Source organism: Perissodus microlepis, chromosome 23 (assembly GCF_051167445.1).
Source record: "Perissodus microlepis isolate ML-2025 ecotype Zambia chromosome 23, ASM5116744v1, whole genome shotgun sequence".
Taxonomy (NCBI): domain Eukaryota; kingdom Metazoa; phylum Chordata; class Actinopteri; order Cichliformes; family Cichlidae; genus Perissodus; species Perissodus microlepis.
This window is the reverse complement of record NC_140482.1, coordinates 40,611,891-40,753,809: the sequence shown is the minus strand read 5'-3', so window position 1 is coordinate 40,753,809 and position 141,919 is coordinate 40,611,891. Positions and strand designations below refer to the sequence as shown.

General features: G+C 41.4%; 8 protein-coding genes across 15 annotated transcripts in view; 5 read left to right on the top strand and 3 right to left on the bottom strand.

Moving 5' to 3' along the window:
• Positions 1 to 49,627: 49,627 nt before the first annotated feature.
• On the top strand, positions 49,628 to 52,945 carry dio1 (iodothyronine deiodinase 1). Its single transcript, XM_084920352.1, has 4 exons — positions 49,628 to 50,417; positions 50,492 to 50,635; positions 50,935 to 51,134; positions 51,842 to 52,945. Exons 1-4 carry the CDS (start codon positions 50,081 to 50,083, stop codon positions 51,905 to 51,907), a joined length of 747 nt encoding a protein of 248 aa, XP_084776478.1. The 5' UTR covers positions 49,628 to 50,080; the 3' UTR covers positions 51,908 to 52,945.
• A 2,208-nt stretch (positions 52,946 to 55,153) lies between these two features.
• On the bottom strand, positions 55,154 to 82,960 carry ssbp3b (single stranded DNA binding protein 3b). 3 transcript variants are annotated; one of them, XM_084920350.1, is made up of 18 exons: positions 82,899 to 82,960; positions 71,367 to 71,439; positions 71,165 to 71,226; positions 70,992 to 71,076; positions 62,726 to 62,815; positions 61,553 to 61,627; positions 61,264 to 61,326; positions 61,119 to 61,182; positions 60,934 to 61,007; positions 60,648 to 60,712; positions 60,506 to 60,554; positions 60,196 to 60,231; positions 60,040 to 60,094; positions 59,889 to 59,953; positions 57,783 to 57,861; positions 57,590 to 57,618; positions 57,401 to 57,502; positions 55,154 to 57,259 (listed from the first exon to the last, which is right to left on the bottom strand). In XM_084920350.1, the coding sequence occupies exons 1-18, from the start codon at positions 82,943 to 82,945 to the stop codon at positions 57,230 to 57,232; spliced, it is 1,143 nt and encodes a 380-aa protein (XP_084776476.1). In that variant the 5' UTR covers positions 82,946 to 82,960; the 3' UTR covers positions 55,154 to 57,229. The 3 variants fall into 3 exon arrangements, with proteins under 3 accessions (XP_084776476.1, XP_084776475.1, XP_084776477.1); XM_084920349.1 differs by lacking the exon at positions 82,899 to 82,960 and adding an exon at positions 72,161 to 72,273; XM_084920351.1 differs by lacking the exons at positions 61,553 to 61,627; positions 82,899 to 82,960 and adding an exon at positions 72,161 to 72,273.
• On the top strand, positions 72,788 to 81,484 carry acot11b (acyl-CoA thioesterase 11b). Of its 2 annotated transcripts, XM_084920347.1 has the most exons (17): positions 72,850 to 72,996; positions 73,141 to 73,181; positions 73,677 to 73,875; positions 74,935 to 75,004; positions 75,450 to 75,510; positions 75,605 to 75,706; positions 75,813 to 75,948; positions 76,028 to 76,181; positions 76,887 to 77,006; positions 77,148 to 77,286; positions 77,427 to 77,482; positions 78,500 to 78,566; positions 78,670 to 78,753; positions 79,009 to 79,142; positions 80,021 to 80,152; positions 80,409 to 80,535; positions 80,686 to 81,484. In XM_084920347.1, the coding sequence occupies exons 3-17, from the start codon at positions 73,686 to 73,688 to the stop codon at positions 80,842 to 80,844; spliced, it is 1,731 nt and encodes a 576-aa protein (XP_084776473.1). In that variant the 5' UTR covers positions 72,850 to 72,996; positions 73,141 to 73,181; positions 73,677 to 73,685; the 3' UTR covers positions 80,845 to 81,484. The 2 variants fall into 2 exon arrangements, with proteins under 2 accessions (XP_084776474.1, XP_084776473.1); XM_084920348.1 differs by lacking the exon at positions 73,141 to 73,181 and having other exon boundaries at positions 72,788 to 72,996.
• fpgt (fucose-1-phosphate guanylyltransferase) lies at positions 82,434 to 87,161 on the top strand. Of its 2 annotated transcripts, none has more exons than XM_084920346.1 (4): positions 82,434 to 82,961; positions 83,209 to 83,376; positions 84,697 to 84,789; positions 85,175 to 87,161. In XM_084920346.1, the coding sequence occupies exons 1-4, from the start codon at positions 82,880 to 82,882 to the stop codon at positions 86,578 to 86,580; spliced, it is 1,749 nt and encodes a 582-aa protein (XP_084776472.1). In that variant the 5' UTR covers positions 82,434 to 82,879; the 3' UTR covers positions 86,581 to 87,161. The 2 variants fall into 2 exon arrangements, with proteins under 2 accessions (XP_084776472.1, XP_084776471.1); XM_084920345.1 differs by having other exon boundaries at positions 82,961 to 83,120.
• Positions 87,162 to 88,076: 915 nt separating this feature from the next.
• Positions 88,077 to 101,547, top strand: tnni3k (TNNI3 interacting kinase). Its single transcript, XM_084922022.1, has 25 exons — positions 88,077 to 88,185; positions 88,407 to 88,515; positions 88,691 to 88,776; positions 90,700 to 90,797; positions 91,068 to 91,178; positions 91,252 to 91,350; positions 91,447 to 91,585; positions 91,772 to 91,916; positions 91,998 to 92,102; positions 92,195 to 92,289; positions 92,377 to 92,526; positions 92,605 to 92,688; positions 92,774 to 92,830; positions 93,345 to 93,437; positions 93,520 to 93,577; positions 93,673 to 93,867; positions 94,576 to 94,680; positions 94,767 to 94,819; positions 95,990 to 96,042; positions 97,144 to 97,276; positions 97,612 to 97,721; positions 98,861 to 98,920; positions 99,011 to 99,180; positions 100,118 to 100,197; positions 101,243 to 101,547. Exons 1-25 carry the CDS (start codon positions 88,146 to 88,148, stop codon positions 101,320 to 101,322), a joined length of 2,508 nt encoding a protein of 835 aa, XP_084778148.1. The 5' UTR covers positions 88,077 to 88,145; the 3' UTR covers positions 101,323 to 101,547.
• Positions 101,548 to 101,584: 37 nt separating this feature from the next.
• On the bottom strand, positions 101,585 to 114,999 carry erich3 (glutamate-rich 3). Its single transcript, XM_084922021.1, has 14 exons — positions 114,799 to 114,999; positions 113,399 to 113,492; positions 113,182 to 113,307; positions 112,987 to 113,058; positions 112,729 to 112,857; positions 110,077 to 110,235; positions 109,601 to 109,801; positions 109,094 to 109,274; positions 108,795 to 108,981; positions 107,827 to 108,056; positions 107,598 to 107,738; positions 107,079 to 107,432; positions 105,764 to 105,898; positions 101,585 to 105,682 (listed from the first exon to the last, which is right to left on the bottom strand). Exons 1-14 carry the CDS (start codon positions 114,816 to 114,818, stop codon positions 102,477 to 102,479), a joined length of 5,235 nt encoding a protein of 1,744 aa, XP_084778147.1. The 5' UTR covers positions 114,819 to 114,999; the 3' UTR covers positions 101,585 to 102,476.
• A 10,712-nt stretch (positions 115,000 to 125,711) lies between these two features.
• LOC146362197 (LIM/homeobox protein Lhx8) lies at positions 125,712 to 131,820 on the top strand. 2 transcript variants are annotated; one of them, XM_084920582.1, is made up of 9 exons: positions 125,712 to 125,982; positions 126,641 to 126,718; positions 127,379 to 127,504; positions 127,697 to 127,818; positions 128,432 to 128,652; positions 128,803 to 128,906; positions 129,623 to 129,718; positions 130,230 to 130,419; positions 131,345 to 131,820. In XM_084920582.1, exons 1-9 carry the CDS (start codon positions 125,902 to 125,904, stop codon positions 131,419 to 131,421), a joined length of 1,095 nt encoding a protein of 364 aa, XP_084776708.1. In that variant the 5' UTR covers positions 125,712 to 125,901; the 3' UTR covers positions 131,422 to 131,820. The 2 variants fall into 2 exon arrangements, with proteins under 2 accessions (XP_084776708.1, XP_084776709.1); XM_084920583.1 differs by lacking the exon at positions 125,712 to 125,982 and adding an exon at positions 125,993 to 126,480.
• Positions 131,821 to 134,801: 2,981 nt separating this feature from the next.
• The window catches only part of slc44a5b (solute carrier family 44 member 5b), a 39,158-nt gene continuing 32,040 nt past the window's right edge, over positions 134,802 to 141,919 (bottom strand). For all 3 annotated transcript variants that reach the window (XM_084920579.1, XM_084920580.1, XM_084920581.1), the window contains 9 exons: positions 140,785 to 140,872; positions 140,068 to 140,330; positions 139,866 to 139,960; positions 139,660 to 139,763; positions 139,471 to 139,544; positions 138,915 to 138,985; positions 138,396 to 138,484; positions 136,342 to 136,426; positions 134,802 to 136,098 (listed from right to left, as the gene is read on the bottom strand). In XM_084920579.1, coding sequence (XP_084776705.1) covers positions 135,983 to 136,098; positions 136,342 to 136,426; positions 138,396 to 138,484; positions 138,915 to 138,985; positions 139,471 to 139,544; positions 139,660 to 139,763; positions 139,866 to 139,960; positions 140,068 to 140,330; positions 140,785 to 140,872 — 985 coding nt within the window. In that variant the 3' untranslated portion in view covers positions 134,802 to 135,982. The remainder of the gene's footprint in view (positions 136,099 to 136,341; positions 136,427 to 138,395; positions 138,485 to 138,914; positions 138,986 to 139,470; positions 139,545 to 139,659; positions 139,764 to 139,865; positions 139,961 to 140,067; positions 140,331 to 140,784; positions 140,873 to 141,919) is intronic.

The window sequence follows — 141,919 nt, the reverse complement described above, 5'->3', positions numbered from 1 at the left end:
TTGCTGCTTTCACAGCCACTTGCTTGTGACATGAGAAGCTTCCGATGTGCACTTAACCTGCCAAGCAGCTGCTTGAACGCAAGTATCCAGGAAACTGCCTTTTTTAGACGGTACCAGTCTGAATAGTGAGAGATCAGTTTGTTCACTGGATTTTCATGTAATTTTGTAACATCCACACTCATCACCTCTTTGACTTCGACATCATTTTTTGGTATTTCTTTAATGTCCGGTGGAATTGGCCAGTTTTTCTTATCTTTTGTCAAAAACTCTGGCCCAGCAATCCAGTTTGAACACTTCATGAATGTGTCTGTGTTCATTCCTCTTGAAGCGTGGTCAGCAGGGTTTAATTCAGAGTTTACATACATCCACTGACTTGGTTTTGTGTTGTCTCTAATAAGTGACACTCTATTTGCTACAAATGTCTTAAATCTGATGTTCTCGCTGGAAATGTACTTTAAAACAGTGGTACTGTCAGACCAAAACACAGATTCTTCTTGTGGCATTTGCAGCTCCTTTCTCATGAGCTTGTCCATTTTTACAGCAACTGCAGCTGCTGTCAACTCGAGACGTGGAATTGTTATCTGCTTCAGAGGAGACACTCTGGACTTGCCAATAATGAATGAGCAGTGAGTTTCTCTTTTCTGGTTTGCGATACGGAGGTAAGTAACGACTCCGTAACCTCTCTCACTGGCATCAGCGAAGTGGTGCAATTGTGTAGATATGACCACTCCAAATCCAGCAGGTTTCAAACACCTGTTGACGGTAAAGCCATGAAGTTTTGAAAGCTCTGAATGCCAAACTTGTGACCTTTGAGCCAGTTCAGCTGGGATTTCCTCATCCCATGAAATCTTCCTGCCACATAGCTCTCGCAGGATGATTTTTGCTGGCAGAATGACAGGAGACAAAAAGCCCAATGGGTCATATATTGCACTTACAAATGAGAGGATGCCTCGCCTAGTCTTTGGCACAGGTTTTTCAGTTATCCTGATCTTGAATACATCCGTCTCTGTGCACCAGTTCACTCCTAGGACTCTTTCATCTGGTAGTGCATCATGTCTCAAATCCAAATCTTTAATCTCTTTTGCTCTTTCCTTTTCAGGAATGGAAGCAAGGACAACTCTGCTGTTGCTCATCCACTTTGTTAAGTGAAATCCTCCACTCTCACACAATGCAGTCAGGTCCCTGACCATAGTACATGCCTCTGCTTCATCTGAAACTGACAGAAGACAATCATCTACATAAAAATTGTTCAGAACAGCATTAACTGCTGCTAGTGGCATTTTTTCTTTAGCATCTTCTGCTGCCTTTTTTAGTGCATAGTTTGCACAGCTTGGGGAGGATGTTGCCCCAAACAAGTGCACCATCATTTTGTATCCTTGCAGAGGTTCATTCAAGTTCCCATTTGGCCACCAGAGAAAACGCAAAAGATCACTGTCCTCTGGAGGTACTCGCACCTGGTGATACATAGCTTCTATGTCTGACATCAAGGCAATGTGATCCCACCTAAACCTTGTTAGTACTCCAATCAGTGTGTTCGTTAGGTCTGGCCCTTGCAAGAGTTCTTCGTTCAGTGATTTCCCTTGAAAGGATGCTGCACAGTCAAAAACTACACAGAGTTTTCTTTTCTGGGGGTGGTACACCCCATGGTGTGGTATGTACCAAACTCTCTCATTTTCAGGGGTAGTCTTTGTGTTTGGTACCTGAACTGCATAGCCTTTATTCAGCAAGTCAAACATGAAGCTCTGATACTCCTTGTGAAACTCTGTGTTTCTGATTAATTTTCTTTTCAGATTCTCTGCCCTCTGCATTACTGCACTGCGGTTGTTTGGCATTTTGACAGCTTTGTTTCTCAAAGGAAGACCTATACTATAATGACCATTAATCCTTTCAACTGTGCCATTGACAGAATCCATAAACATGATGTCTTCTCGTGACATTTCCTGTTTTTCCTCAGAAGCTTTCTCTGGAAAATCATAGTTGAGCTGTTGCATCAAAAGATTCTCAACATTAGTGACAGAGATGCGATTTACTGAAACACTCAGCTCTCTGTCAGAAGGAGTAGAGCAAGAATCTCTCTTGAGAGGGCCATTGATAACCCAACCCAGGACTGTTCGAACAGCATATGGACCGTTATCTTTACTATGAATAATCTCCCATGGTTCCATAGCCTTGTGCACATCACATCCTATCAAAAGTCCAATGTCTGCATCTGAATGTGGGAACTTGATTTGCCGAAGATGTGGCCACCTTTTTAAGTCATCCTGTGTAGGGATGTTCTCTCTAGACACTGGAATGTCTGCATGAGTGTAAATGTCAGGAAGATCTATATAGGTGTTCTCATTTAAACCACACACTTCTAATCCTGACAGGTGGTAACTTGTCACCATCTTTTCTTGTCCCATTGTGCGAAGCATGAATTTTGTTTTCTTACCTTCTACACCCAGTTGTCTCATCAGCTTTTTTGAACAAAACGTGGCTTGGCTCCCATTGTCCATGAATGCATAAGTCTCAATCAACTTATTGCCTTTCTTTAACTTAACCCACACAGGAACGATCAATAACACATGAACGCCTTTTCCGGCCCCTGTGGCTCCACAAATTCTGCCTGAAGTGTGTGTTTCATCACTTGTTGTGGGAATGTCTGAGACATTTCTCTGGATGCAATCATCTGCCTTACTGTCCTCCTCCTTTGTCCAATGAAGCATACTTGGATGTCTCTTAGAGCAGTACTCACACAATGATCTTTTCTTACAGTCCTTACTCAGATGACCTTGTGTCAGACATGCAAAGCACAGACCCTTTGCTTTAAGGAACTCTAGTCTTTCTTTGTAAGGCTGGTTTCTGACCTTTTGACATTCTGCCAGTGTATGGAGTTTTTCACAGTATATGCATGGTTTCTGGAAGGCATTGCTAGTGTGACAAGAAGCACTTTTATTAATTTCAGGTGACCTTTCATTTGCAGCTTGTGTTACACTTGTAGCAAATGTGCTTCCCCTTTGCCTGGATGATCTAGTCATTCTCACATTTGCAGATGACTTTGCTTTGTCTTCAGCATCCTTAATGTCACCAAACAAAGGATCTGCAGCTATTTTTGCTTGTCTGTTTATGAATCTGACCAGATCTGAGAACTTTGCTCTCCTTCCACTTGTTTCTTGAATGTCAAAGGCAGAGACTCGCCACATTTCTCTCATTTTGTATGGCAGTTTAGAGACAATAACTCTGAGGTTCGTGGGGATCTCCATCTCTTGCAGACTGATGTCTTGCATTGCATTGTTACAACCAGTGAGAAACCGTGAATAGCTATGAAGAGCCTTTGCATCATCTGTTTTGATTTGTGGCCAATTGAATGCTCTGTTCATGTAGGCAGTTGCAATTCTCAGTTCATTACCATAATGACAAAACAGCAACTTCCTTGCCTCACTGTAGCCTTGTTGAGGATTCATGTGCTGACAACTTCTTACCAAATCTCTGGGCTCACCTCTGGTGAACTGTTCAAGGTAATATAACCTGTCACTGTCACTGTCAGTTTTATCATGAATTGTATGGTCAAAGGCTCTTATAAATGGTATGAACTCAAGTGGATCACCACTAAAGATGGGAATATCTCTTTGAGGCAAATGTGACAGTCTATGTTGTTTGACTAACATCTCAGTGATATCATTTTGTTTCAACATGACTTCACATAGATTCATTGGAATAACACTGGCATCAGTTTGGTGCAAGTCATCTTCTTGTTTTACACTGTGACTGGTTACCTTTGACTGCCCATCATGTTCACCTTGTACCTTTGGCTCTTGGAAGCTGAAGTGCTTAACAGCTGATTCACACTGTTCCACATCATTTTTACAGCTGTCATATTCACAGTCCTCTAACACTTTTATTTTGGCTGTGGAAGCAGCAATAGCTGTCTCGATCTCAAGCTGTTCTCTTCTTGCTTTTAACTTACATTCTTCAATGTCCAAGGCTTGTCTCTGTTTCAAGGATGCGGCTCGTGCGAGCAGAGCAGCGCGCTCTGCTTCTTCTTTCTGCCGTACAGATGATACCGAAGACGCTCTGGACGATCTTGATGAGCGGCTACTGACTGAGCTTCTTCCAACGCTGGTACCTGATTTCTTTGCAGTTAGTCTAGCAGTCACTGACACGCTGTCATCTGGGCTCACGTCATCTTGATGCTGATGTCTTGTTACGATGATCCATTTCTCAACTTCAGTCATAAACGCACTGAACTGCTCCTTTTTTGGATTGAACCAGAGCATCTGGTCCACATTCCTTTCATCTTCTGGCAACAGCGACAGTACATCATCATTTGCCCGTAAGAATTCTTCATGCAGCTTTGAAAAGTTACTTAAATGTTCATCAACAATGTCAAGGCTTTCATTCTCTTTCATCAGTCCGCTAATTTTATTAATTTTTAAAGTTAATTGTGACAGCTTGGACCTTCTTGCGTTTATGTGCCTGCCGAGCTGTTCTTCCAAACCTCTTTCGGTGTACTTTTGCGCCCTCTTGTGGCCAGTCCCGCTACTGCAGCTCTGTGCCCTGGGCCTGGAACCTTGCAGGTCTTTATCTGCCATCTCTGCTCCTTTTACACAACTTCTTATTCAACAAGTGTTCATGAAACAAAATGGTCTATGACACAAAGCTGAGGCTTTCGTAGTTAGTGTCATCTTCTTAAGACCAAAAACACTGTCACTGACTTATTTGTAAGAAGTTGAGAATCGCAATTGTTCAGTTTTAGCACGACTTGTAGCTTAGCAGCATATCATAGTCCAAAACTTTATCCATGAAAGCTTATTTCTTCTTTTCTTAGATTCTTCATGCATACAGCTCTGTGCACTTAACTGACTTGCTGTATCAAACTTTGCACGATCTCATAGCGATGCAGTCGTCTTGCTCGGGAGCATGATGGTTTTACTTAATGTAATGGCTATCTTTGTTTCTTCTTGGAGTTCTCTATTTCTCTTATATCTAAAATAAGAGTCTGGATGGACAAGAGGCTGTTTTACGCGTCGGTTTGTGCAACAACGACGGTAAAACCATCGTGTCGCTCCGCCATTCGCTTGTTTTTATTTCTCACAAACCTTTCACAACAAAAGCACCATATCCTTTTCAGGCTTTTCAAAATAAAACATGTAATAACTATAAATGGCGCTAACATCTATGTTTGAACGAATCCAGTTACACAGCTCAAGAAAATATTACTCTAACGGAAGAAAAAGGCAGCAATTAATTAACAATATGTGTCTCAGTAGTACTAAAAAGCTATTATATCAAAACGTAAAGGGAAAACAGTTTGATGAGCTGTATAGTGAACTGAAACTGAAACAAAACGAAGCCTATCATTAGGAATACTGACTTTGTTGTAACGTCTGTTTGCTTTTTACAGCTTCAGTTCTTTTTTCACTCAGTAGGTGGCAGCAAACTACAAACAATGGTTTTCATTAGAGGCAGAACCCAGAAGCACATCCAGGTTTAGGTCTACTGCTTGGTGCTACACAGAAACAGGCTGAACAGACTGAAACTCACATGAATTTGGACGAATCGAAGTAAGAATGTCACTTCTGCTCAATTGAATTGATTATCATGACCCTCACTAATAGCCACTTAATAAGTTAAGAGTAATGTGCCAAAGTAGTATAAATATTTTAACTTTTGGCAAATCCAGCAGGTCAATTAAGTGATTTCACATCATGTGTTCAAACGGCTTGTCAGTTTTTAATATATCCCATGTGCGCATACTTAAGCTTTAAAAAAATACAGTCCAATGACCTGATAGATGTTTGCTGAACATTGTGGTTTACATCAGCACTTAAATTAAAACATAAAGAACCTGTTTTGTGCGGGCTGCTCGATACCATGAAGCAAGACCTCTGAACATCTCCGTTTTTACACACAAACACACACACACACACACACACACACATCCAAGCAAACAGTGTTTTATGTGCTGTCGTCTAAAATATTATAAAATTGCCTAAAAGAGAAATGTTTAAAACTTCTATACAGATCCTGTGCAGCTGCAAAGCAAAAATAAAAAACTCCCTCCAGGCAGAAGCGGCCATTTTTGTATGTGGGGAAAACCCCCACAAAAACAGAGGGGACAGGCTGGCACCAGAACACCACGGATGTGCCCCGAGATGAGTGTGAAAATGTGATTATCAACAAGCCCACCTGGGCTTCAGGTAGGCCGCACGCTTGTCCAGAGTTCACTTTGTCTTCAAGCGTTTTAATTTAAAACATAAACTGAGGCCTACCCCAAGCTAAAAGAAGGCAGATTATGTTCTCAGATAAAGCAAGCAATGAGGGCGAAGCAGAGAAAGTACCTGCACAATACATTCACATAAATCAAAATGGAATTTCTTTGAGGACACAAACATCTGGGGAGTAAACAGCTGTTTCAATACCTAATCACAGATTGTGCTCGTAAGGCATAATTAACTAAAAGGCTAGAGAGATGAAAGGACGCCAAGCTGATACCAGGCCTCGGTCACATGAGTGGAGATGTGGACATGCAATAAAGATCTGGCACTTCATATATTAAACTGATGAGAGGCTGTGTTCACCCCAGAAAGCTCCCAGAAATTTGGGCAAATGTCTGCTGTCAAGTTTTTAGTCAAACCAAATTGCAGGTCAGTTTAAAGCGCAAAATTGTGCAAGTAGTCCAAACTAAACCGTTCTTGAGATGCAGAAATGTTGTCACACACACAAAAATCAGACGATTGTGCCTCCAAACAAATTGCACTTACAAATGCTTGTGACATAAATGATGAAAACGGTAGCTGCAAAGTTGAGACTGAACAGTGTTACAGTTAAAATGATAAGCCAGCCATTCAGCTGACTCATTGGTGATTGCAGGTTTCATTATAGAAGAATTTCAAGGAGAAGACAGACGGCAGGGAGTCAGAAACGGGGGATGGAAATGCAAGATGTTGAGGACAACTTATAAGCCCAGGCGTCAGGTGTGAACAACAACAATAACTGGGCTGCATTTAGGTGTACAGATCACATGACCATCAAAAGAGCAGTGTAGGGGAGCTCACAAAGAGCTTTATGGACACAAACTGGGAGAGGTGGCACGCTCAGCTGACCAGTAGAATACCACACTAGACTTTCCTCCAGGAGCGTTGAGGACCCTGTTGTGGGTGCGAGGCTTGGGTCCCAGATGAGGCTCGTGGTTCTTCAGCTAAGTGTCATCAGGAAATGAGGAAGGCGTGGGCTCAGGCTCCGAGGGTGCCGAGACAGCAGCCGCAGTGGCAGCGGGTGGCTCTTCCTTGACTGGTGCATCGGCTGGGGGTGTTGTTTCTTCTTTCGCCTCAGGCTGGCCGGCTTTGGCTTCAGGAGCTTGAGGAACTGAAGCAAACACGCTGACATGTGATATCAAATTGGACACAGCCACCGTGACCTCACCCCCGGTTATTGCACTCTGTGTTGTGTGTAGTGTGATGGACACCACCATGTTGATTTTTTTGGATCCAGAAGTGATCATAATTAGACAAGAGCATGGAGTACCAATTTATCATCTAAAGCCAGAAAGCTTGAGTTTATGTAAGACACCACAAGCCCTGCCATTTTCAAGTCCCGTTCACTAACAGAGGAGGGTTAAATCACATATTTGTTACATTTAAGATCAAAGTGGAAATAATAAGCGTTTTTAAAAAAATGCAGGACGGAGGACAATTTATTGAGACTATCGCACATTTTTATTGTTTGTATGGAGCTATATGCAGTAAAGCAGAGAAAATGCACAAATGACAACATAAAAAGACCGAAAATCTGTTTTGTTTTTCCCCTCTTATTAACTGACTCATTAACTAACTTCCTAAACAACTAAATGCCATGTTGCCATATGGATTAGTCGACATTGCGCATTTTTCCACAAATAGGAAAGGGTGGGGGGGTTTTTTGTTTGTTTTTGCTCACAGGCAGAGAGTGCTTTCGAGCGCTTTCCTTCTAAAATGCAGCTTTTACCGTTTCTACACGATATCTATAGATATATAAATAAACAGTATTCAGAAAACAACAAACATTGCATATATTTTTTAATCACAACTCTGGTTTTAACACAATTTAAAAACTGGTATAAAGTCCACACGTTCCGTCTGTCCTGCTCACATCTCCAATGGTTTTACACGGTGTCATTAACGTGGTTTCACGCCACATCAGCTATGCCGCTTTGCTAGCTAAAACACCGGTGTCGGCACATAAGGACGCTGTCATAGCCTGTGAACGACGTTGATTAGTTGTGCATCACTGGCTGGAGCAGCTAGTCACCGGTCACTACTGACTCACACTGCAAAACAGAATAAATTAACGTATTTATTTTAATTTCAATTCAGGTTAGATTTTTTTTGTGCACAACGCAGATTTTCTGTGTGCGGAGACCGTGCCAACAGTGCGCGCAGGTTAGAGGGAACATTGTTTATCAACCAACCTTGAGGAAGCAGGCAGAGTTGTTGTTCGAATGTGTTGTTTAAAAAACAACAAGGCAAGAAACGAATTACCACAGAACGTGACGTTGTCACAGAACGTGGTGATGTCATAGTGACAGTCCTTTCATCCTTTGATGTTCAAGTCCTTAAATAGAGGAAACCTGTCAAAGGGAATTCATTAAGCTATCGTTTTGTTGGAGTGACACAGCACATAAAAAGCAGAAATGAGTTCGAAACCTAACAAAGACAGAGATGGTTTCTTGAAAACAATGGTTAAGAAAAGTGAAAAAGAAAAAGAAACATATGCCAGACAGTTCGACCAAAGACTGCGTCCAATGATCGACGAGGTTGAAAAGCTTAAAACAGAGCTTGAATACTTCAAAAAACGGGATGCGGTCAATAAGAAACGGATCGAGGATCTAACCAAAGAAAACCATGAACTTTTGCAGAATAATAAGATGCTGGGTTCGGTCTTGGATGACAGGACAAATATCACAGACAGGTTAAACTCCATAAACGATGACCACGAAGCTCTCCTAAAGTTCCGCGCAGAGACGGAGAAAACTCTGGCTGAACTTAAAGAAAAACACGAGGGAGAAGTCGAAGTCCTACAGGGACTTCTGGAAACACAAGGAGAAAAGGTGGCGCGTCAGGAATTTCACAACAGCCAAGTTGTTGAAATATTATTGAAGCGCCACAAACAGGAAACAAATAATATGCAGCAATTTTACATCGAAAATACAAAAAAACTGCAAGACAAAGCAAATGCTGCAGAAGCAAAGTTGGAAGAGGTCATACAAATGTATGACAATAAAATAGAAGATCTTGAGAGACGACTAGAAACTAGTACAAGTGTGACCGTCAATGCCGTTAAAGAACGCGAGGAGGATCGTCGATCCTCGCAGCATTGGATTGAGGGTCTTGTGACACGTAATACAAAGTTACAGGACGAAAACGACTCAATGGACAAAACCGTGAAAGAATTAACGGGCGAAAAAGATCAAATGGGCAAAGAAATAGACGCCCAAAAGAGCCAGAATATGGAGATCAAACGGAAATGTCAGAGGAATATTAGGGCTCTGGCCTTGGAAAAGAAAATGAAGGCTATGGTCGAAAATGAAGTTGATTCTTTGAAAAAGAAAAATGAAGAACTAAAAAGGGCCCTAAGCACAGAGCAGGAAAACCACAGAAAGACAGCAGTGGACAGGTATAAAGTAAAAACGGCACACAAGCAGGCACTGGCTGAAAAGGTGGCGCTCGAAGACAAACTGCGCTCCACAATAAAGCAACGGGAAAGATTTATAACCAAAGTGAATTGTCTGGAGAAGAAAGAGCGCTACTTCCAAGAGGAATTGTACCAGTGCGTTTTGTCCTTTGAAAAGGCATTTCCACATGCAGGTCACTTCAGAGAAAAAGAAAAGGTGGGATTTAGGGATATGTTCCACAACTTGAAAAAGAAATACGTAGACGGAGTGGAAGGCATCCCCTTTGTTGGAACAACGAAGGAGTTTCTTGAAAAACAGCTGAACTGTCTACGTATCAGATGCAAGGATCTAGATGCAGCTTTACTGGATAAAACACGGGAGCTGGAATCATTTAAAAAGCAGTACAATGATATGGTAAAGTCTTCCGAAAACGCTTTATTCAGACAAAGAGAGGAGCTCATTGGACCAGTGAACCAGATTATCCAAAAGGCTGGCAATGAAGAAAAAGAGATAGGTCATCTAAAATCTAGAGTGAAAGACGTTCAACTCCAGCTTAAATTAGAAAAACAGAAAGGACAAAAGCTGGCATCGTTGGTCCATAGAAGCATGATGGGGAGATGTTATGAGGAGACTCCGACTCCGTCTCAGATTAATCCTCGTCCACTTCCAGGGAAAACTACATTTATTCAGGTATGTCCAAAACACTCTGGCAGAAGTGCAGGTATGGCTTCCCCAGTGAATCCTCCTGTAGAGTCTCCATCAACACCACCTTTCCTCAATTCTGATGATGGATTACCACCAGTTGATTGTTAAAAATTCAAACGGGTATTGACGCATTTAATAATTTCAGAAGTATACTTCATCTTGTCTCCCTATATCGTGGGTGGGCATTCTCAGTCCACGAGGGCCGGTGTCCCTGCAGGTTTTAGATCTCACCTTGGGTCAACACACCTGAATCACATGATTAGTTGGTTACCAGGCCTCTGGAGAACTTCAGGAGCTAATTTAGCCATTTAAATCAGCTGTGTTGGTTCGAGGACACATCTAAAACCTGCAGGGACACCGGCCCTCGTGGACTGAGATTGCCCACCCACCCCCAACCGGTCGCAGCAGATGGCCGCCCCTTCTTGAGCCTGGTTCTGCTGGAGGTTTCTTCCTAAAGGGAGTTTTTCCTCCCCACTGTCGCCCAGTGCTTGCTCAAAGGGGATCATTGGATTGTTGGGGTTTTCTGGCTTTTACTGTAGTGTTTTCACCTTACAGTATAAAGCAGCTTGAGGAGACTGTTGTTTTGCCATGATGCAATATAGTATTAAATATTACTAAATTTGAAAAACATCTATTATAGCATCAAAGTAAAACAAAAAACTAAAGTATACTTCAATGAAATTAATCAAAAATGTCTAATCTGGCAAAAAAAGAAAAGAAAAAAGGTTTCACCTTTAAATAAAAATCCAAATCACAAACACATTCTGATTTTTGTTGTGTGTTTTTTTTGTGTGTGTGTTGTCAAGTATAAAATGTTTGCACTCTGTCATGGTCTCGGTGTCTGCCCGGCCGGCTCCGCAAGGCTACATATGTTTATTGTGTTGCTGCTTTCTTCCACTCGTCATTCTGCCTGGGCGGAGCTCAGGCCCACGCACCTGTCTGCAATTACGCTGCAACGTGTCCTGTCTGTATGGAGACTGAGAGCTGCCAGATTAATAATGTAGAACAGCGGTCCCCAACCCCCGGGCCTCGGACCGGTACCGGGCCGCGAGAGTTGAGGCTCAGGTGTGAAATGTCTGGTTTTCAGGGTTTTTATCGGTTTTCAGCGTTATTTTGTTATCGTTTTTATCGTTAACTCTGTTTTCCTGGGTCTTTTCACGTGTGTTATGAATAAATATTCTTTTTTTCGGTACCGGTACTAGTTTTATTTTGTTGTATTTATCCGCGACACCTTAAAGGCCGGTCCGTGAAAATAATGGCTGTATCCCAATTCAGGTACTGCAGCCTTAAAGTACGCAGCCTCGACGATCCTCAAGGGCCGCGTACTTAAAGACCGCTAAGGCCGGAAGTGCGAGGCTTGTGAAATGGGACGGTCTAGCCTCCGTTGCGCTACCCAGGTTGCCTAGCAACCATGATACTAACAGCTGGAAACGTGTCATACAGCTTTGTTTGACAGAAATGAAGGAGAAAATCTTCTGTTCATTTGTTTGTTTCTACATGAGCTTTGATCATTCTCTGTAAGATTAAGCTCAGCTATTGAACGGCGTATATTTTAAAGTAAAGGCTTTAAAACCAAGTTAGTACAAACGTCACTAATGTCACATAACTTTGCCGACATGTGGCCAACAGTAATGTTTTGATGTTCTTCGTTATTAAACATTTGCACATGAATAAGGGACATAATATTCAGTACTTACTTAAAGTTTACTCTTCGGCCGCCCCTCATCCGCGGCAAAATTATCCACACCCACCGCCGCGCTATGCATTCTGGGATATGTTGGGCCACGAAGTCTACGCCGCCACGTCCTTAAAATTCAGGGAAATGAAGGACGCATTTCGAGCAGCCTTCGGATTGGGACAGCCTTCGTCGCGTCGCGGTGACGTAATCGGCCTTAAAATGCGGCCTTTAAGGCTGCAGACCCTGAATTGGGATACAGCCAATGTCGGGCATAAACCGGTCCGTGGCGCAAAAAGGTTGGGGACCGCTGATGTAGAACATGTATGTTCCGTGTGAGACAAAGGTATCTTTACGAAAACAGCAATGTACAAGCTGCTTATGTTCGACACTTATAATAATTTTAGCTAGTTTCGATTAGTGTTTAGATGAAGTAGTTTCTGTGCAATAAATTAATAAATTAAAAATTTGCAGTTTACACGAAACACACACACACACAAACACACACACACACACACGTAGGATGACCATATTTTGATTTCCAAAAAAGAGGACACTCGGCCCAGTCATGATAAACTTTAATAATACTGTTTTCTTGAAGAAAATAAGATAATTTTAAACATTTAAACGATGCTTTCTCGGTGCGGTTAGTGAATGGTGAAACAAAAAAATGTCATATAGGCTTTTACAAGTCAACAAGGGCAAAAATAATAATAATAATAATAACTTAAAGCCAGTGGAATTAAATAATGGCACAGAAATAAGGCCTAATCTGAATAAGAAAAATGACCAGTACCGGGACGGTACGAGGGAAATTTCTTTTGCAGCTCTGTCCCGTCTGTGAGCGCGGAACAACAACTCACAAAGCAGCAGCTCAGGGATGACGTCACACATATGGGTAGGAAAACCCGGACATCTATCATCTATCTCGAAAATCTCGAAAAGAGGACGCTCTTTTAAACCTGGCTTTAAGAAAACCTGTGTGAGTTGTTCTTACAGGAGAAAGATCAGAGAGCTTCAGAGGCTCTCTGCTGTCTGCAGTCGGAGAAACTCAAACTGTTCTGTCTGGACCATCAGCAGCCAGCGTGTCTCGTCTGCAGAGACTCAGAAAAACACACCAAGCACAGATTCAGACCCGTCGATGAAGCTGCACAACAACACAAGAAGGAATTTAAGGAAACTCTGGAGGCCTTAAAGAAGAAGTTAAAGGTTTGTGAAGAAGTTCAAGTGAAGTTTGATCAAACAGCAGAACACATTAAGGTCCAGGCCCGGCACACAGAGAAGCAGATTAAGGAGCAGTTTAAGAAGCTTCACCAGTTTCTAGCAGAGGAAGAGGAGGCCAGGCTGGCCGCACTGAGGGAGGAAGAGGAGCAGAAGAGAGGGGTGATGAAGGAGGAGATGGAGGCTCTGGGCAGAGAGATAGCAGCTCTTTCAGACACAGAGCCACAGAAGAGGAGCTGAGAGCTGAAGGCGGCTCATTTCTGCACAACTACAAGGCTGCAGTGGAAAAAGTCCAGCGCTGCCCCCTGCTGGATGATCCACAGCTGCCCTCAGGAGCTCTGATAGACTGAGCCAAACACCTGGGCAACCTGACCTTCAACATCTGGAACAACATGAAGGACACGGTCTCCTACACTCCTCTCATTCTGGACCCAAACACTGCTCATCCAGACCTTATCCTGTCTGAAGATCTGAACAGTGAGAGAAGGAGCGAGGCAGCGGCTTCCTGATAATCCAGAGAGGTTTGATTGGTTCTATTCTGTCATGAGCTCTGAGGGCTTTAACTCAGGGACTCACAGCTGGGATGTCGAGGTTGGAGACAGTACAAGCTGGATGCTTGGTGTGGTAGAAGAGTCTATCAACAGGAAGGGAAACATAGAGTCTGGGCTTTGGGGAGTAGTGGGCTGTTTAGGTAAATACTCAACCATCAGCTGGATTCACTGCTCTCTCAGTTCAGAAGAAGCTCCAGAGGATCAGAGTGAATCTGGACTGGAACAGAGGAAAGCTGTCGTTCTCTAACACACACATACACACCTTCACACACACTTTCGCTCACAGGATGTTTCCATTTATCCAAACTGGGGATGATGTGAAGGTGTTGCCGTTGAAGGTGTCAGTGGAGCAGATGAGTTGAGGATGATTATATTTCTCATGTCGTTTCCTGTCAGTGAGTTGAAGCTGTTAAACTGCAGCTGTCCTCCTGCTGCCTCTTGGTTCCAAAGCCCTTTGTTTCTTTTTTAGTTCTCATTGTTCCTGCTCTCCACCTTTTCACATTGAAAATCATTTCACTGTTTCTCACTGAATGACTCCCCAAACCAGATTTGAAATTCATCAAGTTTCTAATCATTACAAGTGGTTCATGTTTCTATTTGATGTGTGTAAATGGAGATGATTTAGTTTGCTGGGATATGGACTGACATGTGTTGAATGGGAGGAGCAGATTGTTGTCGTCTTCTTGTCTGTTTATGAAAACAAATATATTGTTGAAACAATGATTCATTTTTAACTCCACATATGAAATGTTTCTGATGTTTGAATTCTGTTTGATTAAAGACTTTCATCATAACACAAATGAGATTTTAGTGTTTTACAGTTTTTCTCGATTGCTTATGTAACGGAGCGAAGGCGATTTTATTTCCACAGTGTTTTTTTAAAGGAGGGAAACCTTCCTCCAAACGGACAGAGCAGTGGAGCCGCCAAGGGAAAGCACACGAATAAAAACTGTATAGTTAAAATAGAATTTATTATATTTAAATAGTTAAAAATATAAAATGAATTAAAACAACCCTGGCCAGGGGACAACACAATAAAAATCAATAAAACACAACATTAAAAGTCCAGTGGCGTATGAGAGTCACTAAGAATTAAAAATCCAGTGAAGCGGTACAGGAGGGAAACCCGGCGGCGTCCTCGCCTTCCTCTCCGCGTTCTGCGCCCCGGTGCGCTAAAGAAAGGGAGGCAGCGGCAGTCACTACTCCTTTAGGCAGCTTTCATTCATTAAAAGGGGACAAGTCAAAAGACTTACCCCGGGTGGGCAGAGCTCTCAACTCCGCCCGCCGCTTCTTTGTAACCGCCAATCGGCACCGGCCCGCCCTGCCGCCTCTAATCTCCCGCAGTGCGTAATCTGGCCTCCTGTTGCTGCAGCAGTCGGACCGCTCGCTCCGCGTCCCTGGTCGCTGACGCTGTATCCTCCTGCCCTGCTTGACACCAAGCTCCACCAGTGCCCCGGGCTTGCAGGCGCCGCCGCCTGACACCACTCACTCCTGCCCGTCTCTCAAGCCTCTTCTCTGTGGTCTGCCAGGCCCTCTTATTGGCCTCTGGGACCTCCCAGGTGTGATCAGGTTTATAATCAGGTAGGGGCGGAGTCTTTCCAGGACAAGTCACCAAATAAATACCATAAAAACATGCAGTAAAACTCATAAAAATAAACCAGTGTACAATATTAAAATATTAAAAAAGTAAAACACAGCAAAACATGCATAGTAAAAAACCCGAGATAACTTGTCCCTTTCCACCCCGTGACACTTAAACACATTTCTTCAAACTATGCCTCATATTCTCAAAACAGCAAACAGAAATCCACCCAGTCTCACCCAACATCGTGTTCATCCATTCACTTCTGCTTATCCTTTTCAGGGTCGCGGCGGGTGCTGGAGCCTATCCCAGCTGTCATAGGGCGAGGGGTACACCCTGGACAGGTCGCCAGTCTGTTGCAGGGCTAACACATAGAGACAGACAACCATTCGCACTCACACCTATGGGCAATTTAGATTTTTCTAATTAACCTAAAAAATCTTGCATTAACATTTGCAAGTTTGCATTAAACTATTAGCAGCAAATGACTGCTTCTTACCCTTTTAATTCCTATGGAAACAGTAAGAGTATAGATTTTCACATACTGCTTCTGCATTGTGACTCAACTTTTGCTAAATAAACTTAGATGTAGTGCAATATGTGATAATCTGAGGTTGGATTTACTCATTTTACAACCACATCACTGATACTAACTCCTGAGCTGACTGTATGTTAACATGCGCCACAAATAAGGGTCATATTTGGATTTAAAACAATCACCGAGAAGCTTCCACTGAATGCTACTTTCCCCTGCATGACACTGAAATCATTAACACATGCTAACCCTCCATACCCTGTAGGAAACTCACTTCCTTGGAATAACATTTCAACAGGGAAAGAGTTGAGAGCAAATGTCCTTCTCTTGAACCTTCTGTCAGTCAGACAAGTGTAGCTTGGGCTTTTGTTTGCACAGGACAGGATTAACAATGGCGACATAAACGAGCTAAGGAAGCATAGAAACTGCAGAAAGGGCGTATGGCTCCTGTGCCAGTGAATCCAAACTACCTCTATGTTTGAACGAATCCAGTTACACAGCTCAAGAAAATATTACTCTAACGGAAGAAAAAGGCAGCAATTAATTAACAATATGTGTCTCAGTAGTACTAAAAAGCTATTATATCAAAACGTAAAGGGAAAACAGTTTGATGAGCTGTATAGTGAACTGAAACTGAAACAAAACGAAGCCTATCATTAGGAATACTGACTTTGTTGTAACGTCTGTTTGCTTTTTACAGCTTCAGTTCTTTTTTCACTCAGTAGGTGGCAGCAAACTACAAACAATGGTTTTCATTAGAGGCAGAACCCAGAAGCACATCCAGGTTTAGGTCTACTGCTTGGTGCTACACAGAAACAGGCTGAACAGACTGAAACTCACATGAATTTGGACGAATCGAAGTAAGAATGTCACTTCTGCTCAATTGAATTGATTATCATGACCCTCACTAATAGCCACTTAATAAGTTAAGAGTAATGTGCCAAAGTAGTATAAATATTTTAACTTTTGGCAAATCCAGCAGGTCAATTAAGTGATTTCACATCATGTGTTCAAACGGCTTGTCAGTTTTTAATATATCCCATGTGCGCATACTTAAGCTTTAAAAAAATACAGTCCAATGACCTGATAGATGTTTGCTGAACATTGTGGTTTACATCAGCACTTAAATTAAAACATAAAGAACCTGTTTTGTGCGGGCTGCTCGATACCATGAAGCAAGACCTCTGAACATCTCCGTTTTTACACACAAACACACACACACACACACACACACATCCAAGCAAACAGTGTTTTATGTGCTGTCGTCTAAAATATTATAAAATTGCCTAAAAGAGAAATGTTTAAAACTTCTATACAGATCCTGTGCAGCTGCAAAGCAAAAATAAAAAACTCCCTCCAGGCAGAAGCGGCCATTTTTGTATGTGGGGAAAACCCCCACAAAAACAGAGGGGACAGGCTGGCACCAGAACACCACGGATGTGCCCCGAGATGAGTGTGAAAATGTGATTATCAACAAGCCCACCTGGGCTTCAGGTAGGCCGCACGCTTGTCCAGAGTTCACTTTGTCTTCAAGCGTTTTAATTGAAAACATAAACTGAGGCCTACCCCAAGCTAAAAGAAGGCAGATTATGTTCTCAGATAAAGCAAGCAATGAGGGCGAAGCAGAGAAAGTACCTGCACAATACATTCACATAAATCAAAATGGAATTTCTTTGAGGACACAAACATCTGGGGAGTAAACAGCTGTTTCAATACCTAATCACAGATTGTGCTCGTAAGGCATAATTAACTAAAAGGCTAGAGAGATGAAAGGACGCCAAGCTGATACCAGGCCTCGGTCACATGAGTGGAGATGTGGACATGCAATAAAGATCTGGCACTTCATATATTAAACTGATGAGAGGCTGTGTTCACCCCAGAAAGCTCCCAGAAATTTGGGCAAATGTCTGCTGTCAAGTTTTTAGTCAAACCAAATTGCAGGTCAGTTTAAAGCGCAAAATTGTGCAAGTAGTCCAAACTAAACCGTTCTTGAGATGCAGAAATGTTGTCACACACACAAAAATCAGACGATTGTGCCTCCAAACAAATTGCACTTACAAATGCTTGTGACATAAATGATGAAAACGGTAGCTGCAAAGTTGAGACTGAACAGTGTTACAGTTAAAATGATAAGCCAGCCATTCAGCTGACTCATTGGTGATTGCAGGTTTCATTATAGAAGAATTTCAAGGAGAAGACAGACGGCAGGGAGTCAGAAACGGGGGATGGAAATGCAAGATGTTGAGGACAACTTATAAGCCCAGGCGTCAGGTGTGAACAACAACAATAACTGGGCTGCATTTAGGTGTACAGATCACATGACCATCAAAAGAGCAGTGTAGGGGAGCTCACAAAGAGCTTTATGGACACAAACTGGGAGAGGTGGCACGCTCAGCTGACCAGTAGAATACCACACTAGACTTTCCTCCAGGAGCGTTGAGGACCCTGTTGTGGGTGCGAGGCTTGGGTCCCAGATGAGGCTCGTGGTTCTTCAGCTAAGTGTCATCAGGAAATGAGGAAGGCGTGGGCTCAGGCTCCGAGGGTGCCGAGACAGCAGCCGCAGTGGCAGCGGGTGGCTCTTCCTTGACTGGTGCATCGGCTGGGGGTGTTGTTTCTTCTTTCGCCTCAGGCTGGCCGGCTTTGGCTTCAGGAGCTTGAGGAACTGAAGCAAACACGCTGACATGTGATATCAAATTGGACACAGCCACCGTGACCTCACCCCCGGTTATTGCACTCTGTGTTGTGTGTAGTGTGATGGACACCACCATGTTGATTTTTTTGGATCCAGAAGTGATCATAATTAGACAAGAGCATGGAGTACCAATTTATCATCTAAAGCCAGAAAGCTTGAGTTTATGTAAGACACCACAAGCCCTGCCATTTTCAAGTCCCGTTCACTAACAGAGGAGGGTTAAATCACATATTTGTTACATTTAAGATCAAAGTGGAAATAATAAGCGTTTTTAAAAAAATGCAGGACGGAGGACAATTTATTGAGACTATCGCACATTTTTATTGTTTGTATGGAGCTATATGCAGTAAAGCAGAGAAAATGCACAAATGACAACATAAAAAGACCGAAAATCTGTTTTGTTTTTCCCCTCTTATTAACTGACTCATTAACTAACTTCCTAAACAACTAAATGCCATGTTGCCATATCGATTAGTCGACATTGCGCATTTTTCCACCAATAGGAAAGGGTGGGGGGGTTTTTTGTTTGTTTTTGCTCACAGGCAGAGAGTGCTTTCGAGCGCTTTCCTTCTAAAATGCAGCTTTTACCGTTTCTACACGATATCTATAGATATATAAATAAACAGTATTCAGAAAACAACAAACATTGCATATATTTTTTAATCACAACTCTGGTTTTAACACAATTTAAAAACTGGTATAAAGTCCACACGTTCCGTCTGTCCTGCTCACATCTCCAATGGTTTTACACGGTGTCATTAACGTGGTTTCACGCCACATCAGCTATGCCGCTTTGCTAGCTAAAACACCGGTGTCGGCACATAAGGACGCTGTCATAGCCTGTGAACGACGTTGATTAGTTGTGCATCACTGGCTGGAGCAGCTAGTCACCGGTCACTACTGACTCACACTGCAAAACAGAATAAATTAACGTATTTATTTTAATTTCAATTCAGGTTAGATTTTTTTTGTGCACAACGCAGATTTTCTGTGTGCGGAGACCGTGCCAACAGTGCGCGCAGGTTAGAGGGAACATTGTTTATCAACCAACCTTGAGGAAGCAGGCAGAGTTGTTGTTCGAATGTGTTGTTTAAAAAACAACAAGGCAAGAAACGAATTACCACAGAACGTGACGTTGTCACAGAACGTGGTGATGTCATAGTGACAGTCCTTTCATCCTTTGATGTTCAAGTCCTTAAATAGAGGAAACCTGTCAAAGGGAATTCATTAAGCTATCGTTTTGTTGGAGTGACACAGCACATAAAAAGCAGAAATGAGTTCGAAACCTAACAAAGACAGAGATGGTTTCTTGAAAACAATGGTTAAGAAAAGTGAAAAAGAAAAAGAAACATATGCCAGACAGTTCGACCAAAGACTGCGTCCAATGATCGACGAGGTTGAAAAGCTTAAAACAGAGCTTGAATACTTCAAAAAACGGGATGCGGTCAATAAGAAACGGATCGAGGATCTAACCAAAGAAAACCATGAACTTTTGCAGAATAATAAGATGCTGGGTTCGGTCTTGGATGACAGGACAAATATCACAGACAGGTTAAACTCCATAAACGATGACCACGAAGCTCTCCTAAAGTTCCGCGCAGAGACGGAGAAAACTCTGGCTGAACTTAAAGAAAAACACGAGGGAGAAGTCGAAGTCCTACAGGGACTTCTGGAAACACAAGGAGAAAAGGTGGCGCGTCAGGAATTTCACAACAGCCAAGTTGTTGAAATATTATTGAAGCGCCACAAACAGGAAACAAATAATATGCAGCAATTTTACATCGAAAATACAAAAAAACTGCAAGACAAAGCAAATGCTGCAGAAGCAAAGTTGGAAGAGGTCATACAAATGTATGACAATAAAATAGAAGATCTTGAGAGACGACTAGAAACTAGTACAAGTGTGACCGTCAATGCCGTTAAAGAACGCGAGGAGGATCGTCGATCCTCGCAGCATTGGATTGAGGGTCTTGTGACACGTAATACAAAGTTACAGGACGAAAATGACTCAATGGACAAAACCGTGAAAGAATTAACGGGCGAAAAAGATCAAATGGGCAAAGAAATAGACGCCCAAAAGAGCCAGAATATGGAGATCAAACGGAAATGTCAGAGGAATATTAGGGCTCTGGCCTTGGAAAAGAAAATGAAGGCTATGGTCGAAAATGAAGTTGATTCTTTGAAAAAGAAAAATGAAGAACTAAAAAGGGCCCTAAGCACAGAGCAGGAAAACCACAGAAAGACAGCAGTGGACAGGTATAAAGTAAAAACGGCACACAAGCAGGCACTGGCTGAAAAGGTGGCGCTCGAAGACAAACTGCGCTCCACAATAAAGCAACGGGAAAGATTTATAACCAAAGTGAATTGTCTGGAGAAGAAAGAGCGCTACTTCCAAGAGGAATTGTACCAGTGCGTTTTGTCCTTTGAAAAGGCATTTCCACATGCAGGTCACTTCAGAGAAAAAGAAAAGGTGGGATTTAGGGATATGTTCCACAACTTGAAAAAGAAATACGTAGACGGAGTGGAAGGCATCCCCTTTGTTGGAACAACGAAGGAGTTTCTTGAAAAACAGCTGAACTGTCTACGTATCAGATGCAAGGATCTAGATGCAGCTTTACTGGATAAAACACGGGAGCTGGAATCATTTAAAAAGCAGTACAATGATATGGTAAAGTCTTCCGAAAACGCTTTATTCAGACAAAGAGAGGAGCTCATTGGACCAGTGAACCAGATTATCCAAAAGGCTGGCAATGAAGAAAAAGAGATAGGTCATCTAAAATCTAGAGTGAAAGACGTTCAACTCCAGCTTAAATTAGAAAAACAGAAAGGACAAAAGCTGGCATCGTTGGTCCATAGAAGCATGATGGGGAGATGTTATGAGGAGACTCCGACTCCGTCTCAGATTAATCCTCGTCCACTTCCAGGGAAAACTACATTTATTCAGGTATGTCCAAAACACTCTGGCAGAAGTGCAGGTATGGCTTCCCCAGTGAATCCTCCTGTAGAGTCTCCATCAACACCACCTTTCCTCAATTCTGATGATGGATTACCACCAGTTGATTGTTAAAAATTCAAACGGGTATTGACGCATTTAATAATTTCAGAAGTATACTTCATCTTGTCTCCCTATATCGTGGGTGGGCATTCTCAGTCCACGAGGGCCGGTGTCCCTGCAGGTTTTAGATCTCACCTTGGGTCAACACACCTGAATCACATGATTAGTTGGTTACCAGGCCTCTGGAGAACTTCAGGAGCTAATTTAGCCATTTAAATCAGCTGTGTTGGTTCGAGGACACATCTAAAACCTGCAGGGACACCGGCCCTCGTGGACTGAGATTGCCCACCCACCCCCAACCGGTCGCAGCAGATGGCCGCCCCTTCTTGAGCCTGGTTCTGCTGGAGGTTTCTTCCTAAAGGGAGTTTTTCCTCCCCACTGTCGCCCAGTGCTTGCTCAAAGGGGATCATTGGATTGTTGGGGTTTTCTGGCTTTTACTGTAGTGTTTTCACCTTACAGTATAAAGCAGCTTGAGGAGACTGTTGTTTTGCCATGATGCAATATAGTATTAAATATTACTAAATTTGAAAAACATCTATTATAGCATCAAAGTAAAACAAAAAACTAAAGTATACTTCAATGAAATTAATCAAAATGTCTAATCTGGCAAAAAAAGAAAAGAAAAAAGGTTTCACCTTTAAATAAAAATCCAAATCACAAACACATTCTGATTTTTGTTGTGTGTTTTTTTTGTGTGTGTGTTGTCAAGTATAAAATGTTTGCACTCTGTCATGGTCTCGGTGTCTGCCCGGCCGGCTCCGCAAGGCTACATATGTTTATTGTGTTGCTGCTTTCTTCCACTCGTCATTCTGCCTGGGCGGAGCTCAGGCCCACGCACCTGTCTGCAATTACGCTGCAACGTGTCCTGTCTGTATGGAGACTGAGAGCTGCCAGATTAATAATGTAGAACAGCGGTCCCCAACCCCCGGGCCTCGGACCGGTACCGGGCCGCGAGAGTTGAGGCTCAGGTGTGAAATGTCTGGTTTTCAGGGTTTTTATCGGTTTTCAGCGTTATTTTGTTATCGTTTTTATCGTTAACTCGGTTTTCCTGGGTCTTTTCACGTGTGTTATGAATAAATCTTCTTTTTTTCGGTACCGGTACTAGTTTTATTTTGTTGTATTTATCCGCGACACCTTAAAGGCCGGTCCGTGAAAATAATGGCTGTATCCCAATTCAGGTACTGCAGCCTTAAAGTACGCAGCCTCGACGATCCTCAAGGGCCGCGTACTTAAAGACCGCTAAGGCCGGAAGTGCGAGGCTTGTGAAATGGGACGGTCTAGCCTCCGTTGCGCTGCCCAGGTTGCCTAGCAACCATGATACTAACAGCTGGAAACGTGTCATACAGCTTTGTTTGACAGAAATGAAGGAGAAAATCTTCTGTTCATTTGTTTGTACCGGGACGGTACGAGGGAAATTTCTTTTGCAGCTCTGTCCCGTCTGTGAGCGCGGAACAACAACTCACAAAGCAGCAGCTCAGGGATGACGTCACACATATGGGTAGGAAAACCCGGACATCTATCATCTATCTCGAAAATCTCGAAAAGAGGACGCTCTTTTAAACCTGGCTTTAAGAAAACCTGTGTGAGTTGTTCTTACAGGAGAAAGATCAGAGAGCTTCAGAGGCTCTCTGCTGTCTGCAGTCGGAGAAACTCAAACTGTTCTGTCTGGACCATCAGCAGCCAGCGTGTCTCGTCTGCAGAGACTCAGAAAAACACACCAAGCACAGATTCAGACCCGTCGATGAAGCTGCACAACAACACAAGAAGGAATTTAAGGAAACTCTGGAGGCCTTAAAGAAGAAGTTAAAGGTTTGTGAAGAAGTTCAAGTGAAGTTTGATCAAACAGCAGAACACATTAAGGTCCAGGCCCGGCACACAGAGAAGCAGATTAAGGAGCAGTTTAAGAAGCTTCACCAGTTTCTAGCAGAGGAAGAGGAGGCCAGGCTGGCCGCACTGAGGGAGGAAGAGGAGCAGAAGAGAGGGGTGATGAAGGAGGAGATGGAGGCTCTGGGCAGAGAGATAGCAGCTCTTTCAGACACAGAGCCACAGAAGAGGAGCTGAGAGCTGAAGGCGGCTCATTTCTGCACAACTACAAGGCTGCAGTGGAAAAAGTCCAGCGCTGCCCCCTGCTGGATGATCCACAGCTGCCCTCAGGAGCTCTGATAGACTGAGCCAAACACCTGGGCAACCTGACCTTCAACATCTGGAACAACATGAAGGACACGGTCTCCTACACTCCTCTCATTCTGGACCCAAACACTGCTCATCCAGACCTTATCCTGTCTGAAGATCTGAACAGTGAGAGAAGGAGCGAGGCAGCGGCTTCCTGATAATCCAGAGAGGTTTGATTGGTTCTATTCTGTCATGAGCTCTGAGGGCTTTAACTCAGGGACTCACAGCTGGGATGTCGAGGTTGGAGACAGTACAAGCTGGATGCTTGGTGTGGTAGAAGAGTCTATCAACAGGAAGGGAAACATAGAGTCTGGGCTTTGGGGAGTAGTGGGCTGTTTAGGTAAATACTCAACCATCAGCTGGATTCACTGCTCTCTCAGTTCAGAAGAAGCTCCAGAGGATCAGAGTGAATCTGGACTGGAACAGAGGAAAGCTGTCGTTCTCTAACACACACATACACACCTTCACACACACTTTCGCTCACAGGATGTTTCCATTTATCCAAACTGGGGATGATGTGAAGGTGTTGCCGTTGAAGGTGTCAGTGGAGCAGATGAGTTGAGGATGATTATATTTCTCATGTCGTTTCCTGTCAGTGAGTTGAAGCTGTTAAACTGCAGCTGTCCTCCTGCTGCCTCTTGGTTCCAAAGCCCTTTGTTTCTTTTTTAGTTCTCATTGTTCCTGCTCTCCACCTTTTCACATTGAAAATCATTTCACTGTTTCTCACTGAATGACTCCCCAAACCAGATTTGAAATTCATCAAGTTTCTAATCATTACAAGTGGTTCATGTTTCTATTTGATGTGTGTAAATGGAGATGATTTAGTTTGCTGGGATATGGACTGACATGTGTTGAATGGGAGGAGCAGATTGTTGTTGTCTTCTTGTCTGTTTATGAAAACAAATATATTGTTGAAACAATGATTCATTTTTAACTCCACATATGAAATGTTTCTGATGTTTGAATTCTGTTTGATTAAAGACTTTCATCATAACACAAATGAGATTTTAGTGTTTTACAGTTTTTCTCGATTGCTTATGTAACGGAGCGAAGGCGATTTTATTTCCACAGTGTTTTTTTAAAGGAGGGAAACCTTCCTCCAAACGGACAGAGCAGTGGAGCCGCCAAGGGAAAGCACACGAATAAAAACTGTATAGTTAAAATAGAATTTATTATATTTAAATAGTTAAAAATATAAAATGAATTAAAACAACCCTGGCCAGGGGACAACACAATAAAAATCAATAAAACACAACATTAAAAGTCCAGTGGCGTATGAGAGTCACTAAGAATTAAAAATCCAGTGAAGCGGTACAGGAGGGAAACCCGGCGGCGTCCTCGCCTTCCTCTCCGCGTTCTGCGCCCCGGTGCGCTAAAGAAAGGGAGGCAGCGGCAGTCACTACTCCTTTAGGCAGCTTTCATTCATTAAAAGGGGACAAGTCAAAAGACTTACCCCGGGTGGGCAGAGCTCTCAACTCCGCCCGCCGCTTCTTTGTAACCGCCAATCGGCACCGGCCCGCCCTGCCGCCTCTAATCTCCCGCAGTGCGTAATCTGGCCTCCTGTTGCTGCAGCAGTCGGACCGCTCGCTCCGCGTCCCTGGTCGCTGACGCTGTATCCTCCTGCCCTGCTTGACACCAAGCTCCACCAGTGCCCCGGGCTTGCAGGCGCCGCCGCCTGACACCACTCACTCCTGCCCGTCCTCAAGCCTCTTCTCTGTGGTCTGCCAGGCCCTCTTATTGGCCTCTGGGACCTCCCAGGTGTGATCAGGTTTATAATCAGGTAGGGGCGGAGTCTTTCCAGGACAAGTCACCAAATAAATACCATAAAAACATGCAGTAAAACTCATAAAAATAAACCAGTGTACAATATTAAAATATTAAAAAAGTAAAACACAGCAAAACATGCATAGTAAAAAACCCGAGATAACTTGTCCCTTTCCACCCCGTGACACTTAAACACATTTCTTCAAACTATGCCTCATATTCTCAAAACAGCAAACAGAAATCCACCCAGTCTCACCCAACATCGTGTTCATCCATTCACTTCTGCTTATCCTTTTCAGGGTCGCGGCGGGTGCTGGAGCCTATCCCAGCTGTCATAGGGCGAGGGGTACACCCTGGACAGGTCGCCAGTCTGTTGCAGGGCTAACACATAGAGACAGACAACCATTCGCACTCACACCTATGGGCAATTTAGATTTTTCTAATTAACCTAAAAAATCTTGCATTAACATTTGCAAGTTTGCATTAAACTATTAGCAGCAAATGACTGCTTCTTACCCTTTTAATTCCTATGGAAACAGTAAGAGTATAGATTTTCACATACTGCTTCTGCATTGTGACTCAACTTTTGCTAAATAAACTTAGATGTAGTGCAATATGTGATAATCTGAGGTTGGATTTACTCATTTTACAACCACATCACTGATACTAACTCCTGAGCTGACTGTATGTTAACATGCGCCACAAATAAGGGTCATATTTGGATTTAAAACAATCACCGAGAAGCTTCCACTGAATGCTACTTTCCCCTGCATGACACTGAAATCATTAACACATGCTAACCCTCCATACCCTGTAGGAAACTCACTTCCTTGGAATAACATTTCAACAGGGAAAGAGTTGAGAGCAAATGTCCTTCTCTTGAACCTTCTGTCAGTCAGACAAGTGTAGCTTGGGCTTTTGTTTGCACAGGACAGGATTAACAATGGCGACATAAACGAGCTAAGGAAGCATAGAAACTGCAGAAAGGGCGTATGGCTCCTGTGCCAGTGAATCCAAACTACCTCTATGTTTGAACGAATCCAGTTACACAGCTCAAGAAAATATTACTCTAACGGAAGAAAAAGGCAGCAATTAATTAACAATATGTGTCTCAGTAGTACTAAAAAGCTATTATATCAAAACGTAAAGGGAAAACAGTTTGATGAGCTGTATAGTGAACTGAAACTGAAACAAAACGAAGCCTATCATTAGGAATACTGACTTTGTTGTAACGTCTGTTTGCTTTTTACAGCTTCAGTTCTTTTTTCACTCAGTAGGTGGCAGCAAACTACAAACAATGGTTTTCATTAGAGGCAGAACCCAGAAGCACATCCAGGTTTAGGTCTACTGCTTGGTGCTACACAGAAACAGGCTGAACAGACTGAAACTCACATGAATTTGGACGAATCGAAGTAAGAATGTCACTTCTGCTCAATTGAATTGATTATCATGACCCTCACTAATAGCCACTTAATAAGTTAAGAGTAATGTGCCAAAGTAGTATAAATATTTTAACTTTTGGCAAATCCAGCAGGTCAATTAAGTGATTTCACATCATGTGTTCAAACGGCTTGTCAGTTTTTAATATATCCCATGTGCGCATACTTAAGCTTTAAAAAAATACAGTCCAATGACCTGATAGATGTTTGCTGAACATTGTGGTTTACATCAGCACTTAAATTAAAACATAAAGAACCTGTTTTGTGTGGGCTGCTCGATACCATGAAGCAAGACCTCTGAACATCTCAGTTTTTACACACAAACACACACACACACACACATCCAAGCAAACAGTGTTTTATGTGCTGTCGTCTAAAATATTATAAAATTGCCTAAAAGAGAAATGTTTAAAACTTCTATACAGATCCTGTGCAGCTGCAAAGCAAAAATAAAAAACTCCCTCCAGGCAGAAGCGGCCATTTTTGTATGTGGGGAAAACCCCCACAAAAACAGAGGGGACAGGCTGGCACCAGAACACCACGGATGTGCCCCGAGATGAGTGTGAAAATGTGATTATCAACAAGCCCACCTGGGCTTCAGGTAGGCCGCACGCTTGTCCAGAGTTCACTTTGTCTTCAAGCGTTTTAATTTAAAACATAAACTGAGGCCTACCCCAAGCTAAAAGAAGGCAGATTATGTTCTCAGATAAAGCAAGCAATGAGGGCGAAGCAGAGAAAGTGCCTGCACAATACATTCACATAAATCAAAATGGAATTTCTTTGAGGACACAAACATCTGGGGAGTAAACAGCTGTTTCAATACCTAATCACAGATTGTGCTCGTAAGGCATAATTAACTAAAAGGCTAGAGAGATGAAAGGACGCCAAGCTGATACCAGGCCTCGGTCACATGAGTGGAGATGTGGACATGCAATAAAGATCTGGCACTTCATATATTAAACTGATGAGAGGCTGTGTTCACCCCAGAAAGCTCCCAGAAATTTGGGCAAATGTCTGCTGTCAAGTTTTTAGTCAAACCAAATTGCAGGTCAGTTTAAAGCGCAAAATTGTGCAAGTAGTCCAAACTAAACCGTTCTTGAGATGCAGAAATGTTGTCACACACACAAAAATCAGACGATTGTGCCTCCAAACAAATTGCACTTACAAATGCTTGTGACATAAATGATGAAAACGGTAGCTGCAAAGTTGAGACTGAACAGTGTTACAGTTAAAATGATAAGCCAGCCATTCAGCTGACTCATTGGTGATTGCAGGTTTCATTATAGAAGAATTTCAAGGAGAAGACAGACGGCAGGGAGTCAGAAACGGGGGATGGAAATGCAAGATGTTGAGGACAACTTATAAGCCCAGGCGTCAGGTGTGAACAACAACAATAACTGGGCTGCATTTAGGTGTACAGATCACATGACCATCAAAAGAGCAGTGTAGGGGAGCTCACAAAGAGCTTTATGGACACAAACTGGGAGAGGTGGCACGCTCAGCTGACCAGTAGAATACCACACTAGACTTTCCTCCAGGAGCGTTGAGGACCCTGTTGTGGGTGCGAGGCTTGGGTCCCAGATGAGGCTCGTGGTTCTTCAGCTAAGTGTCATCAGGAAATGAGGAAGGCGTGGGCTCAGGCTCCGAGGGTGCCGAGACAGCAGCCGCAGTGGCAGCGGGTGGCTCTTCCTTGACTGGTGCATCGGCTGGGGGTGTTGTTTCTTCTTTCGCCTCAGGCTGGCCGGCTTTGGCTTCAGGAGCTTGAGGAACTGAAGCAAACACGCTGACATGTGATATCAAATTGGACACAGCCACCGTGACCTCACCCCCGGTTATTGCACTCTGTGTTGTGTGTAGTGTGATGGACACCACCATGTTGATTTTTTTGGATCCAGAAGTGATCATAATTAGACAAGAGCATGGAGTACCAATTTATCATCTAAAGCCAGAAAGCTTGAGTTTATGTAAGACACCACAAGCCCTGCCATTTTCAAGTCCCGTTCACTAACAGAGGAGGGTTAAATCACATATTTGTTACATTTAAGATCAAAGTGGAAATAATAAGCGTTTTTAAAAAAATGCAGGACGGAGGACAATTTATTGAGACTATCGCACATTTTTATTGTTTGTATGGAGCTATATGCAGTAAAGCAGAGAAAATGCACAAATGACAACATAAAAAGACCGAAAATCTGTTTTGTTTTTCCCCTCTTATTAACTGACTCATTAACTAACTTCCTAAACAACTAAATGCCATGTTGCCATATGGATTAGTCGACATTGCGCATTTTTCCACAAATAGGAAAGGGTGGGGGGGTTTTTTGTTTGTTTTTGCTCACAGGCAGAGAGTGCTTTCGAGCGCTTTCCTTCTAAAATGCAGCTTTTACCGTTTCTACACGATATCTATAGATATATAAATAAACAGTATTCAGAAAACAACAAACATTGCATATATTTTTTAATCACAACTCTGGTTTTAACACAATTTAAAAACTGGTATAAAGTCCACACGTTCCGTCTGTCCTGCTCACATCTCCAATGGTTTTACACGGTGTCATTAACGTGGTTTCACGCCACATCAGCTATGCCGCTTTGCTAGCTAAAACACCGGTGTCGGCACATAAGGACGCTGTCATAGCCTGTGAACGACGTTGATTAGTTGTGCATCACTGGCTGGAGCAGCTAGTCACCGGTCACTACTGACTCACACTGCAAAACAGAATAAATTAACGTATTTATTTTAATTTCAATTCAGGTTAGATTTTTTTTGTGCACAACGCAGATTTTCTGTGTGCGGAGACCGTGCCAACAGTGCGCGCAGGTTAGAGGGAACATTGTTTATCAACCAACCTTGAGGAAGCAGGCAGAGTTGTTGTTCGAATGTGTTGTTTAAAAAACAACAAGGCAAGAAACGAATTACCACAGAACGTGACGTTGTCACAGAACGTGGTGATGTCATAGTGACAGTCCTTTCATCCTTTGATGTTCAAGTCCTTAAATAGAGGAAACCTGTCAAAGGGAATTCATTAAGCTATCGTTTTGTTGGAGTGACACAGCACATAAAAAGCAGAAATGAGTTCGAAACCTAACAAAGACAGAGATGGTTTCTTGAAAACAATGGTTAAGAAAAGTGAAAAAGAAAAAGAAACATATGCCAGACAGTTCGACCAAAGACTGCGTCCAATGATCGACGAGGTTGAAAAGCTTAAAACAGAGCTTGAATACTTCAAAAAACGGGATGCGGTCAATAAGAAACGGATCGAGGATCTAACCAAAGAAAACCATGAACTTTTGCAGAATAATAAGATGCTGGGTTCGGTCTTGGATGACAGGACAAATATCACAGACAGGTTAAACTCCATAAACGATGACCACGAAGCTCTCCTAAAGTTCCGCGCAGAGACGGAGAAAACTCTGGCTGAACTTAAAGAAAAACACGAGGGAGAAGTCGAAGTCCTACAGGGACTTCTGGAAACACAAGGAGAAAAGGTGGCGCGTCAGGAATTTCACAACAGCCAAGTTGTTGAAATATTATTGAAGCGCCACAAACAGGAAACAAATAATATGCAGCAATTTTACATCGAAAATACAAAAAAACTGCAAGACAAAGCAAATGCTGCAGAAGCAAAGTTGGAAGAGGTCATACAAATGTATGACAATAAAATAGAAGATCTTGAGAGACGACTAGAAACTAGTACAAGTGTGACCGTCAATGCCGTTAAAGAACGCGAGGAGGATCGTCGATCCTCGCAGCATTGGATTGAGGGTCTTGTGACACGTAATACAAAGTTACAGGACGAAAACGACTCAATGGACAAAACCGTGAAAGAATTAACGGGCGAAAAAGATCAAATGGGCAAAGAAATAGACGCCCAAAAGAGCCAGAATATGGAGATCAAACGGAAATGTCAGAGGAATATTAGGGCTCTGGCCTTGGAAAAGAAAATGAAGGCTATGGTCGAAAATGAAGTTGATTCTTTGAAAAAGAAAAATGAAGAACTAAAAAGGGCCCTAAGCACAGAGCAGGAAAACCACAGAAAGACAGCAGTGGACAGGTATAAAGTAAAAACGGCACACAAGCAGGCACTGGCTGAAAAGGTGGCGCTCGAAGACAAACTGCGCTCCACAATAAAGCAACGGGAAAGATTTATAACCAAAGTGAATTGTCTGGAGAAGAAAGAGCGCTACTTCCAAGAGGAATTGTACCAGTGCGTTTTGTCCTTTGAAAAGGCATTTCCACATGCAGGTCACTTCAGAGAAAAAGAAAAGGTGGGATTTAGGGATATGTTCCACAACTTGAAAAAGAAATACGTAGACGGAGTGGAAGGCATCCCCTTTGTTGGAACAACGAAGGAGTTTCTTGAAAAACAGCTGAACTGTCTACGTATCAGATGCAAGGATCTAGATGCAGCTTTACTGGATAAAACACGGGAGCTGGAATCATTTAAAAAGCAGTACAATGATATGGTAAAGTCTTCCGAAAACGCTTTATTCAGACAAAGAGAGGAGCTCATTGGACCAGTGAACCAGATTATCCAAAAGGCTGGCAATGAAGAAAAAGAGATAGGTCATCTAAAATCTAGAGTGAAAGACGTTCAACTCCAGCTTAAATTAGAAAAACAGAAAGGACAAAAGCTGGCATCGTTGGTCCATAGAAGCATGATGGGGAGATGTTATGAGGAGACTCCGACTCCGTCTCAGATTAATCCTCGTCCACTTCCAGGGAAAACTACATTTATTCAGGTATGTCCAAAACACTCTGGCAGAAGTGCAGGTATGGCTTCCCCAGTGAATCCTCCTGTAGAGTCTCCATCAACACCACCTTTCCTCAATTCTGATGATGGATTACCACCAGTTGATTGTTAAAAATTCAAACGGGTATTGACGCATTTAATAATTTCAGAAGTATACTTCATCTTGTCTCCCTATATCGTGGGTGGGCATTCTCAGTCCACGAGGGCCGGTGTCCCTGCAGGTTTTAGATCTCACCTTGGGTCAACACACCTGAATCACATGATTAGTTGGTTACCAGGCCTCTGGAGAACTTCAGGAGCTAATTTAGCCATTTAAATCAGCTGTGTTGGTTCGAGGACACATCTAAAACCTGCAGGGACACCGGCCCTCGTGGACTGAGATTGCCCACCCACCCCCAACCGGTCGCAGCAGATGGCCGCCCCTTCTTGAGCCTGGTTCTGCTGGAGGTTTCTTCCTAAAGGGAGTTTTTCCTCCCCACTGTCGCCCAGTGCTTGCTCAAAGGGGATCATTGGATTGTTGGGGTTTTCTGGCTTTTACTGTAGTGTTTTCACCTTACAGTATAAAGCAGCTTGAGGAGACTGTTGTTTTGCCATGATGCAATATAGTATTAAATATTACTAAATTTGAAAAACATCTATTATAGCATCAAAGTAAAACAAAAAACTAAAGTATACTTCAATGAAATTAATCAAAAATGTCTAATCTGGCAAAAAAAGAAAAGAAAAAAGGTTTCACCTTTAAATAAAAATCCAAATCACAAACACATTCTGATTTTTGTTGTGTGTTTTTTTTGTGTGTGTGTTGTCAAGTATAAAATGTTTGCACTCTGTCATGGTCTCGGTGTCTGCCCGGCCGGCTCCGCAAGGCTACATATGTTTATTGTGTTGCTGCTTTCTTCCACTCGTCATTCTGCCTGGGCGGAGCTCAGGCCCACGCACCTGTCTGCAATTACGCTGCAACGTGTCCTGTCTGTATGGAGACTGAGAGCTGCCAGATTAATAATGTAGAACAGCGGTCCCCAACCCCCGGGCCTCGGACCGGTACCGGGCCGCGAGAGTTGAGGCTCAGGTGTGAAATGTCTGGTTTTCAGGGTTTTTATCGGTTTTCAGCGTTATTTTGTTATCGTTTTTATCGTTAACTCGGTTTTCCTGGGTCTTTTCACGTGTGTTATGAATAAATCTTCTTTTTTTCGGTACCGGTACTAGTTTTATTTTGTTGTATTTATCCGCGACACCTTAAAGGCCGGTCCGTGAAAATAATGGCTGTATCCCAATTCAGGTACTGCAGCCTTAAAGTACGCAGCCTCGACGATCCTCAAGGGCCGCGTACTTAAAGACCGCTAAGGCCGGAAGTGCGAGGCTTGTGAAATGGGACGGTCTAGCCTCCGTTGCGCTGCCCAGGTTGCCTAGCAACCATGATACTAACAGCTGGAAACGTGTCATACAGCTTTGTTTGACAGAAATGAAGGAGAAAATCTTCTGTTCATTTGTTTGTTTGTTGTTTGTACCGGGACGGTACGAGGGAAATTTCTTTTGCAGCTCTGTCCCGTCTGTGAGCGCGGAACAACAACTCACAAAGCAGCAGCTCAGGGATGACGTCACACATATGGGTAGGAAAACCCGGACATCTATCATCTATCTCGAAAATCTCGAAAAGAGGACGCTCTTTTAAACCTGGCTTTAAGAAAACCTGTGTGAGTTGTTCTTACAGGAGAAAGATCAGAGAGCTTCAGAGGCTCTCTGCTGTCTGCAGTCGGAGAAACTCAAACTGTTCTGTCTGGACCATCAGCAGCCAGCGTGTCTCGTCTGCAGAGACTCAGAAAAACACACCAAGCACAGATTCAGACCCGTCGATGAAGCTGCACAACAACACAAGAAGGAATTTAAGGAAACTCTGGAGGCCTTAAAGAAGAAGTTAAAGGTTTGTGAAGAAGTTCAAGTGAAGTTTGATCAAACAGCAGAACACATTAAGGTCCAGGCCCGGCACACAGAGAAGCAGATTAAGGAGCAGTTTAAGAAGCTTCACCAGTTTCTAGCAGAGGAAGAGGAGGCCAGGCTGGCCGCACTGAGGGAGGAAGAGGAGCAGAAGAGAGGGGTGATGAAGGAGGAGATGGAGGCTCTGGGCAGAGAGATAGCAGCTCTTTCAGACACAGAGCCACAGAAGAGGAGCTGAGAGCTGAAGGCGGCTCATTTCTGCACAACTACAAGGCTGCAGTGGAAAAAGTCCAGCGCTGCCCCCTGCTGGATGATCCACAGCTGCCCTCAGGAGCTCTGATAGACTGAGCCAAACACCTGGGCAACCTGACCTTCAACATCTGGAACAACATGAAGGACACGGTCTCCTACACTCCTCTCATTCTGGACCCAAACACTGCTCATCCAGACCTTATCCTGTCTGAAGATCTGAACAGTGAGAGAAGGAGCGAGGCAGCGGCTTCCTGATAATCCAGAGAGGTTTGATTGGTTCTATTCTGTCATGAGCTCTGAGGGCTTTAACTCAGGGACTCACAGCTGGGATGTCGAGGTTGGAGACAGTACAAGCTGGATGCTTGGTGTGGTAGAAGAGTCTATCAACAGGAAGGGAAACATAGAGTCTGGGCTTTGGGGAGTAGTGGGCTGTTTAGGTAAATACTCAACCATCAGCTGGATTCACTGCTCTCTCAGTTCAGAAGAAGCTCCAGAGGATCAGAGTGAATCTGGACTGGAACAGAGGAAAGCTGTCGTTCTCTAACACACACATACACACCTTCACACACACTTTCGCTCACAGGATGTTTCCATTTATCCAAACTGGGGATGATGTGAAGGTGTTGCCGTTGAAGGTGTCAGTGGAGCAGATGAGTTGAGGATGATTATATTTCTCATGTCGTTTCCTGTCAGTGAGTTGAAGCTGTTAAACTGCAGCTGTCCTCCTGCTGCCTCTTGGTTCCAAAGCCCTTTGTTTCTTTTTTAGTTCTCATTGTTCCTGCTCTCCACCTTTTCACATTGAAAATCATTTCACTGTTTCTCACTGAATGACTCCCCAAACCAGATTTGAAATTCATCAAGTTTCTAATCATTACAAGTGGTTCATGTTTCTATTTGATGTGTGTAAATGGAGATGATTTAGTTTGCTGGGATATGGACTGACATGTGTTGAATGGGAGGAGCAGATTGTTGTTGTCTTCTTGTCTGTTTATGAAAACAAATATATTGTTGAAACAATGATTCATTTTTAACTCCACATATGAAATGTTTCTGATGTTTGAATTCTGTTTGATTAAAGACTTTCATCATAACACAAATGAGATTTTAGTGTTTTACAGTTTTTCTCGATTGCTTATGTAACGGAGCGAAGGCGATTTTATTTCCACAGTGTTTTTTTAAAGGAGGGAAACCTTCCTCCAAACGGACAGAGCAGTGGAGCCGCCAAGGGAAAGCACACGAATAAAAACTGTATAGTTAAAATAGAATTTATTATATTTAAATAGTTAAAAATATAAAATGAATTAAAACAACCCTGGCCAGGGGACAACACAATAAAAATCAATAAAACACAACATTAAAAGTCCAGTGGCGTATGAGAGTCACTAAGAATTAAAAATCCAGTGAAGCGGTACAGGAGGGAAACCCGGCGGCGTCCTCGCCTTCCTCTCCGCGTTCTGCGCCCCGGTGCGCTAAAGAAAGGGAGGCAGCGGCAGTCACCACTCCTTTAGGCAGCTTTCATTCATTAAAAGGGGACAAGTCAAAAGACTTACCCCGGGTGGGCAGAGCTCTCAACTCCGCCCGCCGCTTCTTTGTAACCGCCAATCGGCACCGGCCCGCCCTGCCGCCTCTAATCTCCCGCAGTGCGTAATCTGGCCTCCTGTTGCTGCAGCAGTCGGACCGCTCGCTCCGCGTCCCTGGTCGCTGACGCTGTATCCTCCTGCCCTGCTTGACACCAAGCTCCACCAGTGCCCCGGGCTTGCAGGCGCCGCCGCCTGACACCACTCACTCCTGCCCGTCCTCAAGCCTCTTCTCTGTGGTCTGCCAGGCCCTCTTATTGGCCTCTGGGACCTCCCAGGTGTGATCAGGTTTATAATCAGGTAGGGGCGGAGTCTTTCCAGGACAAGTCACCAAATAAATACCATAAAAACATGCAGTAAAACTCATAAAAATAAACCAGTGTACAATATTAAAATATTAAAAAAGTAAAACACAGCAAAACATGCATAGTAAAAAACCCGAGATAACTTGTCCCTTTCCACCCCGTGACACTTAAACACATTTCTTCAAACTATGCCTCATATTCTCAAAACAGCAAACAGAAATCCACCCAGTCTCACCCAACATCGTGTTCATCCATTCACTTCTGCTTATCCTTTTCAGGGTCGCGGCGGGTGCTGGAGCCTATCCCAGCTGTCATAGGGCGAGGGGTACACCCTGGACAGGTCGCCAGTCTGTTGCAGGGCTAACACATAGAGACAGACAACCATTCGCACTCACACCTATGGGCAATTTAGATTTTTCTAATTAACCTAAAAAAATCTTGCATTAACATTTGCAAGTTTGCATTAAACTATTAGCAGCAAATGACTGCTTCTTACCCTTTTAATTCCTATGGAAACAGTAAGAGTATAGATTTTCACATACTGCTTCTGCATTGTGACTCAACTTTTGCTAAATAAACTTAGATGTAGTGCAATATGTGATAATCTGAGGTTGGATTTACTCATTTTACAACCACATCACTGATACTAACTCCTGAGCTGACTGTATGTTAACATGCGCCACAAATAAGGGTCATATTTGGATTTAAAACAATCACCGAGAAGCTTCCACTGAATGCTACTTTCCCCTGCATGACACTGAAATCATTAACACATGCTAACCCTCCATACCCTGTAGGAAACTCACTTCCTTGGAATAACATTTCAACAGGGAAAGAGTTGAGAGCAAATGTCCTTCTCTTGAACCTTCTGTCAGTCAGACAAGTGTAGCTTGGGCTTTTGTTTGCACAGGACAGGATTAACAATGGCGACATAAACGAGCTAAGGAAGCATAGAAACTGCAGAAAGGGCGTATGGCTCCTGTGCCAGTGAATCCAAACTACCTCTATGTTTGAACGAATCCAGTTACACAGCTCAAGAAAATATTACTCTAACGGAAGAAAAAGGCAGCAATTAATTAACAATATGTGTCTCAGTAGTACTAAAAAGCTATTATATCAAAACGTAAAGGGAAAACAGTTTGATGAGCTGTATAGTGAACTGAAACTGAAACAAAACGAAGCCTATCATTAGGAATACTGACTTTGTTGTAACGTCTGTTTGCTTTTTACAGCTTCAGTTCTTTTTTCACTCAGTAGGTGGCAGCAAACTACAAACAATGGTTTTCATTAGAGGCAGAACCCAGAAGCACATCCAGGTTTAGGTCTACTGCTTGGTGCTACACAGAAACAGGCTGAACAGACTGAAACTCACATGAATTTGGACGAATCGAAGTAAGAATGTCACTTCTGCTCAATTGAATTGATTATCATGACCCTCACTAATAGCCACTTAATAAGTTAAGAGTAATGTGCCAAAGTAGTATAAATATTTTAACTTTTGGCAAATCCAGCAGGTCAATTAAGTGATTTCACATCATGTGTTCAAACGGCTTGTCAGTTTTTAATATATCCCATGTGCGCATACTTAAGCTTTAAAAAAATACAGTCCAATGACCTGATAGATGTTTGCTGAACATTGTGGTTTACATCAGCACTTAATCAGGAGATGCACACGCCTACAGCACAGCCAGGGCTAATCTAAAGAAGGGCATCAAAAAAGCCAAACACCATTACAAAAAGAAGGTAGAAGAACACTTCTCCAACTCCAACCCCCGACACATGTGGCAAGGACTCCAGACCATCACAGACTACAGGACCACCAAACCCTCCCCCGCATCCTCTGATGTCTCCTTCCTCAACGAGCTCAACAGCTTCTATGCTCGTTTTGAGCGAGGGAACCCCACAACTACAACCAAAGCAGACGTGACGCCAGACCACCAACCTCTGACTCTCTCCCCCACCGATGTAGGAGCGGTGCTGAGCAGGATCAATGTCCACAAGGCTGCAGGCCCTGATGGCATACCCGGGCGTGTTCTCAGAGCGTGTTCTGGGGAGCTTGCAGGAGTGCTGACAGACATATTCAACCTGTCCTTGGCCCACGCTGTGGTACCGGCCTGCTTCAAATCCACCTCCATCGTCCCGATACCCAAAAACTCCAACCCATGTTGCCTCAATGACTACCGCCCAGTAGCACTCACCCCCATCATCACTAAGTGCTTAGAGCAGCTGGTCCTAGCACACTTCAAATCCTGTCTCCCCCCCACCCTGGACCCCCACCAATTCGCATACCGCCAGAACAGGAGCACAGAGGATGCAGTCTCCATCGCACTGCACTCTGTCCTCTCACACCTGGACAACAACAACACCTACGCCAGAATGCTGTTTATAGACTTCAGTTCAGCATTCAATACAATCCACCCCTCACAACTCATCAGGAAACTGACAGACCTGGGCATCAGTTCCCTCATCTGCAAATGGTTACTGGACTTCCTGACCAACCGCCCCCAACATGTCCGGCTGGATAACCACTGCTCATCTACCATCACAATGAACACCGGTGTACCACAAGGCTGTGTGATGAGCCCCTTCCTCTACTCCCTCTTCACCCACGACTGCAGACCTGCTGATGGTTCCAACACCATCATTAAGTTTGCAGATGACACCACGGTGATTGGCCTCATCAGTGACAACGATGAGGCCGCCTACAGGGAGAAGGTGGATCGTCTGGCTGAGTGGTGCGACACAAACAACCTGCTGCTTAACACCGAGAAGACCAAGGAGCTCATCGTGGACTACAGGAGGAATGTTGACCCACATCCACCCATCCACATTAAGGGGACGGCTGTGGAGCGTGTGAGCAGCTTCAAGTTCCTGGGAGTCCACATCTCCGAGGATCTCACCTGGACGACCAACTGCTCCAAGCTGGTCAAGAAGGCTCACCAGCGCCTCTTCTTCTTGAGGACTCTGAGGAAGAACCACCTGTCCTCAGACATCCTGGTGAACTTCTATCATTGCACCATCGAGAGCATCCTGACCAACTGTATAACAGTCTGGCACGGGAACTGCTCTGCCTCGGACCGGAAGGCGTTGCAGAGGGTCGTGAAAACTGCCCAGCGCATCGCCGGAGCACCACTTCCTGCCATAAAAGACATCTACAGGAAGCGGTGTCTGAAAAGGGCTGGGAAAATCATCAGAGACCCCAGTCACCCATCACATGGACTCTTCACCCTCCTGCCCTCTGGGAGGCGCTACAGGAGCCTCCGGACTAAGACCACCAGGTACCGGAACAGCTTCTTCCCCACAGCTGTCAGACTCCTGAACTCTGCCTCCTGACATCTGACCCACGTTAACACATGGACTGAACATACACACACCCACAATGGACAACTGTACCCTCAAACACACAATAACAACATGGACTGAACCACCACTCACAACCACTAGCACTTTATATAGATACTGTAGAAATTATCCACATATCTAATTTATCTTAACTGCACTACTGTATAGCTCTGTAAATAATCATTCTGTACACACGATAATTTTTAACCCTACAACTGTTTACAACTTGCATAGTTGCCATTTCTGTATAACTGTATATCTCTGATTTCAGTAATGTTATTTATTTGATATTCTGTATAGTTTTTCATATTTATATCCTGTTCATAGCCTGTACATAGCTTGTACTCACTACAGCCTGTACATACCTATAGTTATAGAATATTCACAACATACTTCATACCGTGTACATTATAACATACCATAATAGACCCATTTCTGTAATATACTTACATATCTATATTATTGCTAATATATATTGTAATATATCTATATCACTAAAGCACTTCTGGATGGATGCAAACTGCATTTCGTTGCCCTGTACCTGTGCATGTGCAATGACAATAAAGTTGAATTCTATTCTATTCTATTCTAAATTAAAACATAAAGAACCTGTTTTGTGTGGGCTGCTCGATACCATGAAGCAAGACCTCTGAACATCTGTTTTTACACACACACACACACACACACACACACACACACACATATCCAAGCAAACAGTGTTTTATGTGCTGTCGTCTAAAATATTATAAAATTGCCTAAAAGAGAAATGTTTAAAACTTCTATACAGATCCTGTGCAGCTGCAAAGCAAAAATAAAAAACTCCCTCCAGGCAGAAGCGGCCATTTTTGTATGTGGGGAAAACCCCCACAAAAACAGAGGGGACAGGCTGGCACCAGAACACCACGGATGTGCCCCGAGATGAGTGTGAAAATGTGATTATCAACAAGCCCACCTGGGCTTCAGGTAGGCCGCACGCTTGTCCAGAGTTCACTTTGTCTTCAAGCGTTTTAATTTAAAACATAAACTGAGGCCTACCCCAAGCTAAAAGAAGGCAGATTATGTTCTCAGATAAAGCAAGCAATGAGGGCGAAGCAGAGAAAGTACCTGCACAATACATTCACATAAATCAAAATGGAATTTCTTTGAGGACACAAACATCTGGGGAGTAAACAGCTGTTTCAATACCTAATCACAGATTGTGCTCGTAAGGTATAATTAACTAAAAGGCTAGAGAGATGAAAGGACGCCAAGCTGATACCAGGCCTCGGTCACATGAGTGGAGATGTGGACATGCAATAAAGATCTGGCACTTCATATATTAAACTGATTAGAGGCTGTGTTCACCCCAGAAAGCTCCCAGAAATTTGGGCAAATGTCTGCTGTGAAGTTTTTAGTCAAACCAAATTGCAGGTCAGTTTAAAGCGCAAAATTGTGCAAGTAGTCCAAACTAAACCGTTCTTGAGATGCAGAAATGTTGTCACACACACAAAAATCAGACGATTGTGCCTCCAAACAAATTGCACTTACAAATGCTTGTGACATAAATGATGAAAACGGTAGCTGCAAAGTTGAGACTGAACAGTGTTACAGTTAAAATGATAAGCCAGCCATTCAGCTGACTCATTGGTGATTGCAGGTTTCATTATAGAAGAATTTCAAGGAGAAGACAGACGGCAGGGAGTCAGAAACGGGGGATGGAAATGCAAGATGTTGAGGACAACTTATAAGCCCAGGCGTCAGGTGTGAACAACAACAATAACTGGGCTGCATTTAGGTGTACAGATCACATGACCATCAAAAGAGCAGTGTAGGGGAGCTCACAAAGAGCTTTATGGACACAAACTGGGAGAGGTGGCACGCTCAGCTGACCAGTAGAATACCACACTAGACTTTCCTCCAGGAGCGTTGAGGACCCTGTTGTGGGTGCGAGGCTTGGGTCCCAGATGAGGCTCGTGGTTCTTCAGCTAAGTGTCATCAGGAAATGAGGAAGGCGTGGGCTCAGGCTCCGAGGGTGCCGAGACAGCAGCCGCAGTGGCAGCGGGTGGCTCTTCCTTGACTGGTGCATCGGCTGGGGGTGTTGTTTCTTCTTTCGCCTCAGGCTGGCCGGCTTTGGCTTCAGGAGCTTGAGGAACTGAAGCAAACACGCTGACATGTGATATCAAATTGGACACAGCCACCGTGACCTCACCCCCGGTTATTGCACTCTGTGTTGTGTGTAGTGTGATGGACACCACCATGTTGATTTTTTTGGATCCAGAAGTGATCATAATTAGACAAGAGCATGGAGTACCAATTTATCATCTAAAGCCAGAAAGCTTGAGTTTATGTAAGACACCACAAGCCCTGCCATTTTCAAGTCCCGTTCACTAACAGAGGAGGGTTAAATCACATATTTGTTACATTTAAGATCAAAGTGGAAATAATAAGCGTTTTTAAAAAAATGCAGGACGGAGGACAATTTATTGAGACTATCGCACATTTTTATTGTTTGTATGGAGCTATATGCAGTAAAGCAGAGAAAATGCACAAATGACAACATAAAAAGACCGAAAATCTGTTTTGTTTTTCCCCTCTTATTAACTGACTCATTAACTAACTTCCTAAACAACTAAATGCCATGTTGCCATATCGATTAGTCGACATTGCGCATTTTTCCACCAATAGGAAAGGGTGGGGGGGTTTTTTGTTTGTTTTTGCTCACAGGCAGAGAGTGCTTTCGAGCGCTTTCCTTCTAAAATGCAGCTTTTACCGTTTCTACACGATATCTATAGATATATAAATAAACAGTATTCAGAAAACAACAAACATTGCATATATTTTTTATCACAACTCTGGTTTTAACACAATTTAAAAACTGGTATAAAGTCCACACGTTCTGTCTGTCCTGCTCACATCTCCAATGGTTTTACACGGTGTCATTAACGTGGTTTCACGCCACATCAGCTATGCCGCTTTGCTAGCTAAAACACCGGTGTCGGCACATAAGGACGCTGTCATAGCCTGTGAACGACGTTGATTAGTTGTGCATCACTGGCTGGAGCAGCTAGTCACCGGTCACTACTGACTCACACTGCAAAACAGAATAAATTAACGTATTTATTTTAATTTCAATTCAGGTTAGATTTTTTTTGTGCACAACGCAGATTTTCTGTGTGCGGAGACCGTGCCAACAGTGCGCGCAGGTTAGAGGGAACATTGTTTATCAACCAACCTTGAGGAAGCAGGCAGAGTTGTTGTTCGAATGTGTTGTTTAAAAAACAACAAGGCAAGAAACGAATTACCACAGAACGTGACGTTGTCACAGAACGTGGTGATGTCATAGTGACAGTCCTTTCATCCTTTGATGTTCAAGTCCTTAAATAGAGGAAACCTGTCAAAGGGAATTCATTAAGCTATCGTTTTGTTGGAGTGACACAGCACATAAAAAGCAGAAATGAGTTCGAAACCTAACAAAGACAGAGATGGTTTCTTGAAAACAATGGTTAAGAAAAGTGAAAAAGAAAAAGAAACATATGCCAGACAGTTCGACCAAAGACTGCGTCCAATGATCGACGAGGTTGAAAAGCTTAAAACAGAGCTTGAATACTTCAAAAAACGGGATGCGGTCAATAAGAAACGGATCGAGGATCTAACCAAAGAAAACCATGAACTTTTGCAGAATAATAAGATGCTGGGTTCGGTCTTGGATGACAGGACAAATATCACAGACAGGTTAAACTCCATAAACGATGACCACGAAGCTCTCGTAAAGTTCCGCGCAGAGACGGAGAAAACTCTGGCTGAACTTAAAGAAAAACACGAGGGAGAAGTCGAAGTCCTACAAGGACTTCTGGAAACAGAAAGAGAAAAGGTGGCGCGTCAGGAATTTCACAACAGCCAAGTTGTTGAATTATTATTGAAGCGCCACAAACAGGAAACAAATAATATGCAGCAATTTTACATCGAAAATACAAAAAAACTCCAAGACAAAGCAAATGCTGCAGAAGCAAAGTTAGAAGAGGTCATACAAATGTATGACAATCAAATAGAAGATCTTGAGAGACGACTAGAAACTAGTACAAGTGTGACCGTCAATGCCGTTAAAGAACGCGAGGAGGAACGTCGATCCTCGCAGCATTGGATTGAGGGTCTTGTGACACGTAATACAAAGTTACAGGACGAAAATGACTCAATGGACAAAACCGTGAAAGAATTAACGGGCGAAAAAGATCAAATGGGCAAAGTAATAGACGCCCAAAAGAGCCAGAATATGGAGATCAAACGGAAATGTCAGAGGAATATTAGGGCTCTGGCCTTGGAAAAGAAAATGAAGGCTATGGTCGAAAATGAAGTTGATTCTTTGAAAAAGAAAAATGAAGAACTAAAAAGGGCCCTAAGCACAGAGCAGGAAAACCACAGAAAGACAGCAGTGGACAGGTATAAAGTAAAAACGGCACACAAGCAGGCACTGGCTGAAAAGGTGGCGCTCGAAGACAAACTGCGCTCCACAATAAAGCAACGGGAAAGATTTATAACCAAAGTGAATTGTCTGGAGAAGAAAGAGCGCTACTTCCAAGAGGAATTGTACCAGTGCGTTTTGTCCTTTGAAAAGGCATTTCCACATGCAGGTCACTTCAGAGAAAAAGAAAAGGTGGGATATTACTGGTCATTTTTCTTATTCAGATTAGGCCTTATTTCTGTACCATTATTTAATTCCACTGGCTTTAAGTTTTTTTTTTTTCGCGGTCTTTCGTCAGTTGCCGCCTTTTCTCTCCCTGGTGTTTGAGAACGTGGAGGACAAAAGGATACCAAAGAATCGAAAACTATGACAAAGCTAAATACTGAAAGTTTGATAAGTTTTCATCAATGATTATTTTAGTAACTTTCTATAGTTGTCCTAAACGGTGCAAATGGTAAATGGCCTGTATTTGTATAGCGCTTTTACTAGTCCCTCAGGGGGAGAAGCATAACATCTTTAGCTAGCAGGTAGAACTGGGTTAATTTACTGTCATTGTCTTTGGCAAACATAATTAAAAGTTAATTACTAAACTCTTACTGCCTATATTCTACTCAATAAAGTTCATCTTTTCTTATTCTGTTTTCATTCCGCCATTGTGTCTCTACAGTTTTTGAATTTACATACTGTAACGTACACGGCAGTTTTTTTCTGTACTTCTGCAACCTTTTCTTAGGTTTTCCTATAAGGTATTTGTAATTAATTAACATGAAATTTCCCCTTGTGGGACTAATAAAGGTATCTTATCTTATCTTAAAAAAAATTATTCTTTTTTTGGCTTTACTGGATTCCCACTCAGGTTACTCGGCCATTATGCACTACCCAGTAAACAAAATGGCTGAACAGTATCTTAAATGTTTGAACATGAGCTAATCATGCCATGTCACGTAATATTCATGTGCAGTGTAGCAAGCTCACCTTATAGGGGTGTAAAACATGAGGCGTATGAGGTGATTGTTTAAATTACAGCAGTAGATGCCTGCAGCTGAAACGGTTTTCTGATCTGAACCTGAACCTACTGGTCACGTTTACGGTAATGTTACCAGATATGCATTGTACTATAGGAAAACTGTGGTGGATCAGTGTGCAAAAAGCCCCCAAAAGAAACACACAGCTTCTTTAGCTCAAACACTGTCTGATCTCTCTCTTAGATACTGTGCTGTTCCATCTAGTTATTGGTTACTGAGAAATGTTTGGTTATTAATTTATTAAGAGAGTGCAGCTGTTCAGATCACATGGTGAAGTAGGAAAATGCAGAACATGTTACTATAGCTAAATGCTGTGTAAAATACTAGTAATAAATCTAACTCCCATTTATGGCTTTTACTACTGTGGGGCTAAATAAAAAATTACAGACATAATGAAATCTGCTACAATTACAAAGCTTAAGTTTAAAAGAATTATTATTTATTAAGCATTTTTTTTTGCTCTTTTTTTTATTCTTTTTGCTAATAATGGACTCAATTTTATTATCAAGTTCAAAGACCTATTAAACTTTTAAACCATTAAATCCAGGAAATTAAATGCTCGTAAATGTACGAGACCCTCTTTATTTGTTGCTAACAATGAAAGTTTCATAGAAGATTCCATAGGAACTGCTTGGGGTCATTTTTGACCCCACTTGTGGAAGAGTGGGGTAGTGATAGAAAAACTGCATTTTTTTTTTTTTTAAGGTAATGAAAAAATAAATAAAAATAGAAATGGCTCCATGTTACAAACATATTTTATGAGGAGTACCTGGAATATGAATATATTACAACTTTTCATTTTAAAGATTTTGAAGAAAAACAACCCGTGGGGTCATTTTTGACCCCACGTGTGCATCTAAGGGTTAAAAGGAAAAAGCTGAAAATTTAAATAGTTAAAAGTTGAAATGTAAATAGTTGGTTTTTGTATTATTATATTTTATGTGGAGTGAATAAATAAAATTATATTTATGGTGCCTGCTAGAGACAAAACACGTAAAAATTCCAAAACACGTAAAAACTCCATAGCACGTACAAAGGCTGTGTAATTTTGTAGATAATGTCATTGCCCTATGCTCACTGTCGGCAGGTGCAGAAATGAGGTTTTGCCAGGACACTGCTGTCACTAGCACAACAACAGTGGCCTCAATGGAGACAGAGACAGCTCCTGAACTTGCACAGACCTCTAACACAGTTGACCGCAACACGGAAATGCCAGTTGATATTTCACAGGAAACAACAGACAACTTGCACAGCACAGCAGAAGATTGCCCTGGTGCCAGACTTATCACTAATATCCAAAATACCAACAATGTCAAGGTTATTCAATTTAACATCTTTAAAAAACCTGGAGTTCAGTTTAATACGAAAAAACAATTGTCATGCCCAATACTCCAATAGACAAGAAAGATCGTGATGACACTCGGGCTGTAGGAGAGGGAATGGGGTCTTTCAAGCAGTCACACTTCAACTGTGTAACTCCCTCGTCCAGCAGTCTAATGTTAGAAGAGCTTTTAGGTAAATTGTTTCTGTTGTTATTATTATTATTCTTATCATCATTATTATATATTTTATTAATTATATTTTTATTGTGATGTTGATTTGGGTGACAATTATTTGACAAATATTATATATTAATTTTCTAAACATATTAACCATCCCTATGCTTAAAAAACTATTAAAAATATTTTTTTTCTTTTAAACTTGTGTATTGTTTGACTTTTAAAATGTTTGTATCAGGTGTTAAATTATTTTTTAAATAAAGTTGTTTTTAATGTGAGCGGCTCCTATTGGCTCGTTTAAAAAGAGGGAGGAGCAGATTGCACCGCCTAGCGTCTAGTCTTCGCGGTCTTTCGTCAGTTGCCGCCTTTTCTCTCCCTGGTGTTTGAGAACGTGGAGGACAAAAGCATACCAAAGAATCGAAAACTATGACAAAGCTAAATACTGAAAGTTTGATAAGTTTTCATCAATGATTATTTTAGTAACTTTCTATAGTTGTCCTAAACGGTATAAATGGTAAATGGCCTGTATTTGTATAGCGCTTTTACTAGTCCCTCAGGGGGAGAAGCATAACATCTTTAGCTAGCAGGTAGAACTGGGTTAATTTACTGTCATTGTCTTTGGCAAACATAATTAAAAGTTAATTACTAAACTCTTACTGCCTATATTCTACTCAATAAAGTTCATCTTTTCTTATTCTGTTTTCATTCCGCCATTGTGTCTCTACAGTTTTTGAATTTACATACTGTAACGTACACGGCAGTTTTTTTTCTGTACTTCTGCAACCTTTTCTTAGGTTTTCCTATAAGGTATTTGTAATTAATTAACATGAAATTTCCCCTTGTGGGACTAATAAAGGTATCTTATCTTATCTTAAAAAAAATTATTCTTTTTTTGGCTTTACTGGATTCCCACTCAGGTTACTCGGCCATTATGCACTACCCAGTAAACAAAATGGCTGAACAGTATCTTAAATGTTTGAACATGAGCTAATCATGCCATGTCACGTAATATTCATGTGCAGTGTAGCAAGCTCACCTTATAGGGGTGTAAAACATGAGGCGTATGAGGTGATTGTTTAAATTACAGCAGTAGATGCCTGCAGCTGAAACGGTTTTCTGATCTGAACCTGAACCTACTGGTCACGTTTACGGTAATGTTACCAGATATGCGTTGTACTATAGGAAAACTGTGGTGGATCAGTGTGCAAAAAGCCCCCAAAAGAAACACACAGCTTCTTTAGCTCAAACACTGTCTGATCTCTCTCTTAGATACTGTGCTGTTCCATCTAGTTATTGGTTACTGAGAAATGTTTGGTTATTAATTTATTAAGAGAGTGCAGCTGTTCAGATCACATGGTGAAGTAGGAAAATGCAGAACATGTTACTATAGCTAAATGCTGTGTAAAATACTAGTAATAAATCTAACTCCCATTTATGGCTTTTACTACTGTGGGGCTAAATAAAAAATTACAGACATAATGAAATCTGCTACAATTACAAAGCTTAAGTTTAAAACAATTATTATTTATTAAGCATTTTTTTTTGCTCTTTTTTTTATTCTTTTTGCTAATAATGGACTCAATTTTATTATCAAGTTCAAAGACCTATTAAACTTTTAAACCATTAAATCCAGGAAATTAAATGCTCGTAAATGTACGAGACCCTCTTTATTTGTTGCTAACAATGAAAGTTTCATAGAAGATTCCATAGGAACTGCTTGGGGTCATTTTTGACCCCACTTGTGGAAGAGTGGGGTAGTGATAGAAAAACTGCATTTTTTTTTTTTTTAAGGTAATGAAAAAATAAATAAAAATAGAAATGGCTTCATGTTACAAACATATTTTATGAGGAGTACTTGGAATATGAATATATTACAACTTTTCATTTTAAAGATTTTGAAGAAAAACAACCCGTGGGGTCATTTTTGACCCCACGTGTGCATCTAAGGGTTAAAAGGAAAAAGCTGAAAATTTAAATAGTTAAAAGTTGAAATGTAAATAGTTGGTTTTTGTATTATATGATTTATTTATTAGATTTTATGTGGAGTGAATAAATAAAAGTATATTTATGGTGCCTGCTAGAGACAAAGCACGTAAAAATTCCAAAACACGTAAAAACTCCATAGCACGTACAAAGGCTGTGTAATTTTTAAAAGTTTAAAAGTCACAGTTGTTGGACAAAATAAATGTGAAAAATGTTGTTTTGTGTACCCTCGTGATTTTTGAAATGGTTTTATTTACAAACTTGTTTTTGTTTGCGGTCAGCTTTAATATATTTGGTGTCGTATTGGCCGTCTGATAAATTGATTTTGTGACTGTTTTGCTACATGGGGCCCACCCAGTGCCAGAAATTAGCCAATTCAAACTAGAAGTAAGATGCAACTACAGAACCCACTGATAATGCCATTCCAACTTTTTAGCTCATGTTGTACCCACAAAAAACTTGAAAGATGGGGCCCGGGTTGATTTCTATGTACTTTGCCTAGTTGGGGCCCATTTAGTTCCCAGATTTTACCAATATAACACCGAGATGGGCATATAAAATGGGGCCATTATGGAACCCGCGGACAATCCCACTTAAAACCCACTTTTTAGTCTTTGTGGTGCCCACATGGTACCCACAAAAAATTTGAAAGATGGGGCCCGGGGGGGTTTCTGTGTACTTTGCCCAGTTGGGGCCCATTTAGTTCCCAGATTTTACCAACATAACACCTATATGGGCATTTAACATGGGGCCATTACGGAACCTGAGGACAATCCTATATGGGGCCCATTTTTCAGCCCATTTCCAAACCATATGGGCCCCACATATAAATGTTGGCTGGGCTCTGCTACTGTTCTATCAAAATTTTAAACAAATATCCTCATATGTGTCTCTTACTTTTCTTAAAAACAAAATTAAGGCAAAAAAAAATATGCCCAAATATCAAAGAGAAATTAAAAATGCATGCTGTGGAAGAGTTTGGGTCTTAGGAGGTTAAAGGACAAGCAGATCTTAATATAGTTTCAATTGGAAGTTGCATGAAATTCACGTGTTTAGGTGTATTTTTTTATTGCATATTAGACAGTTTTAGATATACTTAGTCTTATTCCTTCATCTGTGGCCTTGGCGTTAAATGTCTTGGCAGCAAGAAAAGAACAAATATAAAAATACAGGTCAAACCAGCAAGCTTTTTTGTAAGCTACTTACAAATCTTAAGGGTTATAATGTCAACAAGTAATGCTCTCTGTTTTAGGATTATGTTGCTGTACAAAGGTCCACAGAACGTCATTAGCGATAAATTAAACATTGAGCTAAAAAAAATCATCAGTGTTTCCTGCTGCCGGGCAGAAAGTTTTCAAAGCATCGTTTTGGAGCAAACTTTTGTGTTATGAAATGAAATGTTGATTTTATGTCTTGATGACCTACAATTATAATTAAAGTTAATCTTACTATAATAAACCAAATATCAGTTTGTCCGTGAACTCCTCTTACGCGCCTACGGTCATGTTGCCAAGCAACCACTTACTAGCAGGACCTAAAACAGGACGTCGGCTAATTTTAAGACAGTCGTACTCATTTATATCTTCTACTTATTTGTATAAACGAGAGCTACCAGCCTTTTTTGATTTGGCTTTGATTTGATGTTTCTTCATAGTGGGAAATATTGAAGAAAATTAGCTCCCAACTACGCTATGGGATGTTTAGCAAGATGAAAACGCGGATATTAATATGTAATCAACAGAAAGCGTATTAAAGCGCAGAACAACAACTGTTACCGTCGTGTAAATGGAAGGTTTTTTTTCTGTTGGTAAAATGAACGATCTGACACGAAAGACCGTGAAGGCAGCAGAGTGGGAGGGAGCCTGACCAACAATTTTAAACGAGCGATACAAAGAGTTCCGCTGGAGACGCCTTGAAACACGGGACATACCACCGGCAAGCTGCTACCATGTTTCTGCAAAAAATTCTGCTTTATTTGTCGACAGCATGTATGTTTTGCTACATGTTGGGACTGTTTCTCATGCTGGCGATATTGCAGTTTTTCTCTCCAAGCCTTGTGAAGAAGTTCATACTTCGCATGGGTGAAAAGATCACCATGACCCAGAATCCAAGGTTTAACTATGAAGATTGGGGTCTGACATTTATGTCCTTGGCATTTATTAAAACTGCTTCTTTTCACATGTGGCTGTCTCTCGGAGAAGAGACGTTTGTGGGAGGAGAAGCTCCAGACTCACCTGTGGTCACTATGGACCGCGAGAAAACCAGCATCTCCAAGTATTTAAAAGGTGCGTTAAAGAAACCCAGACTCATCTGCGTTTATGCAATGCTTCTTTGCGCCAACATTGCCGTTTCTCTGCAGGCAACAGAGCGCTTGTGCTGAGTTTTGGGAGTTGCACCTGACCCCCGTTTATGTATAAACTTGATGAGTTCAAGCAACTCGTCAAGGACTTCAGCGATGTAGCCGACTTTCTTGTGATCTACATCGCAGAGGCTCATTCAACAGGTGAGTACAAGTTGTTTGCAGAACCTGAAATCTGTGGGTGGAGACATGTGGCCAAAATATCACCAAGCAAGAAAGTGAAGTTGTTTTTTTTTTCTTTAAGATCTGAATTCTGCTGATGAATGTTTAGTTTCATCAGCTTGAAACTGAACCCAGGAGATGCAGATCTGTGATTGGCTATTGGACGTTTGTAATCCAGTTAGCATTCATTATCTCTATGAACACACGAACTACTTATATGCTTTCTGTTTATATTGTTCTGGTGCAATCATGTGAAAATGCACTCTCGGTTTCACTTGCAGATGGTTGGGCCTTTAAGAACAACTATGACATCAACCAGCACCAGAGCCTGGAGGACAGGCTGTCTGCGGCACAGGTCCTGGTTCAGAGTGAACCCCTGTGTCCTGTGGTTGTGGATGAAATGACTGATGTCACCACCATAAAGTACGGAGCTCTGCCTGAGAGGCTTTACATTCTGCAGGCTGGGAAAGTGCTCTACAAGGTAAGACAGGTGCAAAAACTGGCAATTTCTTGAATAGTTTCTTTCCGAGCTACTAATTGATGAGTTGTTTTTAGAGAGCAACAAGGGCAAATTCTTTCACTTTCCACTCACTGCTTCTCTCACGCAATTTGAAGCCATACCAGCATTATGGGCGTGAGTGCAATCTGCACTATCTCAACACACGCTATCGCGTGTGGTGCAGGAGTTAAAGAAGCATACACAAGGGCACATTTTTGGCACTGAACCAGGCTCATGGCAGCTGGACCAGATATGTAGTTTAGATCAGCGGTCCCCAACCTTTTTTGCGCCACGGACCGGTTTATGACAATATTTTCATGGACCGGCCTTTAAGGTGTCGCGGATAAATACAACAAAATAAAACTAGTACCGGTACCAAAAAAAGAAGGTTTATTCATAACACACGTGAAAAGACCCAGGAAAACCGAGTAAACGATAAAAACGATAACAAAATAACGCTGAAAACCGATAAAAACCCTGAAAACCATACATTTCACACCTGAGCCTCAACTCTCGTGGCCCGGTACCAAACGACTCACGGACCGGTACCGGTCCGAGGCCCGGGGGTTGGGGACCGCTGGTTTAGATGACAAAAACCTGTTTCTGGTCCTCTCGTTTGAATTAAATTAGTATCTTTATAATAAAGTGTAATTAATTATGGTTTTAACATTTGTTACTATGTTCCTCAGGGAGGGAAAGGGCCTTGGGGCTTCAACCCAGCGGAGGTGCGATCCTTCTTGGAGAAGATAAAATAAGAAACTCTGTGCTTATATGAATAAAGGTTTCTTCTTATTAAGGGGTGGGTTTTATCTACATTCTAACCAGTATACATTACTTATATAGTGGGGGGATTTTACAATCAGGCTCTCATGCAGTCTTAAAAAAGATATCAGCCTCTGAGCTTGAACTCTCCTCTCAGTGTTTATTAATGACGGCTGCAGATTAAACTTTGGACTCTGGAGCCGGATGCATTCAAACACAGGGAGACAGTCCACTCAGCGGTTGTGATAAAACGGCGCATACAGGAGATGTAATTTGTGTGAGCATGCATGTGTTTTGTGTCCATATTCTCTGGCCTTTTTGGTTGCGTGGTGGGTTTATTATGGCGCAGGTTTGTCTGCATTGTAACTGTAATTCCACTACATCAGCATGTAGTCCTACTGTCAGTCGTTCACATTAATCACAAAAGGTGTAGAAATGGTGTGTAACCTTTCTGTAGTCTTAAACGAGATGTCAGCCTCTGAGCTTGCAACCCCCTCTCTGTGTTTCTTAGTGACGGCTACAGATTAAACCTCTGGTCTCTGGAGCCAGATGCATTGAAACGCAGGGAGACGGCCAACCTCAGTCATGTCATGTTCCTTGTATCACAGACTAGACAGCAGATGTAGTTTGCTTCCATATGTGTTTTGCTTATGTTGCCTAGCTTCTTCAGTTAAAATCCCTGAAGATTTAAGGCACTGAAAGTTTTCCCATTTTCAGTGTCAGTTATCAAGTGCACACTTATGAATTCTCCACAGTTTCAACAGCTGGCTACTATTTACATGACAATGCCAGTCAAAACCTCTTTTAGCTGGAAGTCTTTGAACTAAGTAGGTTAATTTATTATTGGACACTTATTGATTTGAATATTCTTGGATGTGAAGTCATCTGGTAGCACCTCAACATAAGAGTACTCACTTTGTCAAAGTAAGTCATAAAAACAGACATGCAGCAGCACCGTATGCTAGCCACTTTGTGTTTGTTGTCACTGTGACTCACGCTTGACCCATTAAAAGAGAATGATTGTTGCAAAGCTCGAGTTCTCCATTATTACATAATGTCTCTGCGTAGAAAAAAAAAATGCTTTCAGAGTTTTAATACCAACAACGAGCAGATTTCTTCCACATGAGAATCTGCCTGTTGTTTGCTGTCTTGTCTGGAAATGATAAACCTTCTGCACTGTGTGTGGATTGTAAAGTTCAGATTCCTTAATATCTAACTGTGTTATCTGCACATCAGATGATTTTGGCACCCAGTGTCCATCTTACATAATTTAATCTAATGAGGGTTCTTATCTTGGTGTAGTTGGTGAAAGGGCACAAGATAGCTTACAAGTATTTTGATAAAATTTTGTATTGGAGAAAAGAATCTGATTTTAATTTCAATCCAAGCATTAATAATTTGTTGTTTAACTGACTTCTTTTACTTGCCAGAATACTTTATGAAACAACACAAACACTAGTGCTAATGTGAGCAATAATAAAAGCAAAACTGAAATGAAATAAGTTTTGCTATTCTGTTTTTTTTTTTTTTTTTTTTTTAAATCCTGTTTTTACAAGTATATGACACAGATATGTTTTGAACAAAGGCTGCAGCTTTCATAACATTTCTTGTGTGACTGGAGTTGGAGGGTAGGTTTGGCTGCTGCCCAGTCAGGTCACATCCTGTGGAGGCTAGCCAGCAGCAGCTTAGCCTCATTTCCCATTGTTAGACAGGAACCACAACACTGTAGGATCCTCCCAACGATGAACTTTTGTCAGGATTCAGGTCTAATCATAAAGTTTAACCAAACCATGGATGTGCAGTATGTGTGTCAAAGCCAAGGGCATTTGCAAAACATTGTGTGTATTGAAGCCCACTAGAGGGCAACATAAAGACATGGAGGGGGAAAAAAACCCGATCATGCTCAAGTGAGTCATATATTAAGATAACAGATGCATCATTCAAGGAAAGTGAAGGACATTTAATAGAATAAAAACGTTTCATCAAGCGTTTGTAGATTCCAAGTGCTGCTCTTCTGGCCTTTACTTGTTTTAAAATTCTTAAGCTGCAAGTAAAAACATTTACAAGATGGAAGTGCAATGAAAATGAGTCACCATGTGATTGTAACAGCAGTTTGATGTCAAAAGCAAAGTGTGCTTGTCCTCCAAGTTTAGGGGAAAGCTGTACTTGGCAACTCCCGGAGCTTTCAGTGGCTCCGACTGCCTCCTCCAGCAGGTGGCAATAAATAGATCCCGGCTAAAATAAACACAGACGTCTAAAACGAAACTATAAAGACCCTTTGGAGCCACTCACCATTACGCCGTGAAACGAAGCTTGACGATCTCCCAGCAAAGGGCAAGTTGTGTGTTGAAAACTGTTGAAGGTAAATTCTTATATGGTGGTAAATGGCGTGAAGGTGGCTGTTTGCAGCTTAAATGTACTCTTACTGTACTGACAGTCATGAATTAATCCAAAGGATAAACATTCATGATGCGACGTAAAGCTACTGACATAACTTTAGTCTTTAAGGTTACATCGTCCAAATAACTCGGTGTATCTAAAATGATTCCTTTGAGGCCTCCACAATCTCAGCTGCTCTTCAAGTGTTTCTTTGGCTGTGATTGTTTTATGCAGAGTAAAGATTTGTTGCCATACAGTGTAGACTGACGGCAATCCCCACTGCAAACCACAGTTACACAGTTCAAAGAAAATGTAAAATATTTCCTCCTACATGCGCCTTTTAAACTGTGTTATTTCTGCTACATGGAACAAACTGTAACAGAACTGAGCTGGTGACTGTCCCAAACCCACTGATGTCAACAGCTGAAACGATTTGTCCCTCATCTTTCATGCACAGCCGTTGAGCCAGAGCTGCAGTTTCCTTTGAGTCAAAGGCTCCCTCTGGATTTCCTCTTGTTGTTCTGGTACCTGTTGACTACAGCACCCTCTAGCTTTAGTGAAAGCACCGATTAGCGAAGCCACCACTGGTCTGGTGAGGTCTGTGCACTGACTGCAAGCAAGATGTGATGACAACTCCATTTTAAAGACACAGGACGTTAATCTCTGCTAGTAATCTTGGCATTTTTGATAAATAGAAGGTACACAAGTGGTAAATACAGCACTTACAGTTCAACACTTTTTGTGGATAACTCATTTTCTAATGTAAGCGTTTATTTGTCCACAGCTTCAGCAGTATCTTCAAACCTGAGTTACTCTAATATTAATGTACGGTGAAAACAAAAACAGCCCACACGGTGAGATAAGTTATTGTAAAATTATATTAACAAGCAATCTTTCCTCAATTTGAAATAAAAAAATATCAGCAAATAAAGGCAACATAGGACAGATGTGTATAATGCATAATGTTCACAGGGAAAAAAATGAAACAAAAATTCTCATCACATTTACAAGACTGCGGCTAAGTTTATAATGATGCCTACTAGAATCAGTTTAGAAAGCTTTGACTAACTGAATAACTGGGGCAATATATGTAGTCAAAGTTTGTATCAAAATATAAAAAAATATGCGGATGGGCAAGAGACGGGCAGGACCAAAGGGACGACCAGTGATACAGGAAGGAAGTATTAACCAGTACGTGTGAGAGATTAAAATGGGCAACTCATCCATATATCCATCAACCAAATTGGAAGTAACACAGAAGGCTACGACGATGAAGCGCACAGAGTGTTAAGCACAGGCAGGTAAAGAGATATACACCACATCTTAAAGCAGGTGTCCACATAGAGAAGAGCAGCACTAGGTAGTATGTTGTACACAGATTCTCAGCACTCATGCACTCACTTTTTATGCCAAAGTCTGGCTTCCCTTGACAGCACGCGGCAGCAGTCCAGCTGTTTAAACAGCCAAGAGTGGCAGAGTAGCAAACTGTCAACAACAAAGCCCCTTTCAGACATGCAGTCCTTTTCCATTAATCTGACAGCACCCGCGAACGCGTCGGCTTCGCACCCGAACGGGCGCCCCGGTCACTTTTCTGCAAAGATTGCGACGGAAACCTTGAACTAGGTCCGACCTAGCACTGTCAACTTGGCACAAGTCTGAATGCATTAACCGATGCACAGGATTATGACTGCCCACAGCTCTCGTCCATCTTTGATGCAGAGATTGCCCCAAACAGCAATAAAATATGACATGACATTTTATCTCATCGGAAGCTATTTTTCATTTTCAGTAAGGTGAAAACGTCGCTCTCTAATGCAGTGCATATTCCCCATGCAGAAGAGAGAGTCTGTGTTCAAAGGGCAGGGGCAGCTGTGGCAGAACGCACACACACACACGCACGCGCGCACACACACACACACACACACACACACACACACAGACCCTGATCTTGGTAAAAATGTCACATCGAGTTAAACGTTCAACAGTGTGGCTACACTTCACTAGATGCCTAATGCTCACTGCCACGAATGCGACAATTCTTTTGCACATATGGTGAATATCTCACATACCGTGGCTCTCTTTGCAACTGTCATGGTTACGTCTGAATAAAGCTGCGAGGAACACTGATGTAAAAGTGACCAAAGCCTAACAGAATGCCATCGCTTTGAGGGACTGATGAAGGCGGCAATGTTAAAAATCCCATGTCTGAAAAGGGCTTGAGAGACTGATCGATCTGGATCAATGTGACACTGTAACAACACCGCTGCAAAAGGCTGTCACAATAAAAGCCATATTCTTTCACATCGTTTCCATTTTTAAGTCTCTTTAAATAGAAAGGTGGGCATTGGGCAGAGTAATACATTAGTCAGAAAGGTGGCCACAGAGTAAAAGACAAATCCTCAGTCCTGTGTGAACCCATTTCTGTGACACTGTATGCATGGCGATAAGTAAAATGACAAGACAGAGACTTTCCAAGCTCACAATGCGTATGCAAACTCTCCAGTGTTTTAAGTGACAAAAGCAGATATTTCCTGCACATCTTGCACCACAAAGCAATCATTAAAAAGTACAAGAGGTAAACTTCCAACCTTTTTCTCTTCGCACTAGGATTAAAGAGGCTGAGAGGACTGAGCGGGGTCAGGAGGTTCTGCAAAGAACATAAAACGTGTCATTTATGCATTTCAGTAGCTGGTTTTCTCACACAGGGGTTGTGATAAATGGTGTAATTGTCCTTCATTTTGAGCAAGGAGCAGTAGTTTGCCAGCCATTTAGATTTTTTTGTTTTGTTTTTGTCCCCCAATCAGCATTCTGGCGTTAGTGTGGAACCAAAATGGTGCCTGTCCCTGATTTGGTGCTGATGTGTTTGGCCATGTCCTACAGTGACTTCAGATCCTCGGAATGATGGCAAATCGGGTAGGGTGAAGAGGGGGAGGGGGTCACACACTCATCGTCATGGTTGGAGAGTACTATGGAAACACACACGCAAGAAAAGGAAGCTTTAAAACACATCCATGTGTTACTATAGTTTACAGTTTGCTTTATGTCCTAACTTGTGTCTCCGGCTTCATCACGGTGGAGCTACAGCTACAAACACTCTGACGACTTACGTTCTCGCTCTGAAAGGAGTGGAGGAAGTTTCCACTCAGCTCCCCGTCATCCCTCGGGGTCCCGGGAGGATTGCTAATGCCACTTAAATTGTTTGGGGAATTCTAGTAACGAAGAGGACGAAGTTACCAGTTTAGTTTATCTGGGTTGAAAAGATAAGCAACATGGCTGCATTGGGGTTGTTTTTTTACCTTGTTCATTCCATCCATATCACCAGAACCTGAAAATTAAACCATGTGTGAAACAATTAAAACAATGTTCATGAGCCCATTTTATACAGTGAGTTCAGATAATAACAAGAACGTGCTGTCTTTAACCGGTGGGGATGCAATCCAAACACTTCACTGCTGTGTTGGTTTAATGCACTGTGGTGAGTAGTGTTACCTAGTGATCCATTCATGTGGTGTGGTTCCATCCCAGCCATGGCTCCCAGGGGTCCATCAGAGCCTGGGCCCATAGGGAACTAGGGGAAGGAGGGGGGGTAGTGGCATGAACACTTATCACAGCTCCGTAGTGGAGTTGCCGTACGATTAGTTAACTACCAAAATTTAAACTACCAAACTTAAAGTAAAGTGAATAAAAGTGCAAGCTGCCTGAAACCCACTTACTAAAGATTATAACAGTGCATTTATTTATTTATGCCATTATAAGATCAGCCTCACGTTCTGCTTGAAGTCTTTGTCTGATTCTTTCATTACCACGAGTGTAGGTGAAACAGTAGCTCCAATATCACATATCACAGTATAACAAGTGCTTTGCTTCTCTGCTGTGTATTCTTTGGTAAACAGTGACAGCGTGCTCTAGAAAGACCAGAATTACTAGTGTTTTACGTTAAGCGTGATGTCATGCAATAGGAAGTGGCATTTCCCACACAAACCCACACATTCAATGAGTCAATCTGAGGCTGTAAAAAGATACTTCTGGTGTCTTCTGTGGTAGTTTTACTCCCTTCATCAGCAGCATGAAGCAAAGTTATTATAGTTAACTTTAACTAAATTAATGAAACATTGTAGCTTTCTTTGTAACAAATTGGGAAAATGTATTAACACAACCTTCCTAATGACTCTTTGGAGCGTGTTTATTGAGAGTTCTGGTGGTTTCTACATGGCTATGATTTAAGTGCCTCCATATAGTGTTGCATATTTGTTGTTGTTTTGCGTAATCTGATTTTCCTCAAAATTTCCCATGGAAAACACCCACCTTATCTGACTATAATACACAAACCTCTGGCTGTGTGTGTGTGCTTGTTTCTTTGTCCTCACACTCCTCTCAGACCACCAGGGGTTGAGCAATCCAGCATCTTAGGCCCCTTGAAGGGTCTCATCTATATCAGATATCGTGACGTCTTTGTGTTTCCTGGCAACTACCTAGTAACGTGCTAAAAAGCGCCCATTTTAGCATTTATGCATCTATAATGCCTTATAAAAGCATCATATCAGTTTGTATTTAATAATAACATCTAATTCCCCCCCCCAAAAAATGCATGGATAAAAAAAACTATACATGTTTAGCAATCGCCTAGCAACAGAACTATATCTACCACCACATTTTCTACTTTTTACAGTTTACCAGCACCACAAACAGGACAACATTACTGTAGCAAAACTAGTAAAAACTTTGTAACTTTGCTGTAAAAACTTACAAAATTAAAAACTAACCAGAAAATAAATAATTATAATAACAAAGCTCAGGTTTATGTGTCTACAGGTCTTTCCATCTGCACTCACACAGCCACACAGGCAGTTTGATGGTGTACAGTTACAACAGGTTCGTACCTTTATCACATGGTTGACACAAGAATAACGTAAAGAATTTGTGTAATGAAAAGAGATAAATTTCAGTACAGCGGTCCCTCGTTTATCGCGGCAGTTACGTTCTAAAAATAACCCGCGATAGGTGAAATCTACGAAGTAGCCAACTTTATTTTTTTTACAATTATTATAGATGTTTTAAGGCTGTATAACTTCACTACACACTTTATACACTTTTCTCAGACAGGTACGAACATTTTCACATTTTTCTCTCAAAGTTCAAACCTTGGTAGAAAAATAAGTCCAGTATTATAGAATGAAACCTGAGGCACCCGCGGTTGCCTTTGACAGGGCAAAACGTTTCATCAACATTGTTGTGTTTGTTGGGGAGAAAACATACAAACATACAGCGCAGCACTTCACAGTCGCACTGCAAGCGATCGAAGATTTATGTGAATTCGACAAGCGAATGCATTCTGTACTGTACAGGAGACGCGGCACGAGATTGATTGACAATTATCCAAAAAAAAAAAAAAAGAAAGAAAGAAAGAAAGAAAGAAAGAAAAGAAAAAAAACGCACAAAAAAAAAAAAAAAAAAAAATCAGCGAAACAGCGAGGCCGTGAAACCGCGTTACAGCGAGGGACCACTGTAATGTGTTTTGTCTGTAACGTTATGCTAAATATATTATTACTTCTGATGAAATCAGCAGTTCAGTTAAAGAAATAAAACAGAACTCACATTATTTCGGTTGCCAGGTCCAGTGTTGATCATGGTGTATAAATTGTCACCAGAGTTGTTTGAGTCTGACGGGGAAAAAGTGTAAACGTACATTCGTGGATAGCACAAGAAAAGGCTAAAGTTTAGCAGCTTAAGTCAAAGAAGCACTAACCTGCGGGGCTGGGCATGATGGGAGTGCCAGGAGGCCCTCCACCTCCAGATGCCCCCTTTGGAGAATGAAACAAAATAAAAAATGCATTAAATGTTATCCTCCTATGCTGTCATTTCTGTAGTGTGTGAGGGTTAAGACATCAGGATGTGTTCTCACCCCATATGCACCAGGAGAGGGTGATGAGTAAGGCATCTGAAACCAAAGACATAAACATTACAGACCAGAAATGGGAGCACAAACCCTTTCTGTACCCCAAACTGTCATCATTCATCATTTGATCGTCCTAATACCATTATGGCTGTCTGTCCAACTGTCTGTGGAAACCATGATACATAATACTACAATTACATCCCACCCCACAGTAGAACCTTGCAGACCTCTGCAGCTCAGAGAGGAGATCTGGTTGCAAAGAATGAGCATTTCTCTGGGCTTATGTGTGAATTTGTGTGCCTGCATTTCTACTCACAGAGTTGGCATTGTTGGGATTGGGCCATGGCCGACCCGTTCCTGGGCCCCTACATAAGAACGCAAATGGAAATCTTGGTAAAATGTTGCACTTGATTTAAAATACATTTCAGACAATACTTAGAAATAAACAGGAGGCTCACATGTTCACTCCTGGCATGCCAGGACCCATGGTGTTGTGTGGAGGCCTCATCCCACCACCAAAGTTCTGAGAAAACAAACAAAAATCAGCTTCAAATCTGAAACCACAGGGTAAAAATAAAAAGTCTTGTAAACCTACTACTGACACATCTGTTAACACTGTCAAAATGCTTTTGGTTTGGATTTGGTTGGCAAAACGAATACCTTCCTATCACAAGAACTAATAGGGTAAAAACCACTGATTCATCAAGGCAGTGATGATTGATTCTGTATAAGTAAGCAGCCTACCTGAGGGCCAGGCCCCATAGGTCCCATTCCTCGAGGGCCACTCATTCTCTGCATTGGCCCCAAGTTAGGATGACCTGAAGAGTAAAGGCATTCAAGATATAATATAATAATAATTATAAATGAAAATAATTCCACACTGATGCATGATGTGCAGATGCATGTCATTAAAGTGAAATGACACACACCTTGTGGCCGTGTGGGGTCCATGTTGGGTAGCATGGGATGAGGACCTGGTCCTCCGCCGGGTGGCTAGTAGAAAAAACTTAAATATGAAAATTGCAGTTTGAAATTCACACGATTCTGTGGTGGGTGGGTGTGCAGGATCCCTACCTGGCTGGCCATCCGGATGGGTGGACCTCTTGGGCCTCCAGCAAAGCGAGGCGACATGAAAGACTACAACACAAACATACATTTAAATAAAGATTTGACAAATGTCTCTTAAAATGTACACCGTTTCTAGGTTTCATGTTGTGTGAATACTGAAAGCAGCATAAAGCTTTAAGCTGAAACAAATGCCAAAGCATGAAGCATCAGCACTGAGAACCAGCCTTGCCACATGACTGCACATAGCAAAACCGGTGAAAAAGAAAGAGAGAATGAGAGAGAAAGGCAGCGTTACCTGACTGTGAGGTCCCATCATACTGTTAGGGGGAGGAGGCTGAGGGTGAGGAGAGCCCTGGGGACCAGGAGGACCCTGTGGCATCACATAAAATGAAGAGGCAAAGAGGACGATACAGGAGGGACAGTGGGGAGGATGAGACGAGAGAGTAGAGGGAGCGAGAAACCAAAGTGACAAAAGAGGGACAGACAGAGAAGCAGGGTTACTGCAGGGCAGAGGACAGTTGGAGTGCAAGAACCGAAGTGTGGCGCAAAAAAAATAAAAAATGTACAAAATATAAAACTCTTGTTCATGTACCAAACAGTAAGAGTGTGAGACTGAGCAGAGAACAACAAGCAAATGACAGCCTTGAGTGACAGAAAGAGAAAGATGGAGAGGATGTGCGCTCTTTTGCCTGTCAGTCAAGACATTAAGAAGCGTGCTACATGCAGCATGTTATCACTGCTAATTTTCCTGAATTAACAGCATCAATTAAGCTCTATGCAATTAGCTTTATAAAAACACTAAACACCGGCACTGTGTCACTAATGTTGCTGAACTGACAGAGAGAGGGGTCTAATTGAGCCTCCTCAAATTGCTCCTGGTAGGGAAAGTATGAGTGTATGGATGCACTGATGGATAAACCTCAAAATTTCTATTCTGAGAATAACACGATCACATAATCACTCACAGCTTTGTGGCTTCTGCTTTATAATAAATTGCTGGATGTGTTGTGAATAGTTTGGTCTAGTAGAGACAGAGGTTTACAACTTTATGTCACCCGTAACGAGTCGGTTCCACACAGCTGCCTGTGATAAGTTTATCTTCATGAGATATTGATTTACAGAAGGTGCTGCACCTTTCGATTTCTCCATTAGGAGAAAATGGCCTGGCCACACCTTCCTGTTTACAGCACAAGAGGGGTCCAGACAGACAGCACCGCTGTGATGTTTGCTACTAGCTCGCCGAGTACACGGAGCACAACAAAGGGAAAAGCGGCACAGATACCAGTGTGAGACCTACATCTTCACAACACATGAAAAGCTCTACAAGCATCAAAATAATCCCTCCGACCCCCACAGGAAAATAATATTTTAGATTTTTATATGAAACAATAGTTGACATGATATATCATTTGATATATCAAAAAGGGGGGGGTATTGCAGACAATACGAGCGTAGTTTATGGACTGACCTGGAAAAAGGCAGGTGGCATTGGGCCCCCTGGCATGCCATCACCAGGGGGCATCCCTCCCATCACGGGGCTGGGAGCTGCTGCTGCACTCTGACAAAGAAGAAAACAGGAGAACGAGTCAAGCTGCTGAGTTATGCTTTCAGTCTTTTTTTCTAACAACACCGCCCCACAACAAATCCAAGGAGCAGGAGGAAACTCTCGGCAGACGTCACTTTTTAACAAGAAAAGCTCATGTGAGAAATTGGACAGTGGCTGAATCTGAGCTGATCTCAGCTGTAATGGGTTAATGGACAAAAATCTTACCCAACTCTGTGAATAAAGTTTCATGCATTTCCTTTTTAAACCTAATTCAACCAACTGTCACCCACCCACACACCCCTGCCCTCAATAATATATTAATGGGGTCCTTATTGAGGTCTGATCCCTGCTGATTCAGAATCCAGTGGATCAGATAAGCATCAGTGGGATGCAGTGAGTCAGTGGCTCCAAAGTGCTGCTGCACAGCAGGGGCGAGCTGGGCCGATTTCCTGCTCAAACCGCAGCCCTAATTCACTAATGTGCCATTTGCTTCGGTCACACGCTCCTAATTGACTGAGTTTTTCTTCCCTGTAGCTGAAGCAATCTGAGATGGGCTAATGTCTCCAGAGCTGTGGGCTTTAGCTTCCGAAGAACAGACACCAAGTGAGAGAAGAACATTCAGTCATATTTTTTTAATGCGTAGCTCATTCAGTGAAGTGTAGGCAACTAGGCACTGACGCTACAAGAAGGGATGCATCAGCATCCACACTCACATATAGCTCTCGATGCCCAGAGCCTTACAGACATCGCTGGTCAATATCCAACACGCTCCCTTTTATCGACTGCACCTTCCCTAATTATATCTGCTCAGGCTGCCACTGCAGGGCCACTGTGAAATACCTCAGCAGGGAGAGAAGTGAGGCCACAGTGAAAAGTCACATCTCATCAGGCTTCTTCACCGCCAGGACGCAGGCAGCATAAATTCCACTTCTCTACTGAGCGGCGTGGAAAACTCAGCATGGTGTGAGACTGAGAAATCGTCAAGCGTTCATAGGATCTGGGGTTCCCTTAGATAGTCTACTGCTGCATAAAGGCAAGCACAAATTAGTGAAGATATCAGTTGCTCTTCAGTTTACTGATATGCTTCTTCCCTCGTCTTGAGCAGTTACTCACTACTCGGCCCACTCAATTAGACGGGTTTCCTGTCAGAGTTTGAATAGAAACCCGAAGGCCAGTATTAAAAATAATACTCTGAGAAATCACTGCATAATATAAATTTACAAATGTACAAATAACTTCTAAGAATTAGAGCTAACCTAACTGCTAAAGCCTTTCATGGGCACTAGGTAACAATTATTAAAAATATCCGAACATTAAATATACGTAAGTACCATATTAAATGATACGATGCTGTAAACATCCATACTGAGGATGTTTAACATAAGCACTAATATACTCTATGTGGTAAAAGCCAGAGAAACCTACTTTAAAAACGAAAACCAATAAAAACTCACGACTCTACATTCAAACAAGTTGGAGCAGTAAGGCTGGTTTTAATCCCCCCCCCTGTCGACAGTAGAGACTTTCACTTCAGTAAATCTTCATTGTCTCTGGTCATTTACGCTCACAAAGGCAACACTTTGTATGAGCCTGTGTCCACAGTAAAACCTTAAAAACACAGCATTTTAACAGTGCTGTGAAGGAAGGTGTGGCACTTTCCTTTATCCAGGATCAAAACAGTAAAATGAATCCATGTTAATTTAATTTGGCAGATCATATTTTTCACAATGCACAGATCGACTCCTGCACCAGAGCTTTTGGTAAGACTTGCGGGTTGATCAGTGATGCCGAGCTTTAGCTTATGAATCTGCACATATATCAGTTCTTTGGGGTTCTTATCTCTGTTTTGCATGTGGAAACATCCATGATTCTGATCATATAGAGTAATCTAATCTATACAGAGTTGTGCACAATCCTCACAAATGCAACTCTGCTGATGCTGTTTTACATTAATCTATTTTTCATTCTAAACAGAGGTGAGCAGTTTAGAGTACTAAACAGAGGCACTTTGGCTTTAATCAAACACATTTGCATTATATACTACATTACATATATTTCATGTCATCTGCTAAATTCTCTGGGCATGCCTTTCTATCAAAGCAAAATTAGAAAAAGGACTTTCACCATCTTTAGTGGGAAGGACATGTTACAAGCAGAAAATATAACTGAATCATCGCATACATGAACACAACCCGTTTTGCAAGATTTAAACTGCCCAGGCAAGTCATCCACATGCAAATTAAACGAGGAGGATGTCAGGATCCTGCCTGACACATTTACTGACGTGGAAGAGTCACCAGGAAATAGTCAAACTTACACAGCCTCATAAACAAACCAAAAACCCTTCAAATTTAGCAGCATTGGGTTTATCCTGACCAAAGGATACTTGCAAAACACAAACCAGGTGACTAACTGTAAGAAAAATAAATAATGAGTAGCCTGTCAAAGCAAATGCAGACCCACTTCCACACAGGTGTACTGCCGAGTACAATTAAGAAATCAGGATCCAGTCATGCACTGCGGCATGTACAAAAATGCTGAGCAGGCCAGTTGCTTCTGATTTTGCATTAAGATAGCGAGAGCTATAACTCTGAAAGAGGGCTCACTATGGAAGCATATGTGACTGGAGCTTCAGTCTCCTTCTCAAGTGTCTGGTGTGTTAGTCGTTGTAGTACGGTAAGGTAAGATCTAAATTCTGGTCAATGAGAAAGACACTGAAGATTATTGTTTGATACCACATATTTGATAGCTGTGATGCCCTTGTATTAGTGCAATATGGAAGGAAACAGAGGGCTGTTTCTTCCACGGGTGACTGACGTGGATGTTATAGTTCAGCATCTGTGAATATGCCATAGTCCGCTCGGATCCAACGGGTGTAAATCTTACCAACAGCTGGTGAGCTCGAGGCTCAGTGCGCTGCCCACAACAGCATAACATTATAATCTCTGCCTGAGAACGTCAATAGCAGTGATCAGGCTGTGTCAGCAAAAACTCTTCATTGACAATTACATACACAGAGTTATTATAGCAGGCTCACAGTGCATAATCCCCACATTTCAAAGATCAATGCATATTTGACAGCTTAGTGATGTAAAAATGATAACCACTGATCTACAAAAATGCACACACACAAAAATAAGTGAGAAATGCATCACCCAACAGATGAACAAAATGATACAGGTTTGAACCCTTGACCCCAAAGTGAAGGGATCCAGTGACTCTGTTAGATTGTGAGCTTTAGTTTGTCCGCTTAGAATTAAGGGTCACTAGAAATCAATAAAAGCTTCCAATGAAAGGTTTCTGTCCTGATGTGAGGGTGGATTTCTTTCATGTGGGGTCAAATAGATGTTTTAATGAATGAAAAATAATCTGAATCATAATATTCGGTCTTCGCAGTCTTTAGATATTAAACCACTTTAACGCCTTCTTGTAGATGAATTTGGGCTGCAACACCATCATCATCATTAAAAGCCAAATGAGGGAAACAGGACAGAGTAATTCCCTCCAATTGAGTGTCCAGACTCAATTTCTGTGACGCTGTTCTAGCAGCATGTGGTGGCCCAACACCTTACTCAGATAGATGTTTTATATGAAGTCTTCCTTTAGTTTGCCACCCATCCCCACACAGTCTTTGTTATCACTATTACCATTTTTACTGTTTTATATGCTTGCTGCTTTAAGGTTTATGACAGGAAGTTAACAGCACTGTGATCAGTCAGGGACAACGCCACGGACTTGGAAGCCAGTGAAAGAAGTTGCAAGGAAAGAAAAGGAGCGACTGTTGTTTAGCATATAGAGATTCAAATCTGGCTTTTGATTAAGGCTTGAGTTGATATCCAGCTAAGGCTTTGTTAAGACAAAAGCTTTCCCTGGTTCTCCCCCAAAACAGGCTTAAAAAATACTCTAAAATGAAAAAAGGAAATTTAAAAACAAAAAACAGGCAAATGTGATGACTTATCACTAGTTTACCTGTTCATTATTTTATATTATCCCCTTATGCTCAATGATCAAGGTTAACTCCTGAGTGTCTTTCTGGTTTCTCTCTTGAGCAACCACACGATTAGCAATTAGCGTTAGAGCAGGTGTACAGCCCAACAATAATCTAATGTAACGATAAATTATTGCAGTGAAGCTGAGCAGATACCCAAAGCCTTTCTGCCTTCTCTAGAGTTATTTTTGGGCCAATTTTCATATACACATAAGAATCCTTTATGACATCCTGGCTTTTCTATCACATTCGATTTTATTTACGAAAAAAAATCAAGTAAAATATGTGACAGATTTTTTTGTTTTGTAATTGTCAAAAAAGTGTCTCACAAAATTTAGTGCAAGTTTTCTAAAGCATTTCCTGTCTTAGCGAGCAAACCTCGGAGGTGACACTGCAAAACAGAAGCGAGGCCCTATCTAAATGATGCTTTGACATGTTGATGTGCAATTATGTCCACATGGGAAAGTGAACTTTTTTTTAAACTGAATTTTTTAACTGTGGTCACAATACTGAAAAAAATGATTTTTTTTTTTTAAATCATTGATGCTGTAATACTGCTTGGAGGACTTCCACAGGACACAAAAAATTCTACCCTTCACCAAAAGTAGCAGACGTTAATCTTCAGACAAAGCCTCACAAAATTTATCAGACGCATTACTGATTTTCAAAACTGTAACAACTGAGAACAATCACCAGCAAAGGCACAAAACAGGAAGTGAGGGGCCTCAGCAACCATCACGTATATTAAATCCAAATCTAATGTCTGATTGTCTGAGCTGACTTTTAGTTTTGTTTGTTTGGTTTTATTTGCACCCTACTGAAGGAACTGTGGGTAAAACTGTTATTCGTAGTTTTAACTTTGTTTTCATTGTAACTTCCTGAAATGCAAAGTAATGTCATAAAGATTCATCGTTTTTTATTAATTTACTTACATCTAAAATGTGTATGTGTGCTCCAGTAAAGTTGCTCATTGGTTCTAAGTTCAAATAGCATAAACAGCTCTTAATATTACAAGCTGTAATTTTACATTTGTTAAAGAAAACAACGATATAAGGATTTAGCTTTGCTTTATGATTTCTAGCCATTTAGCACATTAGCCAAAACAGCCCCACAGTTAACCTAACAATTAAAATGTAACCATTAATTTCTTTTCCTTGATTTTCTTTGTCCTACCGTGTGTGTTTGTGTGTAAGAGAGGATTGTATTTTTTTTGTTACATTAAAAAACTGAAAGCAGCTGTTACTGTGTTTATCACAGAAAAAGGCTAAGCTACATTTATGGCTTGTTAAGTGGTTTGTGTTCATACAATCCCTCTGTCTGGCCCCTCCAAAGCGAAACTGGCGTTTGTTTTGATCCTCTACCCTTAAGTAGCCCATTCCTGGAATGAGGCCTGCAAAGAAATAATGAAGTAAAACAAAGCTGTATTTAAGGTATTGACCGCAAAGTCATAAAAAGACGTCAACAATCTACATCCCTGTAGAAGAACAGACACTGTTTGCCAGACTGAAAAGCTACGTGCGTGGTGAGTTCCCAGGCATGTTATGTTAGATCTTTATCATGTAGCTCTAAAGCCACAGCTGTGCTTGTTGGACTGTTCCAAGGAGTCCAGTGCTGCTTTTGGTCTAAATAAGCTACGTCTCCCCAACGACTCTCTGGTACCGGAAAAGGGCAGATGTCTCAGTCCTGCCCTGGGCTACGAGGCTCTTGTCTGGGCCCTTTCTTACAACTTCCCAGGGGATTTTTCCTTTAAGACAGACAGACGACCACCCCCCACCCATCATGATTCAGCACGTGTGAATGTGTGTACTTTAAAGCAAACAAGTAATTCCAGCCAAGCAAATTCTCTTTGAATGCTTGAATCACTGAAGGAGGTTACAAAAGGCCAGAGTGGCGGCGGATGTGCTTGTGCTCCCTTTACAAAAACAAAGACGAGGGAGGGGGGTGGGACAAGGGAAGAGAAACAAGTAAAGAGGAGGGTGAGGGTAACAAGAGCTTGACTGGGGTAATTTTTAATTACATAAAATATAATGAATCAAAAAAAATAAAGAAAAGAAATGAAGCTTTTTAAAGTGGATAAGAGAGAAATGATGTAGGCGTTTGAGCCGCAGCACAGACCACCCAACTGCCGGCTCATGAGCTAGCATGCTCCTAACAGCCTCACTTCTTCCACTGGAACCGATTCTCAAAAGAAACCAGCCCCTATGTTTAGCTTGTAAATGTTTAACCATCAATCAACATCATAAAACCCACTCTGGATCCTGACTGGATGCTCTCTTTCCCTCGCAGGTCCCCTCCACTTTACATCTCCCTCCAGTCTTCCTCCCCAGCCCCCTCCTCTTTTATTCCCTCAGCTCCTCTGCGGTGGTGGATGCTGGGCATATGCCACACTGCCACTCCCCTTTTTCTTTTTCCAATATGCCCCTCAGCTCCATGACAGCCATCAATCAGCCGCTGACGCCATGGCGACAGGGCCCCTGGGGAGCGTTCGTCAGGCCCAGCATGAATACGCCGGAGCTTTACGAGGGCTGCCGGCTAACAGAACAGCACTCACCTCCCCCACACCTAGACAAAGGCTTGGGTCCAAGGACTAGTACTGTCCACACACACACACACACACACACTTCATTGACCTCCTCAATAAACACAAAGAGAACCAACATCAAACTGAAGGGTAACCACAAGATGTCAGGGAGAACCAACCGTGCAGAAACTCTCAAAGCTCCACGCCACAGCAGCACACTCCCCAGACTGACATTTCACTGTTCCTTCATTTGCTTAATGTTTTCCATGCAAAGGAAATGGCTTCAGTCAAACCAAAAGATACAACTTAACATCTTATTTTGTGTTTTTACTTCCTTTAAAAATTATGTTCCCATTTTCCCAGAGATTAATTCTCTAATTCATGCATGGAAATACAATTTTCCCAAAACAGACTCTCCGATCTTTGACACATTCACAGAAAAGGACAAGCATATTCTACACAAGCAAGCAACCAGAAGCAATCAATTACCATTAAGTAGGCTAGTTGAATTAAGGCTGACTGTCAAACAAAAACGCAGTCTTTCCTTTGTATGAGCTGCAATAATAAGGAATGTGGTTACTGAAAGGGCAGAGCCACGCTGTAGCCTCTCTCTTGGCTCCCAGGTCACCTGCCAGATCAGGAGGCCGGTTACCCTGACAACCCTATCTGCCAAGAACAGGACCAACATCTCAGTTTTAACCCCTTCCTGTCTGGTACGCCACTAACCCGCCTACAAACTGCACTGTGCATCAATCATCCTAAGAGGGCTCCTTAACCTCTAATGTCTTCCCTATGCTGATACAGCACAACCTGAAAAGTCTTTCTATTTTATTTACATCAGCAGCACCATTTTAATCTTTGAAGGCAGAAAGAGACATTAGGAAGGGAACGGCAGAGGCCATAGACATTCAGTTCAGTTTCTTTTGATCTATGCAAGGTTCTTTTTAATGTTCTTTTTTTGAATGCTGACTCAAAGCAGGAAATGAAATGACAACAGCACCTCAACACTGCATAATTATCAAGATGCAAAGCACCCATACCATGCAAATATAGAACTGCTATCGTAAGAGAAGCAATGCGCTACCAAACCATACACATGTACCGAGTGACACCTCATAAATTCAGGATGTAAGGCTGCTCCAGCAGTTCTTCTGTTTCAAATCCATTAGGATTATGTCACTGCAGGTAATATGTTTCAACATGTATTGGCGCTACCACACATTCAGGCAGCTGGAGGTCTTTAACAGAAATAGAGCTGTGTGCATGAAACTCTCAGATGCTGTGCAGAACACACCGGAGATTCTTCGTCTTCACAACTGAGGCAGCAGGGAGCTTGGGCTAAGGGGAGAGCACTTGACAGGTCTGACTCAGGACATGCTGACATCAGCATCATTTTCCCAGAAGCCCATAAAGCTCATAGTTGGGCGCAGCATTCAACCCACCAACAGATCATGATAGCTGATCATAAATCAGCAGCAGACACAAAGTGTTTAAAATTGCATTAGATGGTTAAATACAGCTACAAGGTGCTACAGGGAATACATTATGACATAATGAAAAAAGTTGTATATAAAGACAAAGTCTTTACATCACTTCTCAGCCTCAAGCACAAACTTATTGTCTTCTCCTGGTGAACAAAAGGCAATATTTGCAACAGTTTCCTTGTAAGCAGTACTCACATAATCATGGAAAGCTTTTGCTTCGCTGGAGTGGTCACATGTCTCTCTCCTCTCTGGTGCAGCACAATACAAGTCCCAGAAAACACTGTGGACAAGAGAGCTCATGAAGCCAAAAAACCCCCAACTCACACACAAGTGGACATTTTATTACATTACAAAGAGATGACACTTACCACCACCATGAATGTAGGAATCCAGGGGGTTCACCAAGTGTTATGTTTTTCTCCCATCGGATCTAGGACAGCAGAATTTCAATAATTATCTATGGGTGTCAGTTACACTTTAACAATACTGTCCTCAAAGAATAAAAATAAATGTTTAAAAATATAAAGGACGTGTTAATACGGTTAAACTTTTACCCTAAATACCACATACCTCTGATAAAAAGGTCTGTGCAGACTTCTGTGCCCCTATGTGTAACAAATACTCATACACGTAAAGAGCCAACCTGCGGGGGAGAAAAAAATAATAACAAATTGAGGTTTAATTTAACAAACTTGACCAAGTAGCAAAGCAAAATCACCAAACATCAGGTTGAATCTTCCTGTACGCGAACAATGAGTGATTAGAGTCGGGTAAGGCCCTCTGAACAATGGCTGCCAAATACCAGATGCCAAAAAATTAAATTGGGACTCGTAAGCAAAGCCAAGGCTGGTGAAGACTCAACAATCAGGAGGTTAAAAGAAAGTGTGGAGGCAACGGCGTAATTTAACGTCGTGATGCGAAACATTTAAAGAAAACAACAGCAGCCTGTTGTGTATTAGCTAGGTACAGTATCTTGGTGGCAGTGACGGGGCTGAGGGAAATTAAAACGGAGCCTATCCAGAGAGCGCAACAGAGAAAACAATGTACTGTAGCACGGCGATGTTATTGTTTTACTCTCTCCGCACCGTCGTCCGAATAACCGCAAAAATCTCAAACAACTGCCGATAAAAACACAAGTAAACTACAACCGGAATCGGCTGGAAATGTGTACAAAATCAGCAATAATCTACATGGAGCAGAACACAGCTTAAAGGAGGAATGGCGAGCAGACAAGGCGGTTCATTCAATTGCATTCTCGGTAAGAGGAAATCGCCTCTTGCTAGCCTGTCCAGCAAACAACAGAGAGCAAGAGGGAGCAACTTACGAGGTAAAAAATACACAATAATAAACGCTTCTCGGCTTACTTTTCTCGTGCTTGGCTGTCCGACGGCACCGGGGTCCCTTTGCCTTTGGGAAACATTGTTTTGTTTGGAGGACGCCCGCCTTCTTTCTTTTTTTTGCTATTTCATCTGTCAGATCATCGCGGCCGCGACCCTCTCGCACTCCAACCGCACTCCTCCTCAACCCGACGACTCAACCGAGCCTGCTCCGGAGGAGGGGGAGAAAGAGGCGGAGCCACGTCTGACTGACGCTCCCATAGGCCAATAGAAACATAACAATCGCCTTAAGGTCTGCCTTTTCGTGCTTACCGTTTACTGGTTTTAACGTCGGTTCTGCGATAACAAAAGTGCGCGATTTAGCGCACAAATCCACAGTGAGGGCCTCGTTTCGCGACTTTGTTACGCTTACAGTGTAAATAAAGCATTCTGGGCATGAAAGGAAATGTATATTTTACCTTTCTAAAAATGTTTACACGTATTTTTAATCAGCCCACTAAAGGTTACCAGAACTCTTTAAAGCTTTATATTTATATGAATTCAGTCAAGTTAAAATAATAATGAAATCTTGACACAATCTCCCAACTTAAAGACATTCACTCTAATTCCACCTTAAACACTAGACCCACTACGGGGGACGGTCTTTCTCCCTCTTTCTCCCTCCAGTGGCGAAACCTTTCACTAAACCTGTGTTGTGTGTGTTTATTCAGTTGCCGTGTTATTCAGGAATGGGTGAAATGAGAAGAGCCACCGCTTTGGGGTCGCTTTGTGCACTTTTTCTGTTGACTTTGTGTTTTGCACAAGACACTCTTTGGCACTAAACGGACTTTCTGTCGACGTCAGCTTCAGCAGGAAGTTTTCAAGTGAGTAAGCAATTTCAGTCGTTTGTTTACAACGCCATTAGCGTGATAGCTGTCACAGGATAACATATTTAAATGCTGAAATGTTAAATTAAGTGAGACGCTCATTTCAGATGTTGTGTTACTTCTCTACCAATGTGTTTATAGGTCACTACACCCCGGCCATTGACAACTTAAAAGAGAGACAGGTGACTAAATGTTCACCCCACTGGAGCAGTAGCTGTGGGCAAACACTTCTATCCCACCAAATACTTTCCGTGAATGCCCCCTTTAGTGTAGTGGCATGCCCAGAAATAGTTTGCGTGATAGCGACTTTAAAAAAAAGACGAGTATCAAGCTGCAATTAGGCTACATGTAAATTAGCATAGTTTTAGAACACTTCCTAAAATGCCGCAGAGTTTTAATTTCATAAATATGCATTTCTGCTCATGATCCCTGAGTAAGGGGTGAAAAAATGTTGAGCAACACAGAGGACAAACCTAGCTGCAGATTATGTAAAGCTTACAGTCTTATGCTGCAGTGCTGGACGAAATCAACCTGCAGTTTTCAGGTTTGGTTCTGGGCTTGTTGACTTCACAAATGTTTATAGAATATCGCATTTGTTCTGACTTGAATCATATCCATCACGTCTGACACCAAATGTTCTGCTGTAACTTCTTTTTCTGTATTTCCTTTCTGTGGAGTTGTGAGATATGACTTCAGAAAATAAAGATTCAGACACCATGCCGGACCCCCTGCTCATCCAGGAGAGTGGGGAAGTGTACAGAAACCCCACTGAAGTGCAGATGAGTCAGATCGTGCTGCCCTGTCATGCCAATCACTGTGGGGAGCTGAGTGTTGGACAGCTGCTCAAGTGGATGGACTCCACAGCCTGTTTATCTGGTAGGAAAGGATCAGAAAAACTCTCACATGTACAGTTTAATCGGAGATTCTCTTCTCCGATGCGCCTCATTCCAAATGCAGATTAAAGCTGCAAATAAAGGCTAAATGATTGCATTAAAATTCTTATGAGCTTTCTGTCACTCTGCTTCTGGCAAGTCGCTCATTAACTCAAACATTTGAATGCAACTGCTACCTTGAATACAGACCATGGTAGCACCATTAACCATCCACCATCATTTCAACTGAAGTATTGTAGGTGGAAGTAATGGGCATGAGTTAGAGTCTGATCATTGAATTTTTTAAACGTGTTTGATGCTGTTTGTTTTGTAATCGCTGTCACACCCACTATAGTCTTCAGTCATGTTACGTGAATGCTCATATCACAGTGCTGATTTCCTGCACTTTATGGAGCAGGAATATTTGCAAAAATACTCACAGGTTTCAGTGTATCACGAAAAATTGAAACTCGGGGACTCATAAATTCTGCTCTTACACAGAAGTCTGAGGGCCACTGCTGCAAAACGCTCTGTCACCCTTAGTGCTGCAGGCCCTTATCACGTGACCTCAGGGATCTGCTGGTGATGTATGGGTGTAAAAGCTCTGCTTGTCCGTGCAGAGCTTTAACAGTCAAAACCAGATTGTTAAAGTGGACTCTGAAATTAGAAATGGTGTGACATGTTAGTACTTAGAAGACTTTGACGCTTTGCAGCAGCTTTCTGAACAGCCTGCAAATATTCCAAGGAAGTTTTGTTAAAAAAATTGACAAATTAATTACAATAATCCAGACGTGATGAGATAAAAGCCCGAATAACAATCTCCAGTCGTGCCAAATGTTTGATCTGGCAAAGTGTTTACGCCGGATGCCGTATGACGCAACCCCAAAGGGATCTGCACCTCTTTCCAGGATTGAACTAGGGAGCTTTTATTTGTTAGGAAAATGTGTAAACCACTACACTGTGGAGCCACTCAATAAGCCACTCTCCCTATAAAATTTAGTATTTTGCACATATGCTTTCTGCTGCACTGCTTAAGTTTTTTGTGTAATCTCTGATCTTCCAGCTGAGAGACATGCAGGTTGTTCCTGTATCACTGCATCGGTGGATGACATTCATTTTGAACACACCATAGGGTAAGGTATTAATCTTAGTACTGACTGCCAAGGTTTAATTCAAACTGAGTAATGACTGCAGAGACAACATGTTGCATGCAGTGCCAGGAGAGGAGAGAAAAAAGGGTCATTTTGGGATGAAGTGTCAACTTGAACTCAACTTTTAGTAAAGTTTGAAGGACAAATGCTACTAAACAAGAAAGACAGTTTTATGGTTACAAATCATTAGTTATGATATTCTCCATAAATCTTTAATTTAATTTTTTTAATCGTTAAAAAAATAAGAGGTGACTCATGAAAATATAGTAAACATTTCTTTCCAATTGCAGATAGCGAGTGATGGCCAAACATGCCTTGCTGTTGACTGAAAATTATGTCTCATAGCATAAAGGTTTCAGAGTATGTGCAGTACAAATACTTCTCCTTGTTGATAGTAAAGAATGGCGTCTGTGTCTGTCTCCTCCAGGGTAGGAAAGGTTGTTAATATCATCGCAAAGGTCAACAGAGCCTTTACGTCCAGTATGGAGGTTAGCGGGTAGCACTCTGTGCTTTTGGGATATTTAAACTTTTTATTATTTTAGGGAAGGAATATAATGACTTCAGTGATTCGTTTCATCTCAGGTGGGCATTTTAGTGACTTGCGAGGACCTTTACACTGACAGGCAGTGGAAGGTTTGCCACGCCTTTGCCACCTTTGTTGCCAGAAGGACAGAAGCTGGGAAGGTAAAGAGCGCGGATTAAAATATGGGCAGAGGGGGATTTTAATAAATCTGATTTAACATCTCTGGCTTTTTTCTTTTTAAATTGGTTTTTTGTTATGTCCTCACAGGTACAGCTGAAGCAGGTGATTCCTCACACACAAATGGAGCAGATGGAGTACAGCCTGGCAGCAGAGCGGAGGAGGATGAGGCTCATCCACGCTGAGATTATCACAGACCTACTGAGCAGCAGCACAGCTCAGCTGGGTACAGACACAAGTCTTTATAGCACACGGCACTTAAAAAACAGATTCATTAAACGTCCTTGTTTTTGTGCACTCATCAGGAGAATGCCAGGAGTATCAGGACGCTGTGCCAGCTGAGCGGACACGTGTTGAGAGTGTAGAGCTGGTGCTTCCGCCCCATGCCAACCACCAAGTCAGCACTTTTGGGGGCCAGATTATGGCCTGGATGGAAAATGTGGCTACAATTGCAGCAAGGTATGCACAGAGCTTTTCTATTTGTATACATGTAATTTTTTTCAAACAACAAAAACATTTGCTAGATTACTAAGAGTTGGATAAGAGCTACGCTCATTGGCCACTTTATTGAGTACACCTACTGTAAGAATGATCCAAAAACAATAAGATATCACGTGAGCTTTACTTCCCTGGATGAAAATCCACGGTTGATGAAAGTGTCCTTTAAACGACTTACTCTGAGTGTTGATGCTGTGTGCCCATCTTCTGATTACTGCTTTCAGCAGGATAACGTGGCACTGAGCATTACAGTGAGTTCACTGGACTCACGTGGGATCCACAGTAACCAGATCTCAATCCAACAGAGCACCTTTGGGATGTGGTGAAAGGGTAGATTTGCATCATGAATGTTCAGATGCTATCATGTCAATATCGACCAAAATCTACAAAGTTTGAAGGCAGCTCTCAGGGCAAAAGGCAATCCAACCTGGTACAATGAAGGTGTACCTAACAAAGTGGCCAGTGAGTGTGTATTATTGTCATGTGTGTTTGGTGGAAGCTAGCGGCACTGCCACACGTATCGATATTCTCATCTAATTGCTGGAAAAAAGAAGATTGAGTTTCCAAAAGATAAACTGTTCTTTGTTTGACAAAAGTTTATTTGTAATGAGGCCAAACAAATCCAATCAAAACACTGTTTTTCTTTTTCCTTATATTTCGATGCAGTCGTCTGTGTAACGCTCATCCAACCCTGAGGTCCATAGACATGTTCCATTTTCGTGGCCCGTCTCACATCGGCGACCGACTGGTACTGAAAGCTATCGTTAACAATGCCTTCAAGCACAGGTGAAGCGACACATTATGACAAATATTTCAGAAAATAAAACAATTCATTAAATATTTAACCTTCTAATTTGGGATTATAACACTTGGAGTGCTGTTTGCTGGATGCATGTTTTCTTTAACCCACATTCCTGCGCACACTAGCATGGAGGTGGGAGTTTGTGCTGAGGCCTACCAGGGTGGAGAACCTCTGCGCCACATAAATAGTGCCTTTATGACCTTTGAGGTGCTGGACAGTGACAGGAAACCATGCACGCTGCCACGGATACGACCTGAGCCTGTGGTAAGTTATCCGAGTGACTTATTTCTATATTTTTAGAGGCCCTTAGATGAAGGGTGAACTGAAAATAAACATTTTTTTAACATAGTGTACACAGTATACATATTAAGAATTTCAGTCTTAGATCATCTCTTGTTTTACAGGATGGAAAAAGACGCTTTCAAGAAGCTATTGCCAGAAAGAAGATTCGCCTTGATAGGTAAATATCTTCTATCAGGAGGAGCTATTTTTGTGTCATCTTATTTTCTGTCATATTTACGTTGGTAAAGTTATGGTTCCTCACATTTTGAAAAAGGCCGAAATTTCAAATAATGAGGCCGGTGTACATGCAGATAATTTCGATGAGCCAAAATCGCAGGCTTGGGGGTACTTTAAAGACTCACATATTTTCAGTTTTTGTCAGCAAAGGAAGGCAGGTTTACTCTGAGCTCCGTTTGATGTCTCTGAGAGTAGATATCTCCAGTATCATCATTCCAGTCCACAGCTCTGCACATTGGATCGAAACCTTCAGTTTTTGAGGGCCAACGAATCAGATGCATGTTGGCTTAGCAGGAAGTGAGCTAAAATGGCTTGTTTTCAACTGAGGTGGCTGCACAAAGGTCCAGCACAGAATAAGTACGAATTATTTTTGTACAATGCAAAGCTACCCTTCTACAGTAGAGTAGAACAGCTCCCTTTTAAAACAATTAGGGTTGTTTTCTGTTTATGTGTCAGAGTAACGATTGTTGTTTATCGCTGTTTTGTTGACAGCGTACAGGTTAGGCTATTTAATGCTTTGCAATAAATAAATAACCAATATTTCTAAAAGAGTCACAATAAATCTATTCCCTTAGTAAATTAGTTAAATTACATTTTGAACCTTTTAAATCGTGTTTGTATGCAAACATGTTGTTAATCATGATGCATTATAAAGCAGTGGAACTGAAACAGTCTCATCACTGGATTTACTTTTTGGTCATATGACCGAATCCATTGTTTACAAGAGTTTGCAGGCGCTAATGACTTGGCAGACCAATGCATCATGGCTGAGCAGACTTTACTGCAGACTCGAGCACGCATAATGAGTTCATTGTTCAACTCTAAACAGTGCAATCTTTATTCCTCTGTTTGATAACATGATGTGTTGGGTCATTGCTTGAATAAAAGTGCTTGTGTTTTTGGTCTTTCTGTAGTGCCCTGAGCTACAGTACATCATTGCTGTACTTCATGTTTACAGGAAATATATCATCTCCTGCAAGCAAACTGAAGTGCCCTTGTCTGTTCCCTGGGATCCAAGTAACCAGGTGTTTGTTTGTTTTTTTTTTAATTTTTATCTAATTTTATTTTTGTAGCATTATCGGAGCTCGATAATGCTACTGTATACAAAGTAACGCTTTATATTTTCAGATGTACCTGAGCTACAACAATGTCTCAGCGCTGAAATTAATGGACAACAGGAACAACTGGGTGTTGGCTTCGGAGAAAAATAAGGTCACAAATGTTTGCATATCTGTTCAGGGTATAGCTCATTGGATTTTCCAGCATTTTGCACAGTTATAGTGAGGTGCTCAAAATATGGGTCATAGTGTTTTATGTAGATTCTTTAATATTGCAGAATAGGTCAAGAAAACTATGTTAGCATAAGTCATTCCAGGAGCATGTATAATCACCAGTTAGGTACCAGAAATTAATGCTATTTACAGACACTGAACCTGCCTCCTCTTTGTGGATGTCTTTAATTCATAGGTCAGATTGTACACACTGGAGGAAAACCAAATGCTGTGTTTCAAGGTGGAGATGAACGTCAGAGTCTCGGCAGAGCAGACGTTCCATCTACTGTCAGACCTGAGGAGGAGAATGGAGTGGGACCGGCATTATGAGTCAGTACTATTTAGCAGCATCATCTGAGTTCAGATCCTTTTACTGAGGAGAAAAGTTACTGTCAGTATAACTATAGAGTGTTAGATACCACAATGAGGTACTGATAGCTTATGCTCAGAACAATAAATGTTCTGAGAAATAACCCCCCCTCCCCCCATAACTCATAATGGTATAGTCCACTGACAATTCCCCAAGTAATTTATTTCACAAAAATGAACTGAAGCCAAAGGATGTGTGAAACATTTTTCTTTACTTCTACCACTTGACAGAAAAACACATTTTGTGTGATTGTACCACTCAAGGCTGATATGGTTTTTGGGACAGCCACATCTTGTAATGAATGTTTCTGGAGGCAGGAGGTCTGTGCAAAGTGGAAATTATTATAAATCACCAAATTTAACTAGTTTCCAGCAGGTTTGGTTTGATATTTATTATTTATTTTTCTGATTTCACATCCTCCGCTGACAGGTACTCGGTTGCCACCTCTGCCACGCTATTTAAATAAATCTTGGAAATCCCCCTGACCAGGAGGATGTTAGATACAGTATTATTCCCATATATTTCCAGCACATAGGCAGTGTGGCTGCATGGAAGATAATCTTAGTTTATGGGACAGACTGTTTAATGCATTGCTAATGCATCCTTTAAACAAATACAGTAAACAACGTGGCTGACAGACTGTTACATTTACATGTAATCTCTCAATGTTGGGGCAAAAACACATGCAGCTCTTTATTGCAGTAGAATGAAAACTAACCCACTTATATTCACTGGATATTCAAAATAAACTCAGTGACATAACCGGATTGGTTAATGTGACATAATGCTCAATAATCTAAAAGCTCTAAACATCCACATCACTGGGTTTCAACTGCAGGGAGTGTGAGGTGATCAACCAGGCAGATGAGGAGGACACCATCTATCGCGTAGCTACACCCTCTGTCACTAAAGGGGGAAAGGGGAAGGACTTCATCTTGCTGGCATCTAGACGGAAGCCCTGTGATTCCAGGTGTGTTGATATGACCTTGCTTGCATCACGTGATAATTTCGCACAAAACTCTGTGTGGGTTAAAATGTCTTGATGCTCAATCATCCAGGAGAGGAAATCCCAAAAAGCTGATTGAACAGAACCAACTTTTTGGGAAAACACTATGTGCTTCTTGAGTTTCTATTCCACTTATTAACCAGTTGTGGTATTACACTCCCTGCTTCATGTTTGCATTTTCATAAGTTCTCATGACGCTCTCTGCCTTTGTCCATCTCAGAGATCCGTATCTGATCGCTCTACGTTCAGTCACTTTGCCCACTCACCCGCCCACGGAAGAGTACACGAGGGGAGAGGTGCTCTGTGCTGGCTTCACAATCTGGGAAGAGTCCAGTTCTGTTACCAAGGTTAGCCAAATGAAAGGGGCACAAACACAACCTGTAGTTGCTGCGCTGCATTTTTATGCTGTAGCTTTAAACAAGTCACCGCTCCAAAACTAAAGCAAAAAAATGGAAAGGGTTAATTATCAGTCACACGCTGTGATTGCTGTGTTTCAGATCACCTACTACAACCAGGCCACACCAGGTGTCCTCCCCTACATTTCCACAGACATTGCGGGCCTCTCCTCAAGCTTTTACAGCGCCTTTTCGGCCTGCAGCCAATTCCTGCTGGCCAACAAGGATAGCTTGGCTGCTCTGCCGCCCTCTGTGCTGTGACACCAGTATTACCACAGTCTACTGAGACAACAAGAAGCATCAGGAGGAAAGAACAGGATCAGCCCTCTTTGTTCATCCCATTTCTTGTAAAGGTGCTCACAAAAGCCAGTAAAGTCCAACGTTAACTTTGAAACGCTGAGATTATAAAAGGCATTGGATTTGTAGAAGCTTCTACTTGTTTGCAGCAGTAATAATGGTGCAGTAACGGTACACTATACTTTCAATGTTGGATTTGAATCCTCTTAGAGCCTAAACCTTCTGTGCAATATTAATTTTTAGATTAATGGATCCGTTTTTGGTACGTAGTTTTAAATATTTAACAGAATCTCATTGTTTATCTTTAGACAGCCATGTTTTTTTGGCACTGCCAGTTGTTACGAAAAAAAGAAAAATTGAAATGTTCAGTTTTCTTTGTGTATTTTGTATCACCTCGAATAAAGTCTGAACTGTTGATTAAACCTTCGAATGATGCAGCTAATATGTACATTTCATGTGTAATGATGCTGTATATTTTTTCTAGTCCACAATGTATAGATTTGCACAAATGTAATTGAACTGATTGTATCATATGTGGACGCTTGATGGTCAAGAATCTTAAATCATGATTGAATTGAAACAATAAAGTTAAAATGTGATTGTGCTTATTTGAACTATTTTATTGTTGCTCACTTCCCACTGGATTCTTGACCATTCTTAAATGAACAGAAAGAAAATCAGAGGAAACAATAACTCACAGTATTCCACTGTAAGCCTCTAGTGTTGTAACAGCTGCACGAGGCCAGCAAAGTAGAATAAAAAGGCGTCTGTGAACAATCTGATCTGGCAGGAGTCGGTTATGCTGGTTTCCAGGTATTTTTGCTTGAGGCACAATCATTCTGTTATGCTCATGCTAAATAAAGGAGTGAACACAAGGATAAAAAAAAGACAATCTGCATATAAAACGGTGTAGTCTGAACTGTAGAATTTCAGGAAATTTGAACTGTAGCAGACTCAAACAAGACTGTGAATTTCAGTAAAACAAATGATGTAAAGATTCCTGGATTATTATCTTATTACAGCTCAAAACTATCTGCTCTGCAGGGCACTGAAACTTGACATTTGATGTTCTTGGTTCAGATTGGGGAGATACCAGCATTGTTGCTGTGTAACAGTAGAAATGCAGCATAGCTCTAACCTGTATCCGGAGCCTTTATGTCTCCATCAGCTCCTCACACATCACTTGGAGCAAGCATGCATCCTCTGGATGAATCTCTTCTCCTACAGACTGGCGTAACAACACATGTTGGATCTCATGTCAGCGTTTCTGGATGAAGGATGTGATGTTTCCTGAGTGCACAGTATTCAACCAAAGCATCTCCTCAGATCACTGAGGAGTTGCTGTTACGATTATAAATACAGATATATCCATAGTATATGTTCCTTTTTATTATAATTATTTTTGCTATTAATTAATCTATAATTTTGTAGAGTAATATGTAGCAGTAATCTTTGTTTATCTTTTAAGAGACCATGATAATCGGTCCTTTAGTTTTCCTTTAGCCTAATGTCAAGACCCTTTTTGGCAACCAGTCTAAATTTACACTTATGTTATCTTGGAGATACAGGACTCCATTTGTTTAATGTTAAAGCAACTCAGCAGGAATGCAGCTTGTAGGGTCAGTGTTCAGGGCAGCAGGCTATCACTCAGGCCAGAAATAGGTGCTTAGTATCGATCCTGGTACTGTTGTGATTTTGAGTGAGTAGAAACAACTGAAAACAACTTAATGTAACCGGTGTGTTCCTGCGTTGAGTCTGACAGTGAAAGGTAAAATAAAGTAAATAACTCTCCCGCTCCAGCTCTTATAACCAAATATAAACAGTTGGGACGAGAATTAGCATAAACCACTACAACTGCCAAGCTAACAAGACGTATCTGTTCACGCTAGCATTAGCAGTGCCTATACACATACGCGGCACTCGAGTACCACATATTGACAGCATCTAGTAAAGACAGGCGTAATGATGACAACAATGAACTAAAACACACGCTCGTTGAATGGACTTAATGTACTTACTCAAGGACTCCGACTTCCTCCTTCCATTGGATAGCGCAACGAGCCATGTGACCACACCCGGAAGTAAGAGACTGTCATTCCGTGGTGGAATATATATTAGAAATACTTCATTCTAGTTTCTATATTTAATTTGTATCAGAAACGAAAGTATGAGCCACGACTGTACAAGGAGGCTTCAAACTGCTACAAGAAAAAAACTCAGAAAATTTAACTCTCTGCGTGGTGAGCTTAAATGTCAATGATCTGACTCAATGTGCCTTGAAGTTTAGTCAAAGTAGCTATGAATGCTCTTTTTCCTGTTTACCTGAAGGTCGAGAGGTGCAGCCTGGTGAGTTTTGGGATGTAGTGGTTGTGACTGCTGTGGACGGGAGTCAGAGAAAAGCGTATGAGCTGCAAATCAGCGAGAAAGTTGACAGAAAAGAGCTTCCTGTTGGAGTTCACTACAAAGTCTTCTCAGATCCTCCTGGACCGAAAATAGGTGAGCTAGTACTACCTTATCGTCGTCGTCGTCGTCATCATTATCATCATCATCATCATTATTATTATTATTATTATTATTATTATTATTATTATTATTATTAGTAGTAGTAGTAGTAGTAGTTAACGAAATGCATCACCTTTTTTACTGCATGGGTGAGCCTTGTAAATAGCATGTCACATATACACAAAAGTGACTGTACAGATTAAACATTTTAAAGTTTTACAACTGTTTACGTTCACTGCCGCCATCTTGGATTGTTAACTCGGGGCAGGCAGACTTTCCAGAGTCAAATTCTGACTGGGAACTCGGAAATTCCGACTTCTGGTTTATCAGGAACAGCTCTACAGTTTGAGATACATTAATGAAACTTGGCACACACTTCCCAAGATGTACAAAAAAAGTCTATGGTCCACCTTGACCCACCCAACAGGAAGACAGCCATTTTGAATTAAAGATGAAATTTTAGTGGTGATTTTATCATTTCTAAGATTTATACTTTTTCAAACTCCTCTTATGGAGTTTAATGGATAAATTTCATGTTTGCTCAGTCTAAACGACGGACATCAGCGATTCCAAAAGCTTTGGAAGAAATTGTGAAGCTTTTCAGAACACAACATTTTTAAATGTACATCGACCAATCTGGAGTCTGGAGACACATATGTGCCAATATTGGGTCACACTTATGGGGCCTCCCAGTGGCACCTGGAAATCAGCAGTAGGTGACAATCATCATCCCATGTACCAGAAATTGTAATTGGTGGCTCAGCGCATGATGTTAGCGTGACATATAGTTAGTGGGTATTCTACATCAGCGGTCCCCAACCTTTTTTGCGCCACGGACCAGTTTATGTCCTACAATATTTTCACGGTACGGCCTTTAAGGTGTCGCTGATAAATGCAACAAAATAAAACCAGCACCAGTACAAAAAAAAGATTTATTCATAACACACAAAATAATGATAAAAACCCTGAAAACCATAAATTTCGCACCCGAGCCTCAACTCTCGCGGCCCGGTGCCAAACGACTCACGGACCGGTACCGGTCCATGGCCCAGGGATTGGGGACCGCTGTTCTACATCACGACCTAGTGGGCATAAGTGTTCAGAAGCTAAATGACACAACACCCGATTAGCATCCACATGACCATGTGACACTGCTCAGTCACAGCAGACCAGAGCTTTAACTCAGCTTGAACGCAGCATGGCTCAAAGGCAGGATGCTTGGACGTGCGCTAGGGTACAAGGGCCCTCTTATTACTGCTTGCAGCTTTAGTTATTATTATTATTGTTGTTATTATTACTTCTTGTCTTTTCAAGGGAATGGGGGCTCCACTCTGTACGCACTGCAGCAACTAAATGACATCTATGGAAAGTCTCTGGGCAGACTGAGAGTAATCCTGATTCATGCAGGTATTTCTTATTTTTCCATCTTAAATGTGAAAAATTATCTCCTCCTCCTCCTTCTTCTTCTTTGTCTTCTTTTGGCTTCTCACTTTACATTTTCAGTAGGATTCTACTTGTTTACTCCAGTATGAGCTGCAGTAACTGTCAGCATATTTCACTTCTACACAAAATCTAAAACATAGAATGGAAATGTTACCAAGTCACATAATAAAATATCTGTTATGCATTTCCACCCATATTTATGATTATATGAGTTTGAAGTTAGGGTCTTCAAATGAAAGTGTTTGGTCTGATTGTTCCACTGTAAATTACAGTAATGCTCACGTATTTTATAAAATGCAACATACTTTATTTAATTAATTCTCACCTTTAAATCGCCTCCTTCTTCCAGGGGGGTTCAGTCAGCGTTTGCCCAGTGCCAGCGCTCTGGGAAAGATCTTCATGGCTGTGCCTTTGGGTGACCCCATCTTTCAGATGCTGGAGCTCAAACTAGCCATGTATGTGGATTTCCCATCACAAATGAAGCCTGGTGTTTTAGTGACCTGTGCAGATGACATAGAGCTCTACAGTATAGCAGAGGAGGAGAGTGTTAAGTTTGATAAACCCGGCTTTACAGCTTTAGCCCACCCCTCCCCGCTCTCAGTAGGAACCACCCACGGTGTTTTTGTGTTGGATCCACGAGAAAAATCTTCGTACTCAGAAATGGAGAATGCTTCCTGCCTGCACTTCCTGCACAAGCCAAGCATTGATAAGATGCGAGGAAGTGGAGCTGTGTGTAAGCAGCAGAGTGGATTGTTTACTGATTCTGAGTTTGTCTACACAGACAGTACCTATTATGTGGACTTTGATACTGCAAAGTCTCTTCTTAATGTGCTGACAGAGTTGGGGCCATTGAGCTGTGAGATAGATGCATATGGGGACTTTCTTCAAGCACTGGGCCCTAAGGCCACAATAGAATACACCAACAACACTGCTAATGTCACCAAAGAGGAGAGCAGTCTGGTGGAAATCCGCCAGAAGATCTTCCACCTTCTCAAAGGGACTCCCCTGAATGTCATTCTTCTCAACAACTCCAAGTTTTATCACATTGGAACCACCTCAGAATACCTCTTTCACCTCACTGAGCACACAGCTCTGAGGGACGAGCTGGGTCTCCTGTCGTCTGCCTTCAGTGTGCCCATGAATGAAAACCCTGAGGGCTCCTCTGGCTGCTGCATTATGTACAGTGTCCTCAATCCGAGTTGCTCTGTGGGTGCTGGATCAGTGGTGGAGTACTCCAGACTGGGAGCAGGAGTGTCTGTGGGTAAAGGCTCCATCATCAGCAGCTGCTGGGTCAGTCCAGGCCTGTCAGTGCCCGATGAAGCCTTCATGCACTCCCTTTGTGTGAACCACCACGGCCAAACCAGCTTTGTTACTGTCTTCTTTGGGATTAATGACAATCTCAAGCACACTGTGGGCACTCCTGCATATATGGAAGAGCTAAAGTTTTTTGGGTTCACCCTGGAAAAGTGTCTGTCCATTTGGGGGATGGAGAAGGAAGTCCTGAGGTTCTCTGGTGATGCATCCAACTGTAATTTGTGGAACGCGTGTTTGTTTCCAGTTTGCTCTGACCAGCAAAGCTCTTTCTTAACATCTCTCAACATGCTGCAGGCCATCCAGAGTGCTTCTACAAGCCCCCTACCCAAAGACACAAAGCTAATGTCGATGCAGGAGTGTTTACAATCTAAGAACCTGGAGGAGATGTTGGAGCTCAGGAAGGGACTATATAATGACATCAAGGGGAGACTGAGCAGCTAAAATGACGATGTTTATGCATATTTAGTTCATATGTAAAGTTTAATTATGTCTGTATGAGTTTAGGTGACGATTCAATGGTTAATTGTTTTGTTTTTGTTGGGTTTTTTTTAAACAATCTGCAATACAAGCTTTTTATAAACATGGGGAGGGGTCCATCCAATTTAATTTGGTAAAACTTTACTTTTTTTTCCTTCCCCCCTCTGGACAATACCAATATCACCTGAATTTTTACCCCTTGCGAGCCTACCAGGAACAATCCTTGAAGCTCTTTTCTGAACTGAACAATTTCTGTCATATTTCAGGCCTGTGTTTGCATCAGAAGTTCATGAAGGTCATCTCTACCCATGCATCTACCCCTGGGAAAAAGACAGAAATCTTCTAATGGTCGTCAAACCACATCTTTATTGATATATAACCAGGTGTCAAAACTGTTCATTAAAGGTACAGGGAGGGTTGTCTTTATGAGGAAAGGGTTAGAAGGACACGATCAGGACAGTAAAAACAAAGGTGAACTTCAGTCTTCTGTAAAACTTGAGAAAAATGAGACAAATGTGAAATAAAGGACAAAAACAAACCTGAAAGAGTGCTGTTGCTTTTCTCTCAGTTCAAAGGTGTCTGATTATTCTCTTCTCACCTCTGGCATCAAAGAGGCATTTTCACCCAGAGAACTGCAGCTGACTGTTTCTCATTTTCAGACCATTCTCTGTCAATCACAGAGATGGTTGTGTGGGAAAATCCCAGCTAATCAGCTGTTTCTGAAATACTCAGACCTGCTTGGCCACCTTCCAGTACTTAAATCACTTTTCTTCCCCATTTTGATGCTCAGTTTGAACTTCAGCGGGTCGTCTTCACCGTGTCTATGGCTAAATGCGCTGAGTTGCTGCCATGTTTTTGCTTTAGAAGTTTGTATTAATGAGCAGTTGATTTAATATAGTGGCTGGTTAGTGTATATTTTTAATAATATAGAAAGGTGACAAAACAAAGCAAAATTATAGTCCACCTTAATATTAAATGGTTATAATACTTTTGTATGTTTTTTATGAAGTTTATTGTTTTATTGTAGACCCATAATAGTATTTTTTTTTCTCTTTTTTTAAAGTGAGAAATCTGCATACTTATACATCACTGGAGATATTGGATTTTCTTCTTTATTTGAGTTTTTTTTTTTTTCACAGACTGCAGAGTCCAGCAGCATTGCTTCTATTTACTCAGTTTTTCCTCCATCAGTGAAGAGGAGCTACAGAAATATATAAAAATAAAACTCCCACAAAAATCTGAACATCAGTCATGTTCAGATTTGTGAGCCACTCAAAGGGACAGTGGGACACTGTAGGACACCAATCACCTGCTTTGTTTTATACTGTACATATATACACACAGAGGGGAGAGAGATCAGTTGTCATAGTTGTTAGGCATTCCACTCAGTAGTGTTTATTTTTAGCTCATGGCTATGATCCCCTTTTGATGTGGACCTGTGCAATTGTGGCCGAGGGAGAGATTGTGTTCCCGTCTTACTCTAGTTCACCAAACTATACAGCACAGATAAAACGAGAAGGACCCCCTCAATGGGAAATTACAAATCAAGACCATCTCAGACATGTACAGGTAATGACTTTTTTTCCCACATGTATACACATGACTGATAATGAGGTTTGCATTTGAAGGAGGGACACCCAAGAGCATAGGTTACAGTTTACAGATACTGAAGCTGCAAAAGGCTATGTGTATACTCGGTAGATTGTTGAATATATGCCTAGATAATTAGAAATGTAAGATAAAATATTACATTGTTATTAATGTTCCACCTTGATGATGGTGTTATAAAGATGAATGGAAGAAGAAAGTTGGCGAGTCATACTCTGTGATCATTGAGAAGTTGGAAGACGACTTCCAGCTGAAAGACAGCGAGCTGGTGGATCTTAAGCTCGCTTTCAGGTGACAAACTCTTTATATTTCTGTGAGCGATCCAATCTGTATGAGTCACTATACGAACTACATTTAAGCTGACGTGCACTGTTCCTCTGTTGGAATCCCACCTAGTTTGAATAATTCTCTGTCAGTGGTTTTATATCGTTCACAAGCAGGTGATGTTGATTTTTCTGTGGCTCAGCTCCGATGAAGCTTTTCAGAAGGTGAATGTGAGCTACCGAACAGAGAAGGGGCTGTCGCTGCTGCATCTCTGCTGCGTGTGTGGAGGTATGCATGACTACTAGAGCCTATTAATAACTCCTCAACAAAATGTGACGGTGAAGGGAAGGATTACTGTAGCCTGACGGACATTATTGTTTGTGGTGTAAGCAGCACAGAACTAAACAGAATTGAAATGAACTGTGCTGTGAAAAAGTATTTGCCTCCTTCCTGATTTCTTATTTATTTTTGCATACTTGTCACACAAGTTTCAGATTCAATTCAATTCAGTTTTATTTAAAGAGTCGCCTCAAGTCACTTTATACTGTAAGGTAAAGACCCTGCTAAGAGAGAGAAAATTCCAACAATCAGACGACCCACTATGAGCACGTGGCTGCAGTGAGATGGGGAATCTCCTTTTTAACATGGAGAACCCTCCAACAGAACCAGGCTCGGGGAGGGGTCGATATCTGCCGTGACTGGTTGGGAGTGATCATCAAACAAAAATAAATATTAGACACAGATTACCTGAGTATATAAAAAGCACAATAACAATAACAAGATTCCATTTATAAAGTGGAAAAAGAAGCCACCAAAACCTGCCTGGCTCTACATGAAGAAGTAACTGCCCCTAAGTCTAGTAACTGTTTTTTACAGAACTGCAATCAAGTGTTTGTTATAACTGCCACTGAGTCTTTCACAACAGTGTGGAGGAATTTTAGCCCACTCTTCTTTCCAGAATTGATTTAATTGAGTCACACTGGAGAGTTTAAATGGTAAATGGACTGATTCTTATATAACGCTTTTCTACTCTCCCGGAGTACTCAAAGCACTGTATACAACATGCCTCATTCACCCATTCATACAAGCACTTCTAAACACAAGTGCAAACTACATTCACACTCCGATGAACGCATCGGGCAACTTGGGGTTAGTATCTTGCCCAAAGATATTTGGCATGCAGACTGGGGAAGCCAAGAATCGAACCACCAACCTTCCGATCAGTAGCTGATCTGCTCGACCACCTGAGCCACAGCGACCCCAAGCACGAAGTTTAAGCATGAACAGCCTGTTTGAGGTTGCCAAAGCATCTCAGTCTGTCCAGCCTTCCACCACTTCTAAACCTTTCAGAGGTGGGTTTGCTGGTGTGTTTCAGATTATTAATCTACTGCATAACCCAGGTGCAATTGAGCTTCCGGGCTGGATATTCTCCTTTGGGATTTTATGGTAGAGCAGCATTCATGGTTCCATCAATTACATCAAGTCGTCCAGGTCCTGAAGCAGGAAAGCAACACCAGACTATAACACTACCACCACCATGCTTGACTGTTGGTATGCTGTGTTAGTTTTACAGCACATGTAAGGAGACTCAAACCTTCCAAAGTCTTGCTTTTGTCTGGTCAGTCCACAAAATATTGGGATATGAGACGAGCTTCTGTGTTCATTTGGTCAGCAGTGGTTTTCTCCTGGAACTTTCCCATCGATGGCATTTTTGCCCAGTCTCCTATTGTTGAATATTCTTCATTTGTGGATAATGGCTCTCGCTGTGGTTTGCTGCAATCCCAAAGCCTTAGAAATGACTTTGTATTCCTTTCTTTAGATCACAGCTGTGCTGGGGTCACTGTGCTGCTTTTTCAGAGGTTTTTCCAACTATTTAAGTGATTTCCTGATTCAGCGGATCTGGCAGTAATCCAGTCTGGGTGTGGCAAGTGAAATTGTATTTGAATTTGTATTCAATTGAGTTAACTGTGTCTAATATTAAATTTAAGTTTAATGATCTGATATATATATGCAGAGAACTAAGAAATGAAGATGGGGGCAAATACTTTATCACATCACTGTACATAAAGGTTAAATATAAACGATAAGTACAGAAATGCAACTAAAGGCTAGAACTGTGGTTTCTCTAGTTTTTCATTCCAGTCCACCCTGTTATTTCATTTGCAGTAAGAGATATTTCACTGGTGCATAATGTGACATATTTGTGTCCAGGGAACAAGGCCCATATGCGCACCCTGATACTCAAAGGCCTGCGTCCTTCAAGACTGACCAGGAATGGATTCACTGCTCTCCACCTGGCTGCTTACAAGGTGCAGAGAAGTAAAGGGCAGTAACGTAAATTTCAAGGTGGAACCGTGTCCATGTCTTGCTTTTGTTATGCTATATATTATCTGGTTGATAGCTTTCTAAATTTTTACCACATGGTGGAGTGCAAGTACACACAAAGGTACTATGGACATAGCTTCATGTTTTTAGTTATTAATTGTGATAATACTGCAGATTAAAAATGACATATGCTTATATTTAACCCTGCAGGATCTGTGGAAATGCAGTGTTACTGTTTTATTTGCATGCTGCAGGATAATGCTGAGCTGGTGACTGCGCTTCTCCATGGTGGGTCAGATGTGCAGCAGTTGGGATACGGTGCTCTCACAGCCCTTCATGTTGCCACCCTGGCCGGGCATCATGAGGTGAGAGAAAATTATCAGCCGTTATGGACCGTGTTGATTTCGTACCTTGACCTGTGGCTATTTCCACCTCCAGGCTGCAGACATACTTCTACAGCACGGAGCCTATGTTAACGTTCAGGATGCTGTCTTTTTTACCCCACTGCACATTGCTTCCTACAATGGCCACGAGCAGGTAAACTCCTCATGTTAAACTTCATGTGGGGACAGCATCTTTGTAAACACCTGTATTTGTACTCTGGGCTTCTTCTGGTCCTCTCCTGTTTTGTAGGTGACGAAGCTGCTGTTGAAGTTTGGGGCAGATGTGAATGCAAGTGGTGAGGTGGGTGATCGCCCGCTGCATCTGGCTGCTGCCAAGGGCTTTCTTGGTATTGTCAAACTGCTGATGAGTGAGGGAAGCAAAACTAACGGTAGGACCCGAGACCTTGAGAGGGCTCTGATCAAAATTGACATGGGTTGATGGTCTGTAAGAGAAACTTGAAGGTTGATATATTGATACAAAAGCATTTAAGCTTTTTCCCTTCTTCAGAAGCCACAGAGAAGCTACTTGAATTCTAAATTTGAATTTCCTCTAACATTTGTATTCTCCCCAGCAGTAAATGCCCAAGACAATGAAGATCATGTCCCCCTCCACTTCTGTGCTCGTTTTGGTCACCATGAAGTTGTCCGCTTTCTTCTGCAGGGCAGCTTTGATGTACAGCCTCACTCTGTGAACATCTACGGGGATACGCCGTTACACTTGTAAATCATCTGCAGTGTTAGAGGTCTTCTCTGAGTTTTTGGTACATGACATGAATTGCAATGAATGCTATGTTTCATCAGGGCCTGCTACAACGGCAAATTCACAGCCGTGAAGGAGTTAATACAGTACTCTGGTACAGACAGTCTTTCAAAGGAGAACATATTCAGTGAAACAGCACTTCACAGGTATATTTAGCTTAATTTATAGTGTGCAAAAACACATTTCACAGTGAACGTATTGCTCTGAGGTGATGTTAAATTCATATCTCATGTCACAGTGCATGCACCTACGGGAAAGATCTGGAGATGGTCAAATTCTTGTTGAGCCAGAATGCCATGAGCATCAACTATCAGGGCAGAGATGGACACACAGGTGAGACCTCGTTTACTAATTGATTTATTAATTTCTTACAGTGCACTGAGTTTCATTATTATCTGTGTGTCCTGTGGTGTTGTTTAGCTCTGCACAGTGCCTGTTTCCATGGCCATATCCGCCTGGTACAATTCTTGTTGGACAGTGGTGCAGACATGAACCTTGTCGCCTGCGACCCCAGCAGGTCCAGTGGAGAGAAAGACGAACAGACATGCCTCATGTGGGCTTATGAAAAAGGTCTGCTTAGACTATTATGAGCTCGGCAAGCTTGGAAAGCTGAAATAAATGTTGCTGCTCACTTACTATTTTTTCCAGGTCACGATGCCATAGTCACCTTATTAAAACACTACAAACGTCCAGATGACTCTCCTTGCAATGAGTACTCTCAGCCAGGAGGGGGTTAGTCACCACTTGAAATATATTATCTGGATTAAAATCCCCACATAATCTCCTGTTAACGTGTCTGAATATGCATCTCTTCCAGATGGCTCCTACGTCTCTGTTCCGTCTCCTCTAGGAAAGATCAAAAGCATGACTAAAGGTACTGAGGTGGAGTGAAGCACAGCTGATTTCCAACATCGCTGACAGCTCACGAGGCAGTGCACGTCACGTCTGCTGCCAAATGAAGGGGTTTAGCTGCTGATAATAACACTTGGTGTCTTTTGCTGTGAAATTGGGGGTGGTGTAAACTACAGATGCGTCTCCAGCATAATAAATTGATATGAATTTGATAAAACACAGCTTGAAACTGTGTAAATATCAACGTTTGAAATTGGAAAGCTACATTTCTGGGAATGATATGAAGGTGTCAAATGTTTTACTCAAGCCAAAATTAATTGATTTAAATGTATTTTAATTGCTATACATGCTATATGTGCCATCTATCCTGTGACCATTATAAGAATGTTATTCGATTTAAACCTTTGCCATGCTTTTAAAATAACACATCAAAATAAAGTGTGTCTATTGCAGGTTCAACAGGAAAATGTGCAGGCATTTAACATAAGCAACATTGTGCCTTGTAGGGTTAATGATTATTTAAATTTTCTTTTCAGAGAAAGCAGAAGTTCTTGTGCTCAGGGCCAGTCTTCCATCTCACTTCCACCTACAGCTGTCTGAGCTGGAGTTTAATGAAATTATTGGATCGGGTGAGTCTATTTCCTGTTGTTTCCCCCCCCCCTCCATCTAATGTGCTTACAAATCTGATATTATTATGTGTGTCCCACACAGGCTCCTTCGGAAGAGTCTACAAAGGCAAATGTAGAAATAAAATTGTCGCCATAAAGCGGTATTTATTCACACAGCTGACGATATGCTTTTGGATTCATCTATTAGAAGGTGGAAAGAACTAATTGACCCTTGAATCTTTAATGTCTTCTGTAGTTATCGAGCGAACACGTACTGTTCAAAGTCAGATGTAGATATGTTCTGCAGAGAGGTTTCCATCCTCTGTTGCCTCAATCATCCCTGTATCATCCAGTTTGTGGGAGCATGTCTGGACGACCCCAGTCAGTTTGCCATCGTTACCCAGTATGTGTCTGGAGGCTCATTGTTCTCCCTGCTGCATGAGCAGAAGAGGTGAGGAAGTTTTTGTGAGTTATTTTGGGAATTATCACGTCTTAGCAATTTATCTGAAACCTTAACCATACACTACTACTTAACTCTAACCTGGATAGCATAAGTTAAGAATCCCAATATGGGCCTTTACTTTTTGTCTCTAGCCTTCGAACATTCTGACTGAGTAAATCGATTTGTGCCAGAACAACATAAATATATAAAGTATGCACACACAAACCCAAACAGTTCAGTTAGAGCTCTCCTCTTCTTCATGCACTGTTACCGAGTCATCTTTGCCATTACATACAAACTCAGCATTATAGATGTTACATACGTTCTACTATCTATTTCTAGTAATCTACTTCCAAATTTAAAAAAGGAATCCTAAATAACTTAGTAGAACTCTGGTGCAGTGAAGTAAGTAATAATCGTCCTTATAAACAGGTTGTAAAAAGAGGTCAGACTACTTTAGGTAGTTACTTTGAGGGGTGTGCACGGCGCAGTTGACTATTTCGGGTCCCATTATCATCCTCGGAAGTGTCCCCTCGCCAGTCTCTTCCCCTCAGCCTGAATCATCATTGATCCAGATGAAGTGTTCTGCTAACTGTGTGGCCAGGTGATGTCTTTATAGACTGTCCTATTGATCTGTGTAAAGAGCTGTGTGTGATTGGCAGGGGTCATTGATCTAGTACTAAGTGGTTGCTGCTTTAATGATGTGTCAATGGACAGGCTTATCGACCTGCAGTCCAAGCTCATCATTGCCATTGATGTGGCCAAGGGCATGGAGTACCTGCACAACCTCACACAGCCTATTATCCACAGGGACCTCAACAGGTAGGTGCCACAGTGGAAACGTATATGCTGGAATGGAATTGGAGAATAACTGTTGTCACTGCAAATAATACATGTCTTCCTTCTAGTCACAATATTCTGCTATATGAGGATGGGCACGCAGTGGTGGCTGATTTCGGAGGTGAGGCCATAGATGATGTTTTCTTTATTCTTTTCTATTTGTCCAACTGAAATGTTACAAATGTTATTAGCAACAAATAAAATAACTTCCAGTAACGTGATAAATGTAAATGCTATTAGAACTTTTCCAATCATAAGCTGATTTAAAAGGTCTACCTTCCCGACTTGGTTTTCAGTCGCAAAAAACACGAGGAGAGCTGGTTGTAAAATTAGCATTGACCCATCAGCAGGACCGGTAGCTACTCCTTTGTGCCAGAAGGAACTGTCAGAGCTCCGCAAACATGACCTCCACTAGGCTGCTCTTGCATATTTCTGAAGCAAATAGGCGCCATTGGTGGACCTGCCAGTTGGGTTATTTTCTGGAAAATACCAGTGGAGCTACACGGTGATGGGGTTCAGCACAGATCCCACTAAAGGAAGTTGTTTCATGCTAATGGAGTCGATGTCCAACAGTTTGATTAGAAACATGCGTATGAGAAACCTGGTTGAGGCTGTTTTGTCGGGCTCTGGGAGTGCTCCTGCTGTTTATCTTTTCACAAAGCAGATACTGGTCCTCCTGCTGGGTTAATGGGCTCCCAGTGTTGCTTCCATACTCTTGAAACCGTGTTGGAAGACTCAGCAAACCTTAAAAAAATGTATTAGATAAAAGTTGTCTTGCGAGACTGCATTAGGGATTTTTAAAAAACTCATCTAAAAAGCTAGCAGACGCTTGATGGCTAATTTCTCGCTTTAATTTTGCAGCAGTGGTTAAAATTAGTACGTTTAAAAAAAAAAGAAGGGCTAGCACTCATTTAACTCAAAATCAAAATAAAAAAAAAAAGTCCTACAAACAATAAAAGATTTGGTTACAGGCTGGTCAATGCTGACACTTTCTGCTGTTCCTACAAACAGATCAGATCCATCCACTGAACCGAGGTTTGATGGCCCAGAGCTCCAGTCGAGCATATACATTTTTAACCAGTCCATCAGAAAAGTTTATTAACAATAAAATCTGCTCTTGATCTGTTCAGCACACTTAGCCTGACTTGGTCTGTCATGACGAGTAGCTCAATACTTATCTAATTCTAGGTTTACTTACCCAGGAACACTTGTGCACTTGTGCTGCTGTTACTTTTCATTTTTCAGCCTGTAAATTGCGTGATGTTATAAATGTCGTTGCCTCTCTCTGCAGAATCCAGATTTCTACAGTCTGTTGAAGAGGACAACATGACCAAGCAGCCAGGGGTCAGTGCTGTTTGCTCTTTCACATTTACTGGATGACAGGCGCAAATTCTCATGGAATGAGTTTTCTCCCCTCTTTAGCCAAATAACTCTGACACCATCTGTGATAGGTTTGTAGCTTGAACCTATTCGCTGGAACGTTGAAGACAATATAATTACACAGCAAGCAAGACACGAAGTAGGCAAAGTTCTTCATGTTTCTCGTGCACGGGAGAGAACCGGACAAACGCCGTTCCTTCGCTTGACCCCAGTTGCTCTTGTCCGCTCCCCCGTAACACTGCTCTTTTATTGAGGTTACATGAATATACATAGGTTCATTAACATATGACGTCTACATACAAACAAAGAGTACCTTGCCTGTGCGTTGTGTAAGTGTGTGTGTGTGTGTGTGTGTGTGTGGGGTCAGAGTGTGACCCCATAAATGACTTCCCTAAACCTGCTGGTCTGGAAGTCCAGCAGTTCATCTAAACAAAAGGCACTTAGCCTAAAACAGACATAGATACGTTTATCCTACCATAAAACAATAAGACAAGGTACGACCTCTCCCATGCTCCCAGAGTGCTCTCTAATGCACACAAAGCTTGCAGACTATCAAGGATCAAACCTCTACCAATCTACAACTAATTATAAAACTCTAAGCATATATAAGTAGATATTTCTAAGCATAAATGACAATCAACAATACAAAACCTAACAATCTGCAGCATCCATGAAAGACTGAGTGACTTTCAAAATTTAAAGATAAAAAGTATAAGCTGTTGTTTTGTTGGACTTCAAGTGAGTGCTTTCTCTGGCAACTGCCATCAATTATCTGCCAGCTAAAAAAGAAAAGTGCCTTCATGCAGAATTTGTATGAATGTGCTGACTCAATACCTCACAGTGCTTGGCCTGCAGTTTGGTGTTAAGTGTGTTTCATCTCCAGGGAGCTGCCTGTTATGATGATCTACTTGCCCTTGCTGGGACACAGCGTTTATGTTTTTAATTGGGCTTCATTTTGTTTGCATATGTGTGTGCTGCCATTAAAATAGACCAAATCTTAAAATACATGTCCGTCCTCACCTCTTGAGCTTTCAACAACCTTTATCTCCACATGTGTTTTGGCAGAACCTGCGCTGGATGGCTCCTGAGGTGTTCACCCAGTGCACTCGCTACTCAGTGAAGGCGGACATGTTCAGCTACGCCCTCTGTCTGTGGGAGCTGCTGACAGGAGAAATTCCCTTTGCTCACCTGAAGCCTGGTCATTTTTCATCAAATGAGTTCAAACAGAAGTTAAATCAGTGACATCTTGTATTGCAAAATTAGTGCCCGATTCATACATTAGCCAAAAGACTGTCCACGTGGTATTTTAGAGTTTCAGACTTTTCAAGAAAAAATTCAGTAAATGCAAAGGCATGAGCTAGCTCATCACCTCAGTGCAGAAATGTCTGATAATTAGCAGTAAACAAAGCATGCATACATTCTACTTGCACTACAAACAAATACTAAACACCCCAAGAAAAGTAAAATAGATCACAAAAGCAGTTCAGATAACACTTTTTACAGCTGAATTTAAGATATTTGTTTTGTCCTTAGCTGCTGCAGCAGCAGACATGGCCTATCATCACATCCGGCCTCCTATTGGTTACTCCATTCCCAAACCCATCTCTGCACTTCTGATGAGGGGCTGGAACTCCTGCCCAGAGGTAAACGGCCTGATTGTGCTGAGAAGTAATTACTCGGATAGCAACTTGTTCTTAAATTACAGCTCGTCAGGATATATTCAACTATTAAGAGCTTTATTGTATTAAAATATAAAATACTATGATGTCATCCATATTATATCAGCCATTACTATATAAACATAACAAGGCTGTGAGAGTCACAGGATGCTGAGTCAGCTGCTCCTTCAGTGCACAAGCAGCAGTAATGAATGAGAGAAGCTGATCCCCAGATGACAGATTATTGCATCGCTGTTCACATTTAGGAGTACTCAGGACACTGATGATCCTCCCTCTGTGCTGTGGTGTTTATAACTAGCTGGGATTCCTCTTCTTATCTTCCCCTTAATGTTATCACACGGCTGATCATGCGGGCACATTTTCCTCTCAGTGGTACATCGACTTCCTGTTTGCTAACTAGTTATCTGTTTACTTTTGTGATCCGCTTGTCCCACTTCAACGTCATGAAAGCATTTTATTTAACAAGAGCAGGCTGCCACAGGATCTTACATGCAGGCTTCTCTCCTGGTGCCTCACCTGTGCAGTACACTGGTTCTCACGTGGTTTTCAAACTGGGACATGCTGTACTGTATAGATTTCCAGATGAACGGCCGTGACATCTGCGTAATTTAAACTTGTTGAAAGTGCAAACTGTTGCTTTTGAAACATACATATGTACATTTAAAAATTTCTTAAGTCAATAATAAATTGATTGCTGTAAAACCTTTTGAAAACATAATGTAGGGAAAAGGTTTTTAAAAACGTGTATTCCATTTTTATATATCTTTAAGTGTTTCCTAAATGTTATCCTACATTTTTTTTGGTCTTGGTTTCAGTCATTGACATGCAGACAGACGCTCTCTCTGGATGTGATGTATAATTGAACAGCTTTGCAGGGTGGCAGTGTTTGTTCTTTTACAGCGAGGCGAGAGATCTGAGGGCTGCTTTTAAAAGCACAGGTCACCTTTGCCTCGTGTGTGGGTGGACTAAAATAAGCAGAATATACACGCCAGTTTTGGAGAGAATACACCTGTGCATCTTTTTGGGGATATGCCTGATGCTGAGTGTTTATAAAAATGCTAAAATAAATATAGTTTCCTTTCTTTTTTCTTTTGAAATTTTAGGACAGGCCTGAATTCTCTGAAGTGGTTTCCAGCCTGGAGGAATGCCTGTGCAATGTTGAGGTACATAATCTGCCACATATAATTAAATGCCTTCTGCTGTGCATGACATGCATGTTGTAATAATTACATTTTCTCTATTATGCATCGCAGCTGATGTCTCCAGCTTCCAGTAACAGTAGCGGCTCCCTCTCTCCTTCCTCCTCGTCTGACTGTCTGCTCGGGCGAGGAGGACCCGGCCGGAGCCACGTGGCCGCCCTGCGCTCTCGTTTTGAACTCGAGTATGCTCTCAACACTCGCGCCTATGCTTTCTGGACCCAGAGGTAAGACAACTCGAGCGTCTCCTTAAACAGGTGGGAATAATTTACTGCACAGTAACCACACTCGCACTCATTTGGTCCTCTACTGCTGGCCAAAGCCCACTGTGGTTAATATCTTAATTCTCTAACATTTCTTTCTGGCTAAGATGGACGCGTTTTCTTTAGTTTGCTAGCTTTCTAAGTTTCTGATTGCTCCTTTGAGAGCACATCCCTGCCAAGGCCATAAAGAAAGTTGATCTCGAGCCAAACCAATATTTAGAAAAGGCCAGTTTTGAGATGAAAATTTACAACAATGTATATGTGAGTATATACAATAAAAACTTGGCTTGCAAGTCTCAAACATGTCTGGGCTTATTCGACAAGAACATGTGATGTAAAAGCAAATCCTGTAAACACTTTCAACAACTGTCATGCTGATAACAAGCAGGCAAATTGAGCAACTCCATTCAGTGGGGAGTAGAGTTGCTCGGATACCAACCAGGAAACAAAGGAAAGCAAATGTAATAAAACAGTCCTGTCATTCTGACTGTGAAGGAAGTTAGACACTTGTCTTTGAGCTTGTTTGTGTGTGTGCATGAGAAGAGTGAGAGCCTGGTAACAGTCAATATGACCCCAATAACAAGAAGTGTGCTTGATATGGTGGAGTACTGAAATTAGACAAGGCCCTCTTTGTAAATATTGTCCTACAAAAAAACCCTCCTCTGCAACTTTCAGCCACATTTAGTTTCATGTTTCACAGATCGTAAATATATTGTAAAAAAGCGAAAAGAAAGCGAAAGTAGGCAGCTATTGAGTCTGACATTACATATTGAGTTTCTTTGCTTGGAGCTGCCTTCATCTCATCTGTCTTTCTCCCTGTAAATGCAGCAGTATATATTCCAAAGTATTGTTTTCCAGTAGATTAATGAACAAATGCTGAGGATGTTCTTTTTAATTTCAGTGAGCGGCGCAGAGCATCTGGAGGGCTTTCACTGGAGGAACTAAGAAGGAGCATGCAGTTCTCTCCCATCGATCGAAATGGTTTGTGTGCTTAACACAGACTCAGTAACACTGTCTGATTACACAAATTGCTTTTTAAGTAGATCTCTTGCATTTCAAAACTTTTGTGTTAGTGCTTGTCATCATTCTGAACTTGAATGTGGCCCAATTTTTAACCCGTTTTTAAAGCGGCTGGTTTGGTATACAGTCACTGGCCACTGCATTAGGTACACCTGCTGATGCAATGCAAACCTCTAATCAACCAAGCAAATACATTTAGGCATGTAGACATTTTAAAGCGGACCTGCTAAAATTCAAACCGACCACTAGAAGGATGAAGAAAGGTGACTGAAGTGATTTTGAATGTGACATGGTTTGTTGGTGCCAGACTGCCTAATTATTTTCAAAGCTGCTAATTTACTGGGATTTTCTCAAACAACCATCTCAAGGGTTTATAGAGATTGACCTGGAAAAAACAGAAAATACCCAGTCAGTGGCAGTTTTATGGGTACAATGCTGTGTTGGTGCCAGGCGTCAGAGGAGAATGGCGTGACTGATAGGAAGGCAACAGGAACACAGATAACCACTTATCGATCGTTGCTCAAGAGTTGGCAGTTCGTCTTGTAATCGGAAGGTTGCCGGTTCGAGCCCCTACTCCGACAGTCTCGGTCGTTGTGTCCTTGGGCAAGACACTTCACCCCAGTGTCCGGCAGCCTCGCCTCTGTCAGCTGTGACTACAATGTAGCTGCCATCACCAGTGTGTGAATGTGTGTGTGAATGGGTGGATGACTGAATGTAGTGTAAAGCGCTTTGGGGTCCTTAGGGACTGAGTAAAGCGCTATACAAATACAGGCCATTTACCATTGCAGCAAAGAGCCTATAACAATAGAGAGAGTCACATTATTGGTAATGTTTCCTTGAGTCAGCTTGTTGAATCTATGGCCTGAAGACTTAAGACAGTTTTGATGGCAAAAAAGAAGAATTCTAGCAAGGTGTATCTAATGAATTGGCCCATCAGGCCTTGATCTGTTATTTGTCCTTCTTAACCACCACATAAAGAAAAAATCCTTGTTGTTCTCATCCTCAGGGTATGTGTCTGATCCCATGAGCACCATGAGATTCTGTTCTTCCCTCAGCAGCAGCGGCAGCTTTGAGGAAAGTAACTGAACCCTCCCCGAGCTCCAGACTCTGTTATTATCATCTTATTAATACAGATAGTTGTGTATTTTGTGACATTTTTGATGTAATAAATAAATCTTTAGAAACTGCATATGATGATAATTGAGGTTACCTGTTATTTGGTTATAACATACAGTCTATGCATGATCTGTTTGTGAACTGAAACTTAGTTACACTGTTTTTTAAAACAACGTTTTCTCTTTATTCTTGTTCTTGATGATAAATCTAAATGTAAAAACATTTTTTTGTCAAAAAAAATACAAAAAACTTTGTATTTTATTTTTGTCTGATTGTTTTTATTTTTAGCTGGAAAATCACAGAAACTTTCGGTTACTGACAGATATCAAATGAAACGATTAAGCCTCACAAATCCAAGCTAGCTGTAAAAAAAGACAAAAGGGAAATGCAAATACATGTTAAACATATCAGAGGAAGTAGAGGTAGAGTTAGCAGCATTACAAACAACAACTGTGCTTACATTTGACATTTCCTAGTCACCACCAAACTAATTATCATCAGCCTAATGATGAAGATTGAGCTTTGCGTTCTTGTTGTTCTACTGTATATTCTCCTAGCTACTGCGATCCAGTAATTATGTGAGTGTGCTGACTGACTGATGATGCCATTAACAGTGTTCGATTACAGATCTCTGCTAAAGCTGCACCACTTGTATCCAGTCAATGGAAATGTAAAGAGTACCTGGGGCAAGCTAAAGACGTGGGAGTCCAACATCTATGAATTATTCAACCACGCGTGAGTGTGAGTGCGCGAGTATCTGTTTTCAGCTGATAGCTGATAGCATCTGTACACGATACCTCATATCAACCAAGAGCTCTTTGTTACCAACAAAAGGAAGAGATGATCTATTGTAAACATTTCATGCAGCAGTCAAAACTCATTATGTGGATTCTTGATGGTGAACGATGATGACGGTTTACGAGGCTGCTGTAATTTAAAAGCAGAAAGCACGAGATAGCGAGGGCTTTTGTGAAAAACTGACGAGCATGTCACATTTTGTTTGAAGCCACATGATTGTCTGTGCATCGAGAATCTGCAAACTTTTCATTTGTATAACTTGACTTTATAGGCGTCTTTGTAAAAAAGCGTCACTTTCCCTCATTGTCACTCTGACCGGAGCGGCTCTAATGCCCGCTCTCAGCACTCGCAGCAGTCAGTAAAGGATATGAACTGTGAGCAAACAACGTGTCATCCACTGAAAAGGCGCTCAGCCGGTCTTTACTGAGCGTGTGTTTGATGTCTTCGATCAGCTGCAGGTCTTTTCTGTCTCTGCTGACGCTCCTGTCTGACGCTTTGCCTTCGATCTCCTCGTTGCGCGAGTCCTCCGGGCTTCCATCGTCAGACTTCGATGTTGTAAAATCAGTTGTTTCTGTAACTTCTCGACTTTGCTCGTCTGCTTTTCCCCGTGTTTCATTGACATCTTCGGTTCCAAGTGGGCTCGTGGACTGATTACCTTCTTCAGTTTGCGGCTCTGTTACATTGAAGTTGTTATCGATAGTTTTCTCATCAGGTTGGCTCTTAGAAACACTCGCAGGTTTTTCAGTGGCTGAATGATGACTACCTGAAGTGCTTTCCACTTCAGTTTTGGAAAAAGCGTTTTCCTCATTAATTCCTTTCTCTACACTTTCTTGACCGTTACACTCTTGAAGAGATCCCATGCTTCCTTTGTGCTCTTCTGACCTCATCTTCTGCAAGGCTGCAGACTCCTCCTCACTTTGTTCAGTTTGAGGTTTTAGTATTAAGTCTTTCACTTCAGCCTTCTCCTCCACTTGCAGTTCATCTTCAGCGTCCCTGTAGGCTTTCACCTCATCTTCAGACACCCTCGCCATCTTGAGTGGACTGCCTGATCTTGGCAGCTCAGTAGATTTTGTCTCTTCTTTATTTGAGTTGGACACTGGAGTGTCAGATATCTCCTCCCTCATATCCTCCAGTGGTTCAACAAATGTCTCGAAAAACTTTGATGACTGGTGCTTGTTGACCCAGTTACTGACTAGATCTGTGCTGTCTTCCGTTGCCAAGGCCTCTGGACTTTCTCTACCAGTTGCGACAGTCTCTTTTGTATAATCAGCCTCATTGTTTTGAGGTTTGAGCAGCACACTTGCTCCTTCCTCCGAGGCCTTACTCGCATCTTCTGCGTCTACTCCATTTTCTCCGTCGGCAGCAGAGAGATCACCACCAACTGCATTTTCATCAGTCTGTGGGCATATGTCAGACTTTGTATCTTTGCTTTCTTCATCTAATTTGGAAGCCAGAACATCTAAGTCAACAGCAACCGGTGATTGTTCCTGATTCCCTGAAGAAACAGCTGCGACCTCATCCATGTTTTCCTCAGTGCTGCTCTCCTTTTTTACCAAGTCTGGCTCTTTGTTTTCATTATCACAGTCAGATTTGTTGCCATTTTGATCTTGTTCTGCTTCCTCGCTGTCTTTTCTGTCACCTAATTTAGGCTCTGCTGTCATTTCTGTACCTGCTGTCTCAGGCTGTGAGTTGCTTGGAGTTGATTCATCATTTTTTTCCACGCTGTCACCCTCAGCATCACGTTCTACCTCATCAGCCCCGGGAGCCTGATCAACCTCGTCAGCATCGTGTTTTTTAGCACCTTCTTCAGACTCCACTGCGACTTCTTTAATGTCTGCGCTCTCGTCGTCAGCAGGCCCGTCTGCTTTGCTTTCTTCATCACCCTCTTCTTTGGCTTTCAAGTCATTTTTGTCTTGTAATTGAGACTCTCCGTCGTCTTCATGATTATTGCTCTCGGCTCCAGTAGAGGTCTCCCCGTTTTCAGCATTAATTTCTTCTTTTTCACTCGTGTTACTGGTTTTTCCAGCATCTTGCTCAACACTCTCAGCCTCTGGCGTCTCATCAGCTGATTTAGTCCCATCTGCTGCTTCATTTGCACCAACGTCTGCACTTTTCTCAGCTTCTTCTGCGGTCTCAGATATTTCTTCTCCTTCTTCTACAGGTGCTTCACTTATGTCCTTTTCCTTGTCATCCTCTTCATCATTTTTGCTCTCTTTGTCTTCACTTTTCTCAGCTTTGTTCTGATTTTCTGATTTTTCTGCCTCATCATCATTTTCTTGAACAGCTGGTTTACTCTCATTGTCACCCTCACTTTTATCACCTACTTCAGATTCCTCCAGTTTGTTCTCAACACACTCACTGTTCTCATCATTTTCTGTCTTTTCTGGTTCTTCAACTTTCTCGTCATCGGCGACTTTATCCTCCTCGCTCAAAAATTTCACAGCTTCTTCTTCGTCGTCCTTTGTTTTAAAGCCATTTTCAGCACTTTCTGCTGTGTTTTCCTGCTTGTCTGTCCCTTCATCTTCCTTACTTTCCTCATTACCCTCTTCATCATTTTTAACCTTTTCATCATCATCTCTTTTCTCAGTATTTTCATCTTCTCCTTTATCAGAGGTTACATGAGTTTGTTTCTCCTCCTCTTCTTTTCCACCCTCCTCAGTTTTCTCTTTGTCTTCGTTTTCACCTGTTTCCTCAGATGCTCCAGTCCTCCTCTCCTCTCGCAGCTCGCACTGTTCGTGACTCTCATCCTCTAATATTTGTTCTTCTTTAATGTCATCTTTACTGCTTTCTTCTACTGCATTTTCCTCACCTGTATCTGCTATTTTTTCAACTGTGGTTTCTCCACTCCCACTTGGCGAGCTGCTCGAGTTCTCTGCATTGACTTCAGTTTCTGACCCTGCAGCTCTGTCCTCGCTGTCTGCCTGCTCCTCCTTTTCTGCGTCACTTACAGGTGCCTCTTCATAGCCGAGGGCCTCTTGCTCCTTTGAGGACTCTGCTTTTATCTCTATTGTTTCTCTGGCTGTCACTGCCTCTGCATTATCAGGCGCTGCTGTCTCATCAGTCTTTTTATCCGGCTCTGATACTGATGACTCATCCTCCTCACTGCTTTTTGCCCCTTGCCCGGTCTCGTCATGCTGAACGTCAGTCTCCTCAGCGGTTTTCTCCTTTCCTTCCTCTTCCTCTGCAGCCTCAGTATCAGCAGTTTCAGCTGGGGTTTCTTCAAGAGGCTCAGTTGTCTTGTCATCTTGTGTCACATTTTCTTCTTTCGAAGGATGCAAAGCTTCACCTGTTTCCTCTGATTTATCCTCCTCTTCTGCAGCCTTGTCATCTTCCTCAACCTTCTCATCTTCAGTACTGTCGCTGTTCTCCTGAGGCTCCTGCTCATCATCTCCACTCTGTTCTTTGGTTTCGGGTAAATCTTCCTGTGTCTGTGCCGCCACCACGTCACCAGTATCACTTTCTTCACATTCTGCCTCTTCTGCAATGGTCTGCTGTTGTTCTGTAGGTGTGACAAGCTTGACTGGAGCTGCATCTGCAAAATACAAAATGGACTTTGAAAATAAAGAAAAGTCTTTGTGCAGTTTATGAATTAATTCTAATAAAGATCTGATACCTTTGTTGTCCTGTTGAGGGCCTTTATGTGTGGACTCCTCCTCCTCCTCAGTGCTGGTGTCACTCAGCTCAGGCTCGGAGCTGCACTGGGACTCCTTCAGTATGGCTTCTGACAGTTTTTCTTGCACAGATTTGGCTTGAAAAATAAGGAACAGGACACTTGTGATCATCCTTCTCTGGGACATGTTAAAGCTTCAAAATTAATTTGTCTTTGATAACAACAACAATAAACACCAGTGCAGATTTATTTATCTCCTTTTTTAAGCAAACATCGTTTGTTCGAGTGCATCATAGCAATGGCACTGGACAAAAAACCCACCCCTGCTTCAAAGAGGGTCAAGGAGCAAATAAGAAGTGTCCAGAATTTTAACCTCCTAAGACCTGAACTCTTTCACGACATGCATTTTTAATTTCTCTTTGCTTTTTGGGCTGATTGGGACCTGATGAATGTAAAAACAAAAAATTACCTGATTTTTATTTTTTTACCTGATTTTGAGATCCACATATGAGGACATTCATTTAAGTTTCGACAGAATAGTAACAGTAAAATGTCCTCGTAAGTGGATATCAGGCCCTTGTAGAGCAAAATTTAGTATTTTGGTCCAGACAACCCAAAATGTGACGTCCACATATGTGGTCACAGGAGGTTAAATGACTGAGGAATTTAATGTATTTGAGTGACAGATAAATATCTCTTTAATCCTTCCAGGTGAAAACACAAAAACAGTGCGAAGTCAATGATTCTCGTCCATTTCTGCTTGTTGTGCTGTAGAACATGTGCAAAAGTAACTTACTGCCCTGAAAACATTCATTAGAAACTGCATTCGAGGTAAAAAGAAGGAAGAGAAAAACAAAGCAAATCCGCTTTTCTTTGTAGATTTCTTATGATAAATGCAAATGAATGAATATGCAGCAGCTCTTCACAGACGCATATTTTGAGCTGCTCTACAGTATGCAAATACTGGTGTTTTTTCTTCACGGCTGCTTACTTCTTCTTCGCTGATTGCAGTTTCACCCCTGGTGTTGCTTGCCTTTGTTTACTTAACTATATATTTACACATTATTTTTAGAAACCCAAACCAAGACAAAAGTATATAAAAAATGTGGATCAGATAGAAAACGAATCATTGCAATGGCACACGTGTATTTTTCCACTATTAAAGTTTTTATTTTAATCATTACACGTTGACGATATCGTAGCAGTATGACATTAAGCTATTCTGCTCTGACTGCATTACAGCGCTGTATTTAAAACATGTGACTAACTAGGTGGTCTTGAATGTTGTGTTTTTGTATATTCTTTGTTTTTTACTCACCTCTCTCCTGTTCCTCCTCCTGTTTGCCCTCCTCTACAGGCTTCTCAGCATCTTTGTCATCACTCTGTCTAGTCTCACTTCCTGAGGGGACGCTGGTGTCAGATATTTCTATCTCCGTGCTGTCCCCAGCACTGTCCATGTGCGAGTCTTTGGCCGCAGAAGACTCAGCTTCCGTGGCAACATCTTCTTCTGGATTTGGTTCATCTTTTTCCTGTGGCTGAGCGATGGTTTCCTCCTGACTGTCCTCTTTCTGTTGCTTTGCCTTATTGTCCTCGTTGGTGTCTCTTGTGGCTTCAGCATCACTCTCCTCGTGCTCGCTACCCGAGGAGCTGGAGCCTGAATGAGATCTCATGTCTGCGAGTAAGTTACACATGAACACCAATAAGTACTCTACAAGAAGGAAAATGTTTTGTTGTTCTGTAATTAAAATACTTTGTGTCTTAAAAAAAAAGATTTTAAATATTTAAACATTGTACAGGGATTTAAGCTTTATGTGTACAACTAAGGTGATTCACCCACCATCCCTGTCATCATTGTCAGTCTCAGAGGCATCCCTCTCTTTAACCTGCCTATCTGTTTCACTGGTTGGAGATGGGGATTTCTCTTCTTTTGCTTCCTCTGCAGCTCCCTCATCGTCTGCTTCAAAGTCTTCTTCATAATCTGAAGCAGAGAATTACAGATACAGACTTCGGTATGCGCGGCACACAAATCTTTAGTTTGTGCTCAGATGCACCAGTTTTTGTACCACCTCTGCCTTTTTCCTCATCGAGCGCTCTTTCTTCTTTGACTGGAGTCTCCATGTTCTGCGGTTCACTGGTTTCACCCTCCAAGTGGGAGCCAGCATCCTCCCCAGTCCTCTCCGTCTCCATCTCACCTTCATCTTTTGGGCTGTTGACTGATTCCTCTCTTCTTGTATCCTCCTTGATCCTCTTTGGTGGAGGAGTGGGCTTTTTGTCCAGTCCCATTGCTATGATGCATCTGAACAATGAGCAAGAAGTCTGTTTAAAAAGTAATTTTGTTCCTGTTTAAATAAATAAATCAATAAACCACCCAGAGAACGAGTGGGGTGCATTCAAACCACCACACTGAACACAAAGTAATCTGCCTATATTGTAGTTCATTTATATTCTAATTTCACTTTAAAATCATCAATATGCAGGGATAATCTTGTTGAACAAACTGTGTATCACAAAGTTTCTTTCCACAGAGCTTATTTTGTGGATTTATCCAAAATCCCACCGGCTTTATTTCCAGGATAACCAAGGCGGGGCTAACTTCTAAGTTGGCCTCCAAAAAGAGGTCATCCATGGGACACTCTAGCCACTGTGGACTGCTTAAATATAGAGCTACAACTAGCAGACCATTAATTTAATGTGCAATAACATTTGAAAATGATCGAAAAATGCCAATTAATTTTGCTGCCAGCCCGTTTAAAGCTCAAACACTGTCCTGTTAGACTAAATACACACTACATGGTTTGGTCTCCAGAAGACTGTAATGTTTGTTGTACTTACTTTTGAACAAAACCAGGCTCTCTGCTTTCTCTACACGCAGTTTATATGCTAAACTAAAGTGGCTGACAGAAGCTTATTATTTATTCATGAGTAAAAATGTTAAACTTTTCCTTTCACGTGTCTCCTTTTTGTTGTTCATTTTGTTTTATATTCAACCTTTTACAGTTAAGGCTCATCTTTAAAGCTTCTGTAGAGATCTCACTTGTAGCATGGAGAGGCCCCCTCGACGCCGGTGAAGCCAAAGTGCCCGTGTTTGCCGCCGAGTCGTGAGCCTTTCCTGTGTTTGAACTCGCAGCAGGAGCTCAGCCGCTCCACCTGCAGCCCATTCAGGAAGAAGGTCAAGCTGAACGGGAAGCCTCTGTGTCGACGTGAAATAAACTGGAAAGTTTCTGAAGCAGAAATGATGAGGCACAAAAAGCCATTCTGAATGGTTTGGGGTATCTGTCAGTATATATTTACATATACAAATCCAAAAAACACAACCCGATTTCACACACTGACCCCCTTCATGAAGCTTTCCCTTGTACACACACAGGTTCTCTCCTCCACAGTGCTGCTGAAACACTTTGACGTCGTCCCTCATGTCGGTCAGGTCGCTGGAAAGACGCACCGTTTTGCCAAAGTACACCATGTTGACACACACTCTGCTTTGGTGAACAGAGCTCCTCAGCAGTGGGGCGTCCTGGGTGGAAGAAGTGACACGTTTTTGGTGTGTTATTTACTGATTAAAGATATTTTACATTTATATTTGAACTTCCTGATCCAAAATCTGATGTTAGCGATACACAGAGGTGGATGAGATTTGTTTCTATATCATAAATATAATCAAGGACGCATTAATACTATTCATTTGTCAACTTTGTCATGAAGTGTCTCAGAAAATGCGTGCCAACCACAGGAAATGCTATTTGTTGTTCCCGATTTATCCAAAGGAAGTGCAGTTTAATGTTTGTTGTGGATACTTTTGTTGCCGGGGAAATAACGAGGACAGATAAAGACCTAACTCACGTCAGCTCCACTGGAGGCGGTGGTCGGGCGCAGTCTGCGGCCTCTGACAGTACTGCTGGCAGTGCCCTTTAACCCTCTCTCTTTCCTCTTCATAGCTGGAGGCACCGGAGTGACAAAGTTGTTGATAACTGGGAGGCAATAGGGCGAGATGCCATGGGAGGCCTCCACTGCAGTCAAACGTCTCCGAGGCTCTTTGTCCATCTGGTAGGAAGGTTAATGAAGTCTTTACTCTGGTTCTGCTGATACTGATGCTCTGTGATTGTGGCTTCTCTCCATGCAGTCAACTATAGGTGTGATTCTATCAATTATTTTTCATGCTAAGGCCTACATCTATATCTCTATACTTCTAATAGGTAGTTTCCAAAAATACAGTATGAAAAAAAAGAAATTGCAACTTCATATCACTTGAAAATCTAATTTGTCTACAGAGACGCTGTGACTCATATACAGGTGAGTATCTTGAGTCTCACACTCACAGTGCAGTTGAATGGCAGGTGGTTGTCATGAGAGGACTGGAGCAGTCTGTAAGGGGAGCTGTGTCTGACCGAAGCCGTGGTGCTGTTACTGTGGATTGGTTTCAAGCGCACGGGCCTCTGCATCTTCCCCGGGGCCGTGTTGGGTCGAGATGAGCTCGGCTAAAAATCGTGTTACAGACATTCAGTGTGCATTCTGCTAATTATGGGCACGATACAAGGATGCTCTGCACTGCTCCTGAACCGTCACTATGGTGCACTTTTACAGTGATGCCATACTGTGTTTCCTTTAACACAAAACGACCTCCTCATTATGTTGGTGTTTTGTGAAATGAAGCGTATTTGCTCTTCAAACTTTTCTTTCCTCGGGCTTGTCATTCGTTGCTGAATGTAAAAAGCAGTTATTTTCTAATCTAATCTTAATCTTTTAATTATATTTTATTCTTGGTAGTATAATCACATTTTTTTAAATAGGTTTTAAATTTTTTTTATTGTTAGTGATCTTTAACGTCTCCCACTACTTTTAAAAACTGCAAACTTCTTAATAAATTCACAAGAAATCATGATGACAATAAACGTATTCAAAATGCATATTAGCTATCTTCTTATCATTTCCCAACAAATCCGCATCGATGTATATCAGGCAAGGCTCAGCTGTGATTAGCATGTGCTTTTTGTTGAGTTAAGGTGGGGGGGGGGGGTCAAAGACAGGAGCGATCATCGCGATCAAAGACAGGATTACTGGCTCTATTTATTCTGGCATCAAGGTGTGTGACTTTTTATGTTTCAAAGATAACACACAGCTAATCCCAGCACTTCACTCTGCACACTCTCGTCTGCGCACAAAACAAACAGCTGAAGCTGGAACTCTTCATACTAAAATGGCAGTGTCGATATAAACATGGCAACTATCAGGATGCACAGGTTATAACATACATTATAGCAGTTTCTCACCTGGACATCATCTCCTTACCTGCAGGTCAGATTTTCCATGTTTGCTCAGGTAACATTATTCGTGTTACAAAGAATGCAAATTTTTCTGCCCCTCTATAAGATGACAATTAAGAAACAAAACAAAACAGCTGACTAACTAATTGACTAAATGCAAGTTCTTCAATGAAATAATCAGTTATACATTTTGGAAAATGCAAGATGTTTGCTTCTTAAGAGTTAGACTAGAATCTAAGGACATAATAAAAATATAATCCAAGCCTTAAAAGGAGGTGACCTGAGATGAACAACGGGACATACTAACCTGTATGTTTCTTTATTTCCTACAAAATACACCAAAATGCAGAAGCAGTGTGTGAAACACGCCATGATTCAACGACCTTTAGCAGCAATAACTTGAAGTGTACCGTTTCCAATCTCTCACATCGCTGGGGAGTAATTTCGGCCCGCTCTTCTGTACAGTGTTGCTTCAGTTCACTGAGTTTTGCAGGCATTTGTTTAAATGCAGCTCTCTTCAGGTCCCTCTATAGTATTTCAGTCGGGTTGCAGTCTGGACTTTGGGCTGTTGCACCACCTTGATTTTCTTGTTCAGTCACGCTCTTGTAGGTTTGCTGCTGTTCTTGGCCTCAGTGTCGCGTTTCATGGCACAGTTTGGTTCAAGCTTCTGTTGTTGGACAGATGGACTCACATTTGTAACTCTAGAATATTTGTACTGGTATAAAGGGAGCAACGACTGGAGGTGCCTGTGGCTGCAGAACAAGCCCAAACCCAACTCCACAAATGTGCTTGACTGTTAACACGAGGTATCTGTGGTGATATTCTTTGTTTGGTGCTGAGCATTATGGCCAAACATCTTCACTTTGGTGTCATCTGTCCAAAGGATGTTTTCCACGTGTGAATGATCTTTCTCACTGTAGAATGATGGACTTCAAATTATTTGAAACTCGACTTATACTCATTGCTGATGTCCTCCTCCCTTGGCTTTGTGTTAACACGCACCTGAAGGCTTCACACCAGCAAACTGCCAAAACTTCTGCTTTTTTTACAGATGCTCACACTTGCTGATGATGAGTTAATTGCATTTGATAGGCAGCACCTGTCTGCTACTTAGCCTCCCATGGAAGGAGTAACAGTGTAGTTGATACACTGATTCTGTTTTATGGCTTCATTTTTGTTAAATATATGAGGACAATGTGCTGCTTTTCATCAGAGGTTGTTTTTCAAGTGACTTTTTATTCTGTTTTATGTGCATAAAACCTTAATAGAATAGAAAGGGTGTGCTTTCTTATCTTATCTTATCTATATGTCTGTATCTATATCTATCTAACGTCTGTTATAAAGTCAGTACTTGCATATACAAAAGAACACTGATTTCTTATATATTTATTGCACTAAATGAATGTATTATTTATCAGAGCAGTTCTGTTCCCAGTTTCAGTGTACACTACTGGAAATGCAGTTTCATCTATTTCTACAAATAAATACATAAATAATCTCCAATCGTCTCTCCCACTTACACTGACGAGCTTAAAATTTCTTCTTCAACAAAAGGTTGCTGCTTTGAACTCATACATAATTCTTGTAAAACCATCAGTGTAATTTTTATCATTGTATCATGTTTAAAGACACTAATCTACTTTGTATGATTAATTAAACAGTCACACTTTAAACAATAAACACTGAAGCAGTAGATTTAATACCCACCGACTCAGAGGAGTCAGAGTGCTCCCCCTCGGGCCCAGAGTGCTGTTTCCGGATGCCCCTGGCACCCTCGGGAGGGTGTGGAGACAGGATGTGGACAATGCCTTCCTCATACCTTTTAGAGCGCTCCACCTGCCAAACAACACCATTCATTATTATATAGTATGTAGTGATATATGAGAAGTTTAGAGATTTTCCAGTATAAATTAGGAATCCTACAAAATAAGGCAGCAAAGCAGTGTTTATATGTTAAAGACGTACCTTGATCTTGTGCACTCTTTCCCTCCTTGCAAACTCCTCCAGTTTTCTTTTGATCTCGATTTGGTGGAGACGCTGTGTGGGTGGGAAAAAGGACAAAGTATCAGGATTTATTGCATAAGGAAAATTACACAGATTACATGACAGTGTTTTTCTTTTTCCTTTGACTTTGTCTCATTTACACCGTGTTCTTCCCACCTCCATCTCTAGCACCTTGTGGAAAATAGCCTGTGCCAGACATTCTCGAACGTGTCTCTGGTGCGCTCTCTGGATCAGCTTGTGTCTGTACTCCTTGTCCGGGACAATGCGCCCACTCCTGGTGATCTAATAACAACAATAATATCAACAAAATTCAATCCGTCGATCGATATTTTTAACTGAATTTCATAATTTTGCTTTAAAAACCTAAACGCACCAGTCCTGCTCTCTGCAGGTGTCTCCTGATCCGAGTGTTGCTAAAGTATCCAGCAAGATGTTTGTCTGTGAGGCTGTTGTAGGTCGAAAGAAGTCTGCAGAGACAAAAACACAAGTATTTAATCCCAGTCAGCACTAAACAGCCACAGTTCAGGTGAGGGGGAACGTGTAAGCCGTGTGTTGATTAAAGCTATCGGAAAACCGGAACCCTAATCAAATGCTTTACTGGGGCACAGCGCCGTGTTTGTTTGTTGGCAGTTGTTCTCTTGTCCTCATTAACGAGACATCAGCTCGTCCCCAGAGCGGCCTGTGTGAAAGCAGTATTTTTTTTCCAATACAGATTTGATTTCCACCGGCATTTGTGTACGACACAACAGGATCTTACAATTATAGAGTCTGTTACAGGTGTCTGATTACCTACAGGAATGAGAGGGAACGGCACACTTAGCCCGGGCTGCCTCCTCTTTGTGCACTGGGCTTGTTTGTTTCTGGTGCCCTGGATCACAGCACTGCATTTAAAACTGTCATTCTAGACATGAGTTTTTTATGAGCAGGTGAAGTGGAGGCACATGGCTGCAAAGCAGTTAAGAGGTATCCTACTTGTCATGACAGAACTTGATGAGCTCTTATTTGTCTTTACAAATAAGGAATAAGGAGTCAAGCACTTTAAAAAAATAGTTTATGTTACAGTATGAAGGTATCCTGTAGACCAAAATCATACTGCGTGCATTCTCTTATATACCAGTATGGAGAAAAATGCAGCAGCACAGAGAATCTCACCTGTGTGTGTGCACGTCTTATCCTTGTTAGACTGTTTTTAACACTTATTTATACACACACTATTTAAACTTGTATTTCCTTAACTTAAAGTCTACGTTAAAACCACTGAGAGTGTTTTCCTCTGAAATGTGGTGCATTAAAAGTAGCATTAGATGGAAAACCTCAAATCTGAATTCATGGTGAAACTTCTGTTTCAGCTTCTTTCTGGTTCTAGTGTCACTTCTTGTTCATAATAAAGTGTGTAGCAAAGCTGCCTATGAAGTTTTCTTTGAATCATTTATGGGTTTGAGTGGACCCATTAGCACACACAATTAATAACATTTGCCTCATTGGTGACTATATTGACAGACACTGTGGGTGACTCACAACCACTTTTAAACTGTTTTTATAAGCAGGGCAGGCATAGTTTAATAATTAAATGGGCTTTCTTGCTATTATGCAGCTAGATCTTTAATATTATCATGAAGTCAATTTCCAGCTTTTCAAGCAGTTGAAAAACATGAAAAGAAATGGGCTGAGGTTAACTGGCGTAAAGCCTCCGAGGGGGGGAATCAAAACTCATGCAGCTTTAACCAAGCGACTCTCTCCTCTTTGAATAAAAAACACATAAATTGCTCTTACCCTGAGTTGAGGTGACTCATGGCTTTCAGTCTGCCGTCTCTTTAAAATCCCCCCCAGCGTCTGAGATATGAAGGCAGGGCACTCGGTGCTCGTTGGAAGACGTTCAGGTTTACGTGATGTCAGAACAGACGGGAGTTGTTATAAAGTGAGGAAGGTAAATTTTGAGCGGAGTCGGACTGAAGCTGCACTTCTCCCACAGCGGAACTGATGACAGTCCCTGGTTGCCATGGCGAATCACGTGACGAGTCTGCCGACAGGGCTGGTTTCCACTTACAGATTCCCACTGACACACGCACACGTCCGTCCCAAACTAATGATTTATATACATCTGTCACTTTTTCATTAAGAGCACCAACTACTTCTGTCGATTAGCTTCCTTAATTTGTTTACTTATTTATTTTTTTTATTGTAACCTTAAATGATGAGAGAACGCAAAATAAGAAGCAGTTAGTTATCTGTTGTTGTTATTAATGCCACTGTTTAATTGTTATGTTGTACAGCACTTTGGTCAACGCCCTGTTGTTATTAAATGTGCTTTATAAATGAATAAATAAATAAAAAAAAAATAGTTACAAGTTTCACATTGAAAATCTTGTTTAAGCACATTTGCAAATATATGTTTTGACAAATGGACAAAAGCCCTTTTGAGACATAAAATATATGATTATAAGTGATAGATATTCTAATAGCAGGAAAAGCTTCAATGTGAAGCAAAGCTTAACTTTTTTGTGCAAAGTTATCTTACTAATGCAGTGAAGTGGAATATACAAACCTATCAAATTGATATAAATATGCTCTTTTATTGCATAGAATGAGATTTAAGAACCATGTTTGACTATGTACTAAATAAGTAATGTACTTATTTTTTAATATATCTACCTACCTTTTATCTGTGTATGTACTTTGTAGTGCTTTTCAACTTGTAAAGCACTTTTTAAAGCTGAAAGTACAGACAGAGGGTTTAAGTCTTATTTCTCTATGTTTTAAAAACTTGTAATACAACTTATATCCTATAATAAAAAAACTGTTCTCATGTGAATGCCAGGTTTTAAATTATTTTAATACAGCTTTAGATGAAGAATTTGTATGTGCACAGAAGCAGTGTGTGAAAAACCGAGTACACCTGAAGCACCTTCAGAAGCAATAATTGTTTTCTGTGTTTGCAAGTATATTTATGCACAGCTGTCTTAAGGTCTCATCACAGCATTAAAGTCGTGCTGAGGTCTGAACTTTGACTGGGCCGTTGCAACAACTTGATCCTTTCCTGTTTCAGTCAGCCTCTTATAGATTTGTTGTTGTTCTTAAGATCATCGTCCTGATGAATGATCTGGTTTGGTCCGAGTTTTGGCTGTTGGACAGACGGCCTCACATTTGACTCCAAAATACTTTGGTAGCAGAGGAAAAAAGCCAAACTTGGTCAGTCTTTTCAAATAGGCCTGTTATGAACTTTAACATTTACTGAGGCCTCCAGAGCCTTAGATATAACTCTCGGGCTTCTCGGTGTTCTGTGTTTTTGTTCATCTGAGGTTTTGTTTAACTTTTTGTTTAACTTTAAGACCTGTTTTTGTCCTGATACCAAAAACCTTACTGAGTGAGGGCATACGTGATTAACTGTAACTTTTTCTTATAAGGTACAAGTTGTATTGCAAGTTTTCATTAGTAACTAAGTATTTATAATGACTCAACTTTTGGCCCATAATGTTACAAAAGTTGAAGAAACTTTATTATAACATTTGTCTATTTGTAAGACAATCATGTTGTCATAACTTGATGAATAAATGTAATGAATCAGCTGTGTTGTTCTCTCTACAATGAAGATCAAATATTAAAATCTGAAGAACCTCTAGCATCTTATGTAATGTTGCTTTACAGCCCATGGCTCTCTTATATTTCTGCATAACTGCTTTTGAAATTCACAGCTGTAATATTGGATCTTTATATTTAATAAAAACATGAAGAAATCTAATATTTTTGTGTCATTTGTTTAAAGGGTCCCTCTCTAGCTGTTGTTGGGACTGTTAAAATCACACAGTGTTTTAGGTTTAGCTTTCTATTCAGAACTAAAATAAGCAAATCTTTAAACACCACTATATCATTTCAAAAACAATCTGTTTAGATTGCAACAAATAAACAAACAAACATAGAAAAGGAGTTAAGTTAATGGAGTTAAGTAGTGGGGTTAATATTAAAAGTTATTAAAACACAATATATTTATGCTCACAATGTGATGCTACTAGCGAGCATTGTCAGTGTCCCTGGGAATCTAAAATGGTGAGTGTAGCACAGTCCTGCTGCTGTGGAAATTCCCTGAGTGGAAGCTACAGTGGCGTGAAAATCAGTGCTGATTCTTAGTGATGGCTGAATATGTGAGCTGTACTAAACCTGTAGATCAGAACAATCACTGGTCCAGTGGCAAAACCATCACTTTCCACCACCATCAATAAATCCACAGTGGGACTGGAGTGTGGTCAGTAGGTCCTCTGTGGCCCTCTTGTGGAAATGTGAACAACTGTTGTAATTATGTTTTTTTTTTAAAAAAAACATTATTATTATTATTATTATTATTATTTTACCACAATGCACCATAATTTTTATATTGATGTAGTAGCATGTTTCAGGTCTGAAGGCAGCGCTTCATTAAACGTTTGAGCAAATATAAACGGTATATTTGCTCAAATGTTTATCTTCCGTATTACTGATTAATTAAGTGTTGCATCAGTGCTCGTTGCTTCTTATCCTCCAGCGTCTAATTACTTTGTTATTGTATGACACATAATGTCAGACATCACTCTGAGTTCTCTGAAAAAGCTCAATTTCATAATCACTTGATGGCTTGTCAATTCCAGGGTTAGCCAGGGAGGGGAGCCATGCTACTATCTGGCTCACAAGAGAGGATCAATCTGTGCTTTTGTACTCAGCTGCTCTACACGGTTCAAATATTCAACAGGAGATACAAACATGCAACCTGTAAATAGATCAAGGCACTGTGTGTACAGGAGGGTCAGTGGTCAGAATTGATGCTGTTGCTGAACAGCATCCCCCTTTTTTCTTGGAGATTTTCTTGTCAGCATCCTTCTACAAGTAAAGACGTTCAGCAGGGTCTTTAATGTCCTGCCTGAGAGAAGAACCACAGTATGTTTAAGCATCAGAAACTGTATTTCAACATGCCATACCTGCACACCATCTGTAATGCTCCCTGGTTAAGAATTGGGGGACTTATAAACCAATTTTTTTTCACGTATATTTGATAAATTCAGCTTGATAAGCTGATGATTAATGAGCAGAACTGCAGTGTGTGACTGTTCACAAATATTATCCTGAAGCAAAGTTAACCGCACATGTAACAAATAATCTTTTCTGGCACAGATTCACTAAAGTACTGGAAACATTTCTGAGATTTTGGCCCATATTGACATGATAGCATCACACAATTGCTGCAGATTTGTTGGCTGCACATCGGTGATTTGAATCTCCCTTTCCACCTCATCTCAAAGGTGTTCTACTGGATTGAGATCTGGTGACTGTGGAGGCCTTTGTGAATTCATTGTCATGTTATGGAAACCAGTTTGAGATGATGTAAGCTTTGTGACATGGTGTGTTATCCTGCTGGAAGCAGCCATCAGAAGGTGGGTACACTGTGGTCATAAAGGAATGGACATGTTGTATATATAATGGCAGCTTTTGCTGTTTAAAACATGCTCGGTTGGTATGAAGGGGCCCAAAGTGTGCCAAGAAAAGCTCTCCTTCATCATTACACCACCATCCATGCTTTCATGGTGTTTACACCAAATTCTTAAACTACCATTCAAAGGAAATTTAAATAAAATCAAGACTAATCAGATTGACAACATTTTTACAGTCTTCCTGCAAAAAACTGTGGCCTGAGTTTCCTGTTCTTCTGCTGCTGTAGCTCCACGTGATGTTCACTCAGAGATGCTCCTCTGCATACCTTGGTTGCAGCGAGTGGTTCCCTTCAGCTCGAGGCAGTCTAGCCATTCTCCTCTGACCTCTTGTATCAACACGACCTTTTCTCCCAGAGAGCTGCCACTCACTGATGATTTTTTTCTGTTTTCGACTGTTCTCTGTAAACCCTGGAGCTGGCTGTGTGTGAGAAAACTCCATTAAATCAGCAGCTCATCTGGCACCAACAACCATGCCACATTCAGAGTCACTTTAATGTCCTTTCTTCTCCACCCTCATGGCCGGTTTGAACTTCAGCAAGTTGTTTGCACCATGTCTGCACACCTAAATGCGTTGAGTTGCTGCTAGGTGATTGGCTGATTAGATATTTGCTGTACCTGTGCAGACAGTGCACACATCTATCGACCTTTTTCTCTAGACAGGCAGATAGATCATTGTTCTCGTTAAAGATACAGTTTTGTATACAAAAAAATTAAAAAAACAGGGACTGAAGTTGAAAGGAATGACATGCTCATTTGTCATCGGTCATCAGAGCCGCATGAGAAGCATCCTTTGTGGAACTTCATCAATAACCTTTCTACGTACAGATGTACACTAAAGGTGAACGAGCCGGGCAGGTGAGTTTCCTGTTTGAACTTTCAGTACCTGTCAAGCTGCTGGGATTAAGATGGCTCTGCCTTCACGCTCACAATAAACACAGTAATCACGGCAGACATTTCACCAGCACTAAATACCTAATACACAACGCAGGTCTTAAAATAACAATTAGCGTGGAAATGGAAGAGGGGTGATTATAAATTCCATTCAGGAAAGGGTCTTGGCTGTAAGCTGGGAGGTGGCAGGGAGATCTCGGGGAGTCATGCGGTTCAGAAATGGGGGGGTGGGGGGGGGAGCAGTTTTTGCAATCAGCATTAAATAGAACAGTTTTGTGCCTGTGTGATTGTGAAGTGGGCCATTACTCGTTGATAAGAGCACTTTTTCCTTGTGTCGCTCTGATTGGGCTGAGCATGCTGCTCCCTCGCACATGCTGTCCCAATGCAATCAGGCCCCTCTTTCACTGCACTGCCATTTTCACCGCTGTGATTTCCACCCAATCCCTCCTTCGCCTCCCCCCCCCCTCCCCACCTAATGCAACCACACTCCTCCACCCCCCCAAGCCACCTCCCACCCTCCAGCACCCCATCTCCCCCTTCAGATTCAATGAGTACCCATTTACAGCAAGGAGAAAAGGTCATGCCAAACTCGTTGTGTCAATTGTAAACCACCCCAATTTGGACTGATTTCAATGAAATAAACGAGTAGTTGCAGCTCTAAAGAAAGCAAAGGTCCATGTGGAAGTAGCCAATTAGGAGAGTTTCTTAGAGAGACTGGTCAGGGTCAAACGCTCAGTGCTTCACTGGTTGAGACTCTTCCACATTCCTCGTTCTTACTATATTAGGGTATGTTGTGTGTCCTCGGAAATTAATCTTTCACGAAATAATAAAATATAATTTGTATGTAGAGAAATTTTTGCATAAAACTTAAAAAACAAAACAATTACGCGCAGGGCTCGGCTTTTCACAGCAGACATTTCCTATTTTCATACTTCATATAAGTGAGGATGGACGTTTTACCCTGTCACATTTCTTATTACTACTTATGTTATCTTATTTTACTTATCAGTGTGCATTATTGCACTGTATGTTGCACTGAGTGTTCTTTATTTCCTGGGCTGTGCCAAATTATTTCTTTTATTTTTCAGGTTGTGCATAAAATAAAAAGTGCATGAAATGAAAGAAATATCAATCAGTCTAATTTATCTGTTCAGAACTATATTAAACACATTTTGATGCTTTTTACTTTAAAAGGCTTCTGTGCTTTGTATGTTTTTTTGAATGGTCCGATCTGGCCACCTGGAAGGTTTTTGCAGAATAGAAACACCGCATAGAACGACCTTTCACTTTGTTTTGTAACTTGTGTTACAAGTCCTATAGAAAGTGATCACATTCTCCGTGTGGTTGTCTGAATTGTTCATTTTATCCTGAATCATCATCATCTTCACTGGTTATACTGTTTTTGAACAGACAAAGCTGCCGTAGCCCAAAAGTAAGGTGGTTCAGCCAGGGAGCCGTGTTGATGCAATTCTTTGATTTACCAAAGTGATGACAGCAGACCGACTGATTGTGGAGAAACTTGGGTGTTGAACCTGCACTTTAAAAAAAAAGAAAAATCTTAGCCTGTTCATCATCTGTTTTACTGAATTTGAAATGCATACAAACTTATTTTCACTAAAAGAAAGAGGAATTACACACTATAATCTTACATGTGTTCGGTTTTACAGGGTTGGCCCACAACAGATCAAACAGGGCTGTATGTATTTATATGAGCTAAAGTGAGTTTTAACCTTTAACTTTGCCCGGCGACAAAGTGCTAAAATGAGTTTAAACACTGTTGTTATGGTGGAAACTACTTTTATATGTAATATGAGTTATACATGAATCCATTAATAGCCCCAATTTTGTCAGACAAAAGCACAAAAACCAACTTACTTTTGGTCTTTGGTTCCACAATGATCCAAAAGTGTGAACCCAACTTCTAACCTAAACCCTTTTGTGCATCACCTCGGATGCCACTATTGTTGACCTACTTTAAACCTCTCATACAATATGCTCGAGTACCTATACACAGACTGTATATACCCAAACCGCCACCCACAGTCAGATGTAAAGCAGTGCAGCAGCAGAGCGAGTTTGTAAGTATGTTGACAGATGAGAAATTGTTTTTGTCTGGTCCATATCACGCAAAACATTTTCGAAGTCAGCCGTGCAATGCTGAAAATGAAAACATGCAACTGTTACACACTCAGATCTCCATCTTTCCCAACATCTGCTCATATCAGGTTTTCCACAGACGGTCAATTGGAGTGAGATGTGATTGTCTTTCATGTTAAAATGCTCATGTCTTTTTTCTCACCTTTGGCGTCTCCCAGTGAACTCGAGACAAGAACATAAATCAGTTTTCCGACTTTTTCCTACTGTGTTCAAAGCCCTTTCTGCTACGAAGGATTCTGTGTCTGTTTTAGTTGAAATGTCTGATCCGCAGAATGCAATGTTTGAGCTGCGTGATCTGATAAGGAGCATTCATGTCCACCAGGTGGAACAGGACACATCTCGTTGAAGGCACGCTAACTCCTTTATGCCTCTGCGATGGTGCGATACAGATGCAGGCTCATGCTGGTGCAGGTCAGACAGAGCTCCCACCAAAACAGCTGTGGACAGAAAATATCCATTTGCTGGTGTGTGTGTGTGTGTGTGGTGGCTGGAGTGAAAGGATTTGTCGAGTGTTGGATTGCGTGAGTGACAGGTTTGAGTTGGTGAATGAGTGAGAGTAAGAAAAAACCAAAAATAAAAAACAAACCACAAGTCAAAAAAAAAAAAAAGCAACAAACTGTGTTTTCTCTAAAGTAGCTCAAGCTGTTTGTTGATGAGATTCCAGCCCTTCTGATCCCTGTGGGATTTCTACATTTCCACCTAAAGAGAACATATAATGTCCTCATGTCACTGATTTGCATACCAACTTAAAGCAGGTGGGTCTTTCTGTTGCAGTATGTGCAAAAACCCCCAACACTCATTGAGCCACTTATACAGGGAGTGCAGAATTATTAGGCAAATGAGTATTTTGTCCACATCATCCTCTTCATGCATGTTGTCTTACTCCAAGCTGTATAGGCTCGAAAGCCTACTACCAATTAAGCATATTAGGTGATGTGCATCGCTGTAATGAGAAGGGGTGTGGTCTAATGACACCAACACCCTATATCAGGTGTGCATAATTATTAGGCAACGTCCTTTCCTTTGGCAAAATGGGTCAAAAGAAGGACTTGACGGGCTCAGAAAAGTCAAAAATAGTGAGATATCTTGCAGAGGGATGCAGCAGTCTCAAAATTGCAAAGCTTCTGAAGCGTGATCATCGAACAATCAAGCGTTTCATTCAAAATAGTCAACAGGGTCGCAAGAAGCGTGTGGAAAAACCAAGGCGCAAAATAACTGCCCATGAACTGAGAAAAGTCAAGCGTGCAGCTGCCAAGATGCCACTTTCCACCAGTTTGGCCATATTTCAGAGCTGCAACATCACTGGAGTGCCCAAAAGCACAAGGTGTGCAATACTCAGAGACATGGCCAAGGTGAGAAAGGCTGAAAGACGACCACCACTGAACAAGACACAAGCTGAAACGTCAAGACTGGGCCAAGAAATATCTCAAGACTGATTTTTCTAAGGTTTTATGGACTGATGAAATGAGAGTGAGTCTTGATGGGCCAGATGGATGGGCCCGTGGCTGGATTGGTAAAGGGCAGAGAGCTCCAGTCCGACTCAGACGCCAGCAAGGTGGAGGTGGAGTACTGGTTTGGGCTGGTATCATCAAAGATGAGCTTGTGGGGCCTTTTCGGGTTGAGGATGGAGTCAAGCTCAACTCCCAGTCCTACTGCCAGTTTCTGGAAGACACCTTCTTCAAGCAGTGGTACAGGAAGAAGTCTGCATCCTTCAAGAAAAACATGATTTTCATGCAGGACAATGCTCCATCACACGCGTCCAAGTACTCCACAGCGTGGCTGGCAAGAAAGGGTATAAAAGAAGAAAAACTAATGACATGGCCTCCTTGTTCACCTGATCTGAACCCCATTGAGAACCTGTGGTCCATCATCAAATGTGAGATTTACAAGGAGGGAAAACAGTACACCTCTCTGAACAGTGTCTGGGAGGCTGTGGTTGCTGCTGCACGCAATGTTGATGGTGAACAGATCAAAACACTGACAGAATCCATGGATGGCAGGCTTTTGAGTGTCCTTGCAAAGAAAGGTGGCTATATTGGTCGCTGATTTGTTTTTGTTTTGTTTTTGAATGTCAGAAATGTATATTTGTGAATGTGGAGATGTTATATTGGTTTCACTGGTAAAAATAAATCTTTGAAATGGGTATATATTTGTTTTTTGTTAAGTTGCCTAATAATTATGCACAGTAATAGTCACCTGCACACACAGATATCCCCCTAAAATAGCTAAAACTAAAAACAAACTAAAAACTACTTCCAAAAACATTCAGCTTTGATATTAATGAGTTTTTTGGGTTCATTGAGAACATGGTTGTTGTTCAATAATAACATTATTCCTCAAAAATACAACTTGCCTAATAATTCTGCACTCCCTGTATAATAATAATTAATTTAGAACTGAACTAACGTAGAACTTAAAAAATAAACAAACAAACCAAAAAAATCAGTTCTTGATGCTTCCCAAGTTTCAAAAATTAACAATTTGCATTTTCCTCTTTGTTTTTTTTGGCAGAGCCGCAGCTTTAGCAGAAAACCAGTTATCTCATGAATCATCAAACTGTTACAGAGTAGTCTGCTGATTATTATTCCTTCCCCATATTGTACTCGTGCTTAATAATCCTGAGCCCGGCGGTCGATAGCTGGATGGGGTGATAATAACTGGATATAGTTTGTTTTATATTATAGGCTGTTTTTACGGTCATGCAGTGGTAGTAATAAAATTATTTAATCAGTTTATTTCTCCTAAGGACGAGCGGTGAAAGTTGATTCTCATATTTCCACCCAGAGAAAAAAATCAAACACACAACAAAAAGGATATTAAAACCATTACAGACGTTGGATTTCTTACAGACTGAATCGCTTTTATTTAAGCAAACGTGACAGAAAAAGGATTCCTAATAATTCAAATGGAAGCACAAAACTGAATAACTGAGCCTTCAGAACAAGAGAGACTCTGGATGTCTGTGGTGCTGCATATCAACTGGTTTTAGCTGTTTGCTCTGCTGTAAACTGGTTACCAACAAAATCATCTAATGTGGGTCCAGCGGTTTGGAGAGACTGTGGTGCACGTTCTTTAGTTCTGTTCTGCATGAAAATAAAGAAGAAGAGAAGATGATGGTAGGCATTAAAAAAAAGAAAAAGGAAAATAATACAGAGTTTCAAGACCTCCATACAGGGTAGTGAGATACTTAACAGTGCAGTAACAATGATTTTAAAAAATCCTCTAAAAAGAATGATTTTATTTCTTATGATCTCTAATTAATGTTCCGATAAACGACCACATTTAAAGGTTCTCAAACTGTAAACTAACAGGAACATTCACTGAGCGCAAACTATGAGATTGAAGTGTTTTTGGCCTTCTGCTCAGGTGGTACAAAGCTCAAGAAGTAATTCGTTGTGACAGAATAAATATTCACACAGGATAATATAATATAATAATATTGTAAAGATTAGAAAATAAAGAGATTGATTGAGTCTTAATAGAAGTAAAATTCACCCACTTGCACCTTTTATGTAGGAATTACATCTTTCCCATCTTTCTTTCTATGAACATTAGTAAATAGTATATAGTTTATATTACTGGATCTCCATTTAGTTTATTATTATTGCTACTGCACCTCAGTGTTGCATGTTGCACCTTGCTGATTTGAAGGTCTTTATATTCACAGCTACAACCACCCTGGAGGAGATCAGATTACTTTTCTTAAATCCACTGTAAACATGTTTGTAAAGCGTGCAGCCACAGGATCTGTGGTCTGAATTTACCTTTAAGTCCTTCCTTAAGGCCTTAAAATAAATTATTAAACAATTTCTTTTTTTAATAGAGCATCTTTCCATCCACTTGCTTTTCACTTTCTTGTAGCTTGTGTAAATTCGACCATGTTATTATAATTTGCCTCATAATTACACCTGTTTTATTTTTAGGAGCAAGAGGAGCTTCAGCAGGCCTTTCTGAAGGAGCAGAACCTGCTGTCAAAAAAAGTTGTGAACTACATGCAATATTTAAACACTTTTAAATATTTCTGAACCACTTGCATATCATTCAAAGAAATCATGAAGTAAAACTTAAACATGCTGATTCTTTCAATCAAGCGCTCATTTGAAAATATTTATAACAATCTCACTGCGCCAGACTTTTGCTCCTCTCAAAAGTTGCATTCAAACCGCAAAAGCTTATTTCCAAAGGGGAGGCGCGACCAACACCGAGGAGAAAGTAGGAGTTATGAAACGCCCTCTGGAAACAGCTCGGGACAGACTGACTGACACAAGCACAGGAACCCTGGAGGAGAAGGAAAGGATAGCGGTTAGATTTTTTTTATTTTTTATTTCCTTCGCTTTGAAAGTGGGACGACTTTTCCAGGCTGGACGCAGACATGCGCTGGAAAAGTGAGGTAAAAGTAGAGTGTCGCATCGGTAAGGAGAAGGAAAACGGATCTCTGGTGTCCAACGACGAGGTGAGTGAAGGGCGGGCGTGTAGCTTGTACACTCGCGATCAGCAGGTTGAGCCGTGAGTCAGTATCAGAGATTAAATATTAGTCGAAATTGCTTTGCCAATTAAATGAGAGAAGGGCTTCGGTCTGTCATTAAAGCCGGCCTTCACACGCTGCGGCTCAGTATTTTTACAATTTGAAGAAATGTCAAAGACAATTAGCCCTCCCTAAATTCTGCAATTAAAACTCAAGTAGTTAATGAGACCTCTTCACCTTTTGGTTGCCCCGGGTAGACGTTTGTGGCGAACTTAGCCTTTTTAATTGCTGTTATTAAATAAATCAATCCCCTTTTCCTTCAGACCTCGCGCTGCTTTTCTGATTGACGCGTGAAATTGGCGTGTTGGTTGGCTTAACCGCAGCTCGCGCACGCGCCCGCCCGCGAGCTGCGGCTGAATCACAAATTCAGAGCTCAAGAACATAATGGACACGGGATGAGTATTAGTTCAAGTGTTGTCTGTTTTTGTAAGTAATGACTATCCTTCTCTTTTTTAAATGTCATTTTGGTTTAATCGCCGGCGTTGTCATGGTGAAAAGTGAAAGGCATGATATTTATGGGAAGGAGCAGGGGGCATTTAAGGCAGCTGCGACAGTCTGACAAACCAGCATCCTCTTCTCGCCGTAGCTTCTCGTCATGTGTGAAGATTGCAAAGGAGACGAAGAGCTGCTGGGCAAATGCACTGAAGACAGGAGAGACATAATGGTAGGCGGGAAGGAAACGGTGCAGCCACAATTTGGTTTAGTCTCAAAAACGAGCACTTTAAAAAAAAAAAAGAAAGTTGTTTTATTTATTATATTTTGTTTTTTTGTGTCTGTGGACAGACAAAATGACAACTTTTAGTGAAAGATGACATGTATTTCTCATGGATTTGTCACTAATTGGCATCTAAAAGGAATAAAAATGCAAGACACTTTATTCTTTATTCAGACTTTTCGATCTTTTTGACTTTTTCTTTTTGGATTTGGACTTTAAAGCTTTTTGTCCTCACGTTGGTCAAACTGTGACCCTTATGGCTTTACCTTTTTTATTCTGTAGTGTGATTTAGCTATTTTGAGCTTCTTAACTTTGCTTTGAGTGTTTTTCTTTATGTTTTTTCCTTTTACTTTAATTACTAACTCAGCAGGTGGCCAGGAGACAAGGATAGGCGTGATTGGACCGAGATTTAACAGTTAAAACAAATAAATACATAAATTCGGGAAAAATGGTAAATTTTTAAGAGACAGTTTCTTGTGGTTGTTTTTCAGACTATCAATCACGTTGTTTATTGGTGGTGACGGTGCGTACCAGCTCATGCTGTACTGCAGGTTAGGAGTGGATGCGTTCCTGTGCGTAATTTTCTAACCGCAGGTCTGATCTCCTCAGGGCGCACCGGTGGAAGTTTTGGATGAAGAAGCGTCGTCCCTGCAGGCGATGTCCTCTGCGCCTCTGTTGGGCAGAACTGTGTGTGCGAGCTGCAACGAGGAAATAGTTGATAAATATCTATTAAAGGTAAATCCTGTCATTTTGTATTTTTATTTTATTTATTTATTTATTTTGCATGCATTGTTTTTCCTGCGTATTTAACACTAGAATACGTTTTTTTCTCCCCTCTGCTGTTTGGCTCTAAACTGCTTTTCTCCCCCCCCTTTCTTCTTTTATTCACCGAGTGACTTTTGCCAAATCATCATATTTTTGCTTTAGGTTAACGACTTGTGCTGGCATGTGCGCTGTCTCTCCTGCAGCGTGTGCCAGACTTCACTTGGCAGCCACACAAGTTGCTACATCAAAGAAAAAGAGGTTTTCTGCAAACTGGATTACTTTCGGTGAGTATATCGCCCTGCTAAAGATGCTTATCAGCGCAGATTCAACGATAACATAAGTTTGTGTCTGTTTTCGTTAAAGGAAATACCCATGAAATCCGATCTGTTAAAAAAATACTACAAGTAATGCATTTGAGAAATTAGATATATCGAACACTGAGTCCTGTTTCATTAAGCTTTTATTACTGTGCTTTCATTGTAACAATAACAATAATATACAATGCAGTCGGACCTGAGATTTGTTTCCGATTTTATTCAAATATAATGTATATAAAATTAATAAATGACCAATAAATGCATTATTACTTCTTACATTAATTTCTGTGAGTCGACGAACTTCATAGTGACATAAATAAAAATTAATAAAACGACTTAGAGGATTTTTTTTGGAACAAATTGTGTGCCAGGTCCAGGGCAAAGGTCCATCTTTTATTTCATGTACCGGGGCCTAAATCGACGTCAGGTGGGTTTTTTTCACCGTTCCTGTTGTTGTTTAGACTGTGGGATGATTATTTTGTGCAACTACACGCATAAATAGCAGGAATCATTATAGGAATTTAAACTGTTATTATCCTTTAAACACCATCAGGCTGTCTCCTTTGACCTTCACCTGCAGGAGATACGGCACTTGGTGCGCGTGCTGCGGGCGGAACATCCACTCCACAGACTGGGTCCGCCGGGCGAAGGGCAACGTCTATCATCTGGCCTGCTTCGCCTGTTTCTCCTGCAAGAGGCAGCTGTCCACCGGGGAGGAGTTCGCCCTGGTGGAGGGAAAAGTGCTTTGCAGGGTTCACTACGACTGCATGTTGGACAACCTCAAGCGGGCGGTGGAAAAGGGTGAGGCCGAAGTCTCACCCCACCAAAATGACCGCGAATAATTTGCTCTCTCTGTTTTTGAAATATCGGTTTGAAATTTATGAATCATCAATGAAGCCACCAGAGACGGTATCATGTCTCATTTTAACATATTAATATATTTCGCTGCAGGAAACAGCGTTAACATGGAAGGAGCTGTGCCCACCGAACAGGAGATCAACCAGCCCAAACCCTCCAAGAGAGCTCGGACCAGCTTCACTGCTGACCAGCTGCAGGTTCAACTCCTCCTCATCCTCTTCTTCATTCATCACATAAGAAAAAACAAAGACAAAATAAGTAGATTGTGTTTAGGTAACAAATGAATTAATGTATATATATAAAAAAGAAAACAAACAAACGCTGAATTATTCTATTTCTGGCCCTTAAATGATTTTTTTGGAATTCTTTCAAAAATCTTTTAGTATACATATACTTTTTAAATTGTGGAAATTCACTTCTATGTGTCAAAAAATAAAAATATCAAAGGATTCAAGAGGAAAAAATGTCCTGATATTATTTTCACAGGTGGATAAGATGCGTCATTGTGTCTGACCGTCAGAGATGACATGATACAAGATATTTAATACATTTAGTCTGAATGACACAGAGGACAGAATTACTAGAGAAGAAAAAAAATAAGTCAGAAATCTGTTTTTTAAATTGGACCATGTGCAGTTTGTCTTCTCTTCGCAATAATAATATTTATAATGCACATTATTTCAGCAATTCCCATTATAGTTTAAATGGTTTAGATTTATGCAGAATATCCCAAAATGCTTATATTTTCCATGATTTTATAAGAATTATCTGTCTGTGTGAATTAAACCCTCTCTGGCAGACTTTAAAAGGCAGCTCTCAGATCTCCTCACAGTTACTCATGTTCAGATGAATCGTGGATTTCCTTCCCACGGGACCACATAGTAAACCTTTGTGTTACTTTGTGCACATGCAGGTGATGCAGGCTCAGTTTGCTCAGGACAACAACCCAGATGCCCAAACACTGCAGAAACTAGCAGAGCAGACAGGCCTCAGTCGAAGAGTCATTCAGGTCAGTAAAGATCGGTGCATGAAGACAAAACGGATGATGGATATATCATCTGTTATGACATTTGTTGTTATTGGATTTCAATATATATCATGTGGTGTGTATAATGTATATTGTGTGTAATTACTGCACTATCCGGACGACGTATGTTCCCAAACAAACTCCTAAATGACCAAACAGTTCAACCTATAAAGACAAAAATGCTTTCTGAAGCTTTTACATAACTTTACTGAAGCCTGAGATACTTTAAGCAGATTTGTAATGCAGCTTCTACAAGAGTTTAACCCTTTTTTAGATAAGACACCTTTATCTGATCTGACTGTTGCTGACTGTCCAAAAACTACAAGACAGTGACAGTGGCTTTACTCACAGGACAAAATGACTCCTTGACTGTAACTCTGTAAAAAATCATATCTGTTTTGGCTGATAGATTTCACGAGCTAAAACAGTGACGCGCTTCTATCTTGGACTTTCAAATGCAGTCCTGCTAAAGGCGCTTGTCCCGTTAACTCAGGTCTGGTTCCAGAACTGTCGAGCACGCCACAAGAAGCACGTGAGCCCCAACCACACCTCCAGCACCCCCATGACCTCACTGCAGCCCAGCCACCTGTCCCAGCCCACCCCGACCCCCGAGGAGCTGCAATACACCGCCTACGGAGGTCCAGAGGGGTCGATGCTCTCAGCACTCCACTCCTTCATAGACAGTGAGCACGAGACTTTTTATACATTTCCATGACTGGAATTAAATTAAATAGAATCTTTTATTCTCTTATTTCTAAACGATATATATTTATTTTATTTTAATTGCCCCCATTGAACATATGCATGCATTTAGGATAAATGGACAAATATCTTAAATTCCAAACACAATAATTCTGAAATAAAGATGACTTTAAATCCAGGAACTTTAAATATTACAACCAGCATTTTATTCCATCTCCTGCTTTACTTTGACCCAGAAAACTAGACAATCAGTAGAAACGACTAGAATAAATCCAGACGAAGAAAGAAAAACTTTATCCTGCTTAAGATTTTGTCTCAGTAAAATAACATCAAAGTTAGAGGAGTGGTAGATGACGTTACTAGACTATAGGATGAAAAATGAAATGACGCAGGTAATAAAAAATGATCTGGCAGCCACGCCGCACACGATGAGATTGGGAAGTTTTGTTGTCAGATAGCAGATAATCAACCTTATAATGTTTTTTGTTGTTGTTGCCTTTCTTTTTGTGCGTCCTTTGGTGTAGCATTTCACCCTCCCTGTTTGATAGTAGGAGGAGACACAAACCCAGCCAGGGAGGGGTGTGTGTGTGTGTGTGTGGGAGGGGGGGGTTAGGGTCCCAGATCTGGATAAGTGGGAGGGTTACATCCAGAAGGGCATTTGGCATAAAATCTGTGACAAAGCAAACGTGCGTCTCCGTCCGCTGCGATGAGAAAATCAGGGAGCAGCTGTTCGAAACCTTGTGATGTAATATTTGACCCTGTCAGGAGCGCAACGAGGAAACATCCAATCAAATCACAATGCAAATATATAACTGTGCTGTTGTCTGTTGTGACTGTTACATATTTGAATACAATTTGTGGAAAATTGACCTGGATCAATATTCTCACTCTGCTCTCTGTCTGCAGTACACTCGCCTCCATCCTTGTTTCAACCGCTGCTGCCAGCCCACGCCATGACCTCGCTGCCTGTGTCTAACGCCTGAGCTGCCCTCTCTCTCTTACACTCACACACAGCTGACCAATGTTTTTCCATTATTAGCAGCAGTATCTGATACGTGTGGTAAATATAATTTAAAGTTTTTGTGAACCATAAAATCTGCTGTAATATTGTTTGTTAAGCAAATTCAGGATCATTATAATTTACAGCCCTAAATGTACTGATGTATCATGGCAACGCTTCGGTGCACGTCACACATGACATCATATATTTATATTTGTTTGTTGTCTGTTTGTTGGTGACAAAGTCTGATTGTGCTACTCTTAGTGAAAGCCACCAGCCCCACAAAAGTCGACTCCACATGAAGATGAACTGAATAGCAGTGTTGCAATTTAATTTATTGTATGTGTCGTCTCTTTTGAGAATAAATGTCTAATTTCACAAACCTGGGAGGAGTCATTGAAAAGCTTTTACACACGAGAGCTGAGGCCGTGCTGCGTTCACGGCTCGGCATGTTTACAAATTAGGAAAAAAACAATTTATTGATGAAAGCAAACATTATTAAAATACAACTATATCTGTATGTCAAACTTACACACAGGCAACATATGTGATGATAAGACACAAACACCTGAAACTTTTAATTGCAGACATACAGATAAAACTGAAGTGTTTCTGTTTACGACAGGTTCGAGCATCTTCAGAGTTTGACTTTTAAGAGCTTGTGGTTAGAAAACTGTCTCGCATTATACCGAGAGCGACGTTTAACTTGTGTCTACTTGCTGACTGTGGTTGACCAAAAGAATCCAATTTCCAGACACAGGAGGGAGGAGAAGGCATATAAAAACACTTCTTTTACTTCACTTATCAGATCTTACGAAGTCACACTACCTGGAGTGAAACTGAACCTGAGTTACATACACAAAAAGATATCGAACTCCGATGGGAGTACGGTAGTTATTTTGTGTGGAGAAAAGAAAGAAGAAGAAAAAGACCAAAAAAACAACCTGCTGCATGCGTAATACGCCCCACTGTGCTCTACATGCATCATTTCTCTTCTTTCTTTCAGATACACAAGGAGTTGTTTTTCTTTTTTCCTTTTATTTTTGAATGTTACATGTCCCAGCGTGCTCAGCTCAAACAGGGGCGGGAGGTGTGTGAGGCAGTCTGGCAGTGTTGTCACTCAGAGGCACCATGAGGGCAGGTTCTCAGCTTTGACAAGCACGGCGCAGAGACTCACAAACATGAGTCACGTCTGAAAGATCTAAAGAACATCTTTCTAAGCGGTGCGTGAATCTGAAAAAAGCACAACCTAGTAAAAGGTTGATGGCAGTAAAACACAAGGTGTGAGGGAGGTGGTGTACACCCTGGGCAGGTCGCCAGTCCGTCACAGGGCTGACGCACAGAGCCGCTCTCGCTAACATCGATGCCTGAGGGAAATTTGAAACCACAAACTGATCTCCCAAAATCCTCTAAATCTTTTTCTTCCCAGACAGGAATCAGCTTCATCTGTGGCTCACCAACCTAATAAATCCATCCAACGGCAGCTTTGACACGAGCGACTCACTAGTGTTACAAACAACCATGCAAGGACAGGACACATAGTAGCAAAAACACTTAACACTGTTACTCCAATAACAAACTTTGTTATTGTTTAAGGTTATTAATACATGACTCAAATATTCTTAGTGTGAACTTAAAAGACTTATTAAAACCAGTCCAGCATCTTTAAAGCAGCTCCTCTGCTGTTGGTTTGGTTCTGCCCCACAGACGTGTTGCATGCATACGTTTGCCACATAATGGGACCTAATTATGTTTTTTAAACTTATCAAAGATAAAAATGGTCAGTAGAGAAGCAGGGGTTGTGTGAGGCATCATTACCGACAAAAGCCATCATATATTAAAAAATACATATCGATACTGTTTCAATAATACACATATGATTATATCACAAATAATCCAGCAATGAGTTAAAACTCGGACATTAAGCCTTGTGGATTTGCTGTTCATCAGGTCACATGGTTGTATTTTCACTATCAATTAATTGTGCCATTTATATTTCCATTTGTACAGTTGTCGGTACAGGCTCTCTTTCCACCTCCTGGGCTGGTGGTTAGTGCCATAAAAATAGGAACAAAACACACAAAAACCACAATATTAAAGATGACTTAAACTGACAGCATCATTTGCTTTTCAATGGTCTGTACAGAGATGATGATTTTTATCTTTATCTGGATTAGTCTGACCACGATAACCATGCAGTGAAAACACGATACCATGACAGCCCTAACTGTAGGCGTGGTTACAGGAAGTGTCCAAGGGCACTCGGATTATTTTGGAAATCCACAATCACTTCAGGCCGTCGGTGACGTCTATTCAAAGTGACCGCCGTCATAGTCCTGTGATGGAAGCCTTTAAATCCAGTAAGAATGGACTCTAACGTTAATGAGGTAACTTTCAAAGATTATCACTTTAACACTTTTATACCTGTCACTGGTTTCAGTGCATTGTCACTGATACACAAGCCCTCATCAAAACACATGCAGAATTCGGAGGTTCTGCATTTTCTGCTGCACACAAACACATGATGTCATTCTGCTTCACCCACAGCTAACAAACCAGACCTGTTAGACATCTCTTGCTGTTAAATATCCCTTTAAGAATGTTGATAAAGATGTCCAAAGAACATATAGTTCAATATTCAGAAACTCAAAGAAAAACACACTTGAGACTGAAGTAATCTGAACTGCTGTGCCATCATGTACTTGGCAATTAAACATAAAAACAGTGAGCAATGAGTGGTGAATATTTTTCTCAATGTGAGGAACTCAGGTACAGTGTACAGGTCATCTGGTAACGACTGGCACCACCAAGTGGTGAAAATTGGCAACTACATGAACCCAAAGCTGAGACACACTCAAAACAAATCTACTGTTGCATTGTTGTGTAGTATGTGGCAGTAAAATGTACACAAATACACACATTTCCTTTACATAGACACATATAAAAATATTCATAGCTATCACTGAGTCCATAAATTACTATGTGTGGGTGAATCTAATTATTCATGTTGCTTAGCTACAAGTTGTCTCTTATAGTGTACAGCTTCAACTTGTGTAAACTTCCTTTAAATATGGCAAAGTGTTTATTCCCATATGCCACGTGGGTTTGTACCATGCTTTGGTGTTAACCTTTATTCTTTCTCCTTCCTGCTACTTCCTTCTGTTCTTCTTGTGGAGGATCTTCCTCAGTGTTTTGCTCATGCGGTAGGGCCGGGCTGGAGCGCCGTCGTTCACCTCCAGGTCCCACACTACGAGGCAGCAGCAGCATGTTAAATACCAATGGCGAGAGAATCATGCAGCACATCAAATTTTAACCTGTCATCACCTCGATTGTAAAAAATGAACGCCTCTGGAAATGCACAGGTCAGTAGTTCAACCATTTATGTTTATTCGAAAACAAAGATTCACATTTTCATTGGATTCGTTGATAAAAAAATTCTCCTATACAAAAAGAACACTGAATAACCTCCAGACAGATGTGTGTATTATACTTAGTATTAAAACAGCACAACATCTGAACCATCCAATAAAAAAATTTACCAAAAATGGCTTTGACATCCTTTTATAAACTGTATCGCAAAGGTTCCTGGTGTTAGGTCTAAAACAGAATAAGAGGAACATTTTTTTTATTTTTTTTTTCACATCTAGGCACATAAACTAGTGGCTGCATTCAAAAGTTTCCTGAAAACGCTCAGGTTCGGTTCACATCTTTTTTCTTTAAGCATAAACCATTAAATGTCTTTTGAAGTCTTGACCTCCAACAAAGCCTCTGTCTGGTTTACAGTACATCTATGAGCATAATGAAAACTTTAATGTGACGCTGATTTAACATGAGAGAAACCTGTTTTGCTAAGTGCAGAGTTCACACCATTTTTGGATCTGTGTGCTTGTGTTAGTATAAATATAGTGGTTATAAAACCAATAGTAAACACCAACAGCCAGCAAAGTAATCATGCTACACAGAAGAAAGAAATCACATGGTTCGTTTCCTGTATGTGAAAGTGCATACAAAACATGATTTTACATTAGAAGACCAAAGTGCGACAAGAGGGTGCCCCATAAGTCCACCACTTTTTTCGTGGTGATGCCTTATGTCAAAGTGGCATCTGTACATTGTTTACGGTCCTCGTGTTTGTTTGGGTTAAAAAAAAGAAAGAAAAGCTTGTCTCGTTTTTCGTTTTCAGCCTGTGCATCCATCCTGCGAGTTGACGTGTACCCTCTCGGTAAGGCAGAGGTCAGCAGAGAATACAGACGAGAAAATGACAAAGAGAAAGAAACACAAAAGTGTAGCAGAAAAAAGGCAAGTATCTGAGTTGGCTCGAGAGAGGAAGTGAACAGTTATCTTAGTCCCCTATGCCTTTTCTGCGAGGACCCGAAGTAACAGCATGTCCTTTCATGCACAGGTCATCCCTGACAGGCTGGGCGGGGTGCATCCAGTATCAATGTTAGCCCTACAGTACTTGCTCTCGAGCGTCCAGACCCCCACGCACACGGCAGACATGGAGAAGTGAGTCAGAGAGCCAAGAGTTTAGTAAAATGCATCACTCAGGAAGCAGCGCAAGTTTTGGCACCCTCCTCTCCTTTGCGCAGGATCTTGTGCAGGCCAGGAGACATGTAGTAGGGCCTGGAGGAAGAACCATCATTCCTCTCCAGGTCTTCACCTGAGACCAGGTCCCCGCAAAGGAACAGGAGGAGCAGGACGAGCAAACAGCACACAGAGCGGCAGCCACAAAGAGAAAGGAAAGCAGAGACTCAGCAGAGATGATAAACAAGAAGATATGCAAGACAGCGATTATTTCAAGTTATTAAAAGGAAGAAAGAGTCACACAAAGCTGCTGACATTCGATTTTTAACCACAGCAGGAGTGCTTCTGCACCGTAACTAAACATGAACAGCATACTTACAAAAGCACAGGAACAATGTGTCCACACACATAGCATAGACGTTAAAAAAGCCATGTGCGATCATGTAGGATCCAAATATCACCGTCTGAAAGAGTTAACAGGTGAAAGTCTTACACTTTTAACTGTAGTCTTGTGTTCCTGCTTTATTGTGCACACTGCATTGCAACAAACGGCAAAAACATTATGAAGAATATAAATCGCTGAGTCAGAGATCCTAGAGCAAATTAATTAGCTTGTGCAGCACTGTAAAAACTGCAAGTGTGTAAAGCTGTGAAGCTTTCCAGAACAACTCTGAATAAATATGTAATTACCAAGAGTTAAATATTTATTATTGAATATTTGCCAAAATAATGGTTCGACTATATTTAAACAACACAAGTAGAGGAGCGCTGCTTAGAAGCACTGGTTGAGTCTGAACATAAGAAGTGATTTTTCCACCGTACCAAGGAAACAAAGTACAACAAAGAATATAGATTGCATCATTTTTTTGTGCTCTGTGTAAAAGACCAAGTCAGAATATATGTTTCGTGACTGTGCCTCTGTAAAGAGAATTTTAAATCAAATAATCACGATGTGACTAAAGTCCAGCTTTCAGCTTTAACATTATTTTTATAGTAGTCACTCATTTTCACTTTTAACTAGACAAACTAACATAACTTTATATGTTAATATTAGGGGTGCAACGATACACAAAATTCACGGTTCGGTTCGGTTCGATACTTTGGTGTCACGGTTCGATATTTTTTCGATACGAAAAAATGTTCATGCTTCTTTAATTTGTCATTTATTAAAATTATAAATATATATTTTAAATCAAACATACAGTTTTTAAATTTAATGTTGCTGAAAAAAACAAAGGGATAAAGTAATAAATCTATCTGATGGAGAAATCCCTCATCTTTGGAAAAGAGAGTTTATTACAGAGAAATGGCTCTTTCCCAAATTAAAGCTATACTATACGCTTCTTCTGGGCTATATTCTCAGCAGCATATTAAACATATCAGGTCCCCATAAGGAGAATCCTGTGCTAACGGCTGTCTAAATGACTCGGGTAAAGTTTGTAGCATGCGTGCTTGTTGTTTTTGTCTGCTTCCACTTGTCTTTGCACTAGGAAGTTGTCGGAGTAAATGTGCAGTCATATTCGTTGTGTTCCCACTAGTGCTGTCAGCGTTAATCTGAAATGACGTTAATACCACAACTCGGCAAATCTCCGTTAACGAGCTACCGCGGATCGCCCCGTGCGTGGGGCTGGACGGCGTCAACACGTTAACGAGCTAACTGCGCTAACACACTAGTTCCCACCCATGTAATTGAGCATTGCGTGGCACATCCGACATACTGTTTTACTTTAGTCCATGACGCGCTTACCTTCAGGGTCATACGTCACATGAAAACCAAAATCGTTCCAAAGGCCAGATCTGAATGAGGGTGGGGGAGGTTCAATTTGCCATGTCGCAACGAGCTTAGCTTCTGTCTTGCTAGCTTGTGCTGTGCTCAGTGGATCTGCTCTCGACAGTGCAGCCTAGGTGGAGTAGTCGAGCGCAGATCCACTGAGCTCTCAACACAGACAGCATCGTCAGAAGAAAAGTTGATAAAATAAATTAAAAATTTTGTATTGTTCATACATATGCGTACCGAACCGAAAGCACTGTGTCGAACGGTTCAATATCGATACGAGTATCGTTGCACCCCTAGTTAATAACATTGTTGCTGTTTTTTTCCAACCATGGAAATAATTCTGCCACCAGTGAACTCTGATAGATTTATTTGTATATGATCCAGGGTTACTGAGGCCATTAAACTGCCTGCTAGTAAGTAGTTCAATTACTTGTGAGCCTCTGAAAATTGGGTACTATGTACCTAAATAAGTCCTAAAGATAAAACAAACAACAAACACATTTTTGTTAAACCCCATGAATAAAGGTAAAACTTTACATTTCAATCACATATTGATTGTTTGATTTTTTTGACAGAAAAAGTCTGTCATTGTCCAAATACTAACTATATTCATCACAGTATAATCATATTCTCATTGTAGATTTTTTATTCCTTACCAATAGAGGGACCCAAATGTAATTTAGTGATGGCACCTCCTCTTGAAAAACCGGTATTTTACGCGAGAAGAAGAAAAATGCAAGAATGCCTGAAAAAAAAAAAAAAATCTGATTGAGTAACAAGCAAATATATATTTTCTTACATCATTTGAAATAAACAAAAACTGTCAAATCCTCATCGGCTTTAAAGGAGATTAAACACCGAGTGGGTGGAACTTGAAACAAGGGTCTCATGATATACTGAAGGTTTACAATAAAGGACCTGCAGATATAAAAAGCTGCTGAAACAAAACAAGTGGTTAGGCCACGCAATAAGTCCTTTCAAACACTGCAAGTATAAATTAGAGTAACTTCTAGAATCAAGGTTTACGTTTAATATATAAGCTCTTATAAACTGAAGTGAAATCTCCAAATTCATGTCAGCCACCTACTGGGATGTAAGTGTCAACTTATAATGATGCAAATTAAATAAGTAAATAAAGAGCTTATTGCATGCATCCAAATAAAAGATAAACTCACCAACACTTCCTGAAATAAGCAGTTTTCCCAAGAACAGCAGAAAGTCGGTCACCTTGTCCAGGACGGCCACCCTGCCGGGAGGAAGACAACGTGAGTAAATGGACTGGTTCTTATTATAGTGCCGCTCACCTCCAGCTGAGCACCCTCATTCACCCAACATTTACATTCATACTCCAATGGACACATCAGAGAGCAACTTGTATCTTGCCCAAGGATATTTGGCATGCACACGGGAGCAGCCAGGGATCGAACTACCAACCTTCCAATTAGATGACCTGCTCTACCTCCTGAGTTACAGCCAACCTCAAGTTGAGGTAGAAGAGAAACACAAACAGCAGAGATACAAACTCCCGTGCATTACGTCAAATGAAACTGCCCCATTATTTCACAAACATGATGACAGTAAATATACTTCTTTGTTTTTTTGCCCATATCTGTTACGTTCTGGCATTTTTTATGGTAAAGAAGAAGCTTTAGCTTTACCGCCTCAGCAGCATCTGTACTCTGCTGAGGGTTTTTTAGCCATGTGGCTCTAAAACATTTAACTGGGACTTACCGAACAACATTCCTCATTAAGAGGAAGAAAGCATCCTTGGAGGAGGTGCAGAAGTTCTTCCCATATATTGCCATCTGTTGGTGAGAAGCAGAGAGTGCTGGTTTGCGGGTAATTAAGCACCGAAGCTGGACCAATTAACAGCTGCTAACAGATGTCTGCAATAAATGAGTGTTACTAGAAATTACTCACCATAATGAATGCGTTTCTGTTTAGAAACTTGATAAAATGTTCCAGGCACCAGAAGCAGCATTTGAGGCAGCAGAGCAAGAATCGAGCGCAGGCATTTTGAGAAACTGGATAAAAATCAGGAATATAAGTAAATATCATCAACAAAAAGTCATTTGAAACAATCAGTAATAAATTAGTAAGAGGCCTCAAAGGGTTTCCAAGCTTGCCTTTCAGTTTGTGATCCAGGTACTCGAGAACAATTCGGATCATCTGCACCACAGAAAGGATTAGCGACCCAAAGGCCAGAGAACCTGTGTGATAACTGTGCCACAAGAATGGAGAATATTAAATGAAAACATTTTCCTCACGTTCTTACTTTCACGTTTCAGCGTCTTAGTGGATTTGCGCTTGTTTTGGGACTGTACTCACCGTATAGCTCTGCTAAAGGAGGAGTAGAGGGGGCATGCAGGGATGTCTTTTGGCTTCTTCAGGGCCCAGTAGTAGGAAGCGAAGGCCCCGGCCAGGGTGCACTGGCCCAGGGCGATGGTAAAGTTGACCAGCCAGAGGAACACAAAGAGGTTACACAGATGGAAAACTAAGATGTAGCGATGGTACAGACTCTCCCCACCGTAGAAGGCGAACATACACTGTGACCCGGGGCACACCTTGGTAATGTTGGTCTTACTGAAGGTCTGAAATAAAGCAGCAGATTAGATCTCGATGCGCCGTCAGATAGAAATAACAGGATTCTATTTGTCACCATAATCAAGATACTTTTCTCTTCTTGTCTTTCCTGCCTCTACCTTGAATATAAATTATTTCCACATGAATAGCTTTAAGGGAATCCGTGAATATTCATCTGTTTACATGCTCAAATTACTTGTTGGCTGATAAATAACATCTGTCAGATGAATGTTTGTTGCTGCCAGCCACTAATTGAACTCGATTTACATCGGAACATTTAATGTATTTACATTAAGACATTTATTAATAAGACATAAAGCAGCTATTACACCTAATTTGACTAATTACACTTTACTGCTGAGAACGAATCCAATCAAGAGATATTTTCATGCCAAGTGATGGAGAAATTACACGGTAACTAAACATTTTCAGTAATAAACTGTAAGGGAGCATAGGGCTAACCTGTGGATTGCATGTGAGGTTTGCATACATGCATTTATCATCAGCAGGTGTGACCTTGTAGACTGCGTTACCCGATGATGCTAAGAAGCTGAGGGTAAACTAGTTAAAGGAAAAATTCAACACTCAAGAATCAGTGAGTTAAAGAACATGTAGTTGGACTTCCTTGACTGCTTCACTTACTTGTTACAGACTCACGGGCCATTTCATTAGGTACACCTGTTCGACTGATTGTTCACACAAATATCTAATCAGCAAATCACAAAGAAGCAACTAAGTGCTGAAAATCTCTGGGTGAAAATGCTGATGTCAAAGGTCATAGGAGAAAGGCCAGACTGCTTCGATCTGATAGGAAGGGAAGAGTAACTTAAACAACCACAATCATTCTTATCAAAGTACGCAGATGAGCATCTCTGAACGCACCAGATATCGAAACTTGAAACAGACGGCCAAAACAGATGCTACTCCTGTAAGCTAAAAACACTGATGCAGCATAAGTTCACGAAAATTGGACAACAGAAGATTAAAAAATGTTCCCTAGTCTGATGAGTTTCAGCTGGGAAAATTGGATGGTACAGTCAGAATTTAGCATAAACAATATGAATGATGGCATGGATCCTTCTTGCCTTAATTCACTGGTTCAGGATGGTGACGGTGGTGTAATCGTGTGGAGGATACTTTCGGCTGTTTAGCAACAACCATTTCCATCATCATGTCAAAAAATAATCTCAAATAATCTCAAATTAGTTTCCTGAACATGACAATGAGTTCACTATACTCAAACAGCCTCCACAGTCACCAGATCTATCCAACACAGCACCCGTGGGACGTGGTAGAACGGGACATTTGCATCCTAGACGTGCAGCCGACAAATGCGCAACAGCTGTGCAATGCTGTCAGGACAACATGGACCAAAATGAATATTTTCAGCACCTTGTTGATGCCATTAAGAACTGAGGCAGTTATGAAAGTAACAGAGAGTCCAACCTTGTGATAACAAGGTGTACCTAGCAAAGTCACCTGTGAGCATATGCAACAACCAATCCATGATCCTGACTTACCTGTGCCTGGTTCTAGAAGACTTTATCCTCTCCACTGTTGCTGAATGCACGCTCAAAGGGAACTACTAGCTTTCTCT

What these genes read in the sequence shown, in the direction of transcription:
- ssbp3b (XM_084920349.1), bottom strand. Translation starts at nt 72,216, where the DNA reads ATGTTTCCCAAAGGCAAAGGGACCCCGGTGCCGTCGGACAGCCAAGCA. An exon ending in CTATGGGGCCTGGCCCTCAG is followed by an intron (nt 60,713 to 60,933) that starts GTAGGCTGCTTA and finishes TTGTTTTCTCAG; the next exon opens with AACTTTGGTGGTGGGATGAG. An exon ending in ACTCCTTTCAGAGCGAGAAC is followed by an intron (nt 57,260 to 57,400) that starts GTAAGTCGTCAG and finishes GTGTTTCCATAG; the next exon opens with TACTCTCCAACCATGACGAT.
- acot11b (XM_084920348.1), top strand. Translation starts at nt 73,686, where the DNA reads ATGACTTCAGAAAATAAAGATTCAGACACCATGCCGGACCCCCTGCTC. An exon ending in CATTTTGAACACACCATAGG is followed by an intron (nt 75,005 to 75,449) that starts GTAAGGTATTAA and finishes TGTCTCCTCCAG; the next exon opens with GGTAGGAAAGGTTGTTAATA. An exon ending in AACAATGCCTTCAAGCACAG is followed by an intron (nt 77,007 to 77,147) that starts GTGAAGCGACAC and finishes TGCGCACACTAG; the next exon opens with CATGGAGGTGGGAGTTTGTG.
- fpgt (XM_084920346.1), top strand. Translation starts at nt 82,880, where the DNA reads ATGGACTTAATGTACTTACTCAAGGACTCCGACTTCCTCCTTCCATTG. An exon ending in TCCTCCTGGACCGAAAATAG is followed by an intron (nt 83,377 to 84,696) that starts GTGAGCTAGTAC and finishes TGTCTTTTCAAG; the next exon opens with GGAATGGGGGCTCCACTCTG. An exon ending in AGTAATCCTGATTCATGCAG is followed by an intron (nt 84,790 to 85,174) that starts GTATTTCTTATT and finishes TCCTTCTTCCAG; the next exon opens with GGGGGTTCAGTCAGCGTTTG.
- tnni3k (XM_084922022.1), top strand. Translation starts at nt 88,146, where the DNA reads ATGGGAAATTACAAATCAAGACCATCTCAGACATGTACAG. An exon ending in GGGCAGAGATGGACACACAG is followed by an intron (nt 92,290 to 92,376) that starts GTGAGACCTCGT and finishes GGTGTTGTTTAG; the next exon opens with CTCTGCACAGTGCCTGTTTC. An exon ending in CTCTCCCATCGATCGAAATG is followed by an intron (nt 100,198 to 101,242) that starts GTTTGTGTGCTT and finishes TCTCATCCTCAG; the next exon opens with GGTATGTGTCTGATCCCATG.
- erich3 (XM_084922021.1), bottom strand. Translation starts at nt 114,818, where the DNA reads ATGAGTCACCTCAACTCAGG. An exon ending in CCGCCTCCAGTGGAGCTGAC is followed by an intron (nt 109,275 to 109,600) that starts GTGAGTTAGGTC and finishes TCTTCCACCCAG; the next exon opens with GACGCCCCACTGCTGAGGAG. An exon ending in CCCTCAACAGGACAACAAAG is followed by an intron (nt 105,683 to 105,763) that starts GTATCAGATCTT and finishes TGTATTTTGCAG; the next exon opens with ATGCAGCTCCAGTCAAGCTT.
- LOC146362197 (XM_084920582.1), top strand. Translation starts at nt 125,902, where the DNA reads ATGCGCTGGAAAAGTGAGGTAAAAGTAGAGTGTCGCATCGGTAAGGAG. An exon ending in CAAGCGGGCGGTGGAAAAGG is followed by an intron (nt 128,653 to 128,802) that starts GTGAGGCCGAAG and finishes ATTTCGCTGCAG; the next exon opens with GAAACAGCGTTAACATGGAA. An exon ending in TCACTGCTGACCAGCTGCAG is followed by an intron (nt 128,907 to 129,622) that starts GTTCAACTCCTC and finishes GTGCACATGCAG; the next exon opens with GTGATGCAGGCTCAGTTTGC.